Genomic DNA, 129,255 nt, shown 5'->3' with positions numbered 1-129,255 from the left:
GGCCCCCGACGGCTCCCGGCGGCGGAGCGGGCCCAGGCGCCCCCCGGGGACGGGCTTCGGGTCCTGGCGCTGTAAATACGAGGCCCCCCGGCCCCCAGCCTCTCCCCGGGGCCACTCTCATGGAAATACAGCAGGGGACAGCGAGAGGAAGGCAGGAGGGCAGCTGGGGGTCCCCGGTGACGGGCAGTGCTGCTGGGGCTCCTGGCGAGCTTTCTGTGCGCTCTGCCAAGCGTACCCCGAGTTACTGCACGAGGGGTGGTGTCTTCAGGCTGCCAGGCTTCCAAAGGTTCAGAGGAATTGGGGAGATTTGTTGGGAAAAGGAAGGGATTCCTTGACTTCAATTTAACATAACGCTACCTGTGTCATTTAGCATTGCTAAACGGTCCTCTAAGACTTAGGTTGTTGCTGAGATGGGGTGATACGAAGCTCCAGATGTGAGAGGCACTGAGAGGCAAGCACACTGTTTGCTCTGTGAGAGCATTGGCTTGTCATTATCCCCTCCGAGAGACTCCATCAGCTGACAGTCTGGGCCAGCCGCGTTCCCGCAATACCCCTCTGAAAAAGGTAGAACCAGCAAAGAGCTGAAATAGGTGGGAAGAAAAGGGGAAATAGGAAATAATTTAAGCCCTTACTATGTGTAAGTAAATCAGGATGTCGTTGAAAAGAATGCCAGGGTAAGTGTTCCTCCTGTTGAAGATGTGAGATTTCCCTCTGGCAAGAACAAAGCTGTGATTTCATTCAGCTCCTTTGGTCCAGAGTGACTAGGAGCATGCCGACCGTCGGTGAGTAAAACAGTGCTTGTCTGGAAGGTAGCAGAAGATGAAGCCCCTCAGGTTGTTATTTACTACTGAAACCTGCTTGGGTAGGCTTTAATTCAATTTTCAGGAGTATCTGGCATGGAGATGTGGGATCACACCTTTGTTAAAGCCAAACCATCAGGCAGTGGCTTGTGTGTGCATCACAGGGCATGAGCACACAGACAGGAGGTGGCTCGGGTGCTTAACAGTGCTCGTGCATGAGTGCTTGGGTCAGAGGAGAGGGGCAGCTCCTGTGCATTGCCCTCTTATGCATGCAGGAGAGACCCCTACGTCAGGCATGGGGTATGCATGTTCCAGGGGAGAGAGAATGAGAAGAGGCAAAGCTCTGACCCAAAAGCAAGAGACATGTCTTGTTCCCCCCATGCTCAATAAAGCAAGACTTTGTGTGTTCTTATAATAAACAGAATCACATCAAAGATGCTGACTACATCACAAGTTTTAATGGAGTGACCCACATGATCCCAAATTTTGGCTGCCTGCTAGTCAGAGACTGCTTTTGATCTCTGCTAATGAAGTAGTCTCCTCTTTCCCAGCTATTGTATGCTGGCTTGAGGGACAGTGACATGGGACTGAAGGAGGCATCTGACTTCAGACCCCGACTTCAGGATTTCTCAGAGTCCTTTCTCCCCCAAGGAAGCTTCCGCTAGGTTTGTTACCCGCAGGCTCCCATCCTGCTCCTCCTTTTGATCTTTGGTGCAGTAACTCGGTGTTAGCCGTTCACCCCCAAACCAAGCCCTGCCTTGGAATAACCAGATGAAACCTCTAACAGCCAAATCACTGCAAAATGCTGCACTGTGGCTGCCCACCAGCCTCACCGTGCCCCAGTGGCTTCTGCCATCATCCACTTCCATACAAACACAAGCTACGTGTGCAACTGGGAGAACAGTTGCCTGGTATTTATTTTCGTTAGCTCTACTGCCTGGGAAGAACTAAGGGCTGCCTCCCAAAAGACTGAAACTTCGACCTTGTTACGGGTGCTGTTCTTTTCCTCTGCTTCTGTCACAAGGATACCTCTGTTGAATTTGAGAAGCAGATGAAATGCATGTAAATGGTAATCAAGAAATGCCAATGATGCAAGTATTTATTTCAAATGGTTGAGTAAAATTTGTCTTAGAAAGCAAGAAGTGGTTCAAAGCTGTATCTGTTATTCCCCCCCTTCCATTCTGATTAGTTTTCTGGAGAGAGCTGAACCCTGTGGCTTATAATGCTGTTGCTGTGTCCCTCCAAGGTAGGTGGGTGAGTTTTGTAGCACCCTCCAAGGAAGATGCCTCCTCCTGGTCACTGTCTCAGTAAGCACACCTTGACTGAGCTGGAAGCTACCAGGCAGTGTTGATTTTGAGTCCTGGGTTAATTCTAGCGCCTGGTAGTCCTGGGTTGTGCTGTTTTCCTGTAAAGAATTCTGGCCGCCCTTCCAAAATATACTGTGGCTGGTTTCCTTTCTCAGAGACCCAGTTAGAGGAAATACTTTACAGTGCAATAGTTAGGCAAACGCATATCCTACTTGCACATTTCTCTTAAATTCATGCCACTAAATATACATAGTTAGTCTATAGAATTTGATTTGCTTCCCTTCGCAGAGGCACAGCTTTGTCAGCTCTTCTGATTAGCTTTTGTTTGACATTCATAATATTTTACTTCACTGCTTATCTGATGGAGCTGTGCAAAACTATTTAGGGGGGGTTCTAAAATGTGACAACCCACATGATGCTTTTTTAGACTTCACAAACCGCCTTCAGGAGGCAGAAGAATATGACATGGGAACTGCTGGCTAGAACAACAAAGTATATTAATGCCGGAGTAGCTGGGGAGGAGGAATGCTATTCAGAAGTTTGTGGCTTTTATTGTATGCTGGCGAAGGAAAACTTACAGCCTGAAAGAAAAGGCATCGTGGATGCAATGGATGGAGACTCTTTGTCCCGTCTGTCTCTGGAAACAGCAAGAATGTTAAGAAAAAAATGTTTTGAAACCTGTTTAGTCCATCCAGAGACAGAAAAGCTCAAGGGAGAGAGAAGAGACGGCCCTTTCCCTAGTTTCCTACCTTACCAGATAGCAGGATCTCACTTTCAGACAAATTTCTGCCTCTGCATCCTAGCTGGCCTAGTAGTGTTCATTCAGAGTTTTGTTCCGAGCCCTGCCAACCTCTGGGTGAGAGAGCTCGTGTCTGGACAAGAAGCACACTGTTCTGACTTCTGGTTGCATGCTAACAGGTAAAACGTTTGGGAGGATTGTTACCCCATCTGCTTTAAATTCAGAAACTGATCACAATGCTTATTGCACTTTGCCATAAAAGAAGAGCACAAGGATTAGCTTTGGCACCTTTTCCTTGTAAAGCAAAGGAAGTTAAGTGGTGCATTCTTCTTACTTCTGTGAGGTAGCCAGGTTGATTTTAACTGTGCTGTATTTTCATCCTTCTGAGGCTGTGGTTCAAATCACTCATATTACCGACACAATTTCATGCCCCAGACAAGATGCATGGATAACGGAAGCAAGTAAGCAATAGAAGGTCTTTCTGCATGACTTGTACCTCGATAGGAAGGACAAATCCTGGCCCAGCTGAGTGGGAAGCGCTGGTTCCTGCAGGATGAGGCTTTTCCTTGCAGTCTTTACGGGTGTCTCATTCAAGTGGCCATCTACCCTGAAAGCAGTGCAGACATTACCGCTTATTTGGCAAATTGTCTGCCACCAGGAGGTGGCTTCACTTAAAATGCATGTCTGTAAGATGCAGGCAAACTTAAAATTTATTGCTCGTGCCATTCGTAATGAGAAGTTCTCCTGACTTGCCAAGCTGCTGAATCAGCGTGGGTACCTCACCCTTGAGTCAGCAAAGCCTGAAATAGAAACTTGCTCAGCTTCCGAGCACAGGAAGTACCACTGTTGTCTGCAAACACTGCCACATCTAATGTGCTGTTTTTTTTTTTTTATAACTACAACTTCTCGCTGGAGGAACTTGCATGGCTTTTTTTTTTTTTTTTTTTTTTTTTTTTTTAAAAAGGCATTTTTTTTTTTACTTAGAGAAGTTGAGATCAGTGTGAATGGAGCTCTCTGGTGTGCAAGCATCAAGGAATAAACAGCAGGAGATGGATGAGCAGCAGGCATTGATGTCCACTCACCCAGACAAGCATCAAGATCCCAGCACATCTACCTGCAGGATGGTCAGGGCAGAGCAGGGGGACAAGGGACAGCCTGCAGCTTGGCTAAAACAAAGCCGTAAGCCATGAAGCTGTAAAACAGCTGGTGAGAGATGAGCCATGAAAATGCTCACCCAGGATGCCTGAAGTGGAGCTGGGTCACTCACTGCCAGGCCACCTCTCAGCTTCGTAGCACAACACAAAGTACCAAAAAACAGTGAAAACGATCAACAGTTGCAGTCAAGTGGTGTTAAGTCATGGGCAGGACTTCTGTGAGTAGGTGGAAGGCAGTGAAAAGGCATGTAAAAATAGTCCATACAGGGTGTGCGTTAGGGAGGAGTTTCTGTGGCTCCACGTCAGGCTGATAAGTAGGAAAATAAGCATAGTGTTAATTCACCCGTTTTCCTCTTCTCAAGTTGCTCAGCTGGCTTTTTATCTTGCAGATAGATTGTCGCTATTTTTTAGCACACTACAGAAAGACAGCCTTTAGAAAATGTGTCGGGGCCATCAGGCTGCATGCCACCATCCTGGCACTGCTCCTCATTTCTCCCTTGGTGCCTGCTGCAGGCTGGTCTCGCTGTCTTCCAGGTCCAAGAAGGAAATTTGACTTCCATCTCGTCTAAAGAAGGGCTGGGGACCTATGTGCTGCAGTACCACGAAGACCTCGTACATGCTCCTTTACCTTGACGACATCATGACTTAGGTGATGCTGCAAAACAGGGGTTATGAAGCCAATGCTACAGAGAAACAGAAAATAAAATAGAATAAAATAAATAAAATAAAATAAAAATAAAATAAAAATTGGTGTACCGGCTCATTTATTTAGACAACCTGTCTTCACTGCACAGTTTCTGTGGGAAGATCCTTAGGGATAAGTGATTTCTCTTCCACGGAATCACCCTCAGAATAGCCTGAGCTATTTGTATAACCTCACAGGCAGGTTTCCTTTTAGGGTGACACTCAGTACAGGATTTTCCTGCATTATTATGAGGAAATTATAGAGATTTGGAAAAAATCATTTGTCATTTGTGCAATGTGTGTGCACACTGCAATGCATAACTTTTTTTTTTTCCTTTTTTTTTTTTTTTTCAAAAGTACAGTTGCAACTTGCAACACATTTTATATTTAGTGTTTAGGATTATTCAACTGAAAAGAGGTGGGGATGAGAATTTATAGGCATAATTACAGCCTTATGCAACCACCTTGTGCACACTCCACAGGTTTTGAAGAAAGACCTACTGCAAATCCACAGAAAATCCCAGCTCCAGGACTCCAAGTGCCACAGGGAATTACACAACTTAAAAGTTAGCAGAACGTTTGTGGTGTGTGTACCAAGCCCCTTTTCAAGTGTAGGTTTCCGAGGTCAAAATGCTCTTGCATTTTTCGGGCCCAACCCCTTGTTCCCAGGCCTGTGGGTGCCAGAACCATTAGGGTGGCACTGGGGGACGTGGTGGCAGCTGCTGCTGCCCCGAGCCAGGCGCTGTGTTTGAGTAACACGGCGTTCCCATCTAACACGTTCACTTTCTCTTTCCCCTTCTCAGAATGTCACAGAGTATTTTAGCTGCAAATCTGTTATTCTGTGGCGTGGGTGCCAGAATCATTAAAAAATAAATAATAAAAAAAAATCTGTAATACCAGCTTTTTGGTGTTTTTTTTTTTTTTTTCTCCCCAAGAAGACCAAAAGCAGCCACCTTCTCAGCTCTACCCAGGCGTTCTCCTAGGTGGCCGCGGCTGCCGTGCTCTCGAGGATCGTGGATAACTCACTGCTCCCCCCGAGCAAATGCCCCTGAGCAGCAGGCGTTTGATTTAAGAGGCTGATGTGGGAGGCACTGAGGAATGATTGTTTCCATTTCCAGCCTGCGTTAGTGATGATTTACACGCGCTGGTGTTCTGTGAGCTTGGAAGGAGCCCACTGCTACTGTCATGAAGCACAGGCAGCAGGAGCTTCTGCCGTGGTGGTAGGTTTAAAGCTTTGATGAAGCAAGAAGAAATCATATGGAGCAATGTGAACCCTGCTCTGTCAGTGACTGAAACTGGAAGCAAGGTGAGGTGTATTCTTCTGCAGCTGGGGAGAAATATCAGTTCTGGGGTGCTGAAAACAGCAAGAATCTGGTAAAAAGGTGAGTTGGGAAAAAACAAAGTAGCATATAGAAAAATGAAAGATTGTGGAATGAGAAATTACGTGGTCCAGACTAGATGCAATCATGATTCAGGAGTGGGGCCCTTGTCCTTTTATAAAGAGGGAATCTCCTTCGCTTGGGTAATGAGAGCACCGACAGCCACACGTGATAAGCAAAAATCCGATAGCCCTCATGCTTCACAGCACGAGCTGAGCTCTGAATGACACCGTCAGAAAAAAGCATAACCATGGCAAGCTTTTTGGCCGTTTCCCAACGAGGTTTGTCTCCAGGCTGCAGCTTTCGGAGCCCCCCTGAAAGCGTTGCGGGAGCTGCTCAGGTGTTGTGTCAGGCAGACCAGGACAGGTGAGTGAAGTACTGCAGGGTGTCTAAAAGGGGACTTGGTGCAGGCCAGGCGGCCTGACGTGTTACTGTGTGTGACCCCATCTCCTCACTGCATGTTGTCTGCTAATTGGTAAATTATTTCCTAGAAGGCTGAAAAGGAAATGAGGAGCTGAGATGGCCTCTCGGTATTTCTCCGGCACAAACAAACAACCGGATTGCATCTTATCTGCCTAGCCAAAACATCTCCGTTATTAGGAGTAAGCTCCTGGGATCCCACAGAACCTGCTCCTGGATAAGCTATGAAGATGTGCCGCTGGCTGAAGTGCTCACACAGCGATCCCGTGCCCTCGGACGATGCTTCAGGAGAGCAGCACCCGGAGCACCCTGGGGCTCCACGCTCCCCGACCTCAGGATGCAGCAACGTGAGTCCCTGGGGAAAGACGGGAGCGCGGGGGCTGAGCCAACCCCACGGAGGAGCAGGCTTGGTGAACTAAGTGGCTTTTTCCTGTCTTCTAATTTCTCCGCTTTTACCCTCCTTTTTTCAGTTCCTTCCTTAGCTTTGGCTCAGTGGAAAAGCAGTGACAATTCCCCATGGCCCCTCTCATGGCTGTTCAAGTAACACATACCTATTAAATCCTGTTTTATTACACCCCCAACACGCGAAGCCTAATGACTGTCATGTTTTATTTTTGAGGCAGCACTGTCTGTTCTGTCACCTCGCTTGGAAAGGAGGACGAGGCTTCCATGCTCTTCCCAGCTGCTGAAACAAGTCCAAGAAAAAGCAGGACGCCTGGACTGTACGAGTGAGAAATTTCACCACGAGATGGCCGTGGCTGCTCGCTGCCACATGTGATGGGGCGTGTGATGAGCTGCGATGGGAGCCCACCACTGCTGTGCCCAGGGGCTGGAGGCAGCGCCGCGATGCTCTGAGAGGATGAACCCATGGAGATTTGGGAGTGCGGTCCTGCGCCGAGTCCCAGTGGTCAAAGAAAAGAAAATCACAGAATCGTAGATTCATTTATTTTGGAAAAGACTTTCAAGATCACCAGGCCGAACCAACCAGCTCGTTTCTGCATCTCCTTCCATGCAGCCAGGGATTTCTTCCACTGTGGTGCTGCGTGAACGCACTTGCCAAAAGGTTCACACTTATATTTGTGCAAACCATACCACAGCAGTGCTTCGGACGGCTCTGCCACCAGCCCAGGCTTCACTGCTGCGACAGAGGGTGCGAGGGATGGGCAGCTGTGCCTGACAGACTGGCCTCTAAAGGTTAGTGCCTTGGCTTCTTGGGGGCCTGGGAATCAGAGGTTTCCCTGGGCTGCCCCAAGGTGCTCGCCCATGGCGGGCAGGGAGCTGGACGTGGGTCACCAAATGCTGCGTTCCGAAATACCTCCACTTTTTGGAAGTCTTAAGTCTTACAGAAAAGAAGGAGGCTTGGGAAACTTCTTGGTAGGCTGTAAACTTTGTATTTAGTGTTTCTGCAGCGTGGTGAAAGCTCAAGGAGCTTCCTGAATGATTCGGAGAGTTCCTTGATTTATTAGCAAAAGCAGCCAAATCTACCGGGCTGTGGTGTTCAAGGGCTTTCATGTATAGCAAGTAATAACTGGCTTTAATTAGCTGTATTTACACAATAGATTTTGAGCTATCTAAGTTGAAAGGGCAGAATGTCCTTGGTAGGAAATGCAATTTTGAAGCCTAACAACTTGAAAACAGCTGGAAGGGTTTTGCTTGGACTTCCTGGGGAGAAAAATCGCCTTTGGCTCAACAAGACATGGAGAATTTCAAGCCCACGGTAGAAGTTTTTCAAGAAAGTTAGAACTAATGAAAATGGAGGATTATAGTTTAAACTGTTTTGCAATCATTGGCCTCAATCCTGCAGACACTTTCACACATGCTTAACTTTATATATGTGGTTAGTTTTGCTGACCTGAATGGGATTATTTACACGTGTAAATTTAAGTACATGCGTAAATGTTTGCGGAGCAACGTTTTGACCATAGCATTTGTTACAAAAATGACGTTATATCAAAGTCTCTGCAACTGGCTCATTGAGATTCTTTATGTTGAAAAAAAAAGAGGGGGGGGGGAATTCGGGAATTAAGATTCCTGAGTGCGTCTTAAATCTGCTCCCTCATGTGAATAGGATCTTTTGTTCTGCTGGATCAGGGCATTGTGCCACTAAATTTATTTAGCAGCTATTAAAAATACACTGTTATGTATTCTTATCCTATTGCCCATAGGAAGACACCATCTGCATTTGCACTTTCTGAAGTATATCAAGGCCAAAGGCGAAAAAAGTAAGCTTGGCCACTAGCCGGGCCTGAGAGGTTTCTCCTCACTGATGGGAAGCAACTCATCAAAAAATTTATTAGATTGTGGAAGCATGTTCTACCTGCCATGAAGCGACTTGTTGAAAACCTCCGAAACGCCCATAAATCACCTCTGCAAACTGTGCCTCTAACATTTATCGTCTTCTTTCTGTGTGCAAGCCAAACTGCCATTAAGCTGACTCACATTTTGGCATTTTGTGTTTATATACAACATGATGATGTTTGCAAGCAATGGAAAAAAACTCCTCCTTCTGCGGCACTGCGATCCCGCGAGCCCTTCCCTCTTCTGCGGTGCCTCTCCCTGGATTTCCTCTGCCCACCGATGCTGCCAAGCCCCAGGCCTGTTGCAGGAGGAGCTGCTGCCCTCGATCCTCCTCACCTCCAACTTCTTCCTCTTGGGTCCCTTCTTGTCTTGATGTGTTTTACCGTGGTGAGGCGCCAAGCATCCATCATCTCCCAGCTCGTGGTGGTGGGACCAGCACAGGGCTGTGCTCCCCGGTGTCGAGCACACCAAAATCATCCTGGTGTCTTCTGTAGGAAGGGCTGGGGCATCCGACCATGCCAACCCTGAGTTGCTTGGATTTGTCACATCTGACTATGTTTCTGCCTCTCCAGCCCATCTCCCCTTCCTTGCCCTAGGGTTTAATCATGCTTCTGCCCTCCTACCACCCAAGGTGGTGGAGGGAGCGCACCCAAAGCAAAGCTGGATAACCTCTAGGAGGGAAAATGCTGTCTGGCTGCACTTGCCACCAATGCAGGCTGCAAAAAGCCCACCCTGCTTTCCTGCTGGGATCACAGCTCCGCCACGGGCACCAGGGCTGCACCAGCCCCAGTTTTGTGGGCTCAGCCATCCTGGCACCTGCTGAGTGTCCCAACTCCATGCTGCTTCCCTGTGCAGCCCTGCACTCACTTACTTGTTTTTTTGGCTTGCCAGCTTCCCCTCCCTAGTGTTAAAATGGGGCAGACCAAAGGAGGGAAGAGGGCGTCGTGCATCAGGGAAGGAGAAAGCACCTGGAGTAGCCCTGAGTTTGGATGGGGCTTGGGCTGCAGCTGCAGCTTACCCAAAATTTCCATCAGTTGCAGTTGGCCAGAGGCAGCTGTGGCTCCTTTCCTCCCCGCTATCCATAGCTGCAGCACTGCCCCGAGCCCCACGTCAGGAGCCGCAGACAGGATTAAGGAGAAAAGCAGTGTACGGGTCATGGGAAGAGGGAAAACAGAAGCAGACCGGCCACCGAAGCGGAAATGGTAGGATGCAGATGTGCGTAGAAAGCTGAAGCCACTTACAGAGGATGCATTTACTCTTATTTCCTTCCACAACTATACAACCACAATGTTTTTTACTGACAGGTGGGGCAGGAGCTGGGCTTCTGGCTGGCCATTCTCCATCCTGCATAAAAGCGCTGGATTTGAGAGCAACAATTAATCACGGGTGCTGGGAAGTGCTGGGCAGCACTTGCGATCCCTGGGAGCGCTCGGTTCCTGCTCGGCCTTTCCCATCCCTCGGCAGACGGCGCAAGAAAGCAGCCAGGAAGCAAGGGCTTCCCCGTGCCGACAGCTTTAGAAGCACGCGTGGGGATGAGGAGCACGAGTGTCACAGTGCTGCTGCACCTGTGTAGCCAGGGTTTGATGGAAACAGGACCCGGACACTTACACACCGGTGTCTGCAGGTCCCAGCGGTGCTGTCCCCACTGCCATCCCTTCCGACAGCCGGTGCTGGGGGTGCAGGGTGCCCGCTGATGCCCCCAGCTCACCCTGCTCATCCCCTGCTGAGGCTGCTGCAGGCATCGATCCGGTCCCCGCTGCCACCAGGACCGCTGAAGGTCACAGGCTGCTCGCTGCTGCAGCAGATCTCCCGATGGCTGTGGTCTTGCAGTATTTTTCCTGTTGCAGAGACATCCCATCTCTCTATCTTCAGGACCCCATTCCCTGACCCTCCGTCCCCCCTCCCTCCTCCTTCGCACTCCCAGGACCCAGGGGAGCTTGGTGGCTGAGCCCCCCGCACCAGCAGCCCCCGCTTCTCCTGCGTTGCCCTTGCTGGGCACGCAGCGAGGCTGAGGCGACCTCCCCAGGGCTCCGTGCTGCCCGGCCTCCTCTGAGCCTCCGCCTCTTGCCCTGAGCCTCCCTCAGGTCTTGGCTGTGCCACTGGGCTGTGAAGGCTTTGTGCACTTTTGTGGTTCAGCGTGTACATGCCCCAGGCATAACCCACTGATTTCCAGCTTATCCCACGTAGGCGCAACCTGGTTTTTGGTTCTCCTCCATGAAAGATGCAGCACGCAGCCGAGTTCCCCGCGTGCAGCTGCCACTAACGAAAGGCAGGTGCTCCTCCGTGGGGAAGGTACAGCTGGGGAGGTGCGGGGCTTAATTAATTAATTACAGTGAGAAGCACTGGCCCTGTGCTTGCAGCGAGAAAGATTGATCAAGTTACAGGCATCGCTCCTCACCCCTGCAAAGTGTAACATAATGTCTACAAAACAAACCAAAACCAAACAGCAACAAATAAAGCACAACAAACAAACAGAAATTGAATCAACTTCATTGCGAAAGAGCCACTGGGATATTTTCATCCCTGAAATGCAGAGATGCTACCGAGGGCGGTGAGGTTACGAGTGGTGTGTTTTAGCAGGCAGAACACAGCCCTTTTTCATTTACTATTGGACTCATTCAGGTCTCTGAGCCCTGCACAGGGAAAAGTGGGAACATCCTGCAGCGGGTACATCCCATCACCTCCACGCACCGCTGGGGCAGGCGATGGAGACCTTGGGGTAAGTCCTGGGGCAAAGGAGGCAGGAGGGACAGTAACACCCTCAGCTTGTGCCTGGACATCGGCAGTGCCACGGCCACACTTTGGGAATGCTGCCGAGCCGGCCCCGGGTGCAGGCAGGAGCTGGGCTCTGTGCCGGGGGCCGCCAGCAGCATGGGCAGCTCCTGCCCGGTGAGGTCCTGGGATAAATGTTTGCCTTTTCCATCCAAGAGATACGCCAGGGCTGCTGCCAGCACTGCATCTCAGTGGAATCGGTTTTTATTCTGCCAGGAGTGTTAATTTCTCATGATTCACGTCTCTAAAGTAGCTCTGGAAAGAAATTGTGCTTTTCGCTAGTCAGACCTTCACGCACGTTGAGACGCCGTGGATTTTCCAGGCTTTCCAAAGGAGCCGTGGCTGAGTGAGATGTTCCTCTGACTATTCCAGCTTTCTTGGGACAACCCCTTCTGACCAGCAAGCTAGCCAGATAGCTGGGGGGGCACCAGGACCCCAGGGTAGAGCGGCTGCCAATGTGATGCTCAAGGAGGAGAAGCCACAGCCATGCAGGGTGTCAGCTGCTTGTGCGTGCCCTTGGGCGTCGTGTTGCTTGGGGGCAGCGGGGGGACCCCGGTGCTGGGGAGAGCCCACATGGGATGGGATGCGCTCCTTGTAGCCTGAGGGACGGGGACCTGGCCGCTGCCCCCCACCCTTACCCCGCTGGCCTCTGGCCAGAGAAAAAAAAACAGGCACCAGCAGGGAGTGTGTTTGGAAAATGCCAGGATTTATTAGACAGGCCGATGTTCAAGCTGACAGTTTCATCCAAATGCACTCGATCACGGGCACCTACACGGGCCTGTGTCCCCGCTGTGTGTCCTCCTGCGAGTGTCTGTCCAGCACGCGCTCAGGCGAGATGCTCGCAGCCCGCGACGTGGGGACGGGGGCAGCAGGAGGTGGCCCTGGCCCGGCCCCAGCTTTGGACACCCCCCCACAGTGTGCCCAGGAAAAGGAGCTGGCCATGTCAGAGGAGCCCCGTCCGGGACACTCGTGCCAGTGCTTTGCACGGGGCTGCAGGCGGTGGAGGAGAGAGCGAGGGGTCGTAAATGGGAGAGAAGGCAATGAGTGCTGAAGAAAAGCTGGAGCAAAAGGAAAGGAAAGGAAAGGAAAGGAAAGGAAAGGAAAGGAAAGGAAAGGAAAGGAAAGGAAAGGAAAGGAAAGGAAAGGAAAGGGGCTGGGAGAAGGATGGGAGCAGCCTGAGAGCACAGTGATGCTGCCTTCAGGTCTGAGGCCATCAGGGAGAGGTCAGGCTCCTCCTGGGCTCCTGGGGCTTTCCATGGGGCACCCCGGGCAGAGCCCACAGGCCCTGGAGGGACAAGGCAGCAAAGAAAGAGATGGCACAACACGGCACTTGCAAATAGAAGGTTTGATGGACTTACTGTGACAATGACACACAGCGCAATGGCAGGAACAGCAACTCTATTAGCACATTTCTTTTGGCATTTCAGTGCCATTAGCTCTTAAGAAAACCATGCAAACTCACCCAGCGGAGGACAGTGAGAGGCGAGAAAGAGTGGGTGAGATAGAGAGGGACGGCGATGAGCAATGAGATAACGTGAAAGAGGGAAAAAGGAACAGGAGCGAAGGGAGGCAGCAGGTCTGAGACCTCACAGCACTGACTCATGAGTGCATCACTTCTCTCCAGGCTATCCTGGCTTCTGCTTTCTCTGACATCTCTCCTTGCCTTCACTCGTTACTTCCAGTCCCCTCTGCACAAGACGTGCCCCTTCCCGTGCTTGGAGGTGGATTTGTGTCTCGTCGGCTCTAGTTCAGCTGCACAGTCCTCACCCCAAGCAGAGGCAAGGAGCTTGGGAAGTCCCTGGGCGGCATCACCCCAAACCCACCTGGGTTCAGGGGACCTCTTCTCTGCAGTACCCAGCCTCAGCGCCCGGGGACATGGGGCCCCAGGGACCTTCTGCCTTGGCCCACGTCCCGTGGGGCACGTGGTGACAAGGGGCACTGCCCTTCACACCCTTCCCATCACAACAGAGCCTTCTGTTTCCAGCTTTCTCTTTCCCTCGCTCATTCCCTTTGCCTTCTTCTTGCCTCACCCGGCACCTCCACCTCTTCTTGTTCCTACCAAAGGTAAGTCCTTCTGCTCCAGAGGTTTCCTGGAGAGCAGCGGTGGCTGTGGTCCTTTGGCAGGAGGAAGGAGAAAAGCCACTCAGCAGGCTGTGGCTGGGCTCGAAGGCACCAGGCTCCATCCGGGAGATCTTTGTCACTTGTGCTGGGCAGCGCAGCCCGGCGGCGGGGGCCACCGGTCATCCTCCAGCGCTCGCTGCCAGGTTCCAAGGTCGGCTTCCCCGGGGAAGGTCGCCTGCCTGGGATTTGCCTTTGAAGCAAAAGTCATTCTCCTGTGACTCCCAGGACTGAGCGCCGATGCACAGAGATAAGCCAACAAAATTCTGGCTAAAATGAGTGAGGTTTGGACAATAAGCCACAGAAACCTGCCTGGATTGTCCTGGGGACAACAGGTCAGCAGAGGGGAAAAAAGGATGTGGCTCGTCATCTCCCATTCCTGTCTGCCTCCACAGAGCACAAAAACCCGGGGCTGCTTGGAGAAAGCATGCAATGAGGACTTAAATGAGGTCAAACTGCCAAACTATTAACCCTCTGAGCCCTGCTGACTCTCGGGCTTCACTTGCCAGCATGGATTTTTGAGGTTAATGGCAGGAGCAGGCACGAAGTGCCCTGTCTCTGTGCTGGCCTGGAGAGAGAACTTGCTGACAGCTCCTTGCAGGACTCTGTGATGCGGGGTGCTGCCCCTGTTCCTCCAGCACAACTCAGCCAGGTCCTGCAGCTCCTCTCCAGACCACTTCTTGCTCTGTCACGGACTTGCAGATCCCATCACGGTGATCCATCTGGAGCAACAAATGCCCCTGCAAACGCCCGGCGGGGGGACCAAATCCCTTCTTAGGGCTCACGCCCAGGTGAAGGCTGCAGAACAAAGTTAAGCTCGGCTGTTACATGAAAGGAGGACTCTACCAGGTGACCTAAAAGCCTTGGGAGGAAAAACAGGATCAATATTTGCAGAGATTTGCAGGATTTCTGTGCCTGAAAACAACAGCTGGAACCTGGCCTCTGCTTCCCTGCGCAGCGCTGTGCCCCGGGGCTCCCGGTGATGCCCCAGGTTACTGTGTCACTGCTCGCCCCTGTGCTCTCGCCGTGCCCTCGTCCTCGCTCCCTGCTGGCTTCGTGTATGCAGAGGCTGAAATTCCAGTTCGCCCATCTCGGCACCAGTGAAGAAGCAGCTACAGTTCTAGCTCACCACACATTGCTCATACTTACAGCTTAAACATTGCCTTCTACTCAAAAGAACAAAGATAAAATGTCAGGAATTCACAGTTTTTATTCTCTTTCTTATGCCCACCCATCTTCCCCTGCCATTGGTGTCAATGACTCAAAGTCCTCATCGTACAGTAGCCTTTGCCAGTGTGGCACTCAAAGGGTTAACAGACCACGGCTTCTTGGACAGATAAGACATAAGCTCATTCACCGGTAGGAACACGTGGACGGCTGTGTTACAGAAACCTTACGGCTTCTTGTAGCGATTCTTTGGGTTTTCGCCACAGCCGGTGATGTCGCAGGAGAGGACATTGGGCTTCTTCCCCAGGCCGATGCTCCCCAGCAGATCGGGAAGCTCGCGGGTGATGGCCTTCTCGATCTTCTCGAGGAAGCACCCGCCCATGTAGGAACACTGCTGAGACAGCAGCTTGAAACTGGTGATGGGGTTGATGCCAAAGAAGTCCTTGTAAGCCTCGCGGTTGGGGAGGTCAAATTTGCTGACATTGGTCTTTGCCAGAATGGACTTAAAGATAAAGAACTTGTCAGGATCTTCCACAATGTCTCTGAACACCAGTTCTCCATCACTAAAGAAGGTCATTTTGTCCTTGTAGGTCTGGAGATAGCGATCGACCAACAGGGCGTGGATGCGCACCCGGATGGCGTGTTGGCGAATGAAGGCGATCTTATTTTCCATCCTGTTCTCAATCACCTGGTTGAGATCTTCCAGGAGTGATATCTCTTCTTTGAGGAACAGGTCCTTGTGGGTGTCCGGATGATACTCGTGGGGCCAGAAGGAGCTAACGTACACCCTGGGTGGCTCTGTGACGTTGATCAGAGGAGCCAGGCTCCAGAACAAGGCACCGTAGACTCTCATAAGCTCCTGGGTAGCCAGGCTGTCGGCTTTGTTCAGGATGATTCGGATCTGGGACTCTCGGCCCTTCAGCTGGCGGAACAGCATCTCCAGCTCCAAGCCCACGTCCAGCTTCGTAGGGTCAAAGACGACAAAGATGAGATCGGCTCTGTCGATGAACCACTGGCACACGTCGTTGAACGGGTAACCTTGAGGAGAGGAAAGAGAAATCCAGCAGCGATGGCCAGCACAGCGGGAGTCCCTTCAGGTCAAGGGACAGAGAAACCTCGAGCCTGCTGCGGCTCACCCCCTGTCTGGGTTGGACAGGCTGTGAGACACAGCTGACTTCCCAAGTGGCACAGAACCCATTTCTCGTGTGCTAAAGCACTTCAGAGTTAATTTCTGGGCATGAAAACTCATCCCTGTGAGCCTGGGCCTGTGACTGCACGTCACCCTCAGCCTCACCTCCAAACCTCCAAAGCTCTGCTCTCCCTGCTGCCAGCCACAGCTTCTTGCTGCCCCTGTCAGCAGGCATCGGCCACGGCACCGCTTTCCCCAGTGGGCACCGAGAGGGTCAGCAAGCCCTGCGGGGCCTGTCCTGGCATCCAGTGCCAGGTGCCCCTCTGGGCGCTGCTGCAGCGCCAGCCATTGGCAAAACCTGGCTCCAAGTGACAAACAGGACAGCAAATGCTGAGCCATGATGGCCGGGTACGTTCCCCAGGCCACGGGCAAACTTCCCTAACCCCCTCAAAGTGAGAACAGCCCCGTCCTGTAGCCTAGGGCTCTTCCCCGTAAAGTTTCAGTCGTCATTGCTATCCTTCATTGTAACAGCATCTTTTCTGGAGTCCCTCAGATGAACGCAGTAAAGCCCTACCTCGTTCTTGCTGCTTGCGGTTTTCAATGATGCCTGGCGTGTCCACGAAGGTGACTCGCTCCAGGAGCTTGTGGGGCACCTCTATCCCTATCAGCTTCTCCAAGAAGTTCTGCCCAAACTTCTCCAGGGGCGAGAAGGAGCGCGCGCTGTCTGCAGCCATCACGATGCCCTCGATGGTCTTCAGCTTGGGGCCGTGCATGATGACGGTGAATTCGGAGGTGGTGGGTTCTGCCCCTGCCCAGCACAAGAGGTAAAACAGAGCCGTGAAATCTGTGCTGGGCACCGGCCATTGCAGGGGCTGGCCCAGGCCTAGATGGGGAGCACCTCCCAGGCTCCAAGACGATGTCGGTGGGAGCAGAGAGGAGGATTGGGAAAGGCTTTTCTCCTGGGAGGATGAATAAATTGGGGCAGGATGGGGAGAAGACATCAAGATGCCCTCGCTATGTGGCTGCTGCTCTCGCAGCCATGCAGGCTCCCTGCTGTGCTGCACCCAGGGGGCTGGGGGTGGTGAGCACTGCGCTGAGGGATGGGGATGTGGCAGGGGAAGAAGCCCACGGGGCCGCGGTGAGCGAGGTACCTGTGTAGAGCTGGTAGGGAGTGTCGTCCAGCCCTAGGAGGTAGTTTATCATGGAGGATTTACCGACGCTCCACGGTCCCAGGAATAGCACCATCGGCTTGGAAGTGATCTCCCCATCTGCGGAGAGGGGAAATAACAAGAGGAAGTGAAGAAACAATAGCCGTGGCCGCTGCGCATTTAACTCCCTGCCGTAATGAACATCCCAGCTGAGCAGCACGGCCGCAGAGCCTCGGGGAGACGGCCGCCCTCGGGGCTGCTCTCCCGGCACCGCTGAGCCACGGCATCACCCGGCAGGGCCCCGTGCTGGCACCGCGGCGAGATCGAACCCTGTCTGCCCTGCTCTGAGCTTTGGCCCTTCTTAGACTACAGGACAAGTTGAAGGTCTTTTAGGTCAGGTCTCGGCTCGGTTCGAGTTCAGCCAGGGTGAGCTCGGGGCTGTTTGCAGGGGGCTGTTGGAGGGCAGGCGCCACAAAGCACTGGGCATGCAGGGGACGTGGCCATGCTGCAGGAGGGTAAACGCCTCGTGCAAAAGGAGCTGGGGTGTTCGAAGGCTGCAGGGCTCCAGACCGGCACAGGGAAGGCAAGCTCAGCCAACAGCCCTGCTTTGGGCTCGGGGAAAGGCAGGAGGAGAACTAACCACAGTCCCCAGCTCATGCTCTGGAAGCCCCACACTTTGCTGAGAGGCTCATGGAGCGCACACAAGGGCTGGTGTGGGGCCCGTAACGACCTGTCCCCTGCCCAGGAGCAGCTCCAGGAGGTGCTGGGGCCGACCAGCACCATCAACCCAAATGCACTGCCCAAATGGCACTGGGCATGGGGCTGGCTGCACCAGGGGAGCCCCTGGGCTATACTGGTCCCCAGACAGTGCCCTGGGCAGGTGGGAGCATGCTAGTTGGCTCGAGGCCAAATAAGACCAGAAATGGAAGTAAAAACTGGATGAGTGAGCTCCCATTTTTGTGGAGTTCATCCCCATCCCCTGTCCCACAGCCTTCCCCCACTGACAGGACAGGGCACCCACAGCGGGGTCAGCCCCGAGCCCTGCTCCTGCCCCCGAGGTGTGAGGCAGCACCAGGCAGGCAGGGTCTGGCAGCGGGGTGGCCGTCACCCGGGGGCAGTCGGACCAAACCCCCTCCGTCTCCTCCGCCAGGGAAGACGCAGCCTTCCCACTCCCGTCTCCCCAAAATATTTGGGATCTGACTTTCTGTTCCCATGCGGGACAAAAACAAGTGTCGAAACCTCGGGCTTTCATTACTAATCATCCCTCCGTACCACTGTATCGCTGCCGCTCTGTTCGCTCGCCGGCTTTAATTGGGTTTCGGATGATTATTGTTATTATCCCCTGTGATGTTGTGCCAGAGGTTTGAAGGCGGGTCCCCGCGTGCTCTTTCATAACAGGTTCCCGGCCAGGTGTGGCTGGGTGAGGGCAGGAGCCAGCGAGCCCCGGCTCCGCTGCACGTGCCGGGGGGGCTCCTCGGGGTGTGAGGTGCGTGGCTCAGCACCCTCCCTGCGCACCGGGGCCGCACGTGGCCGTGCTGAGACGGGCAGCCCCTCTGCAGGTCACCAGCAGCTCTCCAAAACCATCCCCTCCCTTGCTTTGGAAAGCTCCTGGGCCCTGGAGGACCTGAGCCCTCCTCGCCGCTGCCCATGGTGTGGGGCTGGGGAAGCAGAGCGTGCCTCTCACCCCGCTGGGTGCCTGGCCAGGCCTCCTGCCCTGCTGGGTGCCCCCCGCTGCGTCCCTCCAGCACGGGTTTGCGTCACCTTGGTGCTGCTGCCAGGGGAAAAGAGGCTCCGTCCCTGCCAGCACGGGATGACGGCGGCTCCGCCACCACGGCTCTCTCCAGCCACCCTGTGGCTGCTCGCTCCCAGCCCAGCCTGGCTCACGCCACGCTTGGTGCTCATCCCAGCTCGTCCCAGTGCATCCCAGCTCGTCCTGCTGGTGTCTGCAGGGCGGCCTCACGCTGATTGGTGCATGATCTCACCCTGCATGTGAGCGGGGGGACCCTCAGACCCTGCAGCTCTTTGCATTTCATTTGTGGGTCTGCTCGAATCACAGCAGCTGCTTCTCTAGGGGTTCCTGGAGCACAGAGCACGCTGAGACGCTGCAAAGCACCTGGCAGTCAGGGCCGGCAGGCCACATCTCCCCCGCAGAGGCTGTGCTCATCTCGTCCTGTCCCACTCTGCCTTAATCCATGCCCCGGAGCATTGTTGCTCCTAGAAGGGTTGCTGCCTGCAGGGGAAGACACAGAACTGCTTCTCTCGCTCATGGAGGGATTTTTTCCTCCAGTAGTGGCTTTGTGGGTGGTTTTTCCATGTTGCTCCCAGGGCCAGGCTGCCCTCAGGTGGGAGCCCTGCTGCTCTGGGGCTGGGATGAGCCCTGGGTTGGGTCTTCTCCTTCCTCAAACCCTCAAAGTGCCGGGTGCTGGCTCAGCCCCGTGGGGTGAGGGCGACCCCGCGGTGCAGATCCATCCCGAGGACACGCAGCAAGGCAGAGGACGTGGACAGAGCCTCCCTCCTCTCCCGGCTCGGACTGGCCCAAACATCCCACTCTGCCCTCAAACCAGGAGGGTTCAAACACCAGGCCAGCCCCCTGCGAAGCCTCCTGTCTGTCTGCAGGACGCGTGTGCCCGCGGCCGGGGGGAAAAGCTGCGCGTGGCTGCTCGCCCTGTGTGGTGCTCCGTGCGCTCGCCCCGTGTGCGCACACCCACGCAAGCAGCAAGCACGCACACCCGTGTGCCTGTGCAGCCAGAGACGCAGATAACACAGCTATCTGACACGCTAAATATATCTGCCACACTCTCCACTGCCTGCACGCTGGCATGACAGGGAGCCAGAGGCCCTCGGGCACCACTGGGGCTCTGCCGCTTTGGGGCCGGGTATGGAGGAGCCCATTTTGGCAGGATCCTAGAGCAGGGGCCGTGGGGTAGGACACAAAAAGATGGGATTCCCCGTCCTTTGTGTGCCTTGTGCCACAGCAGGGACCCAGGGGAAGGGCTGTGTGATCACCAGTGCTTCTTGGCCTCTCTCCCAGCCCCTGCTTCTCCGGGCTGGTGCTCCCGGGGGCCCTGGCAGCTCCCCCAGGGCATGACACGGGACAGGAGCCAGCTCCAGCTCCCAAGAGGGCTGAGGCCGCCGCGCAGGGGCCAGGCTGTGTTAGTAGGACAGCTGCTGCTGGGTCATCGGCTTAAACTGCAGCCGGGGGGGATCAAGGGGAGGCATTTGGGGAAGTTTCTGCACGTAGAAGGGTGAAAAGAGATCACCCCCGCAGTGTGGGCTCTGCTCCGCTCCCATGGGTGGGAGACGGACCTGCGGGCCCACCACGAAAAGCCCTTGAGCCATCACTAGAGGACCTCGCACCCTCCTGAGACTGAATCCACGAGGGAAAAAGGTTTGGAAGCCTGGCAGAGGCGAGGACGGCTGCGGGGCGGGCAGTGCCGGGGCAGCGCTGTGCTGCTGGGTGCCATGGGGCGCGGGAGCAGCCGAGCCGTGGCTCTGCTGGGGCGGGTGAAGAGGAAAGCCAGAGGCCAGTGAGGAGCTCAGGCAGCGCCGGCAGCATGCAGGGGGCAGGCAGCAATACCAACCTGTGGCGGAGGAGCCCAGGGTGCGTCCGGGGTAAGCTGTTAGCAGGGGACACGGGGAGAGAGAAAAGGTACCGTGAGTCGAAGAAGGGATGCGGCTGCCTGGGTCTGGCCCGGGCCGAAGAGGGAGCTGAACAGCGGCCCTGGCCTTCTCGGAGGCAGGACAAAGCCAGAGGACGGCCACGTTTCCAGCAGGAAAGAAGGAGTTACAGTCTGTCAGCAACGAGACCCGCAGCTACCAGGATGAGAATACAAACCCAGGCAGAGCTGCCTCGCCGGGGATGCCCTGCGCCCCAATCCTCCTGCCCCTGCCTTCCCTGGCAGCATCACCAAGCAAACGGAGCCACACGAGGCACGCTTAGGACAGCAAGCAACCCAGACACGTGCCCTGACCGCCCCACGGTTATCTGCGTGCCTCCCTAGACTGCCTGGTGGAGGCGATCATCAGGCCATCCCCTTAGCAGGCAGGCTAATTGGCACATACACAGTAATTAAGCATCAGCAGCATGCACCACGGCCTGGCAGCAAGCTTCCCATCGCCAGGCTGCGAGGCTCCCCGAGCGAGGGACATCCCCGACGGGTGGCCTGCGGTGACCAAGCGCACGGGGGACCCAGCCCATGCCGAGCATGGGATGGAGACATCCCCTGTCGGGCTTGGCCATGCTGTGAGCAGGGAGCTGGGTGAGCTCGGGGCTGCAATTCCGAGCCTCAGCCAGGCTCACGGCGCCGGTCGCAGCTCCCCAGGGCACTGCTGTGCGTGGTGGGGAGGCCCCGCTCGGCTCAAACCCACGCTGGGGCTGATGCGGCTCCAAAGCGGAGGCCAAAAGGGAGCCCGGGGAAGGTGGACAAAATGGAGGGAGGGCTGCCGCGTAATGGAGGGGCGAGGGTGCCTGCCGTGGCACCCCTCTATATTGGCTTACACCTTCAAAGGTCATGCATATTCCATGACACTGCTGCCCCGCCGCTCGCCCAGCTGTCCCGCTCCCCCCCAGCCAGCTCCGCGCCCTCCAGCCTCCCGGGCCGTGGGGGCTCACCACGGGGGGAGGTTTGGGGCATCTCCTGCTCACAGGGGCACCACGGTGCCAGGAACCCCTTGTGGGCACAGGCAGGACAGGGGCTCACCCCACCACACGGTGGAAGCAGCTGAGAAGGCTCCCTCAGCCCCACTGTGCCCTCGCCCACCCTACAAAGCCAAAGGGGCTCCCTCAGCCAACCCTCTAATTAATCTGCAGGCTGCTCTAATTGCACCACTAATGAAGGGCTGGGGGAAACCATGTCAGTGGGTATAAAAGGCAAAGTGCTGTGCTTTAGGCTTTTAGGATGTGACTGTGTATGGTGGGGTTGGGGTTTCCAGAGGTACTTGAGGAGTTTGGTGGAAGGCGAGACAGCTCCGTGGGAGGATGGCCAAGGCTTCTCGCAGCCCAGTGGAGCTGTGCCTGGCTGTGCCCTGTGCCAGGCAGCTGAGACTCCCCAGCAGGGAGCAGGGAGGTGCTGCTTGGGCATGGGATGGCTGAGGAGCAGACCCAGGTGTCCTGAGCTAGGCCCCGGGCTGTGCACTGGGGCTGCATCCTATAAGTAAAGAAGCTGAGAGTCCACCATTTGCCCCTGCGACCCCAAGTGGTCTCCAAAACACAGTGCCCCGTGGTGAGCTGAGAGCGGATGCTTGTTGCTGTGACCCCCCCCCGACCACCCCCCGGCACGGCAAGCAGCTCGTGGCCCCCAGGCACATTGAGGCAGGCCAAGGCAGCGCGAAGGCAGCGGCACGGAGCGGGCTGCGTGTGCCTCTGGTCGTGTGAGACCTCCAACCGCCCGTCCCAGGACCCTGGTGGGTGGTGGACGATGCCCAGGGTGTGCTGTGAGGTGTGGGGACGGGACCTGGGCTGGTGATGAGGGCTCCACAGCCCTGTTCCTACCCCGTCATGCTGTCCCGTGGGTCCCCCCCTGTGCTCCCCACTGGCTCCAAGCTGGAGAGGAGCTGGCTGGGCTGGGGGTGAGGAAGCCTGCCTGCCAAATGTCAGAAGTCTGGCACTGACCTAGGAGAGGAATTTGGGCTGCAGTGGGGGCCCCTGGAAAGCAGGAGTTCTGCTCTAGGTGGATGTGTCCTGCGGGTTTGCCCATACGAGCAGGGGACCCATGAATATCTGCAGAGGAAGGTCAGGGCGGTGTGCGGGGTCCTTCTGGCTCCGGTGGGGCAGGCATGGCTCCAAGGGTGTGAGGCCAAAGCCCTGAAGATGTCTGGGGGAGGAAGCAAAACCCCGGGGCTAGGAGGGACCCTGGCAGGAGGCTGACGTGAGCATGCAGCCAAAGAACTGGGGGACCTGGTCCCAGCTTGGGACAGGGCTTAACCCAGGTCTGGAGCCATCTGTGCTTGGAAAATGGGGTGGTTCATGTCATAAGGGTCACAGGAGCCTCCAGGTGTGTGAGCATCTTGGGGCCAGAGCTGCGCTTTCCTCTTCTGGAGGGACTCGTACACTGCTGGGGCTCAGCCCAAGCCAATGCCCATGGCCACGGGAACCTGCTCACCTGATCCAACGTGTCTGCAGTTGCCAAGGGGTGGAAACTCTAACTCCCGGGATGAGTGAAGGCTGCCGAGCTTGAGGAATACCCTGCCCACATGGCCGTGTCCCATATGGAGCAGGAAGGATGCCAGCTCCAGCCACCCCCAGGAAGCTCAACCCCAGCCTTGAGAGGTCCTAAGCTTCCTTGCCAAGCCTGTCTTGCTGGGCCATGATCTCTGCTTGGCACGGGTACAGAGCATTGATGTTGAGCAGGTGGAGGACCCAAAGCAGGCAGGGTTCAATGCTCAGCCTACACAGATGGTCCTGACAGCAGATGGGCTAAGGCAGATGCAGGAATGCCTGCCGCTGGGTGCTGGGTTCACTAGGGCACGTCCTCCAAGCCCAGCATGTTCATGGCCTTCTTGGGAAGCTGTAGAGGAAGATGAACTATCCGAGCCTTTCCATGATCTGCTCTCTGCACTTCTGTCTGAATGCATCCCAATGACCTGACGGTGCTGGAGACCCCGGTGCCCGCAGCGTTACCTGTGATCTCGTGCTGCCTCAGCTCATTGTATCTGTAGGACTGCTCCAGGGGCTTGATGGAGGAGTGGTAGATCTTCCTCAGCCGCTGCAGTACTCCTGTGGGAGCAGAAGAATGCAGATGGGAGACAGCCAAACCCCAGCCACCCTGGCTGCATCCCTCCTAGGTAAGCTGCTGGGCATTCTCTGCAGGCCTGGAGGGTGACAGCTGATCAAGAGACGCAGCTCGTGCTTGAAACCTTGGCCAAACTGATCCAAGTCACGCATCTTGGTGCCCCTGCCCTGCTAATATTTCCTACTGGGCACTGTCCCCATCTCCTGCTGGTCTTGTGCTTGCCAGCAGCTGATGCAAGGAACCTCTCTCATTAATGCCTCTCTCATTTAGCACTCAACACCCGAGATCCCCAAAGTCCTCCACGGAGCCCAGGGACCCCTGCTGCAGCCAGTGCTGCCCCTCTGCTGCTGGCATTTCCCAGCCACTTTTATTGCTTCCTTTCTAGTCCTGACTGCCGATGGGACCAGCAGAAGCAAGCCTTATAAGAATAATACCCAATCCGTAACTGGAAAAAAAATCAAAACCCCTTATTATAAGTTGCCCCAGGCTTCTCTGAGCAGCAGGCAGCAGTGTGGCTGGCCCAGGCCAATTCATGATTTGCCATTCTCTCTGGCCTCCTCATTCTTGTACGTTCTTAGAGATGTCTTTAAAATACCTCAAGTATGCTAGTCCAGCGTAAGGGCTGGTATTGAAGACATGGAGCTACTGCACCCACAAGACATAAGGCTAATGACAAAGCAGCCAAGGAAAGGGGAGCCCTGTCCATGCTCCTCACGAAGCAGAGCAGGTTTGCCAGACTCAGCTCTCAGTGGCAGGGAGCTTATCCTGGAAACATTGCTGGGATGAAAGGCGCGGGGTTTGCACACACCGGTGCCACCCGGGCTCCCTCACCTGAGAAGTCGTCGGCCGGTTTGTCTTCATTCAGCTTGAGGGTGCTCTCCAAGTGGGACCGGTCGCGCTTGGTGGGCTCGCTGGCATCCTCAACCTCTTCTGGAGGGAAAGACAAGGAGACCCGTTACTGCTGGAGCTGGCGGCGGGGGACCCGCACGGGAGCTCACACAAGCTGCTGCTGGGGAGAGGGCTTTGGGGAGCGCGCACACCCCGAGCCCGCAGCCCCGCTGCGCACCCGGCACCCGCCAGCTTTGGCACGCCGCTCGCTTTCTGTTTTGCAAATGCTCCTGGAAGCTTGGCCGGGGCTGCTGGGGCCATGGCTGCCGGGGGAAGCGTCGCGGGCAACTGCTTGGCTCCGAGGAGGGGCCGGTGGGGGAGGCCCCTGGTGTCTCCCGAGGGGAAGGCGAGGGCCGGTGCTCGCGGGGAATGCGAAGGATGTGCCTGGAAGGGGCTCTCAGGCGCTGGGGAGCGCAGGGCTGGGGCACGCAGCAGCTGCTGCCCACGGGGCTTCTGCCCACCCTGCCACTCCCCCCGGCAGCTGCAGCTCCCTTCAGCTTTGGGTGCTCTCTGCTCTGCCTCTCTCCCTGTCCACCACCCAAAAATCACACGTTGAGCTGCAGACATGAGGGTTTGCAAGGCCGGGATTCCCTCCTGTCTCTCCACCTCTGCCTCCTGCCAGGCTGGTAGCTGCCTCTCCGGAGCCTCCTTGGTTCGGTGCTGAGCGGCAGGAGGTGGCCCTGGGCACCTTCCCCAGCCTCCCCGCAGAGGGGGACAGAAGTGTCCCAGCTCCAGACGTGCTAGCAGAGGGCCCCATGGCTTGGGGCTTTGGAGCAGGGCCTCAAGGACACGTGCCCCACTGGCTGGGCTGGGGTACAGGTGCCCGGGCAAACAGGGGCACTGACGGGCCTGGGGCTGCCCCGAGGGACTGTGCTGAGCCTCTCCCTGAGCGTGGGGCTGAGGAAGACCTTTTGACTTGCCAAGTAAAGCCACAGATTCCAAACTGGGTTTTCCTCTCGGCACAAACGTGAGCTTTTTGAGCTGGGATGTTACGGAAGGAAGCAAAAAAGAATCAGCTGTGTTCAAAGGTTGCTGCCTAGCCCATGGGCCAAAGTCCGTAAGCGTTTCTAGTAAAACATGGAAAGGGGGGGTCACTTTTCCTGAGCTAGCTCACATTTCGGTGACCAAACACACCCTGTCCGTGGCTTCAGCAATTCAGCGGGCTGAATTGGCTCTTTACACGTTCCTTACATGGCAAGGGCTGCGGGCCAGTGGCTGATGGACACGAGACCTGCCGGCCTGGGCAGCATCCTGCCTGCATGCCAAGAGAGCCGGGAGTTTGGTCTGGTGGACTCTGAGGGCTGGCAAATGTCCTTTAGCAGGTCTGTGGCTGCTGAAAGGGGCCGAGGGGAAGGGCAGAAGTTCATGTGTCCACAGATGGGAGAAGTCATGGGCTTAAAGTGCAGCGAGGGAAATGCTGGCCAGCCTCGGTATCGCTGCAACAAGCACCTGCATTGCTGGCATCTGCGGGCTCCCACCTGCGCCACCGCTGGCCCGGCCGTGCAGCAGTTAGGGGCAGGCACGGGAAGCACAAGCGTTAGGAGAGGGCCATGCATTAGGCGCAGTTTAATGAGCCAAGCGCAGCTCCGCCGGGGTTGATAGTAGGTCACTCTCGCCGCCCTCTGCTCACTACACTACGGCACACCAACAGCAAAAGACTCCAACCTATCTGGCTGTGCTGGCGCTCAGCAGCAGCAGGGTGGGCGCTGGGGCTGGGTGGGCTCTCCGTTTCTGCCAGCGATGGGTTGTCTGCAGGGGGGGCTGCTGCTGGAGGGTCTTCTGCTGCTGGAGGGTCTTCTGTTGCTGGTGGGTTTTCCACTGCTGCTGGAGGGTCTTCTGCTGTTGGAGGGTCTTCTGTTGCTGGTGGGTTTTCCACTGCTGCTGGAGGGTCTTCTGCTGTTGGAGGGTCTTCTGCTACTGGAGGGTCTTCCACTGCTGGAGGGTTTTCTGCTGTTGGTGGGTCTTCCACTACTGCTGGTGGGGTTTCAACAGCTGCTGGTGGGTCTTCAGCTGCTGCTGGTTCTTCCACCACTGTAGGTGGGTTTTCTTCTGTTGCTGGGCTGCTGCTGCCAGAGCCAGGCTCCACGTCCCCACACGGTGGGTGATGGCAGCTGGTAGGGCCATCCTTGGCTTCTCCCTTGCTGGCAGCTGCTGCTTTGCTGTGGCCACTTTCCCCTAAAATGCCGGTGTCTTCCTTGTCACTTCCTTCAGCTCCATCCTCTGGCCCTGCTGGGCCAGCAGCGTCCTCCTCAGACTCTCCCTCCTCCTCAGACTTTCCCTCCTCCTCCGACTCTCCTTTGCTTCCATCTTCTTCAGACTCCCCACCCTCTTCCTCAGATTCCCCCTGCTCGTCATCTTCCTCTGAGCTCTGCTCTTCCCCTTCCTCTCTCTCAGGAGCAGACACCACTCTTGGCTCCTCCGTTTTCTCTCCCTCAGGCTTCCCCTGCTCCTCAGTGGCCGCTTCCTTTGTGCCACCATCAGCCTCCTCACCCTCCTGGTCGTGGGAGCCATCTTGTGGACCATGCTGGTGGGCAGCCTCTCCCGCTGCCTCAGGGACACCCAACATGGCCTCATCCTCCCCGGGGCCCTGTTCACTGTGGGGCCCCTCCTGGCTGAGCCCTGTGGCCCCGCTCAGGCCTCCCTTCAACTCTTCCTCCCCCGTGCTGCCTCCATTCTCTGCAGCACTGGGCACGGAGGCATTGGCGATGCCGCCATCTTCCTCCTTCTCGGGGCTGCCGGCGGCGGCCATCTCCTCCAGCCGGGGCTCCATGGCTGATGAGGGGCGTTGTGCAGCACGGCCAACATCTGGGGCTGGGGCATGCGGCTCTAAACGATGAGAACAGCTCGGTCAGTCTTACCCGCGCCCGCCCGCGGCTGTGGGGCGCGCAGCCACCGGGGGACAGCGGGGGCAAGAGAGGGGGTTGGAGGCTGCCACCAAGACTTTAAATTCTCCTAACGCATCTCTGATTCCAGCTCGCTTCCCTGGCCGTAGCAAGAAGCTGGACGCAAAGAGGTGCTTGCGGGCAGAAGCGCTGCTGCTGCGCGGGGCTGGGACGTGGCCCCGGGGCCGTGCAGGCTGTGGGGCGCTGCAGAAGCGCTGTGGGGCCAGGGCGAGGCGGTGAAGCAGCCCTAAGAGAGAACCCAGTGGTGGTGGGGATACAAAAGTGGGGCGCTGGGTGCGAGAGGCCTCGGGCACTTGGCAGGTGAAAGGGTCCTTCCCCAGCCCCTCGCCGGCGGCTCCCCTCAGCGGGGCCGTGCCTTTCCGCAGCCGGCAGTGCGCAGGAAGGGCTGGGCCGGGCGGCACCACAGGGCCTGACCCCGTGGCGGGGCGCGGAGCTATTTATTGTGAGCGTCCCTTCATTAGGAAAACATTTGCCACTCCGTGCAACTGGCTGGAACACAATGAATTTGTTCTGCAGTCCGGGAGAAGTCATCTGTATTTTCCATAGGCCTCCGACTGCAATTTAACATTAGTCAACTGATGCCAAAAATAAAATATCACCAGCTATACTGTCTCCGTTACAAACAGTTGCTGCTAGCCTAAATAATCCCCTGAAAACTCTAATGCCTGCATACCAGGGAAGCGTTTCAGAGGAAAATAATGCCTTTGTACTCCAGCTGGCAAGCAGATGCCAACCGGGAGTAACGCCACCTCCGCCCAGGCCGCGGGAAGGCAGTGGGCACGGCGAGCGGCGCGGGCACGGCACACGGCATGGAGCTGGCATCCTCCTCCGGCCTCGTGCCCCATGGCCCTGCAGCGCTGTGCTGGGGACACGGGGACCTGGCTTGCTGCTTCAGCAAGTGTGACTTAAAACACCCTTGAAATTTTGGGTACCACCCATCCCCGGTGTGAGCATGGCAGGAGCAGAGCCCAGGACAGTATGGGGTAACCCCAGGCCTCTTTGCCCACTGCAGACACTTTGCAGCCCTGGAGCAGAGCGCCGGGCAGGCGGCCGTGTGTCTGTCCGTGCCATGCCGGGGCCAGCCACGCTGATAGCCCGCAGTCACACGACAGCTGAGGGCTCGCGCTGGGGGACTAATGGTGCCAGCGGAAGGCAGCTGGGAGGCACCAGTCCACCTCAGCCTGCCAGGGTTCGTAGTCCTCATGTGCAGCCTGGCACCATGGCTCAGAGCTGCCAGCATCCCCACGCCTGTCACAGATGCACGGTCACCCTTCTCTGCCCACGCTGACCTCCCAAATCCTGTCCTAGCAGGCGGCTCGCAGGTACAGGAGGCTCCACATCCAGCCTGGAGCACGGCAAGCCCCACGCAGCTCCCACCCAAGAGGGTCTGAAGAGGCCAGCCAGTGTGAGACGTGCTCTGCCCACCCACACCCTGAGGCTCCCCGCAGCGGATGGGGACAGGGAGACTCCCAGTGTGGCCCCAGAATAGCTGGTGACCTGGAGGGCTTGGAGGGAAGCTGATCCCTGAGTGGGCATCTGGAGAGGGTCAGGGCAGGTGAGGAGGGGACCAAAGGAGACCCCAGTGGAGATCTCTAGGGCTGGTGTGACCCCTCTGACTGAATGTAGGGGATGGACGTGTCCCCTGGACAGTGACCCACTGGGACCCCTCAGCTGTGAGCCATCCCCTGTGGGAGAAGGGAAATGTTCCCCACGCGCTCCAACTGGGATATTCCTGCTGGTGTGCCGGCCACGGGCTTTATTTCCTGTGACCTTCACGGCATTATATAAAGTCCCTCTCCCCTCTCCACCTCCTTCTCCCTCCTGTTTCCCCTACATGGTCTCCAAATCCATCACAAGACGAATTGTGCTGATCTGCAGATGGCCGGCTGATGAGCGCCGCGCAGCAAAATGGGCCGAAGGTTATGGGCTTAACACCCTCCGCCCGGCCTCTGTGGGCTAAAAATACGTCCAGCAACTGTACGGTGGGGTCAAGAGGAGCAGCTCAGCAGGGGCACGGATGGCACCAGCCCCCTTGCAGGCACACACTCACTTGTCCCCAGCCCGTGGGCCCCGGTGCCAGCCTGCCAGCCAAGGGTGACGTCCTCGGCCAGGAACTGTCCCCACACACTGCGGGAGAGAGCGGGACAACCACACGGTGCAGACCCATTGTAAGATGACTCCAGGGCTCCCCAGCTTCACACCCTACATTTTACTGAGCAACATCGAAGAGGAGACCTTGCCCCCCTTGGTGGTGGGACCCCAGGTCCCCAAGCTTGCACCAGCCCTGCCCACATGGCTGGGGACAGCAGTGTGGGGCACAGCCGTGACGGGAATCCCACAGTGAGCTCAGTGTGCCACAGGACACCAGTACTGATGCCAGGAAGAGGGATGGCTCCGCCATCTTATGGCTACAACACCCATGACCCTTCCCTGCCGTGCTGCCTCCTGCCATCCTCGCACGGGGCCGCATGAAACGGCAGCACCACGGGTGAACGGAGCCCGCCGGGAGGGATTGCCTCTGAGGATGGCGCCGGGGCTGGGGACAGCCGGGAGGGACAGATGGGCACAGGTGGCCCCGGGAAGGACACTCTCCCCCTCCAGCAGAAATAGGAGCCCCGAGCGTGGGGCCGGCGATGTGCAGCGCCGCGGGGATGGCTTTTCACACGCCCTCTTCCCCTGCCCGAATCCCAGCCCCTGCAGCACGCGGGGAGTTATTTCTGACGGCGTGGCTGATTCAGAGCTCAGCGGCTCCCCGGGAGGCACCACGAGATGCCCTGAGGGGCGCAGAGCCCCACGCGAACCCCAACTTTGCCTTTCCCTGCTCTCCTGTGGTCCCACCGGCAGTCCATAAACCAGCACCGCAGGGAAGGTCACAGAGGGGATGGCCACCACCAGCCCTGCCCTCTCCTTGCCTTCCCTGAGGGGCTCTGGGGGACCCCACACCCCAGACACATGTCCCCATCTGCTCCAGCGGCCGTGCCCGTCCCGGTGGGAGCTGGAGTGGCAGCAGTGACGGTGGCACTGCCCAAAGGGACATGGGCAGGACTGAAGGGAAATCAAGGCTGGGCCTTGGCTGCCAAAGCACTATTTCTTGCCATTGTTCCTTTTATTTAGGCCTGGTCAAAGAAAGGTTCTGGTCAAATGGGCTCTTTGACTTAGGGGGACATCTTGCTGCTCTGAAAGAAGGAAGCATGCGTTCCCTGCTGGAGAATTTTGTACCAGACCCGAGGAAGCCCCCAGCCCCTTTTTTCCCTCTTTCTGAGGACTGGCAAGGCTGCACGAATCCCAAATCATGTGCCTGCTTCTGACAAAGTCCTCCAGAGGTGCCGGGAGGTGGCTGGGCTCCAAGGCACTGCCTGGCACCTCCTGGGATTCCCGTGGCACCGGCCGTGCCATCCACCCCGCTGCAGTCCCCCTGTATCACGGCGATGTCCCTGCCTCTGCTCGGGGACGGAGCGCTGGCCCTGCTCGCCTCCAGCTACAGCACAAACAGCCCAGGGGAAACGAGGTGGGGAATGCAGAGAAGGTCTGAAAGGGAGGATGCCCCACACTGCTGCCAGGGCAAGCACCTCGAGGAGGATTTGCCTCGCCAGCCAGATCTAGCAGCTCCTGCCTGCCCCCACCCTGTGCCTCAGTTTCCCACCCTGGGCAGTTCCAGCCACCCCAGTGCGTTTTCCAGCCTTTTTGCAGGAGAAATCCCAGCGTGATCTCAGAAATCCCAGCTGCCCACCTACAGGGGGAGATGTCTGATCGATGCAGATCGCACTGCTGACACAGGAAACAGATTAGTCAGACTAAAAAAAAAAAAAAAAGAAAAGACTTCATTTCTGTGAATAGTGGGGTAGAGCTGCATATTTTAATTAAGGAGTCAGGGTAAGGGAACCTCACCAGGATGCACCAAATGGATTAGACCAGGCTCAGGGCTCGCTAAATATAGAGATGAAAATTGGGAATCGTTTCTGCGGGGTGTTTTTCAACTGTCTTCCCACAGGGTGCCCACGCTGGTGTTCCTGTCAGAGACAGGGGCAGCGGAGTGACGCCGTGAGCAACTCCCCGGCCAGGAGGCTGTGTGCCGAGAGATGCTGAAGGACCTGGGGCTGGAGGAGGAGATGCCAGGGTGGGAAAAGCCCAGGGGAGCCCCTTGCTTTGGGGAGCCACTCCTGAGAGGGCACGCTGGCCTCATCCTCGGGCTACTGCTGAGGGGAAGTGTCATCGATTGGCCCCAGGGCTCCCAGTGGCCTGGGTCATGACCCTTCAGTTCCTCTTCTCGTTTTTGCCAGGGACTCCTGGCCGCCTGCATGGGACAACCCCCTTGGTGCTCCCCAGCCTGAATTTTGGTGCTGCTACTGACGCTTTGTCCCACAGGATCCTTAAATCCTTGGGATCATCCAGGCAGGGACCCAGCCCCCTCCAGGAGCCCCAGCAGCAGGACAAAGGACACGGACCCCAACTCAGCTGGGGTCCCACCACCCCTGCTGGCACTGGGGCTTTTCTTCTGGTGCCAGCACCCCGGCATGGCTCGGGGTGCCCGGCTGGAGACTCCCTGGCCCCTCTGCCAGCCCCCGCCAGCCCACGAGCTCGATGGCTTCCTCGGGCTATCACTTACAAGGGAAATGTCCCCATGGGCTTAAAATAGCCCAGAGGAACACTGCCAAGCCAGCAGCACCGCTGCTATTCCTGCGGCGCCTGAAGAATGAGGTGATTTTAGGAGTGATTTGGTCACTCTAGGATCTACCTCATGGGCTGGGATTTCGGCACCCCCAGCAGCAGGCAGGTCGGTGAGTGAGGATGTGGTGGGGACATGGTGGGGACATGGTGGGGACATTTCCCTGGCTGCAGCTCAGCTCCCAACCCCTTCCCCATGGGGACCCTGTGCCCAGGGGGCTGCACACAAGCGAGGTTTCCCATCCACACGTCCTGTGTGGCTGGATGTCACCTGCACAGCGTGCCAAGAGCGCTCCCAGAAATGTCGGGGCTAGTGGGACAGGGCGTCACATCACACCAGCGTGCCCGACATCTGCCTTGCTTTCCTTGGCCAACAATTTGGGAGGAATCCTGGTCACCCCCAGGGCTGGGATATCCACCAGCTGAGGGGGATGTGACAGGGATGTAGGTGGCACGAATCGCCAAGATCTGTGGGTGGCTGTGGCACCCCAAGCCCTGTGCCTCTGCACCCAACAGCGATGATGCCCATGGAGGCAGCTGGGGTGGGCAGCCTGGGACTGGCAGAGCTGGGGCTCTCCCATGGGTGCTGTCCCACCCACCCGAGGTGACGCTTGCCAAGTGGTGGAGCTCACATCAAGGTGTTTGATCCATCCTGGCAGCTGGAGCCCACCCCAAAGTAATATACTGAGGGGACAGAGCCCACGTCAAGGTGACTTGGCCTAGACGATGTTGCCCACCCCAAGATGCCATATTCCTGGTGAGGGAGCCCAACACGAGGTGACGTGTCACAGATGATAGAGCCACCTGTGGTGACATCTCGTGGGTGATGGGGATCACCCCAAACTGACACGAGGACGTGGTGATGGCGCTCCCCATGAGGTGACATGTCCCACTGGTGGAGCCCATGTTATGGCCGTATTATGTCCTGGGACACGTTCCCAGAAGATGGGGCACTCCTCAAGGTGATGTACCCAGGCAACACGAGATGACACTTTCCAGGTGGAAATGTCCACCCCGTTTCCAGATGACATTTTGAGGTGGGTTCCACCCCAAGCTGACACGTCCTGGGTGCTTGGAACCCGGGAGGAGGCAGGGTGAGGAGTCCCGGGGCGTGGTGGCGGTGGCTGAGGCCGCTGCCACGGAGAGAGCCGGGTGCCAGCCCCGTAACGCCCTCTGCGCCGTGCCAGGGCTTCCCTCAGCTCCTTGCCCAGCTGGAGGTGGGCAAGCACCCGTCCACGCCGGGGAGCTCTGCCAGCCCCGGCCACGTGGGCCGAGGGCCGTTCTGGCAGGGGCTGAACGAGCGCGTTCAGCCCCCGGCGTCACCACAGCAGGGCCGGGCACACAGAAGCTAAAAAACACCATAAAACCTGGGGGGCTTCACCCCCACGTGCCAAGGATGAGGCCGGGGTTGGTCACCGGGCTGCAGGAGCCACCCCAAGCCCACCCCAAGCCACCAGGTGCCTGTGATAGCCCTTCCCATGGGGTCCTCCTGTGATCTACTCGCTTCGGGGCCTTGCACGGCCCTTGGGAAGCCGAGGCCTTCAAGATGGCAGCAGAACCCATGGGAAAAGCCGGGCACAGGGTGACAGGGGCCTCCAGAGGGGAGCGTGTCCCAGAGCCTGGCTCTGCACCAAAGAAAAAGCCTCAAGCACCGGGGCGAGCCCAGCCGGCCTGGTGGCCACCTCCTGCTGTGACAGGTCCCCCACAGGGCCACCAGCCCAGCCCTGGGTGGCACCAGCCACCAGCCGTGCCCAGAGAGGATCCCCCTGGCACTCCTGTCCCCATCCCCGGCACACGACTCCACAGAGGTCCCCCAACCACCGACGGGACACATCCCACACCCCGAACCCCTTTTATTCCCCAGAAGGGTAAAAGATGCCCTTAAAAGGATAAAAAACTCCGCTGGGCCAGGGGGTGCCGGGCTGCGAGAAGGCAGCAGCTGCGGGTGCCCGCGCGCGGGGCCGCGGTGGCGCGGGGGCCAGGGCGGCCGCAGGAGCGCAGTGTCCCGTTACAGGGCTGTTTCCATACTTAGCCGCCCCCCCGGCAGCGCGGCCGCCCGAGCCCGGCCAGGCAGCGAACCGGCCCAAATTAACTCAAGGGCAAGCAAGGGTAACGGCGATGTCGCCGGCTCCCCCGTGGGACGGCCGGCCGAGCGCCGCCACGAAACCGGGGTGCTCAGCGGGGATGTTGCAGCCCGGGGACGGGGGTCTGGGGGTCACCCCAATGCTGTCTTGCTTGGTAGATATTTGGGGGGGGAGAGGGGGCTGTGCTGGGTGCCCCGGAGCCCATCGGACCCCACGCGGGGGCTTCACCCTCGCAGCCCATGGGTGCTGCCCTCAGCACAGCTCCTGCACCCACCCCGGCTGTGGAGTGGGGACCTCCACAGCCTCCCCCCGCCCTTGTGGCCCCGCATAGTTTTGGGGTGACTGCAGCCCTGGCATGGGTGAGCTCAGCCGGCTGCAGCCCTGCAGCATGTCCTGCATGGGGCACGCGCCCTGGGGGCAGGCTGGGCTCATGGAGCACCCACTGCCCCGGGGGTGCTCACAGCCCCACAGGCACCCACAGCCCCCACGGGCACCCACAGCCCCACGGGCACCCAAAGGTGCGTGTGGGCACCCACCACCCCGTGGGCACTTGCAGCCCCGATGGGCTCCTGTAGAACCATGAACACCCACAGCCCTGCAGGCAGCTGCAGCCCCAAAGACACCTGCAGCCCCACAGGCACCCACAGCCCCACAGGCACCCAGCCCTACATGTGCACCCACAGCCCCACTGGGCACCCACGGCCCCACTGGGCACCCACGGCCCCACGGACACCCACAGCCCTATAGGCACCCACAGCCCTATAGGCACCCACAGCCCTATAGGCACCTACAACCCTATAGACACCTACAGCCCCAGTGGGCACCCACAGCCCCACAGAGCCCCAAACCCCTATATGCAACCACAGCCCTAGAGGCACCTACAGCCCTAGAAGCACCCCCAGCCCCCTGGACACCACCAGCCCTATAAGCACCCCAATCCCCGCGGACACCCCCAGCCCCGCGGGCACGGTGCGGGAGCCGTACCTGCCGTGCCGAGGAGCAGGAGCGAGGCCATGCAGCAGCACAGCAGGTTGAGGCGCTTCATGGTGGCTGCCAGGAGCTCTCTGCCGCTCGCTGCCTCTATTTATACGGCGCGGGGGCCGCGGGGCCGGGCTGGCGGCCGTCAGCACAGCCCTGCACAGATGCTGCCGCCGCCGATCCCGGGGGGCCCGCAGCCGGGGGACGGGGGTGGCAGCACAGGGAGGGCTGGTGGCAGGGAGGTGGCACTGCCCACGGGGTCACCGTCCCGTGCCAACAGAGGTCCTCAGGGATAGGGACAAGCCCTCAGCGTCCTGGGGATATTTGAGAAAGTTCTCCCCCATCCCAAAGCCCAGCAAGAGCAGGGGGTGGTGGGGATGGGGACGGCGGTGCAGGAGGCCATGGGCTGTGCTGGGAGAGGGGGGCGCAGAGGGGATGCGGGATCCGGCCCCTGCCAGGCACAGGGGGTACAGAGGGGGAGACAGCCTGGCCCGTGGGGGTGCCCCCAAAAAACCCTGGGACGAGGTGGTGCCCCCCCTCCCCACACCACAGTGTCCCATGGGGCACCCCCATCCTGACACCCTCATCCTGGGGCACATCAGGCCCCCGGTGGGCACAGAAATCCCCTCCCCAGCCTCCCCCCAGCTGAGACACGGCATCAAAACCAGCCCTGGAGCCCCCCCGGGACCGGCATCCTCCTGCCACATCCCGGCTGCTTCCAGGGGGCAGCGTCCCCAGGGCCGGATCCACCCCGTCCCCGAGCCCCCACAGACATAAGGCTGGGACAGAGCTTCTAAAAAACAAAGTACAAACTTTATTTTGTTTCTTTACAAAGGCACAAGCCTCTTTTTTTTTTTTTCACTTTCTTAACAAAATATAATAGCTTCTCAATGAACACAAAGACCTGAAAATCGTAAAAAAAAAAAAAATACAAAAAAAAAATATGAAAGAAACCGAGAGAGAAACAGCTGTGGCTGGGGAGGAACCTACCAAATACCAACAAGGCTCTACACACGACTGGCCTAAAACCCTACAGCCAAACGGGGGGGTGAGGGGGGGGCAGAGGCGGGGGGCAGAGGCGGGACAAAAGTGGGGCCCCCCCCTGCCCACAACAAAAAACAGAAGCGACACAACCACGAAACAGAAAAGCTCTTCTCACCTGACGAACCCCGCAAACCGGATTAAGTGCTTAAAGGAGGGAGGGGAGAGGGAAGGGGAGCCCCACGGGGCCCGGCACCAAAAATCAAACCCCAAAACCCCATCCCCGTGGGGGGGGCTGGGTGTGCCGGGCAGCCCGTGCTCCGACGAGCCAGATCCCGCTGGTGTTTGCTCTCGGGGTGGGTGGGATTCCTCGCCCCGGCACGGTGCAGGATGCTCGTGGGGAGCAGGAGATGCCTGGGGGGGGGCAGGCGCACCCCGAGCCGGGGTCCCCGTCCCTCTGGGAGAGCCGGTGCTGTGTCTGCGACCGCGTCGCTTGCAGTCTGCCCCCCCCCTGCTTAAAAAAAAAAAAAAAAAACAACACGAAAAAGTTTAAAACAAAACAAAAAAGAGGTGGAAAGAAATCAAAATCCCAACCGACACCCCCCCCCCTGCCCCGGCGTCCCGAGGGAAACCCGGCTCTGGCCGGCACCGTGCCCGCTCGCCAGCGGGAACGCCGGGACCGGCTTTGGTTCTGCAGGATTTCCCGGGGGCGGGGGGCGAGTTTGATGAAACCGGGGGGGGGGCTGGGGGAGGGCTCTGACCCCCCGCCCGGCCCAAACCCCGGCTGCACCCCGAGCCCCGGTTCCAGTTCTGTCCCCCCTCGAGTGCCCGCCGCCGCCCCCCCCCGTCCCGGCCCCCCCCCGGCTCCCCGCTCGCTGGGAACTGAGCAGCGAACGTCGCCCGGTTCTAGCGCTCTGATTTACAGTATTGGAAAAAGGTCATAAAAGAGACCCAAATCGCATCGTATTTTTTAAAAATTTCAGCATATTCTCTGACGTTTCCCTCCCTCGCCCCGCTCCCCGCCCCGGCTGCCGGCCGGGGGGTGTCAGGGCAGTTCCCCTTCCCCCGAGGGGTCTTCTTTGCTCTGGTCCATGGAGTCACTGTCGTTGCCCTCCGTGTCGGAGGCGGTGTCGGAGGCGGAGGGCTCGGGGCAGGCGCGGGCGGGCGTCACGATGACGGCACGCCGCTGCTCCTCTTCCTGCAGCTGCTTCTCCTGCGTCCCCTCGATGTGCTGGATCGCCTGCCGGGGGCAACCGACGGCCGTCAGGACGGTGACACCCCCCTCAGACCCTCACGTCGGGTTTGGGGACCCCCCACGTCCCCGGGGCACCCTGCGGTGCTCCCCCCCCGGGCACTGCCGCAAACCCTCCCTACCTGAACGATGGTGTCCAGGTTTTGCCGGGACGTGGAGACTGTGTTGATGACCGAGGACGGGCCCATGGTGACCACGGTGACGTGATGGGAGGGAGGCGGTGCTGGTACGATCACAGTGGGGTGGTGGGTGGGCGCTGGGGGACCGTGTGCTGGCAGGAGCTGGGCGCAGAAGCAAATCCCAGTCAGCAAGGCAAAGCTTCCCTCTGGGGAATTCCCCCCACCCCAGGGCGACAGCTCCTGCCCCAAACCCCTTGTCCCCTTTGCCTCTGCCCTACCCAGAGCTGTGAGCTGTATGGGAACATCCCCAAGAGCACCCCAACACTGGGCTGCACCCCGGAGCGGCGCTGGGGGCCTTGTGGCCACCCTGATGCAGGTAATCAGGGATGGAAGCAGTGCCCTAACCCATCCCTCCTGCTCGCAGCGGTGTTTCACTATGCTCCATGCCCAGTTTCCACTTGAAATAACCGTGGCTCGAAGTGGGAACCAGAAGAGGGGCAGCCCCATAACTGCACACGGCGGGCAGGAGCCCCTGGACCCGGGCAAGGCGATGGGGAGCGCCGCTTGCCGAGAGGCCATAAAAGCTCCATCAGCTACTGCTCGCCCCTCCTGGATGGACACAAGAGGACGCCAGCTGAAAGCTGCAGGCAGCTTGGCTTTGGCAGGGCAGGAGGCATCCGGATGAACTTGAAGAATTCCTCCTCCTCCCCCCCCGTATCCTGACGCTTTTGGTTTTCAGGCAGGCAGAGGCTTAAAGCCAGACCCGAGCAGCTGCTGTGCGCTCGCCCTGCTATCGCCCCGACCGGCTCGGCCGGGAACACGCTGCACCCCTCAAAAATCCCTGCTAAAATAGCGGGTGCAAAGAGCTGCCCTCTTTGCAGGAGGTTAAGGAGCCTTCACCTAAAATTATGCTGAGCTTCCCCAGGAGGCGGCCGGGAGGGCTCCTGCAGGGAAGCATCTCTGCAGAAGCCAAACGACAGAGGAAGCCGGTGTTCCTCGCTCCCTTTTACACTCCTCACCCCTAGGGATGAAGGCTCCTGGCCCTGCAGTCCTGCTGCTTCTGCCAGGCAGCGATGCTTGCCAGCGTGCCTGCTGCCCGTCCCAGCCTTGCAGGCGGCAGCGAGCGGTTCTGGCATCCCCAAAAATCAGCTGGAGTCCCCCAGTGAGAGGTGAACCTCAGCACCAACCCCTTCCAGGCTCCCTAACACTGGCGCTTTGCCCACCCCAGCCTCCCACCAGTGCCAAGCCCTTCATCGAACCGCCCTGCCCCCTTGTGCTTCTCCACCCTGCACATCCCAGGGGAAAACCTGCAGGGACGGGGGCTGCCGGGGCGTCCCCGCAGCCGGGCGGGTGGTGGGACACGTCTGCACTCACCTGGGTTCGGATCTGCTGCTCGCGCTCTAGCTTCTCCTGGTGCAGCAACCTCACCTGCTCCTGCTGCTGCTGGAGCTGCACTTGCTGAGCAATCACCTTCAGCTTCTCGGGGTACATGTGGGCCTCCAGGGAGCGAACCTGCCAGCAGAGAGGGTCCTGTTGTGTTGGGGGAGCACAGCCCGTGCCGTGCACGCTGCCCCGACCCGAGCTGGGACGTCCCCGAGCACGGAGCCACGGGGTGGACAATGTGGGGACAAGGAGGAGAGCGCACAGCCGAGCTTGAGGACAGGGAGCTGGACGGTGGAACCCTCTCCTCACAAGAGGGGCTCGCTGCAAGAGGGGCTCATCCCAGCCACGCAGCCGGCCCCAAAACACCTCCAGCATCCCCATGGTGCAGCCCGCTAGAGGGCGAGCCCGCCCCGCGCACCGCCAGCCCCATCCCGCGGCCTCACCTGCTCCTCCAGCATCATGCGGACCGAGCGCTCCTTGTCCAGCTGCTGCCGGAGCTCGATCATCTCCCGCCGCAGGTCCTCGGCCTTCTCGTCCTCCCAAATGTCCGGCGAGCCGATGCCCTCGTCTTTGTCCTCCGCCCGTCGCCGCTTCGGGGAGGAGCCGCTGAACTCCTGCCGCCACGGGGACGCGGTGTCAGGGGATGGGGGCTCAGCCCTGGCGCTGCCCTCCCCTCCCAGCCCTCCAACCGGACCAGGGCTGGGCAGTGCCACCCCTGTGGCCATCCCCAGCACATCCCAGGGCTCCCCAACAAAGGAAGGGGCTCTGGGGACACGGGCAGCATGCGGGGTCGGTGCCTCCATCTGCTCCCCCCCGCTCCATGTCCTAGGACGGACCCCAGGCAGCGGGAACCGTCCCTTCCCCAGCCCCCAGGACCGTCCCCTCGCAGCGCCTGGGGCAGCACCTGGATGAACCGCTTGAGCTGGGTGTTCTGCTGCAGTAGCCGGGTCTTCTCCTGCTCCAGGGAGAAGATGTACTCCGCCGTCTGCTGGAGGATGGCCGCCTGCAGGAGAGCCGGGGGGGCGGTGAGGCAGAAATCATGGTCCCTCCCCGAGCCCCCTGCCCTACACCTCCCTTGGGATTTCCCTGCAGCCAGCACGAGCCCTCCTTTGCCCTTCCCAGGCAAGAAGCAGTGTAGGGAAGCACAAGGTGTGGGACTGACACCTGCATCACCCACGTCAGCCCCGGCTCACCTTGCTGAGCTTCTCCCCGTCCGTGTGCGGGATGAGGGTTTTCAGCGACTGGAAGCCGGCGTTGATGCTCTGCATCCGCCTTCGCTCATTGCTGTTGGCGATCTCCCTGCGTATCCGCCGCTCCTGGTCCCGCTGGGTCTCCGGAGTCAACGGGATGTTGGCCAAGCTGCGAGAGAGGCTGGGTGTGAGAGGTGGGGGGGCTGCACCCCCAGGGACCGGCATCCCCAGCACCGCACCGCCTCGATTTGCAGCCCCAAGCGGCCGAAGGGATGGGGAACACCGTGGGGAGAACCCTCTGGAAGGGCAGAGCCGAATCCCGACAGCACGGCCATGCTGAGCCCGCGGGGTGAATGCTCCAGCCGCAGGTAGGAGGGACGCAGCACAACCTCTGCCCTGTGCAGGACGGGGAGAGGCTGCCTGACGCTGCCGTCGGGGCGAGCTGGGAACGCTCCCGTCCCCACAGAGCTCCAGAAAGCTCCAGAAAGCCGTGAGGAAGAGGGACTGACGGACACCCCCTGAGCAAAAACGCCCTGTCCGGAGCCACGTGCGGGCGCCTGCTCCACCGGCATCGCCTCGGGGCCGTGCCACGCCGTGCCCACGCGCTGGCAGCGGCCGCGGGACCCGGCGCGGGCGGGAGGGCGAGGCCGCCGGCTGCGTCCCCGCGGGGCCGGCCGGCGTGTGTGGCCCCGGGAAGGCGGCTCCCTCCGCCCCGCTGATGGCTTCCAGATGACAGCTCCCGGCGGAGAAGCCCCCGTCCCGCCCGAAGCCGCAGCTCCCGCCTGCTTCCTGCGCGCCCTCGCCCCACAGCTGGGCCGGGAAACACCGCCGGCCACCGCCAGCGTGCCCCGGCCGGGCGCTGCGCCCTGGTGAAGCTCAGAGCTGGGGGGGGGTCACGGTTCTCCAACCCCCCCAGCTCGGCTTCTTCAGCAGCCCCAAGGTGGTGCGGGGAGCAGGGAGACCGAATCCTGGAAGCAAGGGGGCAATAAAGGAGCAGAACAAAAGGGGATCCGCGGCGGGGGGAAGGGGCAGCACGCGCACCCTGCGCCTCCTGACCCCATGGGGTGCTGGCACGCAGAGGGCAGTGATTTTGGCACGGGGCAGCGAGCAAGGAGGCAACACAGAGCCTCAGTGCTGGGGTGACAGAGACCAAAGTGCCGCAGCCTGGCCCCGCCACCAGGCTCCCAGCCCCGTGCAGAGCCGGGGCTGGGGAAGCTGCGAAACACCGAAGACAAAACAGAGGGGACAGGCGGCCGGCACGAGGCCAGATAAGAGGGGCTTTGGCCTTCACCTGCAGGCAGCAGCGCCGTGCACGGCCCCAGCCTGCGTTTTAACACACGTCCAAGTGCCAAGCAGCGCCAGGGGCTGACGCCACGGCGCAGGCACAGCGAGCCGAGCCTCCCCACCTCCTCTCGCCCCTCGTCTGCATCGCGCCGGCTGCGGGGCCACGGCGTTATCTTCAGCTCCAGCACAGGGAGCTGGGACTGTGCTGCCCTGCGCCGTGTGTCTGGGGAAGGTCCTGGCTCAGCCCACGGGGACGGGGAAGACGTCGGTGCCCGGCTGCCCAGACAGCGCTGCGCTGCAGGCTGGCGCTGGGTGAGGAGCACTGGAGGCAGCAGATCCCCTGGCACAGCTCCATGGGGTGCCCTGGGGCTCTGGGGCTGTGCCCTGTGTGCGCCCATCACGGCTGTTAGGACACAGCACGATGTCGGGGCAGCCACAGCAGCGGGCACGGGCTCACGTCCACTTGTCGTGGGGTGAGCGTGGTGGCTGCCAGGGTCACTGTCCCTCCTCCAGGGCAGGATCTGCCCCTCGTCATCCCGCACCGATGCCTCTCCGGCCCGAGGGCCACCAGCTGCAGGCCCACAGGGGGAATTAGATGGGGATGTTTCGGGCCGGGCAGCGCGGAACCGGTTTCTTAAATACAAGAAAAGGAGGAAGGGCCCGTTTCCTCACCAGCAGACCTCTCGTAACCTTCCCCAGCTGCTCTTCCTGGGAAGAGACCTAAAAAGTGACAGCTAAATACAGAAAGGGGAAAAAGAAAGGCCTCGATTCAGAAGCTGTCCTGGCGCCCAGTGCCACCCCGGGAGCGGGCTCCACACCGGGATCTCCACGCGGTGCCCGGCTGCTGCCTGCCTGCGCCTGCCCACGGTGGCTGTGCCCAAGCGGGGCAGATCCAGCCCCAGCCCCAGCCCCACGGTGCTGGGACGCGCCAGCAGCACACCCGGGCTCTCCCTTCCTGCCCCGGACACTCCTGTGCACGGAAGCTCTCGTGCCATAAAAGCCACGTCGGGGAGAAGCCCCGGGGTGCCCACAGCCCCCACTCCGTGCCGCGGGTGCACCCGGACGCAAGGCGTGGGCTGGGCAGGTAGAATTTGATCCTTCCCTCGCCAGCTGCATGGCGGCACCCACGTGGGACCCGGCGGGGACACCAACACTCGCCTGGACCTCGAGGAAAGCAAAACCACGGGGGATGAAAGCTGGCAGCCACCACACAACTCACGAGGACGCCCCGCTGTGCCAGCCCATGTTTGTCGGTGCCTGCAGCTCATGGCCTGGGCTGCACCAGTGGGCTGGATGTCCCCGAGCTCCGGGTGTCCCCAAGCTCAGGGTGTCCCCGAGCTCCCAGGCAGGGTGTTGCTGAACTCTTCAAGCTCTCAGACAGGGTGTCCCCGAGCTCAGGGTGTATCCAAGCACCCTGAACTCACCAGCTGGGTGTCCCCAAGCTTCCTGAGCTCATAGGTATGGCATCCCTGAGGCTACCCAAGCATGCAAGCAGGGCAGGGCATCCCCAGGCTCGAAGGCAGGGTGTCCCTGAGCTCCCCAAGCTTGCAGGCAGGACGCACCCAGGTTCCCCGAGCTCCCAGGCAGGGCGTACACACGTTCCCCAAGCCTGCAGGAAGGGGATAGTGTCCCCGAGCTCCCAGGCAGGGTGCACCTGGGTCCCCCAAGCCTGCAGGATAAGGCAGGGTGTCTCCAGGCACGCGGGCAGGGCATCCCTGAGCTCCCCGAGCCCACGTGCAGGGTGTCCCTGAGCTCCCCGAGTTTGCAAGAGGGGTGCACCCCAGCTCCCCGAGCTCACGGGCAGGGTGTCCCCGATCTCCCTGATCTCCTGGGTGCACCCCAAGTGGAAGCTCGCAGGCAGGGTGTCCCCAAGCCCCCAGGGGCTCCCCCCAGCCCCCTGAGAGCAGCACCCCCTCCCCAACCCGTGCGCCCCCGAGCCCCCCGCGGGGGGCCACGGCCACGCCGCAGCCGGGCTGGGGGCCGCGTGGGTGTCGGTGCGCGCGTGTAAAGGCGTGTGTAAGGGTGCGTGTGAGTGTGTAAGGGTCCGTGTGAGCGTGTAAAGCCGTGTGTGAGCGCGGGGGCCCGGCAGAGGCCCGAGCAGGCCCCGCCGCCATGGAGCCGCGTGGGGACCCGCCGGGGCCGCACCCGGGCCGAGGGCGGGGCGGAGGGGCCGGGGCCGGGACCGGGGCTGGGATCGAGGCCGCCATCCCCATCCCCATCCCCATCCCCATCCCCGTCCTCCTCCTCCTCCTTCCTCCTCCTCCTCCTCCTCGTCCCCCAGCAGCTCCCCGGGGGCCTCCCGGCTTTGTGCTCCGGGGCCCCGAGCCCGGTGCCCGGGGGGGGGGCTCCGCACTACAAATCCCGGCAGCCCCGGCCCCGGTCCCGGCCCGCCTCCTCCGGGAGGGCTGCAGAGTCACGGCCGGGCCCGCAGTAAACACACGCCCCCCCCCCGGCCCCACCGCACGCCCCCCGCCGCCTCCACCGCCACCACCACCGCCCCCCCCCCCCCCCAACCACCACCCCCCCAATCTCGGGCCCCGCCGCCGTCGGGGCGCCCCCGGGTCCCCCTCCTCCGGGCTCCGCTCCCCCCTCGTGTCCCGGTGCCGGTGCCCGGGGGGGGGGGACGGGGGACACGGGGCTGCTCGGTGCCTCCTCCCCCCCCCTCCCGTCCACCCCCAGCGGTAGCAGCAGCCCCGGCCCCCCCCCAGCCCTCCCCCCCCCCCCCCCTTGGAGGCCGCATGGCCGCTGGCGGGGCCCGGCCCCATGTGCGCGGCGCCCCCGGGCGCGCACCCACGTGCTGGGGAAGGAGCGGGATAGGAAAGGAATAAAAATACAGATTTAAAAAAAAAAAATAAATAATAAAAAAAAAAAAAACACACATGAAAAACGAAGAATGAGATAATGATAGCAATAAAAAAGGAGAAAATGGTGGAAAGGGGCAGAAGCGCGGGGAGAGCCGTGCCCCACCTGCAGAGCCCGCCGATGACCTCCTTCTCGGATTTCCTGAAGTGCTGCAGGGAGGGCATCTTCGGGGCGGGCACCATGAAGTACTCCATGGCCGGCCGGGGCTGCGGGGCCGGGGCTGCGGGGCCGCTGCGGGGCCGGTGCGGGTGCGGGTGTGCGTGTGCGTGTGTCTCACAAGGCGGGAAACAGCTGGGGAGAGCCGAGCCCAGCACAGCAGCGCTCCCTCCCCCGGCGGCGCCGCCTCCGCCAGCCACCGGCCCATGTAAACAAAGGACGGCGCGGGCTCCGCCGGGGAGAGGGGGGAGAGGGGCTCCGGGGGGGTTCCTGAGGGGGGTTGCAAGGGGTTTAGGGGGGGTTGGAGGGGTTTAAGGGGGGTTTGGGGGGGGTTTGGGGGGGTTTACTGGGGGATGCCGGGGGCGCCGATGGGGTGCGCAGAGGGGTGGCTGGGGGGTTGTGGGGGTCGCACTGGGTCGGCGGAAGGGGGGTGGGGGGAGATGTGTTGGTAGGGCACCGGGTGTAGGCCCCCCCCTCCTGCTTGTGGTGCCCCCAGTGGGTGCTGGACTGAGCGGGGGGGCGGTGGGGGCGGTGGTAATCTCGGGGTTGTGGTCTGCTGGGTTCTGGCAGCGTCCTGTGTGACCCCGTCCTGGCCTGTCCGACTCGGTCCTGCTCTTTCTTGGCCCTGTCCTAGCCCTGTCCTGTCCTGTGCCACCCCCAGCTGACCTTATCCTGCTCTGTCCTGTCCCATCCCATCCCATCTGGCCCTATCCCTATCCCTATCCCATCCCTATCCCATCCAGCACCACCCCCTCCTGACCCTATCCTGCTGTCCTATCCCCATCCCATCCTATCCGACCCTATCCCATCTGAACGTATCCCATCCAACCCTATGCCATCCTGTCCTGTCCCCGTTCCATCCTGTCCTACCCCATCCCATCCTTTCCTATCCCCATCCCATCCCTATCCCATTCTGTGCCACCCCTCCCAACCCTATCCTGCTCTGTCCTGTCCCCATAACACTCTACCCCATCTGACCCTATCCCATCCTTTCCTATCTCCGTCCCATCCCAGCCCATCCCATCCTTTCCTATCCCATTTGACTCTATCTGCTCTATCCTGTCCTCATCCCATCCGACCCTATCCCATCTGACCATATCCCATCCAACTCTACCCCATCCTTCCCTGTCCCCATCCCATCCCACCCTATCCCATCCTGTCCTACCCCATCCCATCCCTATCCCATCCTGTGCCACCCCCACCTGCCCCTATCCTGCTCTGTCCTGTCCCCATCCCATCCGACCCTATCTCATCTGACCCTCTCCCATCCTTTCCTATCCCCAGCCCATCCCTATTCTATCCTATGCCACCCCATCTGATCCTATCCCTGCCCCATCCTGTCCCCATCCCATTTTGCCCTGTCCCAGCTGACCCTACCCCATCCTACCGCATCCTTCCCTATCTGCATTCCATCCCTATCCCATGTTGTGCCACCCCCACCTGACCCTATCCTTCTCTGTCCTGTCCCCATCCCATTGTATCCCATCTGACCCTATCCCATCCCATTGTATCCCATTTGACTATATCCCATCCTTTCATACTCCTGTCTCATCCTATCCTACCACATCCCATCCCATCCTTTCCTATCCCCATCCCATCCCCGTCCCATCCTGTGCCGTCCCCTCCTGACCCCATCCCATCCCATCCCATCTCATCTGTCCCCATCCCAACCCACCATATCCCATCCGACCCTATCCCACCCTATCCCATCCTTTCCTATCCCCATCCCATCCCTATCCTATCCTGTGCCACCCCTACCTGATCCTATCCTGTTCCCATCCCATCTGACCCTATCCCATCCTATCCTATCCCATCCTTCCCTATCCCATTATCCCATCCTATCCTATCCCCATCCCATTATCCCATCCCATCGCGTCCTGCCCTATCCCATCCTTTCCTATCCCCATCCCATCCACCCCGTCCTTGTCCACCCTGTGTCGCCCCATCTGACCCCATCCCCACCCCACCCCACCCCATTCCGTCCCCGTGGGGCTGCCAAATGGGGCAAGTGGGGGGGAGGCAGGGACTTTGGGGTGCTGCTGGTGGCCTTGGGGGGGGTGGGCTCAGACCACGTGTGGGGCTCAGAGGTGGCTTTGGGGACCACGGCACATTTGGATTTTGGGGGGGGGGGGGGGCTGATTTTGCACTGGGGGGGGTGCCACACGGGTGACAACTCCCCTGGGGGGGGGGGGGGGGGCACAACCGGGTGGCGGATGTGGCGGATGTCCCCCCCCCAGCCACGGGGCTGTGCCCTGCTTTCCGCCCTGCCCCTCCCCGCGTGGATTTGCCCCCCCCCTAAAAAAAAAAACAAAAAAAAAGGAAAAACAAAAAAAAAACACGCGTGGGGCGTGACAGCGGGGACACCCCCCCGCCGGGCCCAGCCGCCACATCCTGCCTGCGGAAGGAGCCCCGGGGACAACCCCCCCCCGGTGCGCCCCCCCCCGCCCCATCCCGCCCCCTTCCCCTCCCTCCCCTCCCTCCTCCAGGCGCGCCGCGGGGGGGTGACGTCATAGGGAGGCCCTGCCAGGCCGTGACGTCACGGAGCGGCGCTGGCGTCACGCGGGAAATTCGCCCCCCCCCCCCGCCCCCCCCGCGGCAGCACACGAATCCCCCCCAAAACCCCCCCCAGACACCCGAGTCCCCCCTAAATCCCTATGGGGGGGGGGGGGGGGGGATTCGCTTCCTGCATCCGGCCCGGCTGGGGTGGGGGGGGGACCCCACGCCACGTCCCCCCCCCCCCTCATTTTATTTTACCCCCCCCCACGCGTGACGCCCCCCCCAGGAGGAGCAGCAGCGCCCACGCGTGTGCGCGTCCCCTCCACGGGGGCTCCCCGTGCGTCTCCATCTGCCCATCCGTGCGCCCCCCCCCGCTTCTCCCCAACCCCCGCAGCCCCCCTAAAACCCCCCAAAACCCCCCCAAAACCCCCCCACGCCCCCCCCCGGGGCGGTCCCAAGCATGCGCTCAGCTCCCACCCGCGAATGGCTGCCGGGGCGGCGGCGCGGCGGGGCCGGTCCTAGCGGGGCTCTCCGGGGGGGGGGGGGGGGCGGCCATAAATCACGGCGGGCAGAGCCCCCGCCCCGCCCCGGGGCTGCCTGCCGGCCGGCCGGGGGGGGCGGTGGTTGTGGGGTGGGGTGGGGTGGTTTGTGGGGTGGGTGGGGGTGGGGGGGTGGGGGGGCAGAGCCCCCGCCGTTCCCACCGCCCCCGGCCCCGGCGCCTCGCAGATGTGGCGGAGCCGCCCGCTGGCCCCACGGCGGGGGGGGGCCGTGCGCCGAGCCCCGCGCTGAGCCGCCCGCAGGTAGGCAGCGGGCTGGGGGGGGGGGGGAGCGGGGATGGTACTGGTGGTACTGGTCATACTGGTGGTACTGCTGGTGCTGGTGCTGGTGGTGGTGGTGGGAGCCCCCCCGGACGCGTGACAGCCCCCCCAGGAGGCTCCCGGCGTGCCCCCCCCCCCTCCAAGCTCGCCTTTTGTGTCACCCACCCGTGACCGCGTCCTCCCTCCGGCTCCGTCCTTGTCGGCGTTTTTTTTTTTTTGGGGGGGGGATGCTCGGGGCTTTATTTATCCTTTATTTATATTTATTTATCTATCTATCTATTTATTCATTATTTTTTTTTGGGGGGGGGGCGGTGATGTCACCCCGCCGCTGGGTCCCCCCCCCCCCTCCCCACTACCCCCGTGGGTAGCCCCGGGGACCCCCCCCGGCTGTCCCCGCAGCGAGGCCGCGGGACGTTTTGGCTGCCCCCCCCCCCCCTCCCGGAGCCATCTCCGCTGCCCGACAGAAGCCGCTTCCCTCCGTGTGTCCCCCCCCCGTGCCCCCCCCCTCCCCACGGCACCCCACGAACCCCGTCCCGAGTGGGGTGGGGGCACAGATGGGGACAGCGCCGTGGCCACCCCGCTTTTGGGGCACCTGGCACAGGGCCGCGTCCCGGCAGCTTTTGGGTTCATCCCCCCCCCCACCCCAAAAAAAAAAACCACCCCACCCGTGTCCCGTCCCCCCCCCCCCACCCCCCCGCGAGGCTCCATCGCCGCATCCCTGCGTGGGGCGGGGGCCGCGGGTGGCAGGAAGAGGAAGCGGCCCCAGCCGTGGGTTTGGGATTTTTAAAGGGCCTGGGGCTGCGCCCCTCCCCTGGGCCCCCCCCTCTCCATGTCCCGACCCCCCCCCACCGTGGGGTCAGCCCCCCCCCCCCCCACCCCAATGCGTGCCGTGGGGCCGCGCACCCTTGGGTGCCTCCTGTGCGTCCTGGGGGTGCGGGGAGAGGCTGGGGAGGGGGGGGGGACGACTTAGGGCAGCGCCCCCACTTTTGGACATGGGGGGGCTGTATTTTGGGGGGGGGGGGCATCACCTTCTCTTATAGCACCCCCCCCTCTCCAGCTGCTTGCTATAGGGCGGGAGGGGGCTCCCCCCTATGGGGCCAGCCCCACACCGGCTGGAGGATGGGGCGGGGGGGGATATCTATGTGTGTGTGTGTGCGGTGGGGGGGGGGGTCTCCCCACCCCCTCGGCCGGGCCCCCCCCCCCGTGTGTGTGTGTGTGTCCCCCCCCCCCCCGCGGCTCCTCCGCATTCCTCAGCGTCTGCGCCGCGCTGGAGCCCGGCCAGAGCGGGGGGCCCCGGCGGCGGGGCAGGGCGGGGGCCGGGCCCCCCGGGGCGGTGGCAGCGGCAGCGGCAGCGAGGGGGGGGCCCTGGGTGTGTGTGTGTGTATGGGGGGGGGGGGGGTTGGACACGCGGGGGGGGGGGGTGCCACGTGTGCTGGGTGCGCTGCGCCCCCCCCCCCCCGCCCGGCCCCACGGTCTCCCCCCCGCTCTGTGCGCGCACGCACCGGGATGGGGGGAAAAAGGGAAAAAAAAAAAAAAAAAAAAAAAAAAAAAGGGGGATGGGGAAAAGGGGAAGGGGGGGGCACCGGGGTGGAAGGGGGGGGGGCTGAGGAGGAGCCGGGGGGGGCCCCGAGCTGAGCCGAGCCGCGGGCAGCCCCTGCCCGGCCCCAGCGGCGGAGGGGCCCCGGCGGGGGAGGAAGCCGGGGCTGGGGCCAACGCGCTCGGGTCACGGCGGGGCTGGAGCCGCCGCCGCCCCTGGGAAAGGGCGGGGGGGGCCGGGGGGGGGCACCCAGGGAGGAGAGGGGGGGGCCCGGCGGCCACCCCCGTGGATGCAGGCGGGGGGCGCGGGGGAATCCCCTGGGGGGGAGTGGGGTGGGGATGGGGATGGGGATGGGGTCGGGGATGGGGTCGGGCACAGCCCCCCCCCCCCCACCTCGGTGCCCCCCCCCCACGTCGCCCCCGCGCTGCGCCCTGCCCTTTGCCCGCCGCGGGAGGGGACATGGGGACACGGGGACACCGGCACGGCCCCGGCTCCGTGCCAGCGCCCCGCGGCCTTGAGCCCGTGCCAGACCCCCCCGGTTCCGCAGCTGGGGGTGGGGGGAGCCGGGCGATGCGGTGCTGACCCCCCCCCTTCCCAAATAATCCCCAAATTTCCGCAGCCCCCCGCCCGCCGCCGCCATGCATTCGCTGGACGAGCCGCTGGACCTGAAGCTGAGCATCTCCAAGCTGCGGGCTGCCCGGGACAAACGGGAACGGGGGGGCCCCCCCGGCCCCCGACCCCGCGGCCCCATCGTGTCCCCCCCCCCTCCACGCCAGGACGCCCCGCCGGCCGGGGAGAGCCGGGGTTCGGCACGGGGGGGGCGTCGGGCAGGAGGGACCCCCGGCCTCCTGGCACACTCCAAGCTGCTGGAGAAAAGGGACGGGCGCTTCCCCCCCGTGCCCGTCATGGACCTGAGCCTCTCGCCCCCCCCCGGCGGGGAGTCCCCGGGGGGCAGCGCCCCGCTGTCCCCCGAGCGGCCAGGGGCGAGCGACCTGCCCCTGCCCGCCGCCCCCCACGTGAGTACACTCAGGACCCCCCTCCCCACCTATACGACCCCCTCCTGGCATCCCCAATCCGCCCCATTTCTTTTTTTTGGGGTCGGAGGGGGGGCCCTGCACCCCCGGGCCCCCTCCCTGACCGCCGTCCCCATTGGGTTTTGCTGTAGGATTTCCAGTCCCTGCGCTACATCGACGGCATCCCCAGCTCCTTCCAGTTCTTCCTGCCGCTCGGGGCCGGGGGGGCCCTGCACCTGCCCTCCTCCGCCTTCCTGCCCCCCCCCAAGGACAAGCGCCTCTCCCCGGAGCTGCCCCTGCCCAAACAGCTCGTCTGCCGCTGGTCCAAGGTCAGCTGGGGGGGGCACTGATGTGGGGCTGGGGGGCAGAAGTATACGGGGCTGATGCAAGGGGTTGTTTGCACCTCCCCAACCCCTCAGGGAGTCCGGGGGGGGGTCCTCGGGGATGGGGATTTGGGGGAGGATGGAGGGTCTGCAGCCCCCCCCACCTCACCCCAGCCTCGTGCCCGCAGTGCAACCAGTTCTTTGACCTCCTGCAAGACCTCGTGGACCACGTCAACGACTTCCACGTCAAGCCCGAGAAGGACGCGGGGTACTGCTGCCACTGGGAGGGCTGCGCCCGCCACGGACGGGGCTTCAACGCCAGGTGGGTGCGGGCTGGGGGGGCACCTCGGGCTCCTTGGGGGATATTGGGGCTGGGGGGGGGGCAGCGCTGCACCCCTGGGGAGGGCTGGGCTGCGAGGGTGCATGGCACCGGGTGATGGCACCGGGTGACGGCACCGGGTGTCCCTGCGAGCTGTGGTGGGTGGATGGGGGGGCATAGATTTGGGGTCGGGCCCTGGCCCCCCCCAGCTGACGGCTGCGGGTGCAGGTACAAGATGCTGATCCACATCCGGACGCACACCAACGAGAAGCCGCATCGCTGCCCCACCTGCAACAAGAGCTTCTCCCGCCTGGAGAACCTGAAGATCCACAACCGCTCGCACACAGGTCAGCGTGCGGGGCTGGACGGGGCGGGGGGGTGACCCTTTGGGGGGGGGGGTGGTAGAGGTGTCCGGCCCCGCCAGACCCGGCACCGTGCCGTCCCGCAGGCGAGAAGCCCTACATCTGCCCCTACGAAGGCTGCAACAAGCGCTACTCCAACTCCAGCGACCGCTTCAAGCACACCCGCACCCACTACGTGGAGAAGCCCTACTACTGCAAGATGCCGGGCTGCCACAAGCGCTACACGGACCCCAGCTCGCTCCGCAAGCACATCAAAGCCCACGGCCACTTCGTGTCCCACGAGCACCAGGAGATGCTCAAGGGCCACCCGCCCCCCAAGACGCCCCTGGGCTCGGCCGACGTGCCCTACGTCAACGGGGCGCAGCTCGTCATCCCCAACCCCGCCGCCCTCTTCGCCCCCCACGGGTTGCCGGGGCTGCCCATCCCGCTGGCGCCGGCCCCCCTCGACCTGAGCGCGTTGGGCTGCGGGGCGGGGGGCTCTGGGGGGCTGCCCGCCCTGCCCGGCCCCGCTCTGCCCCTCAACGGCGGCCCCTTGAACTTGGCCAAGAGCCCGCTGCTGTCCTCGCCCTTCGCGGCCGGCGGCCTGGGGCTGCCCGTCATGTCGCTGCTGGCCGGCGGGGCCAAGACCGAGGCTGAGAAGGCGGCGGGGGGCAAGGGGGGCAAGGGGCCGGAGAGCCGCAAGCCGGGCGGCGAAAGGACGGAGCTGGGGCGCCTGCGGGCCCCCCCCGAGAGCCTGGCGCTGCTGCCGGGGGCCGTGCTCGACCTCTCGGCCGGGATCGGGGCGGCGGGCAGCCCCCCCGAGGCGCTGCCCCCCGGCTGGGTCGTCATCCCACCCGGCTCCTTGCTGCTCAAGCCGGCCGTGGTGAATTGAGGGGATGGCCCCGCTGCCGGAATCGGGGCGGGGGGACACGCGCCGAGACCCCCGGCGCTGCCTCCGCCGGCAGCGGGCCTGCGCGCGATTTTAACCTTCACGAAAGAAGATGGGACTCTTCTGAGAATAGCAATAATCCCTCGGCGCACGCAGCCGGCCGCGACCCCCTGCTGCTGCCCGACCTGAGCCCCACGGCCCCGCGGGGTGGGCCTGGGGGGGCCCTGCTCCGTGTGCCCAGCCCCGGCCTCGGCAGCCGGAGACGCCGCTATTTATTTATCGACCAGACCCCTGCTCCGACGGGGCCCCTCTTGGGCTCTTCTGCTGTCGCTGACTTGGCGTCTCCCTGCCCGAGGCCTCGGCCCCGCCGGTGCCAGCCCGGGGCTGCGGTGGGGACAGCAGGGTGGCAGCTCGGGGGGCTGCTCCTGGGTGTCCGTCCCCAAAACGCCCGCTCCGCGGCTGGGCCACCCCGCGCCGCCTCCCCGGCACCCCCCGTGACAAGGCACACGGCCGCGTGTGCCGCTCGCCGCGCCGGCTCCGCACCGGGGCAGAGCCACCGCGTTCAGCTATGTTCATACCTAACCGTGTAACGAAGCGCATGCAGGCAGCGCGGGCAGGGCTGCGGGCAGCTGCCAGCGGCACGTTGGCACCGTGCGGCTCGGTGCCGCGTGGCTCGGTGCCGTGCCGGCTCCCTGGGGCCCCAACGGGGTGGTGCCAGCCCCATGCTGTGGGGCAGAGCCGGTGCACCAGGCGTCTTGGCTAAAATAGAGATTTTGGGCAGCCCCGGCACGGCTGGGCAGACAGGGCGCCCGCTCCGCTCTGCCAGCAGCACCACGAGGCAGGAGCCTCGGGGATGGCGACCCCACGGAGGTGCCCCGAGGCCCCTCGAGCTCCATCCCTGCTCCCCCAGCCCCGACCCTCCCTCTCTGAGGGACCGCTCGCACTCACCCGGGGCCACGACCACCCCCAGCACGGGGGCCAGCTCTCCCTGACCGCTCCCACGGCACCGGGTGCCTCTCTTGCCCCGGTGCGCACAGGGGGGTCCTGCGTACCTCGCCCCGCCCCGGGCAGGACCCCTGCCCACGGCTTTCTCCGAACCGGGGGTCTCCCCGACCCCGACCCAGCTGCAAGAAGCCCCAGGAGGGGCCCAGGCTCGGGGAGGGTCGGGTCCCCCGGCCGCACGCCCCGCGGGGAGCCGGTCTCCCCGTGCTCACCGTCCTCGGGCCGGGGCGCGGCGGCCGCCCGGCACTGCCACAGCATGGCATTCGGCCATCGACCAGGCCTCCCCGGCCGGTGTACGTTTTTCTTGCTCGTTTGTTGGTTTGTTGTTGCACATTCCAGGACATCAGTATTTTAACGGTCTCTAAGTGCCTTTCTATTGTAGTTTCTGGGTTGTTTTTATTTTCCTCCTGTTGGGCTCCATCGCTGTTAGCATAGAGTTTAAGGACTACAGAAGTAAGAGATAAGCTAACGACTATAACACTATATTCCTCCATGGGAGAGGAAGTTTATTAAGAAAACAATAAAGCAAAGTTGAAGTAAGTTCCTGTTTCAGTCTGTGCCCGGGGCTCGAGGGCAGCGAGGAGCCCAAGATGGGGACAAAGTGCTGAGCTCGTGCCAGGGGACAGGGGGGTGACACCAGCGCCATCTCCTTGGGGTTGTGGTCCCGGGGCACGGCTGGCTCTGCCTGGCCTCCCTGGGGGGCTGAGCCCCCGCCAGGGGCTGCAGCAGGGACAGCCCCCGTGTGTCCCCGCACGGCTCCTCGCTGCTGTGCCCCGACCCAGCTCCTGTCCTTGCTGCCTGTCTGCACGCAGCTCCCGGCTCTCACGTGGTCCAGAGCCAGAGGCATGTGTGCAGCCGGGCCAAGAGCATCCAACCCCCCACTAAAATAGCTCCTGCGGCCTTCCCGGGCGTGATTTGTGCGCTGGCAGCCCTGGCTGCCCTGAGGCCCAGCTGGGGACACCCCTCCTTCCTCCTCCACCTTCCGTCATCCGCAGGACAGGACGCAGCCCGTGCCAGTCCCTTGCGTCTGGGTCGTGTTTTTGCGCTCTGAGCCGAGGGCCAGGGCACAGCAGCAGGGCAGGGGCAGCGCCAGGGCTGCCCCTTCTCCCTCCCCAGGGCGCAGAGCAGCCAGGCCAGGCGGTGGAGGACACGGCGTTTATTGGCTACCTTTAACTTAAGGGAGAGGGAAGCGGGGGCGAGGGTGGCAGGAGTCACGTCTCGGCTTTCCAGCCCTTCTCCTTCTCGTCCTTGGCGCGGATGCGGAGCTCCTCGTCCAGCCGCTCCTTGGCTCTCACCACCTGCGGGGACAAGGGGACAGGGTGACACAGAGGGACAGAGCACCCACACCCTGCCTGCTGCCACCAGGCTCCGAGTCCTTCCTGCCTCACCAGGGCTCTGAAAGGGGCTCGTTGGCAGTGACTGTCGGTGCTGCAGGTCCCTCACCCCCCCCCTAAGGCACCCAGATGGCCTCCAGCATGACAAAGGGTGGGGACAGAGCCTATTCCCGACCCCTTGTCAGCACAACTCTGCTCAGCTGGCACCAACAGCCCCCATCCCCTCCCAAAGCAGCCAGGCAGAGGCAGCAAAACCCTCCCTGCACGGCCTTCAGGTGGGTTCAGCCTGTGCAGGAGACACTGTTGCCCTAAAACATGTTTCTGGAAGGTTCCTCTCAAAGCCAGACAGGCTAAGGGCACAGCTGGGGGGACCCCACACCCCTCCTTTCGCTCACCTTGGACTGCAGGTAGAAGGAGCCTCCCACAGACTTGTCGTTCACCTTGAATAAGTGGTCATAGTTCTGCCAAAACAAAGCTCCCGGTCAGTCGCTGCCTCCTGCACCCTCTGCTCCCCAAATCCTGGTGTCCTCTGGCACTGGGGGTGGAGGCTGCTTCACCCCCAGTACCTCTGGGGAGCAGCGTCCCCACCCCCGGGCAGCTCTGCCAAGCAAATTCCTCCGTGCTCCAGCTCAAGCTGGGGCAGCAAATCTCTCCTGGGACGAGCCATGCCCAGGACAGCACCCACAAACCCTCCAGGGACCAGACATCACCCCCACCACCCCCCACCAGCCACAGGCACCCCGAGGGAGCCCCTACCTTCTGGATCTCCTCCTGGTTGAGGTTGGAAACGTTGAGGATCTGCTGAGCTTCCTGCAGGCTGATGCCGATGATCCTGGAGGCGGCAGCAGACTGGGGCCTCTCCGAGCGCCCTCGCGCGTCTGCTGCAGCTCGGCTCGCTGCCGGGGACACCGTCAGCCCTCTGAAGGTGCCTCAGGGCCTGGCCCCGCACCCCAAAACCCCAGGGGCTTCCAGGCGGGTCAGGGCCACGAAGCCCCATCTCAGCTGCCCGTGTCCCTCATGGGGCCACCCGGGTGAGGTCCCCTCCCGGCACCTAGCGCTGGGGAGGGGGCAGGAGCCTGGGGGCCATGCGAAGGGACTTGGGGGTGTCCCCTTCTTGCACAAAGGGACCTGGGGGTGTCCTCTCTGTGTATAAAGGGTCTTGGGGGTGTCCTCTCTGTATATAAAGGGACTTGGGGGTGTCCCCTCCTTGCACAAAGGGACCTGGGGGTGTCTTCTCTGTGCATAAAGGGTCTTGGGGGTGTCCTCTCTGTGCACACAAGGACCTGGGGGTGTCCCCTCCCTGCACAAAGGGACCTGGGGGTGTCCTCTCTGTGCATAAAGGGATCTGGGGATGTCCCCTCCCTGCACAAAGGGACTCGGGGGTGTCACCTCTGTGCACAAAGGGACCTGGGGGTGTCTTCTCTGTGCATAAAGGGTCTTGGGGGTGTCCCCTGCCTGCACAAAAGGACGTAGGGGTGTCCCCTCTGTGCATGAAGGGACCCGGGGGTGTCTCCTGCCCGCACAAAGGGACCCGGGGGTATCCCCTCAGCCCGGGTTTGGGGGAGCCGGGGGGGGGGGCTGGGCTCCTACCTGCAAACTCCTGGCGCAGCGCCCGCATGAAGGCCCGTCCGACCACCTGGGCCCCCACCAGGATGATCTGCGCCAGGTACTTGGCCTGTGGGGACAGCGGGGGGGCTGTCACCGCCGGCCCCGCCGTGTCCCTGCACCCCCCTCCCCACCACGCCACCCCCGGATCCAGCCTCCCTATCCCCTGTGTCCCCTGTGTCCCCTGTGTCCCCTGCCTTGTCCCCTGCCCCCTCGGCTCTCTCCTCCCTCACCCAGACCCTCAACAGCCCCTCCACCCCCTCCCTGTCCCTGTCCCTTGTCCCCTGTCCCCCTCCCCGGGTCCTGTCCCCCCACCTCGTCCCCTGTCCCCCGCCCCACACCCAGCGCCTTGTCCCCTATCTCCCTGCCCCGATACCCATCCCTTGTCCCCCCCCGTGTCCCCTCCCACCCCCCTGGTGTCCCCTATCCCCCCTGGTGTCCCCTGTCCCCCCCCCAGCCCCTCACCATGTCCCCGCCGCCCCTTCCGCTCCTGACGGGGCCGGGTCAGGGAGCGGAGGGCGCGGGGCGGAGCCGCCTCCTTCCCTTCCTCCCCCCCCCCACAGCGCCCCCTGCTGGCGGCTGCCGGTAGCGGCCGGGCGCCATTTTGCCCTCCCCGGCCCCTCGGCCCCACACAAGCAGCAGGCGGAGCGGGACGAGGCTGCACGGCTTTAATGGCGGGGCCGGCCCCAGCGCCGACACCGCGTCCCGAAGGGTCGGCTCCGGGCAGCCCGGGGGCCATGGGGAGTCCGGGGGCTCTGGGGAGTCCGTGGGATCCGGCGTGGATCAGTCCTGTGGGGATAGGGGGCGGTGAGAGCGGCAGGGCTCGCTCCCCGCGCCCCCTGTCACGGTGTCCCCATGTTGTGGTGTCCCCATGTTTAAGCAGCCCCAGTGTCCTCATGGTGTGGTGTCACAGTGTCCCCATGTCGAGGTGTCCCCATGTTGCAGTGTCCCAGTGTCCCCAAGTTGCGGTGTCACAGTGTCCCCATGTCAAGGTGTCCCAGTATCCCCATGTCCCGGTGTTCCAGTGTCCCCATATCACGATGTCCCAGTGTCACAGCATCCCGGTGTCCCCATGTCACGGTGTCCCCATATTGCAGCATCCCAGTGTCCCCATGTTGTGGTGTCCCCTTCTCCCCTTATCACAGCATCCCAGTGTCCCCATGTTGTGGTGTCCCACTGTCCCCATGTCAAGGTGTCCCGGTGTCCCCATGTGACAGTGTCCCACTGTCCCCATGTCATGGTGTCACAGTGTCCCCATGTCAAGGCGTCCCGGTGTCCCCATGTGACAGTGTCCCGGTGTCCCCATGTCGTGGTGTCCCAGTGTCCCCATGTCATGGTGACTCGGTGTCCCCATGTCGTGGTGTCCTCATGTCGTAGTGTCCCAGTGTCCCCATGTCACGGTGTCCCCATATTGCAGCATCCCAGTGTCCCCACATCACGGTGTCCCCTTGTCCCCATATCACAGCATCCCGTTGTCCCCATGTCAAGGTGTCCCGGTGTCCCCATGTCGTGGTGTCCTCATGTCGCGGTGTCCTGGTGTCCCCATGTTGTAGTGTCCCCGTGTCCCAGTGTCCCCATCTCGCAGCATCCTGGTGTCCCCATGTCGCGGTGTCCCCTTGTCCCCATATCCCAGTGTCCCCACGTCCCCACCATACCTACCCACTCAGCCTCATCCACGCCCTCGAAGGAGTCCTGTGGCAGCGGGTCGTCGCGGTTGCCCAGCCGGGCCACCATGGCGCTGAGGAGCTACGGGGCAAGCCGCACAGTGGGGACGGGGCTTCGCGAGGGGGTTCAGGATCCCCCCACGACCATCCCCATCCCCACGCTCACCTCCTCCTTCTTCTGCTCGTCCGTCTTCTCCCCCAGGTACACAGCCGCGGGGACAAACTTGCGCGCCGGCTGCTCCTTGGGGGCCTGGCTCACTGTGAGGACGGTGCGATGTGGGGCAGCTCCAGGAGGGGCAGCCCCACACGCGGTGCCCACCTCGCCCTTCTGCACCTACCTGGCGTCATGTCGGGGGGACGGAGGTCGGCGCGGCGCTGCTGCCCGTCCTGCCCCTCCAGCCAGGCGCCGGCGCCGAGGGACGGCTCCCACCATACGCGGGTCGGAGGGAAGATGTCGTCCTGGAAATACTCCTTCTGCAGGACGCGGGGTGGTGAGGGACAGGGGAGCCTCCACCCGGCCCCCCCACGCCGCCAGCCCCGATGGCTACCTTGACACGGGGCACGCGGAAAGCCACCGGCTCGAGGGTGCCCTGGCCCAGCCGCAGCGCTCGGGCGAACTCCACCTCGCGCACGTCGCACGCCGTCTTGCGCAGGAAGACGAAGCCCTTGGGGGAGCAGGCAGGTGAGCGGGGCTGGGAGCAGGGACGGCGGCACGGCCCCGGCGGGCTCCCCCCCCTCACCTTGTGGGGGTCGCTGGAGGTGAAGCTGTTGCACTCGAGGAAATAGGGTGGCTCGGGGGTCACCTCGTAGAGGAACACTCTGGTGTCACCCTGGGACAGAGCGGGACGGGGGCTGGTGTGAGGGCACGGCGGGTCCCACGCCGCGGTGCCCTGTGCCGGCAGCCCTCCTGGATGCAGGTCCTCCCACCTTGCCAGTGAGGAAGACGACGCTGGTGTCCTCGTCGTAGAAGGGCAGGAGGGTGGATGGGGCCACGTCGAGGCCGAGGACGGAGAGGGGCCCATCGGGCAGGGCCTGTGCCCGGTACAGGAGGATCCTCCGCTCGCTGCGGCTGTGGGGATGTGGGGGTGGGTGGGTGGCACAGCAGGGCCCGATGTGCCCGGTGTCACCATGGTGGGCACTGAGGTGAACCTCATCCCCTGGGGACTGTGCCCAGTGGTGGCCATGCCTGAGGAGGTGCAAGGGACATCCACGTGCCCGCCCTCACCTGTCGAAGCCGGAGACGAGGAGGAAATCGCCTCCACACACCCAGACCACGCGCGCCCCACGGCCCCCCTCAGGGCCTGGGCCCTCCTGTGTGGGGAGAAGGAGGGTCACCGGCTGCACCCCCTGCTCAGCAGCTCCCCGCGTGGGGACCTGTCCCCTCCCAGCTCTCCTGTCCCGTTCCCGCTGCTGTGGTCCCACCTGCTGGGGCTGGGGGCTGCGCCGGGGCTCGTAGAGCCGCAGCCGGCCGTCCTTGCTCGCCGTCGCCAGCTGCCTCCCATCGGGGCTCCAGGCCAAGCTGAAGATCTGGGAGATGGAGAGTGCCGCCATCAGGGATCCGTGCCACAGTCCCCGGCTGGCCCAGGGGACTTGGTGGCCGGCCGGGTGCACCCCTTGGGTGTCCCATGGGCACCTCTCCTCCCCGATGGCATCTCAGCACCGTAGTTCAGGAACCAGCTCCAAGCTGGCACCCAGCTGCGCCGCAGCGTGGAGGCCTGGCACGTCTGGGTGCTGTGGTCCCCCGGCGCTGCCTGACCCTACCTGGTCCGTGTGTCCCTGCAGGCACAGCACCTCCTGCCCGGCGCCCAGCTCCCATATCCGCACCGTCATGTCGTAGGAGGAGGAGACGAGGAGGTCAGCCGCCACGGGGTGGAAGCGGATGGAGTAAATCTTCTCCGTGTGCCCTGGTAAGGAGAGCGGAGTGCTGGCACTGGGACGGGGACGCCTCCAGACCCGTCTGCCCGTGCGGCTCTGCCTGGACACCCTGGGACAACCGGTGCTTAAGCTGTGTCCCTGCACCGCGCTCACCTTGCAGCACAGCCTCGGGCTCCCGCAGCGTGTCCTGCAGCCCGCCTTCGGGGACCCGCCACAGCCGGATCTTGGCATCTTCCCCCGCTGCAGCACCAAAACCACCACGGAGAGAGACAGGCAGGGGGGTGAGCGGTGACACGGGGCGCAGCGTGCCACGGCAGGGTGTCAGTGCCCCACAGAGTGCACCCTGGGCACAGCACACGTACCAACAGCGAGGCGCCGTGGGTCAAAGGGGTCCCAGCAGAGGTCGGCCACCGCCGTGCCGTTCTGGATGGTGGGCACGGCTGTGTCGGGGAGACGGCCCGGCTTGGAGAGCTGGCGGAGAGCAACGTGTCACCCAGGGTGTATGACAGGCACGGGCACCCATGTGCCGGGCACAACGGTGGCACTGAGAGCCTCTTCCCACCACCGTACCTCGAGGACGGCGATCTGGCCGCCAGCGGAGAGCAGCGGGAGGGCGACGCGCTGGTGGTTGGCGCAGAAGCCGTCGCTCTCGCCCGGCGTGGTGAGGCTCAGCCCCCGCAGGTTGGTGATGTGGGTGTCGCGGTGCAGCACCGCGCCCTGCGCGTGCCGGAATCGGGAGCTGGGCCCTGCGGAGCCAGGGGGGGGCCGCTGAGTGCCACGGCTCCTCCGGCCACGCGGGTGGGGTGACACCGAGCCCACCCCGGCACCCACTCACCCAAAATGCTCTGCAGAGACTTCTGGCTGGGGCTGCTGACGAAGCCGCTGGAGGGGCCGGTGCTGGCGGAGAGCGAGGTGGCGGCGCTGCTCGGCGAGGCCAGCGAGCCGGAGGGCGAGGAGTAGCCGCTGCCTTCCTGCAGGAGACGGCGTGTGGGCAGGGGGTGCTGCCCTCGCCCAGCCCAGCCCCTCCCCGGCCCCTCGCGCCCCCGTGCTCACGCTGCGGTCGCTGTCGGCGGGGCCATCGGCGGGCAGCTGGGTGCTGGGCGCCACGGGGGCGATGACGGGGGAGCGGAAGGTCTGCGTGGGTCTGCGTGCGGGGTGCAGGCTCACCTTCCCCACCTGCAGAGCAGCAGCACTGCTGCGAGTGGGCACGGGCAGAGGAGCCCCCGAGTCCCACCCGCTTGCCTTCAGAGGAGCAGGTTTGCCCCCACAAAACTCCCTTTTCCCCCTCCTTCTGCAATCGCCCCCACCGAAACCTGCCGCTCGTGGTGTGTGGCTTGCAGGAGAGGCCCTTCTCCGGCCCGTGGCTCTGGATGCAGTAAGGATACGGCCTCAACCTCTACGTTTTTAAGGGAGATGGTGGGAAATGTGTTTTCACTATTAGATTTGTACTCTTAGCTGCACCTAGATGGAAAATAGAGCTCACTTGGCTGAGCTCAGGAGAGCGTTTTTGAGCAGTTCCTTGCTGGAAAAACATTTTAAACTCAGTGGGTGCACGTCAGCGGCAGGACAGACGAGACCTCCTGAAGCCGTATTCAGAAGCAGCCGAGCACGGGGCTGGGCAGCTGGGGGTGAAGCTCTGCTCGTCCCCAGGGGCCTCCTTCCCACTCTGCAGTCAAGATGTGCTTGGCACCCTCTTGGGGGTGCACCTCGGTGCCCTGCCACCATCATGGCCACCCCAAAAACCCACTGGCTTTTGGGAAACAGACTTGATTTGTATGAATCTCCACTTCCCATTAAAAGGATGTGATTAAAAAATCCCACACATGCCCTTCCACGTCCCCGTCCCCATCCCAAGGCTGTGGTGTTGTCCCTGTGCCGGCACCAGTGCTGCCCCCAGCCCTGGGCCATGCCAGCCACGGGGACACCCCCTGGGTGACACTCACCTGCTGGCTGTCCCCTGCCCACCAGGCTTGGGCATCCGTGGCTGGCAGCACCCCGGCGCAGTCGGGGAACAGATCCTCGTGGAACTCCTGCACAGACTGCGGGAGAGGGGGTGGGCGGAGGTGGTGCTCTGCCTGCGGCCCCTCGCTGTCCCCTGGGCACACGGTGGCCCCGGGCAGGAGACCCCCGGGCACCTTGCGGCCACAGAGCCCCGGCCCCGGCCGAGCTGCACGCCGGAGCCTGTAGGTGTCAGACGCTGCCCAGCTCTGGGCTGCGCCGTGCACCCCTGAAAGTACCCGGCCTCCAAAACGCAGCCCCTGCTCTGCCAACAGCAGCACCCAGCTCTCAGCACCCACCCTGCGGCCCCTGCCCCAGCACCCAGCCTCCGCTACGCAGCGGGGTCCGGTAGCACCCCGCATCTTCCACCCAGCACCCAGAAATCAGCCCCCAGCACCCCGGTTTCAGCTCCCCGCGGGTTTCCCTCCTCTCCTGCTCCCCCCAGGCCAGGGACACGGGTCCCCCGCCACCCCTCACCACGCCTGGGTGCCCTCCATCCCCCGGAGGTGGCACCCGTGAGATGGCACCAGGCCCCCCAACATGGTGCTGCCCATAGATTTGGGCATGGGGCTGAGCTAGGGGCACGCCTCCGTGCCTCAGTTTCCCTGGGGAGCTGAGCCCTGCCTGGGAAATGTCCCCACGGGGACAGAGCCCCCACCCCCCGAGCCCGTGGCCGCCCTGCGGCAGCGCTTACGCTCTGGTTCTTTTTTTAAACGTGAGTTTTTTCCACAACAGTGTCTGTTTACAGAAAAGGGCATTTCTGTAGCCACCACCCTTTTTTTTTTTTTTTTTCCTCAGAAAAATGCTTTAGGGAGTGGAGAAGAGCCTGAGCACATCGTGGGCAGCGAGAGAACCTGGCTGGGACACCGCGGCCCCGCACGCCGCTGTCAGTCCCCAAATCTGTGGCAGGAGGGAGCGGGCACCAGGGTTATGGGGACACGGGGTCCAAGCTTGGTGCTGATCCCCCCGAGGGAACCCCGCGCCCCCTTACCTTGCGGGGCACGATGTAGCTGACGGGGACGAGGAAGGTGTCGGTGAGCTGCAGGACGCGGAGCACCTCGCAGGCCATGACGTCCAGGGCCAGGCGGGGGACGGCGGCCAGACCCCGCGTGCGCCCCTCGGTCAGGCACTGGGTGACTGGGGACGGACAGGACACCCGTGGGGTGGGGGCGAGGCTGGGGGCCGTGACAGCCCGGCGTGGGGCTCGTCCTGCTTACCTTGGGTGAGCGTGGGCTGTGCTGGCACCACCTCGAAGCAGTACAGGAGGTTTTCACCCTGGAAGAGATGCGGAGGGGCTGGGGTGTAAGCGGGGGCGCAGGGAGCACCCAGCCACCCCCCCGTGCCGCGGCTCCTCACCTTCCCCCCCAGCACCAGCAGCCCCGTGTCGGCGTCGAACAGCGGGATCATGGCCCTGCAAAGGGAAGGAGGGCGCTGAGCACCGCAGGACGGGGCTCAGCACCTTGCCCTGGCACGTGGCAGCGCCCCAATAGGCACGGGGCCGGATCCTGCCCTCTCAGCCCTTTCCCCCGCTGCAGCCCCAAACCCCAGGATCACTGCAGGTGGGCGCACGCCGGTGGCTTCCCGGCCGTGCCCCCGGCACCAGGGCACTGCCGGGTGCCCTCGGTGAGGCGCATGGGAACGGCCTTGAGCATCTCCCTGATTTACAGCCTCCCATGGCACGGCCCTGCCCCGCTCAGCCCCGCCGTGACAGCTTTATGGCCGCGAGACCTTGGTGGCCGCCTCCGGCCGCCCGGTGCGTGGCACGGCAGCGCGGGGACGGGGCACACGGATGCCAAATGTGGGCGAGGGAGCCCGGGGCTCGCCTGGCCCCGCTGCGGCACTGCCCCGGGGCTGCCCGGGCCGGCTCAGCCTGTTCGGGACGGGCACGGGGCCGCGGGGCGCAGCCGGCACGCCGCACGCCTCGCCGGCACACGCCGCCCTGCCAGTCCCGCGGTCGGGGCCACCGGCTGGGCTGGCCAAAGCGTCCCTGTCCCCGTCCCCATCCCCGTCCCACCCAGTGACTGGAGGGGACGGGGAGCACCAAAGCCCTTCTCCTCCTTCCCCACGATGCGGGTGGAGGAGAAAGCTCCAGAGGCAGCTTCCAGGAGAACAAAGGGACAATATATTACTTTCGGGTTGACATTTTTGTGGTCGTGCCGGCTGGGGGAAGGGAGCACGTGCAGTGCCGGGGTTTTACACGGAACAACTTTGAGGAAACGCAGCCCTACAAAGGCACCCGGCCCCGTGCGCCCACCCCGGCTGGTGCCCAGCCCTGGCAGCCCTGTGCCCACAGCGGGTCCCCACAATGGGGACGCTGCAGAGGACGTCGTGGGGTGGCCGGGTGACACCGGGGACAGCCCTGGCTGGCACGGCACAATCCCAGCCCGTGGCTGTTGGCACAACTTGGGCAAACACCGCTGGGGTGGCTCCGGCAGGCACGGGGGTCCCCTGCCCGGCTGCGGTCACCGCTGCCAGCACTGCCACCAGGGCCTAGTGCTGGGACAAGGGCACCTCTGGGTGCCGGGACACCTCGAGGCGATGAAGGGCGAGCCCTTGGAGCGCGTGGCACAGCTCTGCTGTCACCGGGGCACCACGACGCCAGCCCCACGGGGACACCCGGAGCCCGTTGTCCCCAGCGGGTGGTGGCGGGGGGCTCCACATCGGGGCAGCGCCCCCCCGGGACCGGGTTTGGGGTTTGGGGCAGGGGGCACCAGGGCTCTGCTGGGGCATTGGGGTCACCCATGGCCATGGGGGCACGGGGGCACCGGGGGGCTGCTGGGGGCCACAGGGGCACCAGGGCCTGGCGGTGCTGGGGGCGCTGCGCCTGCCCCCCCCCGAGCAGCCCCCGGGGTCCGGGGGTCCCTGGGGGTCCCCGGGGGTCCCCGGGGGTCCCTGGGGCGCCCCCGCGCCGGGCCCCAGGTGAGCAGGGGGCGGAGCCTTTGCGGAAGCCCCGCCCCCCAGCCACCTCCCCCGACTCCCTCAGCCAATGGGGAGGCGTCGGGAGAGATGTCCCCGCCCCCCCAAGGCTTCGCCCCGCCCCCGGGCTTTAAAAGCCGCCCCCCCGCGCCCGGCGCGCTCAGAGCGGGGAGCGCCCGCCCGCAGCCATGCGCTGAGCGCCCGGCACGGCCCGGCCCGGCACGGCCCGGCCACGGTGAGTGCCGCGACCCGGGGACCGCGGGCAGGAGGGGGGGGACCGGGCTGATCGGCACCGCCGGGTGCACGGCGTCGCCTGGGGAAGGGGCTCCGGAGGCAGCCCCGGAGTGCGCGGGGACCAGGGGACCGGTGGCGGGGTCCCCATCCGGCACGGTGCCTCCGCGGGTCCTGACCCCCACCGCCTGCCCCTGCCACGGCTTTGTCCCCGGGTCTGGGGCTGCCCCGGCACGGGCAGGGGGTGAGATGGGGCTGCAGGGACCCCCCTGCTGCTGCTGGGTGGCCGTGGTGGTGGTGGGACACAGCGCAGTCCCGAGGGATGTGGCAGCAGGGGACAGCGGGCACCGGTGTCCCCATGGGGCTGTGTGCCAGCAGGGCCACCAGCCAGCCTGGCCAAGGGGATGCCCCACAAGCTCTGCTGCCGCTGCGTGCCCGCTGTCACACAGCGCGGTGTCATTGGGGTGTCACCAGGGTGCCACCGGTCTCCTCGCCTCCCCAGGTGTGCCATGGGCTGAGCGCCCCTCGCCGTGTCACCTCCCTCCCTTGTAGCCACCACGCTGCCCCGAGTGCCCAGGCATCCTGGTGCCACTTTGAGGAGATGCTCGGGTGACAGCACCAGCCAGACGTGTGTCACCCCTCCGTGCCATAGGCACGTCCCTTTGTACGGTGACCTGGTGGTGGCAACCAGCTTGGCCTGACCCAGCTGGGGCCGGGCTGCTGCCCACACGGCGCTGGGCCGTGCCGGCGTGACGAACGACACTAATTACTATTTTTTCGCCGCCACACCAAGCCCGGGTGGCCTGGCCGGGTCGCCCTGACGCAAGCGCTGCCTGCCCGGCTGGCTCCGCCGCCCCGGCGGGATGCGGCAGGAGGAAACGCTCGGGGACACGGCGGCCACAGTCAGGCCACAGGAATCCGCGCGTGGCAGCAGGGCGGCACCGCCGGGCTCCCGGGCGCGTTGGCTCCCGGCGAAGCCACCCTGCTGGTTTTTTCCCCCCCCCCCCCCCTTCCCGGCACCTGAGAGCCGGGAGCGCGGCCGGGTCACGGGGGCAGGAGCGGGGCCGAGGGGCTGGCGCCAAGGGGGAGGCAATAACCAGGCCCGCATTCCTCTGGGGCTGCTGCGGAAACTTTAATTAAATAGGGAGGGGAGGCTGGGGAGGAGGTGGGAGCTGCGGCGGAGGGCGGGTTGAAGGGAAAAGGGGGATTAGGGGCTAATCCTGCGCCCCCGCCGGGGGTCGGGAGGGGGCACGTGCTGACACGGGCTTGTTTGGGGGGCGTTAGGGAGGGCCCCGCGTGCAGGGGCTGGGGAGCGGCGCCTGCAACTCGAGCTGGCCGCCGGTGCAGGCCCCGCATTCCTGCGCGCGGGGCCCCGAGCGGCGGCGGGGACGTGGCCGTGCCTGCGCCGGTGCCCGTGAGCGGCCGGGGTGGCCACCGGGCTTGGCTGCGTGCCGGCAACAACGGTGGCTTTGTTCGGCGCCAGGAGCCGGGCGGATGCGGGGCCTCGCTCGCCGGTGCGGGCGGTGATGGGAGGAGGTGTCCCGGCCGTGCTGGGTACCCCCGGCTCAGGGACCCGCCGCGACACGGGGTGTGACGTGAGAGTTTGTGGGGTCCCTCCTGGCCGCAGTTTGGCACCCCTGGGTTCACCAGCCCCTGATGTCAGGAGGGTGAGCAGCTCTGTGGGAGCTTGCACCAGGCACAAGGGATGCTCACCGAGTGCCAGGGTCACCTCCCTGTGGCTGTGGCAGGATCCATCTGCTCGGGTGTCACCCACGGCATGGGGATGGGGACCCCCTTGAGGAGCCAGCCCTGCCCCTCATCCCCAGCAGCTGCACGGGGCTGGAATCAGGCTCCCCTTCACATGGGGGAAAAGGGGTGACCCCACCATGTCCCCAGGACTGCCAAGCTCTGTGCGCACCGGCGGGGACACCACGGTGCCCACCCCGAGAGCAGGGAGCGGGGCTCACCGGTGCTCCCAGCCCACCAGGCTGGCAGGCAGAGGCTGCGCGAGCTGGGGAGGCTGAGCCCGGATCCTCCCGCAGCCGGAAAATATGAATAATTCGGCAAGTATCTGCGGTGCAGGCAGGGGGGAGCCCAGCCAAGGCAGCAGCAGGCCGCTGGCAGGGCGGCCGCGGGATGGCCGAGCACCTCCAGGAGAACATCTCCAACGCCTGGATGCGCCGAGGCCGTTCTGCTCCCCTCCCCTATGGAGCTGCCAAGCTCCCGGGCTGGATCAACCCCTCAGCACCCTGCGAAAGCCCATCCAGGGTGCCGAGGCGATGCTGGCGCGTGCCGGCGGTGCCGAGGGAGAGGTGGCGGAGGCGGGAGCCGCGCGGGTGGAGTGCACGGGCACCCGGCCCGGCCGGCGAGGCGGGATGCTCGGCCGCGGTCACGGCCCGGCCCAACCTGCCCGGGGCCGGGTGAGCGGAGCCTGGCAGCCGGAGAGGAAATGCCAGCGTAATTAAAGGGACGAGAGACTTGGAGTCAGCAGCTGGTTGCAGCATGGGACACGTCAGCGAAACCCGACCCTGGCATTGCAAAACCCGGTCCCAGCCCCGAGCTCCTGCACCACCGGCACCCGGCGCTGCCCACCCGGGTGGCCTGGCATGGCCACACGCTGCGCCGGCCCCCAGGCTGTCCTGGCACTGCTGGGGCTGTCTCGGGGTGCCCCTGTTCCCCACTCAGTCCTGAGGTTGGTGCAGGGCTCTTGGCTGGCTCCTCGCTCCTAGGGGCAGCCAGGTCCCTAAGGTGTCACCGGCAGCCTTGTGCTCCTGCAGCCACTCTGCCTGGCACCAAGCCCCCCAAGAGCTCACACAGCGGTGCCAGCACTGTCCCCAACCCCCTTAACACCCCCAGTGTCCCCAAAACCCCTTGTTGAGGCTGCACAACACATTCTTTAGCTCAGCCATCGTGCCTGACCGCGGTGCACGGGGCGCAGCAGCCCCTGGCAGAGCCACCCACCCGATGGGACCGGGCGGGGGCATGGTGACGGTGACCCCATGGCCACGGAGCGGCTCCTCCCCGTGCTGCTGTCCCCAGGCCAAGTGACTCAGGCGCTGCGGTGACCCTGCCCAGCGGCGCGGGTGCACCCCACCCTCGGGCGCACCCCGAGACCGGGCCACGAGCCGGCCGCCGCCTTAACCCTGTGCTGGTGGTGGGGGGGCACTAACACGGAGATGCCCCTGGGTGTCGGTGTCACCCCCCCAGCGCTTTTGGGGCCGTGCTGTGCCGCCGGTGAGGCTCGGCCGGGGCCCCCCATGGCGGAGGGGCGGCCGGGGCAGCCGGCGCGTGCTGCTGCGCGACCCGGTAGCCCCCCGCACACGGCGGGGGCCCCTCGCACGCCGCGGGGGTTTTATTTGCCTGAAGCTATTAACAGCTCGGAGCGGCTCGGCGGGAGGGGAGGAGGTGCTGGGGAAGGGGCTGCGGGGGCCGCGGGCACCCCTAGGGCCTGCAGAGCGCCCGCAGTGGGGTGGCGGAGAAAGCACGGCCCTGCTGCAACCCCTTGCCAGCGCTAATTAGGGCCGTCATTAAAAGGGCTGAAAGACGGGGCTGAGAGAGGAGCCAGCCACGTCCTAGGCAAGGACATGAGGCGGGACGTCTGTCCCCGGGGCCCCTGGCACGGAGGGGCTGGAGCAGGGGCTGCTACGGCCTCGCACACCCAGAGCTTCCTCCCCTTGGTCCTCCGCCTGCCCACGCCAGCGGGACGGGGGCTCTGTGTCCCGACGAGGCCGGTGCTGTGCCAGAAGCCCGGGATGCCAACAGAGGAAGCTTTCTGGGACGCCAAGTCGCAGCGTGCAGCCAGGGATTTGGGAGATGAGAGGGCTGGAGGCCCGCCAGAGGCTGAGCCCGCCGAGGGGTCACCGCCTGGCCCCGTGCCCCCCTCTGCAGCCCGGGGATGTGGCCCCGCTGCCCTCCGAGCAGCAGAATGGCACCGGGCAGGGGCTCCTGTCCTCCTGAGGGCTCTGCTCTGCCGAGGGGACCGCAGCCAAGGTCACAGCGCTGTCCTCTCCCTGCTTCCCCATGCAGATACGATGCGGCACGCAGGGGCTGGAGGGGGCTGGCAGCACCCATCAGCGGGCGTTTTGTGGCTCCGCACCCCTCTCAGCACCTCGCCAGCTTCGTGATGCCCTCCCGCCACCCGTGGCCACATCCCCAGCACCCTGAACCTCCCCAATGGGGCTGGGGCAGCCGGTTCCTTCGGCCCCACAGCCTTGCCCTGGCAGCATTTTGTTAGCCCAGGCCACCTTGGGGTGCCACCACCAGCTCCAGTTCCAAGCGCTGGAGACGGCGCAGCCATCTGAATCCCTCAAAGCACTCACCCCCCCTCCCCAAAACCCCAAACCCTGCCCTACACTTCGCCCTGGCGCTGGGGGCCACGTGCCCACCCCAAAAAGCAGAACCTTGCAGTGATTTTGGGGGCAAACCAACAGCGTGGGCAGGGGTCCCGGGGGGTGGGTTTTGCCCGTGGGCGCAGCTCCGTGCGGCACAAGCAAAGGGTTAAGTCCTGCTCGGCGTGCGGGAAGCGGGCGCGCTCCCACCCCCTTCGCTGGCGGAGGCCGAGCCGGGTGCGTCCTGGGATGGAGGCGGCGCATCCCACATGTTTGGTTTGCACCCTGCCGAGAGGAGCCGGGGGGAAGGAGGGGCCCTTTCCCCGCCGCCTCGCCCCGCGGGATGCAGCCCCTCGAGCCGCAGCCGGGACACCATGCATGGAGGAGCTGGGGGTGCGTGGACGCCGACGGCCCTAAATCCGGGGGGCCGGGGGAAAGGGAGAGGATTTGGCTGGGGTGGGCAGCTCGTGTGCTGCTTCACGCCCCGGGCAGGAGCAGCGGCGGGGAGACGTGACCGCAGAGGGGGTTTTGGGGCTCTTCCATGGTCCCTTTGGGGCTGGAGTGTCCTGGGCAGGGCAGGAGGGGATGGTGAGATGCCGAGGGGCTGGTGGCACGGCCACTTGGTCCCTCCTGCGTGGGCAGCCGGGGGCTGGGAGGCTGTGGTGCCATGCTGGGACGGTGGGGACAGTGGGGACAGCAGCGTGCCCAAGCCTGGCTGTCCCTGTCCCACCAGGAGCCAGGTCGGGGGCCCAGAAACTGCAGGGATCCAGCCCCTCCCTCAGCACCGCCAAACCAGCCGGGTGTTTCGCGTGTGAAGCCGCGCTCGCGGCGCTGCTTGCTCCACGTATCCTCATGCAAACCTCTCTCTCCCGCAGAGCTGACACCATGAACCAGCTGGTCCTTTGCACGCTGCTGCTCTTGGTCCCCGGGGAGCTGGCGCGGGCATGTCCCGCTGGCTGCCAGTGCCAGGACCCCAAGACCATCCTGTGCGCGGCCAGACGGGGCCACACCGTGCCCCGGGGGCTGCCCCCCAACACCCTCTCCCTGTACGTCTTTGAGAACGGCATCACGATGCTCAGCGAGGACAGCTTCGCGGGGCTGCCCGCCCTTCAGCTCCTGGACCTCTCGCAAAACAAGATCGCCAGCATCCAGAAGAACATCTTCCAGCCCCTAACGGAGCTTGTCAACTTGGACCTGTCCTCCAACCAGCTGCAGGAGATCACCAACGAGACCTTCCACGGGCTGCGGCTGCTGGAGCGGCTCTACCTGCAGAGGAACAGGATCCAGCACATCCACGCCGCCGCCTTCGACACGCTGGAGAACCTGCTGGAGCTGAAGCTGCAGAACAACCAGCTCTGGGCAGTGCCCCCCCTCGACCTGCCCAACCTCCTGCTGCTGGACATCAGCTGGAACAAGATCCCCGCTATTGCACCCGGGGCCTTCCACGCCGTCAACATCGAGTCGCTGAAGATCGCGGGGCTGGGCCTGACGAGCTTGGACGAGGAGCTCTTCCAGACCCAGAACAACCTCCACGAGCTGGACGTCTCCAACAACCTGCTGGAGCGCGTCCCGGCCGTGCTGCGGCGCCTGGGGAGCCTCACCAAGCTCAGCCTGGCCGGCAATGCCCAGATCTCCCAGCTGCCGGCAGAGGACTTCCAGAGCCTTCACAACCTCCAGGAGCTGGACATCAGCAACCTCAACATCAACACCATCCCTCGGGACTTCTCCGGCTTTTTCCCCAGGCTGCGGGCCGTGACGGCCGCCGGCAACCCCTTCAACTGCATCTGCCAGATGAGCTGGCTCGTGCAGTGGGTGAACGCCAGCAGCGTGGTCCTCCGGCGGCCCGAGGAGACGCGCTGCCACTTCCCCCCCAAAAACTCCGGCAAGCTCCTCCACCACCTGCAGTACGCTGACTTCGGCTGCCCCACCACCACCACCACGACCACCACCACCACCACCACGCCGCGCACCACCACGCTGCGGCCCCCCGCGCCTCTCCCCACCAGCAGCCGCCCCCCGCCGGTGCCCAGCACCGCTGCTCCCACCCCGCAGGCCAGAGCCTCCCCCGGCAGCTCCGCGCCCGTGTCCTTCAGCGTCCCCCCGGCCCCCAGCAGCCCCCCGCCGCAGATCTGCCCCCCGCGCACGTGCCTGAACGGCGGCACCTGCCAGCTGGATGCGCGCAGCCACCTGCAGTGCCTGTGCCCGCAGGGCTTCGCCGGGGCGTACTGCGAGGAGGAGGAGGAGGCGAGGGGGACGACGCCGTCCCCGGCCACCCAGGCGCCGACGCCGAGCCGGCGGATCAGCATCACGCAGGTGAGCAGCACGTCCCTGAAGGTGGACTTGCAGAACTACGTCCAGTCCAAAGCGCAGCTGAAGGGCATCCGGCTGAGCTACCGAAACCTCTCCGGGCCGGACAAGCGGCCCGTGATGCTCCGCTTACCGGCCTCGCTCGCCGAGTACACGGTGCGGGCGCTGAGGCCCAACTGCACCTACCGCGTCTGCGTCGGGCCGCTGGGGGAGAAGGTCTCCAAGGAGGAGTTCTGCGTCGAGGCGCACACCTTGCAGATGACCCACCAGCAGCACTCGCCCGTCACCCAGGGCAAGGACAACAACCTCACCCTGATGATCGTCCCCGCGCTGGCCGCCGTGCTGCTGCTGGTGGTGGTGGTGACGGCGGTCACGTACTACCGCCGGCACCGCCGGGCGAAGGCGCACGCGGGCGGCGGGGTGGACGCCGGGCCGCTGGAGCTGGAAGGCGTGAAAGCCTGCCTGGACAACGGGGACCTGAGCACCCACAGCCGCAAGGGGCCGGAGCCCACGATGCTCTCGGGCGGCTCCGAGTGCGAGGTCCCGCTCATGCAGGCGCACTACCCCAGCAACAACAACACCACCGCGCTCAAGCCCTCCTACTTCTGAGCCAGGCGGCACGGGCAGCAGGGCCGGGGGAGCCCCGCGCGGCCGGCGGCGGCACCCGGCCCCGTTCCTCCGGGCCGAGGAACAGCGAGGAGTTAACTGAAGGAAGGCACAGAGCCCAAACCCGTAACGTGCAATTTCTGAGAGGCTTACACACTTAGGGAGTAGACACTAATTTTACCGCTCGGCGCATGACTAAGTGCCTTGACTTCTGTGACTCTACGTAGAACGTGGGTAGCGAAAGAGAGGGGTTTTCGTTTTTAATTTGGGGTTTGGGTTGGCCTTTTTAATGTTTTTTTTTTTTTAGCTAGCGCTAAAAAGAAAGTCAGCGGTGACTTAGCTAAGGGGCATCAACGTGCTGGCAACAAGGGCCCTTTAGTGGAGCACGGCCCGTGGCTCTCAACTCCCTGGAAGCTGATGTGAGCGGCGCGGCCCGGCCGAGGTGCTGGGACCCTCGGGACCCCCGGGCCGCGCGCCAAAGGAAGCGCCGAGCAGGCGAACCGGGAATCGAAGCTTTAAGAACTCGGAGAGAATATTTATACACGGTTATTTCCCATTTCTTCTGGGAAAACTCTTTTTTTTTTTTTTTTTTTTCTAGTACAGGTTTGTGTACATCTGTTTTGTAAGGCAGACCAGAAGGGTGTCTTTTTTTGTAAAAAAAAAAAAAAAATTAAAATAAAATAATAACAACAAGGAATCGTGCAGAGTGTTTGCAATCTTGGGAGCTGTGGGACCCCTCCCGAGGGCGGCACAGCCCGGCTCCCCTGGGACCCTCGGGCAGACCCCACTGGTGGCAGTGCCCATGTCCCCTGCAGAGGGGGGGACAGGTCGGCCGCGTGCTCCCTGTTGCTGTTGGCACTGGATGAGTCAGGGCAGTTTTTTGGAGGTTTCAGCCCCGTGAAGCTGCCCCCCCAGCGCGAGCTGCCAGCAAAACAGAGGCCACGAGTTTCAAATGAGACCCTGCCCTGCGCATCATCCAGCCTGACTTCATCCTGCCCCGGCTGCCAGATGGCCGCGGGGCGTCGGACAAACAGCGTGGCTCAACCTCGATAACCTCCTGACGTCACCCTCCTCCTCCTCCTCCTCCTCCTCCTCCTCCTCCTCCTCCTCCTCTCCACGCCAGCCCCACGCCAAGGGGCTGCCCGGGGCTCTGCCCTGCATCTGGCACCGCGCCGTGCCCGAGCCTTCATCTGCAGCCATGCAGCTGCTCAGCCCGCAGCAGGGCCACTGTCCCCTCTCACCGGGGACTGCCACCACGCCGAGGCTCAGGCAGCCCGTGCTGGGCCCCCCCTCCTGGGTGCGAGCCCCCCGGCCCCTTGAGCAGCCGTGTTCGTGCGCTGGCTGCGGCGGGGGGGGGCTCGGGGCCGGCGCGAGGCAGGTTGCCGCTGCCAAGTGCTTTCTGCTCCAACCTCTGGTTTTAATCGTTTTCCAATCCTTTATCTTTCGGGCTGGAATTTTCCAGGTTGGGTCCCTGCCCGCGGAGGTATGTTTTATTTGGAGAAAATGAGCAAAGCGGGCTGAAGCGCCGCCACCACCGCAGCGAGCGGAGCTGCGGCGGGCCGGCTGCCCAAAGGGTTACAGAGGGGACACGACCCAAGGGGGCTGCTGCCTCCCCGGGCTGGCGGCTCAGGTGAGCGCCCTGCAGCCCCCTCCCAGCCTACCGGGACCCCCGGGCGCACCGCGCTGCTGCAGGATGTGGCCCTGACCCGGTCCCGTGCGTGCTCTGGATGCAATTAGGGGCACGGGGCGGCAGCGGGGGCTGTCTGGCGCGGCCCCCCCGGCTCCCAGGTGGGTTTCCGGCAGGGCTGGCTCCCATTAGGGCCGGCGCAGTGGCAGCGGGGGCCCCTCTCCGGCGCGGGCGGGCAGGCGCGAGGGCCACGCTCGCCCGCTCAAAGGGCCCATTGTGGTTCTCTCCCCACAGATTTTTCAAATTAACATCCCAAATTCCTCTGAAAATTGCTGCTGTGTAAATATTTTCACTGCGAGCTTTGTATATTTTCCAGCCCTGCGAGGAGGAGGAGAGCAGAAAACTCCCCGGCGGAGCGCAAGCCCCGTGCCGGGTGCCTCCGGACGGTCGCTGCCGCAGCCCCCGAGCCGGGACGGGCGCAGGGACGGGCTCAGCCCCGGCACCATCACGCAAGGAGCCATCACGCCTCTTCCCTCCTGGCCCCTTCCTTTTCCCTCCCTGTATTCCTACGGCTCCAGGACCTCGCTGAGAAATCCCCTCCCCGCTTTCAGGCAGCCCCATCCTTCACCGCCCAGGCTGGAGAGGGCGGGGAGGGAGCACAAATCCCTCTCCCACATCCAAGCATTGGCACAGCCACATCCCCTTCCAAGGGTCACGCTCCCACCGGAGCTGCTGTTTTGCTCCTCCCTGGCTTCACGATGTGCCCCTCTCCCAAGGAAGGGACTTTTCCCACTTGCTCAAGGTTTGCCAGGCTCGGGGCTCGGCGCAGCTTGGCACAGCGCAGTGCTTGGACCCGCTGTGATACCCAGCGCCCACATCTGCACCCGTGTGGCTCTGCGGGAGCTCTGTGGCACCCAAAAAGTGTCCTCGCAGCTCCCCCCCAAGCCCTCACGGCTTCCCTAGCCCCAGCACAAAAGTCCCCCCGGCCACTGCCAGCTCCACCGCAGCCCCAGGAGCAGATGAGCGCGGCGCATTGTGCGGCGCTGCTAATTCCTCCGAGCTGAATCAGCGCAGGGGAAGGATTGCAAAACCCCCTGAAATGAAACCAAAAAAATCCCTCTCGCTGTTCTCGGCTAACCGAGAGCCCTGGGCAGAAGCCACCAGCAGGACGGGGGCCCAGTGAAGAGCACCGCGAGCTGCACAGGGGCAAGTCCCGGTGTCCCCAGCACCCGAGCAGCCCAGGGAGCCCGCGCCGGGTCCCCGACGTCCCCATGGCTGGAGCAGAGCCGCAGCAGGACACGCAGCCTTTGCAGGGCCACGAAGGGGGTGCCGGGTCCCCGTCCCCTTACCCCAGGGTGAAGGATGCCCACGGGGAGCCGGGGCGTGCGTGCAAGTGTCCCGCAGCCCCCCCCCGCGCTGCTGCAGAGCATTTGCTGCCAGGAAGAGCTTGTGGAAAGGCAGAAATCTTGCTGGCTTCCTGGAAAGCTGACGGGGCCAGGGCTGGGGAGCGCTGGTCGCCCGCGGAGGCGGCTGCGGGCCAGCGCGAGGCCCGGGACGAGGCTGTGGCCCATCTGGGAGTGATTTCGGCAATTAGGCTGCTCGCCGCCTTCCCGCTGGAGCGGCCGCGCAGGCACTGGGCTATTTTTACACGGTGCAATTAGCGGGGCAGGCTGCGGGGCTGGGCAGGCACCCTGGCTTTGCTTAACCCCTTCGTGCGGCCACGGGGAAGCGTCTGTCCCCACTGCCGCGCGGGGACGGTCCCCGCCGGGGCTGGCACCTGGTCGGGTGGCTTCTGTCCTTCCTTGCGTCTTGTGGCAGCAGCCAGGGGCTGGCTGGAGCAGAGCGAAAAGCCCTTTTCTTGCAGAGCAGCACGGGCCTGGGGGCAGAAGGGGCGAGGGCAGGGCTCTCCAGGGATGCCTGTGGCATGGGGATGGGGACGGGGACCTGTCCTGCTCAGGGCTCTGCCACCAAGGCCTTGCCCCTGGGGTGGAAGCTGTTGGAGACCCCCCGAAATGTCCGTGCTACCCAAAATCATAGAAAATGGCTGCTGAGTCCCAGAAATAGCCAGCATTCGTGGCTTCATGGCCAGACTGGGATGGGAGATGGTGGTGCTGGCTCTGCCAGCACGGGGATTTGGGGTAAAAGTAACCCCAAGTGGCATGGGCGCACCCCTGGGACGAGCCGCATCTCACAGGGGAGCCCCGCTGGGCTCAGGGCATGGGGAACACAGCAGAACCTGCTGCAGAAGTCCCATAAAAGCCAATAAACGGGGACAGGGGACAGCGGGCTGGTGGAGGCGCGTGGCTCAGCGTGCACGAGAGCTGGAGCCTCGTGGCCGGGTGAGCAACGCCGTCGGGAAGGGCTCGGGAAGGGCTCGTGCTCCAGCCCTGGCCACTTGCAGGCTGTGCAGAGCCGTGTCCCACCCCGCGGGGAGCGCCAGGGGCTCGCAGCAGCCAGGGCCCAGCCCCAGGAGCTGGAGAAGGGAAGGACGATGAGCACAGAGCGCTGCCTGGGTCAGCGTCCCCGCGGGGAACCACCCGGGGCCCTCCGAATCCCAACCCAAGCAGTGCTAAACCCAAGCAAACACGCCACGGGCACCTCCCTGCTGGACTTTGCACTGCGAAAGGCAGCACAAACCCGGCCGGCCCCACCGGGCCCCAGCGCTCAGCCCTCCAAAAAGCTCTTCCCCAGCTCTCCCGGCATTTCGGGACTTTTTGGGACACTTTGTAAGACCCGGTCACCTCGGCCCAGCCCCGAGAGGGTTGTGGCAGGGGCTGGAGGCTGCCGGCTCTGCAGGGGAAGGTTTGGGTGGCACAACAAGGGAGCCACTGTTCTCGGCAGCCCCGGCACCGAGGCGGCACCGGCCCGGGGCTGCGGGCGTGCGGCAGCGGGGTCTGGCCGCTGACCCCGAGTCTGAGCCCGTAACCCAACCCCAGCGGTGCTGGTTACAATTTAGGGCAACAATAACCTATTGAGGCCCCTTCCTGCTGCTCCTTGATCCAATTAAAGGGGGCCGGAGGGGAGACAAAACCTGATTCAAAGGCAGCGACGGGCAAGCAAAAAGGCAAAAGGCGGCACGTGAGGACGGCAGCACGGAGAGGGGCCGGGGCCACCCGTGGCTCCTGCCACCGCCTCCCCTGGGCACCGCTGGGGACTCAGCCCCCGGGCAGGGACTGGGGAGGAGGGCCAGGAGTGCCCCCAGCCCAGAATGAGCAGGACACCCGGGGACATATCCAGCACAAGTGGCTAAGCTGGGCCATGCCACGTGCTGCTGTCTGCCCGGCTGCTGCCCTGTGCTTTCAGAACAAGGTTTATGTGGTCACAGAGTCCTCACCTGCTCAGGGTTTGGGATGAGAAAGTCCCCAAATTGACTCTATGACATGGAGGAGAAAGCGGGGTGAATGAGGGCAGTGATTCCCTTCCTACCCTCGCCCCTGGGGATGCTGTGCAGGGGCGCAGCCGTCTGTGGGGCCGTGGTGACTATAGGCACTGCAGGACGTCGGGGCTGGGCACGTGGGGGCTGTCCCCCCCTGCCCCACCTCGGGCCATGCTCCTGCCCCATTTTGGGGTGCCCAGGGATGTGTGGGGCTGGCTCAGCAGGCAAGGGGCCCCCGCGGCGGGGCACGGCGGGGCACGCGCTCCCCTTCCTGCCGGCCCGGCGTCAGTAATGAATGGTATGAGCTTCCTGCCCGCCCACTGATTGCTTCCTCAAAAACCCTAAACGAGCTGCTGCTGCGCCGGGCTGCCCGTGCACAGCTCGTGGCCGCGGCCGCCGTGCCAGCCTGGCACCCCTCCTGCCACAGCCGGCGCTCGGTGGCCCGTGCCCCGCAACCAGCACCCGCGGCCAGCACCGGCGCAGTGCCCGGCCCCTTGAGCACGGCCCCCACCCATGGGTGCCGGTGCTGGTGGGGCCGGGTGCCGTGCCATTTGGGGTCTGTTGGTCCTGAACCAAGCGTGCAGCTCCCCTGCGCAGGCTCTGCCTCCTGGGGGGACCCCTGTGACCCCCAAACCCTCACCTCCCCGTCCTGCACCCTGCCGTGCTGTGCCGGGCGGTTGCGCCGCAGGGAGAGTGCGGCTCGCGCTCGGCACGTCTGCTGGGAGCGAGCCCAAATCCCCCTCCGCGGTTTGTCATCTCCACGAGATTTACAGGCGGGGAGAGGTGGGGAGAGGGCTGGAAAGGCGGCTGCCAGCGCTCAGCCCCAGCGCGGCTCGCTAAAAAGAGCACCTCCCTCTCCTCCCCAGCTCCCTGGAGCAGGGGCCCCGCTCGCCCCCGGGGCGCCCCGCGGCCCCTCTCCTCCTCCGCCTTATCAGCTCCCCTCGCGGCGCAGCCACAACCTCGCGAAGCCCCGGCCTGACACGCCGCACGGCAGAGCCTGCCAGCCGCATTCCTGGCGGCCGATAAAGCCGGCAGCCAAAATAACCCCGGCCTGAGCAAACGGGGCTGCGCGCGGCCTCGCGTCTGGATCCAATTTAGCCGGGCGGGCTCGCCCCGGCTGAGCGCCGGCACGGAGGCCCACGCGCGCGGGGGATGAGGAGCGGCAGGGATTGGGGTGGTTCCTGGAAAGGCGCAGCGGGGTGGGTTCTGGAGGAAGGATCCCAAAGCAGCCCCTTTGGTGGCGTGTTGTGCGCCCTGGCTCCCCTCGAGGGCGTTCGCTCTGGACACTCCTGGTGCCCGGGGAGGCTGCCGCAGCCCAGCAGCACCCTGCCAGCACCGGGGTGCTTCTCCCAGCAGCGACCTCGCTCTCCCTGGGGCACGGCAAGGAGAGGTTGGGCACAGCACCCCTGCTACTGCTTTGCCTGTTGCCCTGGCACAGCTGGGGAGCGGGCGAGCTGCAAGCCCCAGGAGCTCGCAGGGGGGCGAGGGATGCTCCGCAAGCCTCCTGCTGTGCCTCCCTCCTCCTGCTGCTCCCCCGCTCACCGTGCTGAGCTGCCCGTCCTCATGGGGACGTGCCAGCACCTCCCCGCAGCGCCGGCGGCCGTTCCTCTCCCCTCCTGCCGGTCCCAGCTGCCGTCAGCGCCGGCTCGGGGCTGACACCTCGCGCGGGGATGCTGCGGGGCGGCCAGGGGCCAGCCCTGCTGTCACAGCTCACTCAGCTCCTTGCCAGAGGCCACGTATCGGCACCCGGAGGCTCCCGACCACCCAGCCAGCTCCGTCAGCCCGGCACGTGCCGCAGCCAGCTTGGTGTGTGGCGAGGGTCCCGGTGTCCCTGCCACATGTGACGGAGCCAGCCCAGCGTGCGGTGAGGGTCCCGGTGTCCTGCTGCCCTGCCAGCAGCTCTGGGACAGGCAGAGGCTTCCAGCACAGCCCCGAAAGCCCCTGTCCCAAACCCTCATTACCCTGGCGGGATGAAGGCAGTGCCTCCTCCTCCTCCTGCCTCTCTGTGTGGCCCCCATTTCCCTGCCCGCACCGTGACCCTGGGCCAGCTCACGGGGGCGGCGTAGGAGAGGTGAGGCCGGCCCTAACCGGAGCGTTTGTCACCTCCGCAGCCTCAGTGGTGCCAGGCAGACAGGAGACATCCTCACCGAGCCTTGAAAAGAGGCGCTGACCCCTCACGGCCACAAAAAACCTGCTGTTCCGTTGCCCAAAAGGACGCCCCATGAGCAAAGCTCCGCCGCCAGCCAGCCCCCGTCTGCCCGGGGCAGCCTCAGCGCCGCACAAAGCGCCGAGCCCTGCTGCGAGCCGGGGTTGGGGCCGAGCTGTGCCAAAGGGACTCACTCGCCCGCAGCAGCGCGCCGGGGGCCCAGCCCCGTTCCCAAGCAACGTGTGCTGCCCGGAGCACGCGCCCGCCCGGCCGCGGCCACCCCAAACACTGCCTTGTGCTGTGGCCAGCGCTGCCATCACCCCTCACAGCGGCACGGAGCTCCCCCCCCGAGCCTGGCGCTGCTGGGGACACGGACACGCTGTCCCCAGCACTGCCACCTCCCGCCCTCCCCACCCGCGTGGTGCCAAGGACGCAGCCACATCGTCCCCGGGCTTGTCCTTGGCTTTGTGTCCAAGTGCTGCCGATGCCAGGAGCTCCCTGCCAGGTCCTGCCCTCCCGCCAGGTTCACTGCGTGTCCCTGAGCACAGGGGGGTGGCGGTGGCCACGGCAGGGCATGTCCCCACCCCGGCACTGCCACGCTGCCCCACGTCCCTCCTCGACCACCCCGTGGCGAGTCCCCGTCCCTACCCGGGCGAGGTGTCCAGTGTCAAGGTGAAGGTCGCGCCGCTGAACTTGCGCGTGTCCCACAGCTTCACCTCCCGCTCGCGCATCTGCAGGGACAAAGACGCGGCATCGGTGGCTGCGTGGCCGTCCCCACGTCCTCTCCCGGCAGCCCGCAAAGCAGCTGGGGGTGCCCTTGCTTTGCGATCACCGTGCCAGGCAGGAGCCCGGGCTGGCGCCCAGGAGACGCGTGGGGACGCCGCGCCGCGGCCCTGGCACGGGGTGGGAAATCCCAGGCAGCGAGGACCGTACCTGGCTGAACCCCACGGAGATGAGGCAATCGCTGGCGCCCATCCAGAGCAGCCGGGAGTCCTTGTTGTTCTCGTGTCCCGGGACGCTCTGCAAGGCACAGGAGACACGGCCGTCAGCATTCCCACCGCCCGCGCCGTGCGGCTTCACGTGCGGCTACAGCACGGCCGTGACCAGCCCCGGGGCCGAGCGCTGGCTCCAGGTCCCCACCGAGAGGTGCCCACGGTGCCAGCGGGGTGGGGGCAGCCCCCAAGCGGTGACCGTCCCGAGTCCCCAGCCGGCGAGGTGGCCTCCGAGGTGCTGGTGTGGTGGCTGAGATGAGCGGGGGGTGGCAGTGGGTAACGTGAGCGTGATGGCAAAGATCCCGGGTCCCCCAGCACCGCCCGGGCTCCCCCTATGGCAAGCGTGGGGGTTTGGGGGGGCCAGAGCACCCAGAAGCTGCTCCATGCTGGCAGGCACCAGAAGATGTTTGACACCAGCCGTGGCCAGGGAGGGAGAGGCACTTACTTCCCCGGATGCTTCCCCGGGCTCTCGATCTGTGCCAAATCCCGGCTGCAGGAGGCAGGTGCCCCACGGGTGTCCAGAGGCTACCGAGACACCGATGGCAAACTGAGCCCGGCAGCGCTCCCCACACCTCCTCCTCCTCTCCCTGCAGGGCCAGGACCCCCCCGGCAGGCCTGTGCCTCATCCTGCCCTCCCCGGCACCATCCCCAGCCCCGTCCCACCCCCAGGCCCCAGCGCTGCTGTGCCGAGGACGGGAAGGGAAGAGTTACTGCGGGCCGGCTCCCATGTGGCCCCCAGATGGGCCCTGCGGTTCCCGGCATCCCAGCAGGGCCCGGCAGCCAGCTCTCGCCCCGCAACGCAGGAGGCGCTGGAGCCTCCTCGTTCTCGTTTTACCGAGCGCCAAGAAGCCAGCCCAACCGCTAACCATTCCAGAGCTGTCATGGAAAAGAGGAGCCGAGCCCAGCGCAGCGCATCCGGCCCCTCCGAGCGCTCCCCGTGCGGCGCAGAGGGGCCCGCGGGACCCGGTGGCATCGGGGTTCTCCTGCCCCCTGGAGAAGCCTCGTCGGGAGCTGCTGCCCCCGGTCCCAGTGGGATGCCCGCTCTCTGCACAAGCCGCCCGGGGCCTGCGGCCAGGGCTGGAGAAGGTGCTGGTGGTGCCAAGCGCGTCCGCTGCCTGGCGCCGGCACGCGGCCGCCTTGCCAGCACAAACAGGGCGCAAAGCCAGCCTGCACGACGCGCGGGGAAGGCACTGCGCTGGCCAAGCCGAGCCCAGCAGCGGCGGCAGGATGTGGGGCAGGATGTGGGGCAGGATGTGGGGCAGGGGGGGCCCATTCCCCACATCTAACACACTGGCACTCTCCAGCGGGGACGGGAGGCCCCCGACGAACCCCTGACCCAGTGCCCCTTTCCTGCTGGCTCCATCCCGCTGCACCACGCACAGCCCCAGCACCGGCACCCCTCCGGCCCCATCCCGCTCCTGGGGCCCGTGGCACGTCCCCCTTGCAGAGCAGGGCTGTGTCACCGCCGTGGGGACAAGGAGAGGCCCAAAGTGGGGCTGCAGGGAGGCAGCCTGGGGGCTGCCAGCCCTCCCGGGGCCCCACCACCCGCCTGGCGTACAGGAGCCAGGATCGGAGCCGAGCAGGGAAGGAAACCCCGGGAGCTGGGGCCAGGAGAGCTGGAAGCCCAACCCCGGCCAGCCCAGATCATCAGCGGGGAGATGGCTTCTGCACCTGAGCCCTGCAGCCGCGGCAGCCAAAACTCCACAGCTGGAGATTCGATAGCCGCGCGCGCCGGCTCCGCGGGCTCCCGTGCGCGGCCGGTGCCGGGGATGCGCGGCCGGTCCCCGGCTGGGTGGGACGGGGCCGAGCACCCGGGGGCACGGCTCGGGATTGCTGCGGGGCGCAGACGGTGCCGGGACCCTCGCACGGGCCCAGCTCGGCGCCCTGGCGGGGCCTCGCCGCTCCCAGCCCACGTTGCGCACGCTGCAGCGGGGAAACATGTTTTCTGCATTAGTTCCATCCCGGGCTGAGCAGTACGTATGTCAGCAAATATGCAGGGAGGCTGGGGCCGGGGCGCTCCGGTTTCGGAGGTGGCTCAGACACCAGGCTGTGCAGATGTTGCCCGAGGTGAGCGGGAGCCGCTCCACCTAGCGGCTCCGGGTCCCGGGGGGGCATCCCCAGGACCCCCAGGACCCCCATCAGGATGCTTCGGTCAGCTGGAGCCGGGGGAGCTGCGGGTCCCTGGGGCTGCCTGAACCGGGCGAGAACCCAGTGCTTTGAGCCCAGGTGATGCTGGCAGCCCCTCCATGTCCCCGCTGAGCTGCTCGTCCTCCTGGCAGACTCGGCGGAGGCTGGAGGACACCTCCAGCTCCAGGCTGGCACGCAGGGAGCCCAGGAGGGCCTTCCAGCTCCCCCGCCACCACCTGCTCACGCCAGCGCCGAGGCAGCCCGGCCTCTCCCAGCCCTTTGTGCAGGTTCAGCCCAGCTGGTTTGAGGCAGCCCGGGCCAAGGGAGGGGAGAAATTTTGTGCTCCCTCCTCTGAGGCCGCTCGGCAGCGCAGGGAGGGTGCCGGGGATCTCTCCCCACCTCTCCTGGCGCGGGCTGGGTGCCCTGGGGGTCCCCGGCCCTGCTCCCCGCGGGGCCCCAGGGCCGCTGCGGGACGCGGGGGCTGCGGGGTGGCCGAGCACCGCGGGGGAGCAGGGCCGGGGAGGCTCGGCTGGTGTGTCGGATGCAGCTGTTGGCAGCAGAGCCCCGGCGGGGCAGAGCGAGCTGGTAACAGCTGCCGGTGGATTTCGGCTCCTCGGCTGCCTAGGAGAGCCCGAGACAAAGCGAAAACTGCTCCCGCGCCGGGGCGATCCCTGCCTCCGCGGGGAATATTTACCTTGGGAAGGGAGGAGAGGGCAGGGAGGGCCGGGGCTGGGGAGCTCAGGGCAGAGCCGTGGGGCTGGGCAGGGGGGGAGCCCCTCGGTTCTGCCCTCTGGCAGCCCGCAGGCATCCGAACCCCCTGCGGGAGGGAGCGAAAGGGTGGGGAGAGCAACCACGGCCCAGGGGGCAGGGGGAAAGGCTTCCCGAGGAGGAGCCGAGGGGGTTAACCACCACGCATCCTCCCCGCAGAAGAATGTGAACTCCTGCTGCCAAATCCCACTTACTCCAGAGGTGGCCAGGAGTGCAGAGGAGCCTCTCGCAGGCCAGCCCCACGCCTGCAGCTCGGCTCCTCCGACCGAGGATGCTCGGAGAGAGGGGACAGCGCACGGATCAGGGGCCACGAGCCCCCAGCGAGGGTGGCTTTGGCATTTAGAAGCTGCCTTCCTCAGATCTGTCCTGAAGCGGGCAGCCAGGGGCTGGCAGGGGACGAGGGGCACGGGGCTTCTCCCCGTGGGGAGCTTCAGTCACCGCATGTGGTGGCAACGATGCTCCGGCAGCCACCACGCTGCTGGCGCCGGCCCAGGGCAGGATGAGGGGGTGTGGGGTGGCAGCGGGAAGGGAACGGCGCTGCCTCAGTGTCCCCATGCTGTGGGACATCCAGGAGAGGCCCCAGCCTCCGTCCCGTCCTTTGTGCTACTTGGCGAGGCCGACGCAAGGCTCCCGAGGATGCCGCCGGCCCAGCAAGGGCAGGAAGGCGAGCGGGCTCCCAGCGGGACAGCCGCCAGGCTCCGCAGCCTCCCACCTCCACAAAGAGCCAGGATTGGGGGTGGGGGGGCGCCCCAAACCGCCCCAGCCCCACAGAATTAAGCAGTGGCAGACCCCGAGCCTGCCCCCTCGGCACGGCCATCCCCAGCGCGCCCGCGGGAGGGAGCGGCGTGCCCGTGCGCCCACGTCCCTCGTGATGCTCATCCCGAATCCTCCTCGACTTCCCCATGTCTGCAATACCAGCGGCATTCCTGCGAAGGACGGCCGAGGGGGGAAGCGGAGCAGAGGAAATATAAACAGTCCCGTGCAGCTACGCTGGGGAACAGAAGCATGAGAGCGCCGAGCGCGCGGTGCTATAAATAGGCAGCCCAGAGCTAGGCCAACTTTTTCAAAGCTTCCCACGGTCTCCTTGGGAATGTGGGATGCTGCGGACCTTCCCCCCGCCCGGAGGAAGCTGCTGCTGAGGCTGGGAGTCAGGTACCCCCGGGGTGACCCCGGCGTGGGATGCCGTGCTGCTGGGGGGGGGTGGGGGTGAAGGCAGAAAGGCTCAGCCATCGCTCCGGCAGGATTTGGGGCAGAGGTGCCACACTGGGCTCTGGTGAGCCCAGCCTGGGTGTCCAGCTGGCCACGGCATCACCCTGCTGGCACGGCCACGGAGCCCCAAACCCCGCTGTGCTCATGGCAGGGGGCTGGGGGACAGCCGCGGTGAGAGGTGGGCACCCCCTGTCCCCACCTGGGCACCGCCAGGCACCCAGCTGTGCCCCCTCGCCGTGGCAGGCACAGCAGGAGGGATAAACCCACGGGGACAAACCCCCGGGGAACCCCTGCAAATTGTCCCCAGCTGCCCCCAGCCCCGGCCCCACAAGCAGCGGGCTCCGAGGGAGCTCTTTAAAACGTGAGCGCGGGCGTGCGCTCGCCCGGCGCGTGCGGCTGTTCCCTCGCCCCCGGCCCTGCCGAAAGGCTGTCGGGGGAAGTTTCTCGTGAGAACGAGCTCGGTCCCTCCCCGTCCCACCCTGGCCACGCTCGGCCACGGCCCCGCAGCCTGGAGTCTCCTGCAGCACACGATGAACCCCCAGGGCCCTGTCCGGGGGATGTGGGAGCGCACGGAGGCAGGAGGGACGTGCCCAGGTGTTGTAGGGTCGGTGAAGGCAGGAGGGGAGAAGCACTGAGCCCCAAAAGGGCCGCAGCCAGGAGGAAGAGGATGCGACACGTCTCCAAGGAGAGGGTAAAGGCAAGGAGACAACTGCGCACAGCAGCAGCGAGCCCTGAGCCCGTGGGAGGCTGCGGCACGGGGAGCGTGGCCTTGGGAGGGGGACGGGGCCAAGGCAGCGGATGGGGCTCAGGGGAGCTCTTCACAAGGACAGCAGTGCTCACACCCAGCCCAAGCCGGGCCGGGGAGCACGGGGAGGCACAGTGGGAACAAAAGGGTGGCCCCAGCGCCTGGTGGGGCTGAGCAGCCCCTGCTTGAGGCTCAAGGTGTCTCCAGGGGCACTTTTGGGACCCCAGGGAGCCAGGCCCAGCAGGGAGTGGGTGCAAGCACAGCCCTAACGCTCAGAGGGGCCGGCGGGGTTGTGCCTCCCTCTTCCAGCCCAGATGCTGCGACGAGGGGCTGTGGGTCCAGCAGGATGAAGCCGCCGTCCTCCCAAGGGACGTGGTGGCCGTGGGTATTGTTTGGGCACCCTCTGGGGTGAGCAAAACCCCTGGCCGCACCGCTCTCGCGCCGCCCTGCCCGCTGTCACCGCTCTCGCTGCGTCACACGCTGCTGCCCGCGGCCGGGACATGCCCGAAATAGCTGTGAGGGGGCTGGGGGGGGGCCGGGCCCTCCCCACACACGGCTGCAGGAGCCTCGAGCCTGGCTCTGGAGGCTGAGCCCTCACCACGACCCCCCGGCCACCCCAAGGTCCCCAACGCAGCACCCACGAGACCCGCGAGCACCGTGGGGCGTTGCAGCCCCGCCGCAGCGACCTCTCCGTCCTGCTCCAGGGGCTCCCGTTTTAGCTCCTCTCGCCCTTTTTCCCCCACTCTAAAAAAGGACTGGTTTAATGAGGCGGGCTTGGCAAATTAAGAAAACCAGCCGGAGGAGCAGCCCTCTCTGCTCCGAGCGGGGCTGGCTGGAGCCCATCGCTCACCTCCTGCACCGCCGCGCCGCCCGGGCCACTTCAAAGAGGGGAGCTGGCGAGGTGCTGGCACCACGCAGCGGCCCCGGCATCACCCGGTTTCATAACCACGCTGGCTCCGGGGAGCAGGAGCCCTTCCAAGCAACCCGGCCCTCCAGCAACAGGGGAGAGAAAAGAAAAAAAAAAAAAAAAAAAAAAGCACACACAAAAAAACAAAACACAGGAGTGTTATTCCTCTTGGCTAAGCCAGCCCTGCGCAAGCTTCCAGAGGATTTATGGCATTTTAAAGTTTTCCCCTTCGGCGCAGCACTTCTCCAAGACTAAACATCTTCATCAATCCTCAGCCGGCCGGGGTTAGGGCTGCGGCGCTGCGCCTCCCGGCAGCGAAGGTGCAGATTTCTCTTGGCAAACCCAGCGCCGGCCGGGGCTCCGCAGCCGGCCCCGGTCTGGCTCAGCCAGGCAGCGGAGGGAAGCGAGCTGCCTGCTTTGAACAGACACCATCATTCACACGTTATTTTTAAGAGCTCAGCTAGACGGAGTCCACCCTCCCGAGGAGACTTGGCGCGAGCCCGCGGAGCTGGCGGCTCGGCAGGAACGCCGGTCCCCAAGCCGGCAGGTCTGGGGGGGGGAGGAACAGGGGGTGGGCAACCCACGGGTGGGCACGGGGTGAAGCTGGGGGCACCTCGCCACGACACTGAGAGGCTCCCGAAGCGATTCGGAGGGCGGGGAGCACCTCACCCCAGCTCAGCTGCATATGCAATCGCCGGGTGTATGTAAATACCTTCTATTGCTGTATTTATACGGCTGCCTCGAGAGCCAGAGCACCTCTTGTGCCTGCAGAGAGCACCCTCGGGCCTTTTGGGAGCCAAGAACCCGAGCACCGGGGGCAGGAGAGGTGAGAGGACCAGCGGAGCCTGCTGCAGCCCTCCTGCCCTGGTCTCCACTGCTTCCCTCCCCTCCCAAATGCCTCCCGCCGCTTCTGCACGGAGGGACGGCAGCAGCCAGAGCCCCAAAGCCACAGGAAGCCTCTAATAAGAGGCTGCTTAAACTTGACGCTGACGGCGAGCCCCGAGCCCTCTCCTTATTTCCTAATCACTGTTATTTGCTGAGCTGTGCGGATCCAGCTGCCCGGCCTCACCCTTGGCAAGTCCTCGTTCCCAAAAGCCTTTTTGCTCCAAAGGAACCAAAGGAGCTCCTGCACGGCAACACAAAGCCCAGGAGCCCGCAGCCACCCTGGAGCCCTCGTGCCCACAGGGCTCCTCGGGGGGAAGGTGACGGTGCCAAAGCCCCCGGGAGCGCTCTCCAGCCCCATGTGGTGAACATCACCAGGGCCAAGGAGGAGGCAGCCCTGTCCCCTCTGTGCCACCACGTTGTCACCAGGGCCCCTTGGAGCGTCTGCGAGCCCTGCCAGGGCTGGGGCTGGGGCAGGGGGGGGCACCGAGCACCCCACACCGCACAGCCGGGAAGGACGGTACCTGGGATGCAGCCGGGCCGGCTCGGGGGTCAAAAATCCGCAGCTTCTTGTCCTGGTGAGATAAAAAGAAAACAGAGAGGGGTTAAGGACCCCATGGCCAGCAGGATGTGTGGCTACGTTAGGCAGAGGGCTGCAGCGAGCCTCCTCCTCCCCACAGTGCCGGCTCCTGCGCCATGCTGTGGGCACGGACACATCCCCACGGCCTCACCAGGGCCCCGACACCCCCAAAACTGCTCCAAGACGCCCCCACAACCACTCTCCCTCCAAAGCAGAGCCAGGGCTCGTGCTGACCCCTCAGCCCCCACCCTCCCACCGCTCTCCAGCATCCTGAGGGCGGTGTGGCGAGCCCGGCACCCCGCAGCCAGACGGGTGGGATGCTGCAGGGAGGTGCCCTGGAGCCAGCTCTGCTCTTTGCAGTGCCACACTTTGCAGTGCTCCAGCTGCTCGCTCAGCCAGGCTCTCCTGCTCGGTCCTGCTCGCTCAGCCTCCTTCCACAGCCTCCACGCACCCTGCGCACCGCCTGCCCGGCGCCGAGCAGCAGGCGCCATCTAGCGCTGCTCAGCGCCCCTCACCGGGCTCAGATTGGGCCTTTTCTCCCCAAAACGGGGTCACCGTGCGCACCCCAGGAGCAGGGTAGCCAGCCACGAAGAGGTCGCCCCCTTTCCAAAGCCTCCGTGCTCAGCCAAGCAGCCGGCGCTCCTCGAGGGGCGGCCCTCACCCTGATGGATTTGTGGCCACCAGGACCGTGGTGCGTGGGGGACAGTGAGCACTCTGCAAGCAGCCAGCCAGAGCCCAGAAAAGACCCCACGGAGGAGGAGGAGGACGGGAGATGCCCGCTGAGGTGCTCGCAGTGCTCAGCAGCCTCCTTGCGCCCTGCGTTGCTCACCTTGCAGGAGGTGCCCAGGAGGCGGCCGTCTCGCTTCCACGCCAGGCTCTGCAGCTGGTCCCCGTGAGGTTCCAGTGCTGGGGGAGGAAAGCACGGTCAGGGCCTCCTGAAGGGCTGGGCACCCTCTCCGTGCTCCAGAGGACAAAGCAGGACGCCCCCACCCCAGCCCTGGGCACCCAGGGCAGGAGGGCAGGGCTGGCACAGTTTCCCAGCAGGAGCTCCCCTCGGCACCACTGGTTTTCCACCCGAGCAGCTTGGTGTTGCCAAATGACCCCCTTCTGCCCCAGAAAGCAGGTTTCCCTTCCCCATGTGGACCATGTGTTTGCCACGAGGCAGTTGCCGGTTCTTCTGGACTGAAAGCCACTGAATTCAAAACCCAAAGCAAGGTGGTGCCAGCGTGCTGCCACCAACACCAGGCCAGCTCAGCTCTGGCTGCCCAGCAGCCGACGGCACCCACGTCTCCAAATTTCCTACCTGCCAGCGGCTGCTGCTTGCCCACGTCCCAGACGGTGACTCGCTTCCCCGCGCCGCTAGCCAGGACCCCGTCCGCCGTGGGGTGGAACTGCAGCACGTCCACGGGGCCCCCACCAGGCCCCAACCTCAGCCCCGCGCTGCTGGGCAGCTCCTGGCCGCTCTCGGGCAGGCGCCAAACCTTCACCTGCGGACCCCAGAAGATGTGGGTCAGACCCCGGGTGGGTGAGCCGGCCCTGACCCTGCACCCCACAGCCAGCACGGAGCCAGCAGAGGGTGCTTGCTGCTCTTCCAGGCTGTGGTGCCTTCTACTCAGAGCCAGGAAAATGGGCCACCAGGTGAGCCTCATCGCGTGACCCCTGCTGGGATCGGGGCTGCAGGTGTCCCAGGTGACAGGAGAGGCTGATCCTTGGTGGATGCACCTCAGTCCTCGTCCCTCACGTCAGCCTGCCCCGTCCCCTACACCCCAGGGAGTGCCCACACAGCTCTCCGAGGCTGGCACCCTCCTCCCCAGGCTCCTGGCACTCCCGTCTCTCTGCATCCACCTCCCCAAGCCCTGCAGTGAAGCCCAGGGACACAGCAGGGTGGGGACAGCGCGGCCCCGTGGGTCCCCACGGCACCGAGCACTCACCGTCTCGTCAGCAGAGCCCGTAGCCAGCAGGAGCTGATCGAACGGTGAGAAGTCAAAGTCTGTCACCACGTCTGGAAGGAGAGGAGCAGAGGCCCAGCCCCGTGTCACCACTGTTCTTCTGACCCCCCCGCACACAGCACATTCACCCCCCGTTGCTGCCCCCCAGTCTCAGCCCCTTGCCGCGCACAGGCAGGGAGCGAGGTCCCCTCGGGGGACCCAGCCCCACCGAGGTATTTTAGAGCAGCTCAGCTTCCCCGCAAGCCTCCATGCTGCCCCTCGGGGAGCCCTGAGCACACCACAGCTGCGTTCCCCTCCTCGAGGTGCCACCGCCCAGCTTGGGCTCTGGTTTCACAACAGCCATCCCCGGAGCCGAGCTGCAGGAGGAGCACGCGTGGCACCAGGGCGCCTGCGTCGGCCCCGCGCTGGCCACAACGCTCCCTTTGTAACGGCCCTGAGCAGCGTGATGGTGGCAGAGCCCCGCGGGAGCAAGGCTGGGCTGGCACCAGCACGAACAGCCCCTCCGGTGCTTCGGCACGCTGGGGAAACTGGGTCACCGTGTACTTTTCCGCTTCCACGAGGCGGCGGAGATACGGGCCCAGGAGGCACGGAAAGGCAAGCAACTCACTCCAGCTCCCGACTTATCTGCCGTGCTCGCCCCGGGGAGGATCCAAAAATCCCTCCCCCTGCTCCGAATGCCCGAGGGAGGCATTTCCCGGGCACAGCCGGCTTCAAAGGGCTCGTGCTGAAATCTCATTAACGGCTCTGCAGCTGCTGGCTGCGCGCGCCGCCGGCCCCGCCGAGCGTTCCTCTGGGAGCTCGGGGAGCTGGGTGGCACGGGGATGTCTGCCAGGGCAGGACGGAGGCTGGAAAAAAGCTCTGGAAGGGCAACAAGGCCAGAAAGGGGGCTGAAACGAGCCCAGCAGATGATGGGCCGAGCCCCAGGAAAGGGCAGAGCCAAGGCGGGCAGAGCACAGCACGCAGCAGGGTGGCGCTGGGACGGGCTCAGCAGCCTGCTCCCACCTTGATGCTCATGTTTGGGACATTCCTGTTCCCATTCCTGTTCCCATTCCCGTTCCCCTCATCACTGGAGCTGGCTGCACATCGCCAGGATCCCAGCTCCTCCACCAGCCCGGTGCTGGGCTGCTCCCGTGCTCCTCCTGCTCGGCTGCCTGCCCCGGGGCTGCTCGGCTGCTGCTCCTCAGGTGGCTCCCAGGAGCCTTTTGCAGGACGCTCGAGGTGAGTCCAGTCTAAATTTATGCTCCAGGGGCACTTTTCCCACTGGAAAATGCTCACATTTTGCACTGGGAAGTCCAGGGCACACAACACGGGAAGGGCGTGCTGGAGGAAGGTCCCCAAAAGCCTGAGATTGGCAGCTCTAGAGGTGAAACCCCCTGCTAGGCACAGCTGCCCAGGGGCACAGGGCACTGAGAGAGGGTCCTGAGTGCTCACAGCTTCCACGGCTCTCAACTCAGCAGGTCCCTGCCTCACACGGGAGCGGGACGTGTCTGGGTCACCCTGCCTGCAGGTGGCGGTCCCTGGGGACTCCGGCAGCCCCTCTCCCAGGACACAGATGGCCCTGGGCGACCCCAAGGCTGAGAAGCAGCTCCTGAGCCCCAAATGCGGGGCCAAATGCCTGCTGTGGAGGCAGGAGGAGGCACCCGACCCCTCGGTGCTCCAGAGTAGAGCTCTGCAGAGTGGAGCACGAAATGGTTTGGGCTCAGCAGACGCCCGGCTCACCTGAGTGGCAGCAGAGCTGAGACACGGTCCTCTTGCCTCCATCCTTGCCCTCCAGCGGCACGATGCCCAGCACACCTGCAGGAGAAGACACGGCAGCAGGTCACCGGCCACCCACAGCCCGGCCGCTGCCCACGGGGGCCCCCAAAAATCCCGGGGATGCGGCGGGGAGCACCCAGATTTGCAATCCAGAGATGGGCCTGCGGGACTGCCAGCACCCATGGGGGAATTCCTGGTGCCCGCGTGCCTCCTGTGCCCCGTGCTGCTGCCACCCAGCCCCGAGGGACCGCAGCTCCGGGGGTAAACCCATCCCAGCTCCCCTTCCTCACCTGTCGGCTCGGCGCTGAACGCTACCCACTGGCAGCTGGCCTTCACCTGGTTCCCACAGGACGCGACGGAGCCGGCTCGGAGACCCCCAATCCAGGCCTGGGATGGAGAAAAAAACCCGTGTTAGGAGATGGTGGGTGCATGGCTGGGGAAGAGAGCACGAAGCATTGACGCAGCGTTGCTGGAGACCTTCAGTCCCAGCAGAGCTCCCTCACCGAGGGACCTGGCACCACCTGGAGCCACGTTTGTAGGGTCCCGTCCTCAGGGAGGGATGGGGCAACGCGGCTGCTCGTGCTCCAGCCCTAAAATCAGAGGGGCTGGGGCTGCAGGGACGGGAGCACCCCAGCTCCCAGCGCTGCCTCTCCGTGAAACCACAGCTCCTGAGCCCAAATCCCACTTGGCTGCTCGCTCCCCACCACCTCTGTGTTGGAGCACGGCACCCACGGGGCACCGAGAGGCTCCTCCTTGGCCGGACCCGCTCCCGGTGACACCGGTGCGCAACCACGTGCCCATGGGAGCTCCTGGCACACCCTGGGCCAAGTCCAACCCTTGTGCAGAGGTGACAGCGGGGCTACGGAGCGGTGCCACGCTGCAGCGGGTGCCCGTGCCCCGCACGGAGCCCTTTGCAGGACGGGAGCTGCACGAGCCCCCGAGGAGCGAGCTGCGCTTCCTCTCTTTGCACGGCTTCCTTTTGGGGCCTGCCAGAGAGCAGCGGTTCCTGCAGCACTTCCTCCGGTCCCTGTCACTGCAGCCTGCTCGGGGGCAGGCCCCTTAACCCTTCCTGCACCCACGGGGGGTGAACACCCCGATATGTCCCTATAACAAGCCGCAGCCCCTCGGGGTGTCTCTGCCGGGGGAGGGAGAAGAGACCCAGGTGGGATCCTCGTGGCTGCGCCCTGCTTCCTGATCCGGCCAGGGCAAGTGTGAGCAGTAGGCCACGCTCAGGGACACCCGAGGGACACGGGGACGGGTCCTGGCTCCCTTAGGTACACTTCACACCCGGATGGGGAATGCCCTAAGGAAGACCCCATCCCATGCAGGCTGTTGAGACCGAGCAGATGTCTCCCTGCACACCAGGCCCTCGACATCCCACATCCCACATCGATATCCTGGGGCTGTGACAGTCCCAAAAACCAGCGTGTGCTCCCCGTGCCGGCTGGGCACACGTGTGGGGACAGCCACGTCCCCCCCTTACCCCGAGCTAACCCCAAAGGGACACCCCGGGTGCTGGCAGGGGTGCGGGTGCGGGATTTGTGCGCGGGCAGCTGGGGTGGGAAGCTAAAAGCAAGGAGGCTGCCGAACCCCAGGGGCTGGGAGCCGAACACACCCGTGCCCATGGGGGCCCCAAATCTTTCCCAAAAGCAGCGAGACCCCAAAACCCCCAGCAGCATCACCCAGCCCGCTGCTGGCACCGCACCCACGCCTGGGAGCCACCCGGGAACCGGAGCGGCTTTGGGGAGCCCCGGCAAGGGCTGAGCACCCCGGGGCCGCTCCGGGACCCTCTTGGCCGGTACCCCCCGGCCCTAAAGCGGCACCCCCGGGTTATTTTGGGGGGGGACCGGGGCGGTGCCGCCCGCCCCAGCCCGGCCCCGCCGCCCCGCGCCGCGCCCGGGGGAGCCCCGGGGAGCCCCCCCCAGCGCTCACCTCCCTGCGGGGCAGCCGGGCCTCGGTGTGCCGCAGCTTGGACGCCTTGAAGCGGTTCATGGCGAGCCGAGCCGAGCCGGGCCGAACCGGGAAAGCCGAACCGAGCCGGGCTGGGCCGGGCCGGGCTGAATTGAGCCGAACCGGGCTGGGCTGGGACCCCCCGAGCCGGGCCGGGACCCCCGAGCCGAGGCGATCCGAGCCGGGCCGGGCCGGGCGGGGCTGCACCGGGGCGCCCGAACCGAGCCGAGCCGAGCCGGGCCGCTGGCCACGCCCCCTCCGCTCTAACCACGCCCCCTCCGCGCTGGCCACGCCCCCGAGCCGGGCCGGGCGCGGCGCCCCCCCACACACACACCCCGATGCAGCTCCAGGGGCCGCGGGTTCGAGACCCGCCGAGGCTCCTCCGCCTGCGGACCGGGTGTTGTGTGCCTGTACACGGCCTGCGGGGTGCAGCGAGGCTGAGGATGGGTGCTGCCGCCCCCTCTTGTCCCGCTGGGGTTATTCGCAGCCGGCTGTGCGCGCTGCGCTCCCCGCTGACGGGACTCGGCGGCAGCCCCGGTGATGGAGGAGGGAGATGGGTGCTGGGAACACCTCCTGCCCTCACTGCAGGACCGCGGCCACCTCCGGGAGAGGAGCCAGCGCCTCAACCCGCTGCCCGCACCCCTCCCGGGCAGCAGCAGAGCGGCCCCAACCCCGCGGTGCCCTCCTGTGGGGTCCGGAGCCACGCAGCAAGCCCCCTCCACCCCTCACCGCCCTCCCTCCACTGCGCACGCGCAGCACCACACCGCCCCCCGCCGCCGCCGCCACGCATGCGCAGCGCCGCGCGCGGGCCAAGATGGCGGCGGGGAGCGCCGCGCGCTGGCTGGGGGCTGCCGCCGGTGCCGCGCGGGGCTGCGCACGGGGACCGGGGCCGGGCCGGGGCAGGGAGCGGGGGGCGCTGAGGCTGCCGCTCCTGTGGCTGCTCCGAGGGCTCGGCCCCGCGCAGGGACCCGCCGCACGCCGCCCTTCGCTGCTGGGCGCCGGGCTGTGGGCCGCGGGTGAGGCGGGGAGCGGGGCCTGAGGGGGGCTGAGGGGAGCCTGGGGCCGCCTCACCGCCCCCTCACCGCCCCTCTCCTTCTTCTCCTTCTTCTCCCTCAGGCCCGAGCCGTGTCCCGGCCTCCTCCTTCCACAGCAGCTCGGCGGCCCTCGCCAAGGAGGATTACTACCAGGTGCTGGGGGTGCCGCGCTCCGCCAGCCAGAAGGAGATCAAGAAGGCCTACTACCAGGCACGGCCCCCGCCATACACAGCCCCCAGCCCGCCCAGGGGCTGCTTTCTGCCCCCAGGGCGCTGGCACCGAGCTTTGCCTGCTGCCTGAGAGGTCTTGGCTGCAGCAGATTGGTGCTCTCTGTCGCTAATGTTTGGGTTTTTTCTCATTTAGCTGGCGAAGAAATACCATCCCGACACAAATAAGGATGACCCCAAGGCTAAGGAGAAGTTTGCGCAGCTGGCAGAAGCCTACGAGGTAATGTTGGGGGGTTTTATTGGCCTGAGAGGGAAGAGAATGGGAACAGCTCCTGGTGGAGGTGGAGTGGGGATACCACGTCTTCACGTGCGTGTTTGCTGTAAGAGGACGGCTGATTTTTGACATCTTGTGCTTCAGGTGTGAGGGCATCTGCCCTAGAGGTGTCTGCAGCGAGTTATTTAGCCCAGATTTCTGATTTGCCTGATCATGTTTTGGGCTCTTTGCGTTTTGGCTCTTAGCAATGAGGGACTGGCAGAGTTGGGAAAGGTGGTTTCTGTGGTGGAGTTAGTGCCTAGGTCAAACAAACAAACAAACAAACCTGCCAGCAGTTACCAGCTTTCTGAGACAAAGGTACGTTCCACCGTGCTCCATTTCTGCTCTCCACCTTGCTTTGTGCTGGTTTGCCCTCTGGCGGGTTTCAGGTTTCCTCCAGCACTCTTACCACCAGCTTTCATTCAATATACGAGCAACGAAATATACAACACAAGTTATTTGTGCTTGTTACGAACCACTAAGACCTTGTCATGTTGCTGATGCCAAGCTTTTCGGTGATCTATATGATCACGAAGGCTGGGGCACTCTTCTGAGGACACAAAGGTCTGAGTGAGCACCATCTGGTAACAGACAGCCCTGAGTTCCTTTAGGGGGGCTGCCCAGGACAGCCAGGCTGCTCGGGACCTGGTCGCTGTCCTGATGGCATCGTTCTTTGTCCCCAAGGTGTTAAGTGATGAGGTGAAGCGGAAGCAGTACGATGCTTACGGCACAGCCAGCTTTGATCCTGGCGCAACAGGCGCCGGTGCTGGTGCTGGGCGCCAGTACTGGAGCAGCGGCCCATCCATTGATCCGGAGGAGCTTTTCAGGAAAATCTTCGGCGAGTTCTCGGGGTCCCCTTTCGGCGATTTCCAGAACGTCTTCGACCAGCCGCAGGAGGTAAGGAGATGCGCGCGTTTCCTGGGGGTGTGAAGCTGCAGAGCTGGAGGGGGGCAGCAGGCTGCCAGGTCGCTCCTGGTGTGAGTTTAAGCAAAGCGTTCGCTCTGGGAATATCACCACATGAGCGTCCTGCTGTGTGTGAGGGGGTGTTCATGGTAAGCCACATGGATATACTTGCCACGCCTCCAGACCGAGCATTTTTTTGTGGACTTCAGCTATTTCTGGTGTTTACTGACCCGGTTAGTGCTGCCAAGCAATTTCCAGCTCTGTATAGGCAACTTTTCTGCTCTAAGTTGCTTTGCATGTGTCTGCTTTGTGCTGTAATGATGAAAACCACAAAATACCTTTATAACTATAAAACAAGCCTTCCAGCATTGAATTTGACTGCTTAATTGGCTTAATTTTGCAAGTTAATTGGCTTCACTTTGCAGTGGAGCCCATAATAAAGCAAAAAACATTTATTCTTCTTTGTGCTGCAGCTGAACGCTCTTTAAGTCTTGACAGCCTGGATTCACATGATGCCTTCAGATGTGTGGTGTTCAGTGCTTCCAGCTGGCAGTGGCCTTCCTCTTACAAACAAACAGTTTTGTGGAGTCCCCTTTTCTGCTGAATCCCCTTGCTAAGAAAGAAAAGAGTTTATTCAGGAAGAGCAGATGCTTTCTTTGGGAGCAAAAGCCTCCGTCCTTACCTGTTGATGTATTTCTGTTCAGTAAAACCTTTGGAAATACTAAAGGTCTTTCCTGAGAGCAGAAAAACACATGACTTGTATTTATACTTGTCTCTTTTCTCTTTTAAAATCTCCTTTCTGTTACACGATGGTATAATCATCATTCCTGAAACGTTTGCCATCCTTTTTATTTATATGAGACAGGCTGTTGCTTCCCAGATTGAGGCAGAACATTTCCGAACGAGTTGTGCATCCATCTGTTTCTTTCCCCCTCTGTTACCCAGACACATTTAAGCACAATTTGGTATTTGGCAAAATTCCAGTTTGCTTAAGACCCCACCACACATGGGTTGTGGACTGACGGCTGTTTCCCATGCAGTACATCATGGAACTGACCTTCACCCAAGCTGCAAAAGGTGTTAACAAGGAGATTGTGGTGAACATCAATGACTCCTGCGAGCGCTGTGGAGGGAAAGGGAACGAGCCTGGTACCAAAGCGCAGCACTGCCACTACTGCAACGGCACTGGCATGGTGAGTGCTCAAAGCGCAGCAGAACCTGCCTCTCTCCCTTACCGGGCCGAGTCAGTCCCCTCCACGCCGAAAAATTCCCACTGCACTCATCGGCTTATCTTGGGTGAAATCAGGTTAATGTGGACTTGATGTTAATCTGCGTTAGGAATGTTTTTTCTAAGTTAAAGGCGTGTTCTGTCCAGCTAAAGCAGTGCCTTCAGGACGAGGTCAGTTTGGTATCGTGCCCAGTAAACAATATTTACCTGATGTAACAATTCGGACATTACGTGGGCATACTTTGAGTGGAGGGCTGGAGGGTGGAGCAAGGATAGCTGAAGGACAGTCATGAAATGAGAAGATGTGTGCTGCTGACAGGAAGGAAAGAAGTTAGTAAAGAAATAATCAAGCCTTGGGCTTTTGATTTTCCATGCATCAAAATGGAAACTGGCGATCAGTCTGTGGCCAGAATAGCTTGCTGTGCAGAACGGGTGCAGTTGGCCAGAGGACAAGGCAAGCCTTTCCCACTGTCTCCCTGTGTGACGGGTTGGTCCATAATTTATTCTCCATAACTTTTCCTGGATACAGCAGTAATTCCTGCAAGTGGCTTGTCCTTGGGCTCCTCAAGATACAGTTTGTAACGCCATGTGAACTAGCGCTGTGAGGAGTCTTGTTCTTCTGCGTTACATCCTGGAGATGAAAGTGTTGCGTCTCCCTTTCCCAGGCCAGCAGGCGCTTGGTCATAGGCGTGATGATTTTCAGTGGAAATCAGCATGTGGTGATGGAAGCTGAACCTGATCCAGCTTCTCACAGGCAGCATCCTCTTTGGATTTCTCAGCCTGTTTTCTGCTCCAGCCCTTGTTAAAAGATCACACTGCCCTCCCCTGCCCTGTCAGGCTGTATGTGTGATTAGAAGGACTCACGTCTGCCGGGCCAGTCACTGCCAGCGGTGCTGTGGAGGTGAAAAATACGACCTCAGTACTAAATATTTGGATGATCTGTGTTTTCTTCACCAGGAAACGATAAATACGGGCCCCTTTGTAATGCGATCTACGTGCCGACGGTGCGGCGGTCGTGGTTCCATCATCACAACCCCGTGTGTGGTGTGTCGAGGAACGGGGCAAACCAAACAGAGGAAGACAGTGATGGTTCCTGTGCCAGCAGGTCAGTGCTGTGTTTGTGCACTGCTGTCTGTTAAAGGGGCTGTCGTTAGTTATTTCTGCTGGGCTAACAGCAAGGCACTTGCCAGGTACAAACGTCAGGGCAATGTAAAGAAGCTTTGCTGCAGATAATTTAATCTTCAGAACAAAGCAGATCAATAGCTTGGTAATTGAAGGCATTAGCAATGAGAGAAACTTTCTGGCTGTGCGTTTGTACCTGGCAGGTAAAAATATTTGCTTTGCCCTTTTTGAGCTGAAATTTTGTTTCTTGCATGGATCCTTCTCGGCAGTTTTTGAAGAGTGATGCTTTCAAAAGATCTTAACTTGAATTTTCCATCTGTCCTTGGTGAAGCTGGTGGAGAGGGTGGGAATCTTTAAAACCTGAGCTTAGCTCAGAAAAGTTTGCTGATTGCTTCCCTCACCAGAGAGGACAAACCAAGCAGTGGGACTGAAGACTTGCTGCTTTGAGACCGCCTTGGGTGACCAGCATGTAATTTTCCTGTAGCTTGTAGAGGCTGCCCAAGGCTGCCCAGTGTTTCTTAGGCTGATGTGTTTCTCAGGAGAACTCTGTAGGCATCACCTCTGGGGTACTGGTGTGTGCTGGACCTCTGCCCTTTGGCCGTGGTGCTGGGCTCATGGCGAGGGGCTCGCTGTGCCTCTGGTCGGTGTTGTGCCTCCGCTTGTGGTGTGCGGACGCTGCTGCAGTGGCAGGGACCTCACAGGGAAGCTGTGGCATTCCGGTAGCATGCAGATTATAAAACAAGATGAACACAATAACATTCCCTCTTTTTTTCTCTCTCCTGACTGCAGGTGTTGAGGACGGGCAGACAGTTCGGATGCCTGTGGGGAAGAAGGAAATTTTCATCACGTTCAGGGTACGTATCCTTACAGCTCTTTTCCATTCTTAAGTTGGTTGCTTGTTCCCTTCACAACGGCCTGGGAAGCCCGACAAAATGGGGAACGAGAGGAGGAAGAGCAAGTGATCCTTCCAAACAGCTGAGGTAACGTGATCCGTGTGAACTTTCTGAGATAGCAGAAGTTCTGCATTGTAACAAGTTGAGTCTGCTCGTGAAGAATTGTGCTGCTGGTTCTGGGGTGAGGCCTTTGTGGGAGTGTCTATCGAAACACAGAGCAGGTTCTTGGTGCCTTAAGAATTTCACTTGGAGGCTTGAAGGAGGCGTCTGTCTGCAGTGGTGGGAGTGCTGAGGAGGGCTGGAGGAATGCACGTGAGGCTGGCTGGTCAAGTGTCCTGTTGCAGATTTGCATTAAGTGCTGCTTTGCACATTCTTTGTAGCTGGGGCCCTCTTCTTGTGTAGGTATTCTGTTATATGCGGGAGAAAACTCTTTTTTTTCAGTACCTTGGTGGTGCAGGAGGATTTAATTCTCTTCCAGCTTGTGAGGCCACTGCAAAGGTTCCTGCTTTCCTTTTTTTGGGGTACTGGACAAGACGATGTTGTCTTTGTCTCTGCAGAATCGTTCTGACACTGAATTAACAAACGGGATTAGAGGAGGGAGCTGCTGAGATAAGCAGCAAACATCCCCCTGAGCCTCTGGCTAGTTAAGGTTATGTCAAGAGCTGTGATTTTCTAGAAGACTGAACGTTAACCTAGACTTGTTAGCCACATGGTTTGTAGGCGGTGAAGGGTCTGGCTGTAGCTTTCTGGTGTTCTCTGCTGAGACCTTTCCAAGCAGTTTACCGTGATAACTTTGTATTGTTCTGCTCACTACTTTTTGCAACTGCCTGCCTTTCAGGTTCAAAAAAGTTCCGTGTTCAGAAGAAATGGCGCAGATATCCATTCAGACCTCCTTATTTCAGTAGCACAGGCTGTTCTGGGAGGTACAGCCAGATGTCAAGGCTTGTACGAGACAATCAATATCACGGTAGGTACCGTTACGTGGAAGAGCTCGGGCATAGATCACTGTGGGACATCAGAGCCCCACTTTGCTGCAGAGATGCTGCAGATCTCCCAGGTCCCCCAGTATCAAGTGCCAGACTTCTTCAGCACTGAGTGTCAGGTAGCTTGCGACCTGCTTGGGCCCACCTCCTTTCCAGCTCACTGTGTGGGGACAGGGACAGCAGCGGCTGGGTGGATTGCTGCACAAATCCCTTCCGAAGTTGGCTGAACCCTGCTAGGTTCTTTACAAGCTTTCCCGTCCATGTTAACTCAGCCTCTGTACATGTTCAGATGCATGAACCTACCAGATTTCTCCCATCTTATTTTGAAGCCTGCTGGAGAAATAATAGATTACAAACACGCAACACAATTACTATGTAAATGCATACAGTGGAATAACAAACGTGCCCCGTGTGTGTTCACAGATACCCCCTGGTATTCAGCCAGACCAGAGAATTCGAATGAGTGGGAAAGGCATTCCCAAGGTTAATAGTTACGGCTACGGAGACCACTACATTCACATAAAGATAAAAGTTCCTCAGTAAGTAACGCAAGTTTCTGGGAAATGTTGGGCTTTTTGCAAAAAAAAAAAAGAAAATTGTTCAGAAAGATTTTGTGAAAAATTCTTACTGCTTTGTCAAGATCTGTTTTGAATTTTCCTTGGACAATTAGAGTCATTCCTCTGCCTTTTTTTTTTTCCCTAGTGTGAGGTAGATAGGCAGACTTTTGGACTTCTGTTGTGTTTTTTGTTTGTTTGCTTACTGTTTTTGAGAATACAATTTGGCAACACAGCTGTAAAAATCCTAAACCCTAGAAATATATAAATAGTCACGCACATGGATTTCTGCCACTTTTTGTCAGGAACCCAGTTATGTAAATTCAGTGTTCTGGCTCACAACACGTCCATCTGTGCTCTTATACCTGCAGCTTCAAGTAACTGAGCTCCTTGGCAGTTGTTTTTCACCACCCTCTGCTTCTGTGGTGAAGCAAACTTTTGAGTTTGCATTGCTGCACGCAGCAAGGGAGTTCATTTCCTGAGGCCTCCCCCCACAGATGTTCGTGCTGCTGCAGCTCCAGATGTTTCTCGCAGCACTTGAAAAGGTTTTGCCGTTTCCCTACAGTTTGGTGAACTGCAGTGGGTCATCTCTCTCTTCTTCCACTGGGGCTTGCTCTTTGTAGATTGGTCACAGGGATTTGTGGTGAATGCCAGATTGATCTAGTGCTTCCAGTAGCTGCCTCTTGCGTGTGCTGCCCGAGGAGGTGAAGGCAGCCTGGTGATGTCTCTGAAGGCAGCCGTAACCACCAGCTCTGTCTTTGACCTGCAGGAGGCTGACGGATCGCCAGAGAGCCTTAATGATGAGCTATGCTGAGGACGAGAGAGATGTGGACGGCACAGTGAACGGAGTCACAAATACAGCGTCAGGTGGGCTGGGGGAATTAGTGCTCCTTCCCTGGGGAGGTGGTGTGGGAGGGCACAACGCATCCCGGGGGCTTTGAGGGACAGCAGAAGGTGAGCCGAGGTGACTGTTGGACGGCGTGTCAGCACAACCTGCCAAGCGTGTTACTTCAAAATTAGTTTCAGTGAGATGTTAATGGGCTGTGGCACAAAGCCTCTTCCCAGGGAGTATTGCTCTGATAGTCACTGGGCAAAATCGGTGTGAACAAAGAGCAGGTACTGCGATGCTCCAGGTCCTGACAAGTTCTGGTGAGTCTCGCTGTGGTGAGGAATGCCTTCTGCTGCTGGCTTCTCCCCCTGGGCCAGAAGTAACTTGTCATGGTAGCAGAGGTGGAAAAAGCGAATGTGCTTCAGGCCAGCTCTCTGCGTGAGCTAATCCGTCCTCAGCGTTTGCTTCTGGCTGCAGTGGGGATGTTTCTCCTTGAAAGCTGAAGGGGAGTACTGCTGTCAAGGTTACTCTGAGCCACACTTGGTGTGCGTGGGGAAACCTTGGCTAGGAAGGTTTGTTGGTGCTGGGTGTTGGCTCCAGTCAGCAGAGAGCATCCAGCATGAGGGAAGGCATGAAGTCAGCTGGGAGCTTTGCAAAGCTGTTTTTTCAGTCCCAGATTAAAACCTTGGATCCAGCAATTGTTTTTTAAGTGTCAGTGGTGAGGTATCTGGCAGCAATAGCAGCTGCAGGCAAAATATATGCAGAACAGTAAGGCAAGACAAACATTTTGTCTTTTCTGCTAGCAAAACAGTGTTTTCTTTCCCCTTGCTGGAACAATGAGCTTCTTAGTGCCTGTTAGATTGGGGTTTATTTTTGGTTGAAACCAAAAAGGGCATTGTTGACTGCGTACAGCTAGGCAAAGGTAAGCTTTTCAGAGCTGTGATTGTGGGAATTTAGGTCTTCTCTACCTCACGTGCCAAAGCCTGTGATATTGGAAGTTCAGGATACTGGAAGGTGGACTCTGCCATATCCTTACCAATGTTATGTTTTGTAGTGCTTTGATACAGAAGTGAATGGGATTGTCTATTCCACTGCAGGTAACATTAAAGATGCATCTTGGAGGGAAGGGGAGAGATCTCTTAAATGCAATTAAACAACAAGGTGGATTAAAACCAAGGCCAGTAGCTTGCAGTATTGAGACAGGCTGCTGCTGAAAGCCTGTCCTTGCTCTGGGAGGCAGAAAGTACCCTGAGTGGATGCAGGCACGTTCTGTTACAGGCCTCAGTGTTTCAAGCCATTGCATCAGTCTGAGCTCGGGTGTTGGCTGTGGGAGGATGGGGAGGACTGGACTTTGTGCCCTCTGTGTCCCAAAACAGGCTGGGGAGGATTTTGGGTTTTGTTATGGATGGTTAGGCTGCAGAAAAAAACAGAGTAGCAAAGAGGTTTCCTTTGTTTTTGCTGTAGCCACTTCTCAGAAGGACAAAAAAACTTCTCAGGACTCTTTTATATAGGAAGACTTTGCCAGCTGCTGCCAGTAAGATTCCTATCCAGGCACTTGTTCTGAGATATCTGTAGCCTTTTTCATTCTAGCCTGAGTTCAGTTTCTCCTTGATACTGTTTGTGAGAATCACTTACAATGGGTTCCTGCTGTGGTTTCGCACTCCTTTGCCCTGAACGTGACACAGACGATGGATGAAACATGGGCAGATTTTTCCAGGGACAACTAGTGTAGCTTTTTCTTCTGTAGGGTGAAGTCTAGAACCTGCTTTCAGTGGCAGACTCGGTTCTGGGTGCTTGTGTTCTGTCAGGCCTCTGCCTTGCTTGTGCAGAGCACAGGAATCCCCTGGGCAGCTGGAGGGCTGAGGAGAAGGGAAAGGACTGACACTACCTGGGCTGACGTCCTTCTCTTCCCCTTCTGGGTCCAGGCTCTCCGGTGCTTTCAGAGTGGCCCCGGTACCGCCACTTGCTGCCTGCTGCAGCCCCTCACGGGCAGAAATACTTGAGGGTGCTGGCAGAACCAGCTGACCCGACCCTTCCCAGTCTGAAATAACTCTCTCCCTTTGTCAGGGGTGCTGGCTGCTGGTGGGAGACGTAGCTGGGGCAGCCTGAGGAACGTATCTGACTGCAGCCCTTTGCTGTTTGTGTCCAGGTGGCAGGGCCACGGCTAGAGCTGGCGCAGGCGAGGATAGGCCTGAGGCTGAGGAGAACAAGGAGGGATTCCTTTCCAAACTTAAGAAAATGTTTAGCTCCTGATACCCATCCGAGGTAGGAAGCCTCTTGTGTTTTGTTGTTGATTTTCCCCCACACCAAGCGGAACTTGCCCTTCTTGGGAGGTGGAAGAAGCGAAAGCAGCGCGTTGCTTCTCACTTAGCCTCAGGCCTTCCAGCCACTGATGTGACCAGCCCTAGCTGTCCCCTGCGACCTGGAGCAAAAAAACAGGGCCCCAACTGCATTGTTGCTGCACCAGAAACGCTGGAGACAGCTTCAGGGAGGTTGGTGGCCTCCCCTGCAGCTCCTGGGAGTACTTGTTCCCTCAGGGACCGTCCCTTCTCCAAGCACTGAGGGTGTTCCTGTGAGCTGGCAAAGCTGGGGCTGGGCAGTTCTGCTGCTGCTGGGAGGAGCAGCGCCTTGCTGGGAGGTGCAGGAGGGGCCCGTAGAGCCTCTGGTGCTGGTCGTGGGCTGACAGCAGCCCACTTGGAAATACCCCCTTGGATTCCAGGGGCTCAGCTTCAAACTCTTCTGCTCCCTGTGGGTGACAAGGGGTGACTGCAGGTCAGGTGGGATGTGCTCGTGCTCCAAGGCAGGCTGGAGGGGTTGTGCACCTCAATCTGATGCATTCGGGAGAAATTAAACATTTTGCTTACTTCAATTGCAGGGAAACGTTCTACTGGAAACTAAGAGCCAGCAGCAGCAGATCACCTTAGCAGTCGGGGATGGATCCTTCTGGCAGCGGGCTCTGGAGAGCGAAGGATGTCGGTCAGCAGCACAGTGAGAATCCCAGCTGGAGGCCACAAAGCACCGCGGCACCAACCCTCATCACGATACAAAAGCAACCCAGCGTCCTAGGAAATGGTAACAATGGAAGATGCCAGCTTTGTGGTAATGTGGGTGTCTCCTGAGGTTGTTCCACTGTCCATACTGCTGCTAGAAGCTTATTTGGTTTAAAAAAAAAAGTATTATTTAGAATCTAAACCAGTGGAAATGTGAAAATAAAGAATTGTCCTTCCAGCACAGAGCGAAGCAGTCTGCTGTATGGAGCCCGAGATGGCTGCTGTTCACTCAGGTGCCCCTCTGAATGCTAGACGTGCGTGGTGAACTTGGCACTGCTTATCTTCTCCTAGGAGACTCGGTGTGCCCGTGGCTTTTAAGCCTGTCTTCACAACAGTCTCCCGTGCCCTTCTAGCCGCCCTGCATCGCGCTCGCAGCAGGATGTCTCCCTTCTGCTGGGACTTGTCAGAGCCCAGCTGCCCCGGCCTCCTCCGCAGCCAGGGGGTTTCTTAGTCCTGCTGATTTCCTGCACGAAGCGCAGAGGTGGGATCTGCGCTTTGCCTCAGGTTTCCTCCCCCTCCTCAACCACCTGAAGTTACTACGGAGATGCTGTTGCTTCTGAGCTGGGACAAGCTTGTCACCAAGCCCTTTGCCAGTTTGGACAAACTATTTTATTGTTAGTGCAACACCCATAGCATAAACGATCGGTCAGAGTCATTGTTCTACATGTGTGAGAATGCAAGTGAAGTGGATCGCTCCTTCCAGGAGGAGCTGAGCTCTTGCAGTGAGTATTTTCATGGTTACAGTTGCCCGCTGTTGTTAGCTATGCCGTGCAGGTACCATCAGCCCACACACTAATCGACCAGCTAAACAAGAACATGTCGTAGTCCTGCCCTTCTTAATTTGCTGAAATAAAGCACGCGTTGCCTCCTGATTAAATTGCCTGTAAAGTGATTCTGTATCCATGTAAATAAGATTGATAAAGATATTTAACACTGTGCCTCGCTGCGTTGTTTGCTCTTCCCCCATCCTGCCCCTGGGGGTTTGTCTTCGCTCCCTTCCCTGCCCCGGTGATGGGCAAGGGATGAGGGGTGGCTCTGGGATGGGGGCGCAGGGCTAGGTGATGGGGTCATGCCCACACCTGACTTCAAGCAGGAAGACAGCCATGGCCCAGAGCTCACCCAAACAGTACCTTTGGGGGAGGGAAAAAGCTTTTTAAACAAGTCTTAAATCCTAAGGCTGGATAATTGTGAAAGTTATACTCAGCTGCTGAGGGCAGTGTTTGAAATCAGCCCTGGGAGCCCAAAGGCCGGGCTGCAGCTGCTGGGAGCTGTCTGGGTTGAGGAATCGAGCTCTCACCCCTTGGGGCTGCCAGCAGCAGGCCCTGTCTCTGCAGAGATGTGGCACGGCCTACCTGTGATGCCTGAATGTGGTCCAAAGAGAAGCTCCAGCCTGCCCTGGCACTGCTGTGGGTACCTGGTGGGGGCACAGCGCTACTGGGAGCTGAGTGCACGACGTACGGTATGCTCAGAGCTGCCTAGGGAAGTGTGCGATCCCAAGAAACCAATCCCACAGATGTGAAAACACCCAGAATCACTAAACACCTCCCTAAATTCAGTGTGCGAGGCAGTTACAGCCACAGCCCCGCCGACATGCCACTCCTGCATGTGCCCCTGGATGGCAGCAGCCCCCAGGCATGAGCAGAAAGCTGCCTGGCTCACGGCCTCGGCCAGGTCCTGCTACCTGCTGCAAAAGCTTGGGTGGAAGATGAGAGGAGGAATGGTCAGAAAGCAGCTTTGTTGTCTGCCAGCCACTGATGGAAGGTGCGGGCCTTGGGGTTGAGTTTCATCGTCAGCTCCACGTCGCGCTCTGGCCTCAGGGTGTAGAAACGGAACATCGCAGCCAGCTCCTTCGCTCCCGGGAAGCCAAGTTTCTCGTACTCCTCTGGTGAGATCTGTGGAGAGAATCAAGGAAAAGCACCGTCTGCACAGGGCAGAGGCTGTAGGGCATTTCTCTTACACCATGCAGGGAGGCCGAAGAGGGCTGCGTTACAGCAGTCTGCTGCATTAATTTCCACAGGTGAGGAAAGATCTGCTGCTCAGCGAGTCTATTGGGTAGGGTCCATGAGGCCCGCCCAGCCCATCCTTCCTCCAGTGTAAGGAGAGTGTGTGTAGGGGGACATCACACAGCAGATGCTGAGGAGCTTGCTCTGCATCCATCCTGAGGCAGCTGCCTCCCAAATCCTCAGCCACGTGGCAGGGCAGTGTCACTGAGCACCCTGCGGTCCCATCTGGCAGGGAACACCAGCTTCCCACCCCCCTCAGCAGCATCAAACACACCGAGGGCGGCTTCCTACCTTGGAGGCTTCCACGGTCTTGCCCGTCTGCTGGGAGAAGGCAGCGGCGTACTCTGCCACGGTGAGCTTGCCGGTGCTGAGCCCGATCACTCGGCCTACGTACTCCTCTGGGGACTTCAGCAGGCTGAGCACGACGGGGCCCAGGTCCTCCACTGCCATCCCATCCATGGGGGTGTCCCCCATGGGCAGCGCTGTAGGGGAGAGAGCGATCCCAGTCAGAGCGCAGCCCTGTGCAAGAGCCCAGCTCCCGCAATGCCCAGTTTTTGGCACCCTGGCCCTGAACACGAGATGTGGAAAAAACGGGATATTTTGAGCCTCTATGTTCTGAGCTGTGGAGGAGCCCGCAGAGGGGATGGTTCCTCCAGGCCAGGGAGCTTGTGCTGAGCAGAGAAGTTGGGGCAGCGAGCTGCAGAGCGAGAGGCCCTGTCTTACCCAGGACAAACGCATCTCCTTGTGGGGCCTTCTCAGGTCTGAAGCAAGAAAGGAAATTCTCAAAGTAGCACGGCATTCGGATAATCGTGGTGGGAACACCGATGGCCTGGAAGTACTCCTCCACCACGCCTTTGCCATCGAAGTGGGGCACCTGGAGGTGGCCTCCCGTCAGCTGCTGGACGTTCTCCAGGCCGCTGTACACCACGTGGCGCAAACCCAGGCGCTTCGACAGATCAGCCAGCCGCTTCCCCTGCGTGGAGAGTGACACTGGCCACGAGGAGAAGCAGGGCTCCCATGGGACACACGCAAGCTTTCATCCCCACACACCCCTTCCCCTTCGTTCCCCTGGGAGGGCAGGCAGCATCCAGGGGACATGCTCCACACACCTCGTGCTCTGGCCAGGGCTGAGCAGACCCAGCCAGGTGGAGCAGTCCTCCGCTTACACATCCTACTTTAAAGGGTCACAAACCCTCCAGCTCCTCCGCCAAGTGCACAAACCCCAACCCTAATCACCTACCAGGGACCTGCCCGAGCAGATCTTACCTTCTGAAACCACCAGCCTCCCCTAGGGTGAACTCCTCCCGTTAGGGAAAGCCCCGGGATTTCTGATGCTGCCACATGTTTTGGCCCCAAAGCTGTAAGTACAGCAGAGCGCAGGCAGCCACAGTCCTGGCTCCCTTTTGGGAAGGCTCTGTGGGGCTGTCAGCCCACCCTCCACCACCCTGAGTCTCAGGGCATCTAACTGTGTGACAACGTGGGTGCAGGGAATGAGTTCTGGCTTTGCAAGGACCAGGACCCGATCCATTTGCAAAGCCTGACCATGCGTCTGAGCCAGTGGGGCTGGCGAGGCTGCAGGAAGGGCTCTGAGAGCACCCACACCCTGCTGCCACACGGCTGTACCCCCACCAGGTGAGGGGTCTGGGACAGCAAGGCGCTACCTGCTCCACTTCCCTCTCCTGGCTGCAGTGCTCCCAGAAGTCGGTGACCACGAAGGCTCCGTAGGCGCCCGCCAAGGCCGGCTCCAGCGTCCGCCCATCGTCCAGGTCCGCCGCCACCACGCGGGCCCCCAAACGCCTCAGCTGCGTGGCCGCCCTGCTGCCGGGTCTCCGCGTCACGGCGCGGACCTCCCCGGTGCCCTCGGCCAGCAGGGCCCGGACCACCGAGCCGCCCTGAGCCCCTGCGGCCGGGGATGAAGCGGGGCCGTGAGCCGGGGGCTACCAGGCCAAGCCCCCAGCCCCCAGCCTGCCCCAGGCCCTTGCTCACCGGTGGCCCCGAACACGACAAGCGGCCCCTGGCCCGCCATGGCCTCACCGCAAGCACCTCGGCTCCACTCGGCTCCACTCGGCTCCACTCGGCTGCCTTCGGCTCTGCTCGGCTCCGCTCGGCTCCTTTTGGCTCTGCTCAGCTGCATTCAGCCCCATTTGGCTGTGCTCTCGTGGGAGCGTTACTTCCTATTATTATAGGACGGACAGACTCGGATCACTTTAATTACAGAAAAGGAGCCTCACATCCCTGCAGCCAGCCTGGAAGCTGGGGCCGGGGCAGGCTGCGGCAGCGAGCATGCTGCGAGAATAATCGCAGCCCTTTGTATGGAAACCACAGAAACACAGCATTGTGTGACCCGAATTATATCCGTTTGTGTAATATTGATATTCATATTAATATATCTTATATATAATATATAATATATAATATATTATATATTATATATTATATATTATATATTATATATATTATATAATTTATTATATATATTATATATAATAATATATATATATAATATATTATATATTATATATATTATATATAATATAATATTATTATATTATATTATATTATATATTATCAATATTCATACTGATATATTAATGATACATCATATTAATATATTAATACATAAATATATCAATGCATTAATATATTTAATATATTTAATATAATTAATATTAATATTAATATTAATATTAATATTAATATATTAATGCATTAATACATTAACCATATTAAACATATTGTATAAATATGTTTATATAATTTTATATATAAATTAGTATATATTTACTATATTAATATATACTTTTATATATATACGGGTTCGTATTAATATATATAAGCAAACATATGGGCACATGATACTAGCTGAAAAAATAAATAAACGTCCCTTTCCCCAAGACCTAAGGGCTGTACAACGGGCATCGGGGATCTCAGTGGGGCTTCATTCACGCTGTCAGAAAGGGAGCGACCCCTTCCCCACGCAGGACACGCTGTTCCCACCCCACACGCAGGGCAGGCGGCAGCAGGCAGGCCTGGCATGGTGATGGACACCCAGTGGGGGACACCCGCTGGGGGCCTGGAGATGGACCCACGGAGTGACCAAACAGCCCGAGGCGGATGGGACCCACCAGGATCCTCGCGTCCATCTCCCGGCTCCACACAGGGCAACCCGAGTTACACCTTGAGAGCGTTGCCCAAACACTGCTCTGGTGCTGGTAGAAGAATGGCTCTGGGAGAACGGGACTTTATTCCTCCCCTCCTGCTCGTTTTCAAGATACAACTTGAATTTACCAGTGGAACAATGAAGGTTTCCTGGTGCAGCCCAGCGAGGGGAAGAGCTGCTGTGCGTGGCAGCAGCCTCCTCCATGGGTCTTCCCAAAGCTTCAGCCCTGGCTTAGCGACATTCAGCACCCAGCTCCCCTGAGCTCTGCCCACGCAGGGCTCCCCGGTGCTGTTGTTTGGGGGGAATTTTTGTTTGAAATCGCTCAGTGGAGATGCAGCAGCCAGGAGAGCAGCCGTGGCCGGGGCCTCACGTGGGCTGGGGTGGTTACCAGCGCTGTGGGTTTCTCGGTAGAGCCGCACTTCGATTTGCCTACACGGCAGCCCGACAGCTCTGCCGCGACAGGAAGGAAGATCGAGCAAGACCCACAGCACAGGAAGGGGCAAGGAGCGAGACAGAGCAAAAGCAGCTCGGCTGGCACGGCACGGCGGGCGGGGGGCACCACCACCACCCCTGGGGTGCTGCCCCAGCTCCTCTGTGGGGGCCCACAGCCCCCAGCTCCTCCTCGGGTCCCGGAGGGGCAGGGGCTCAGCTTCCATTTTCTGACTCAAGCTCGAGCATCCGGGTGGCAAGAGAGTGAAGTTTTGGGGAAACGTCTGAGCAGGGCCATGCAGGGGCACAGAGGATGCTCCCACCAGGACTAGGGGCATCCTCCCTCCCGCCCTGCTCGCAGGGGGATGTGGAGAAGGCGGCACGAGGCAGAGGTAAGGTGCTGGTGGGGCTGGTTGGAGCTTGGCTGCTGTCACCTAGGTGGCGTGTGGGATGTCAGGGTGCTGCTTGGGTGCTGCTTGGTCGCCCAGCGTGGGGATGAGCTGCTGCACACCTCGCTGCGGCAGCCACACGCGGCGGCACCGGCTTCGCTGCTGTGAGATGTCTTGGCTCTCCTGGTCCGGGCTCCTCACAGCTCAGCCAGAGGGGGAGAGGCTCAGGAGCAATCCTGTGCAACGGGGACATGCGTGGCTCCTCGCAGGGATGTGGCCCTCATCACGAATTCTGTCCCCTTGCCTGCTGCTGGCTGCACACACGGGCCCGGTGCAGCCTGCCCACCTCACACACCGCCAGGTTTTGCCCCCAGGTTCGTGCCATTTTGGTGACTTCAGTCCTCTTCAAAAACAGCCAGAGAAATGTAGCATAAATAGAACATGCTATTTATGTGGTGTAAACAGGAAAGGATGAGATTAGCATCCATCAGTGCATCATGCTGCCCACTAGCCCAGTGCATCAAAGAGCGAGCGGTGGTCCTGGGGCTGGGATGAAACCAGATGGGATGAAACCAGATGGGCCTTGAAAGCTTCTCTGCTGGGCTACACCCACACGTCCTTCTCCAGGACATGGGACCATTGAGCCCTCCCTGGGCCCAGCCACAGAAACAGTGAGGCCGAAGGCTCAGTGGCTGCTCCTGGTACCTCCTTGGGCTCTTTCTGCTTGTGGGGATCCCAAACACGATGCCTGAACTGCAGGTGCCAGGGCAGGCCAAGGAGGCAGGGGCTGTGTGCCCATGCCCAGCATCCTGTAGCGTGACACTGCGTGCTGGGCACTGCGAGCGGTGCGTGAGGCTTAATCCTGCTCTTATTTAAGTACCAAAGAGCATCAGGGATGCTATGAACCCTGGGGACAGGGGATTGGTGGGAGAGGGCAGCCAGATCAGGGGCTGGGTGCTGTCACGCCTGCGGTTTGAGCGCTGTGTGGAGGGCAATCCAAGGCCAGGCACGTAATTTGGGGCAGTCTGAGAGCGCAGCACGGAGGACGTTGGGTGTTGGGTAAAAGTTTCTTGAGAACTTGCAGCTGGTTTTGGGGGTTCACAACCGCAGCTCTGGGCAGGCGCCGTGTGACCGAAGCCCTGGGGGACCTGGCAGGTCTCCAAGGCTCGGCGGCGGGGCAGCACCGCGGCAGCTCAGCGCCCTCAGCTCTGCCTCCCGCTGGGGCCGAGGCTGGCCTCGCTACGGGGCAGGCTCCTGCTCAGTGTTTGTGCTGAAATCCTGAGAACGGAGATCCCCGGGGCGAGAGAGGCTGAAACTGCTCACGGGGAGAGGATCTGCGTTTCCGTGAGCTGCAGACACATACGTGCTGAAGTTTGTCCCGGGGGCATGGTCGGCTCAGTAAGTGCTTCATTTGTCATTTTGAGGCTTCCAAGGTGTAGCAGCACCCTGCAGGAAAACTTCTCTCTGAAATGACCTTCATTTTTGTCAGGTTGGAGGTACCTGTAGATCAATCCTTGCTTTTTGCTGATGAGATCTGGTGTTCGGGCTCCTAGCACGCAGCCCGCGGGCACTCCCCGGCTCCTCACCTCCACTGCTTGCTGTTTAACTCCAAGCTGGGTCTGGGCCCTGCTTTTCTGGTTGAGGTTTTGGAGGAAAAAACAAACCTGGTAGGGGTTAGGTGTGGTGCATCTAGAAGATATTTACTGGGGAGTGAGAGCACTGCCTGCTGCGATGCTGGGACGTGCGAGGCCCGGCCAGCCTTGGCTCCTGGTGACACTTTACACTGGCCAGGCTCTACAGAGTGGTGGCTGGGGTAAAACAGCCTCTGGGGCCTGTGGTTTTGAGGTAAAAAAAACTTTTCTGGTAAAGAAGGGCTGGAGGGAGAGTGCACGCAGGAAACTCTCTGTGTGGGCACAATCATTTTTGCTAACATTACGTGCAATCGGTAAAAATAAAATTAGGTGGCATCTTAAAATGGTGTGCAAGCTTAGGTGGGTGAATTACCTGCAAATCCGTCGGTTCCGAAATTGGGTCTAACGCAGAAGATGCTTCAGGGAAATTCTTTTCTGTTCTGCCAAAAGGTGGCAGCCCGTGCTGCGCCAGGAGGATTTGCTCAAACCATCGCTGGAGGGAGAGAGGCTGGAGAGGACAGCCCAGTGCAATGGCATGCGATGTGCTGCCCCTCGGAGAGCTGCCCTCCCTCCCCGCCCCGCAGATAAGCAGCAGGGAAAAACCAAAGCACCCACTGCTGCTGGGGTGGCGCGTCAATAAGGGAGCCTTGCAGCAAGAGCACCGCCACCTCCCACATCACTTGAGCAGGGGCAATTTTCTATTTTCGGCTTCCAAACTTGTCACCAGCCTTACCTACAGCCCCGAGTCCCCGCTGCTGTGGGGACAAATCCTCCTCCAGTCCTGGGGATCCAGAGCTATCACGCTGCCTGCCCCAGCTGGAGCAAGGTGCCACCCGGGCTCATGCGTGCCAGGAAATGGTGGGAAGACAGGCTGGTTTCTCTCTGAGCAACACTGCTGCCATGGCTGGGGGACAGCGAGCACAGGAGCACCATGCTCGGTGTGGGGCTTCCCGAATTAACCAGTGAGCCCCAGCGGGATGCTTGTGAAAGGAGGAGAAAGCAGAAGCAGCACCGAGGGTTTCTGCTGGTTTGGGGGCACGGAGCTGCACTGGAATGGGCAGTTCGTTGCTCCTAGAGGCACCTGGTTAATAATACAACTATTAATTAACGTAAGAGGCTTTATAACATACCTAAATACTGCAGATCAGCCAATTTCCACAGTTTTCCAGGCAGTCTGGCGTCTGCAAGACTCCATGCCATGCCAGCCTGTCCTGTATGCAATTCCTGGGCACGGACGTGTTGTGGACATGCGCCCTCTGCTCGCAGGCGTGGTGGGATGAAGGAGGTAGGGCCAGAGCTCTGCTAAGGGACAAGGCGAGTGCTGACCGGACATCCTCAGGTGGGCGACTCTTCTGCTAGAAGACAAAAGCAAAGCTAAAACCAAAGCACTCTGCAGGACTCCGCCGTGCCCATGGGTCATCAGCAGAAGCCTCCCCATGCACTGGCACTCCGCTCACCCCAGCCAGGGGTCCCCATGTCCCCAGAGCCCCACATCTGGTGGCATCCCACTGCATGGGACCCTTCTGATGATTACCACCACCTTCTTGCAAACGAAATCCCCCATCTCCCTGCCTGGGGCTCACAGATGCCAGTTCAGCTGTGCAGCTTCCCCTTCTCTCTCTTATCACCTCGGTGCCCCCAGGGGCACCAGCAGCAAGGCAGGACAGACACAAACCACCGCTGGATCCTCCTCAGGTGGCCACACAGCGCTTGCAGCCTCCTGGCCCCTGCAGATAACATCTTCTGCCCTCCTAGAGGAAACCAGCACCCACCGGGCAGTCCTGGAGCTGCGTCCATGGGAAACTTTCGTGCCGGAAGAAGAAAAAAAAAATTGCTGCCACTGCAACATTTCTTCTGCTGCTTTCTTCTCCGTGTCAGATGTTTTTGGATGAGCTGAGCCACGGCTGCTGGCTTCCAGCAGCAGGATTACGTTTTGATGTAGCACCAAGGGATGCGATCAAATAATCTCTAGCGTTAGAGCAGGTTCTCCCCCATCAAAGGGCTTTTCCTGACCAGCCACGTTTCAGAGGAAGGGCTGACAGGGAAACATCACTGCAAGCAGCAAAATCCCCTTTCATTTCAACCACGCTACTGGTTGCGGAGCAAAGATGAGAAACCTAGAGGCTGCTGCATGCAAAGACTTAATTGAATCTTCCAGGCCAGTTAGAGACAAGATGACATCAAAGGGTGAAAATTTTGCTGTGAACTGCTCCCCGCGCTCCTTTAATTTGTGCTGATATTTTAATTGGACCTAGAGGCTGCCTGAGGGGTGAAATGCGAGGCAGCTGAGCTGCCTCCGGGCCTCTGAAACCAGAGGGTCAGAGCTGGGCAGCCGAGGAGGAGCAGAAGGACTTGGCTTTCTGTCTTGGAGGGAGAGTGGGTTCAGACCCAGCTACCTTTAAAACAGCACCAGCACCCAATCCGTGCCTCAAACCTTGGCTTGCCAGCGGGTGGACAGGGATGGGCTGTGTAGGAGAGCTGTGTCTGTCGCTGCGCACCTCTGCACACTCACCGACACACTCACTCTTCATCATGAAGGGTCTCGAGGAGAAAGCGGCCCCATGGTGTGTGCAGGGACCCCAGGACTCGGCTCCGCTCCTCCCTCCTGCACCCTGGGCACTCACCCCTCGCATCTGCTGTCGGGAAACACAAATCTCACACGGGTCTCCTGGCAGGATGAGCAGGGGAGACTGCAAAGGGGCTGTCCCGCATCCTAGCCTTGTGCCATGGACCTGACTACGGACCAGAATCTCTTCCAGGTTCCCTTGGTTGACCTGTATTGACATATTTTCTCTGGAAGACGTCAGGTTTGTTTGACCAAAGCAAGCGAGAGTTAGCTGGGGCTGCTGGGCAGGCAGCACAAAGCCCCTGTGGTGCCCACGTTGGGCTCAGGAGAGGGTTTGGGCAAGGGCAGCCCTGCCTGCAAGCCGGGTCACTTCTTGCACAGCACCTGGCTGGCACACCTCGGGGTGAGGTGGCACGGACCTACACAGCCCTGGTGCTGTGCCAGGGCACTAGGATGTGGCGTCTGCATTGCTGCTGCCCAAAGCAGCTGCCCCAGGAGGTTCTGGGGCTCCTGGCGCCATGGGCTGAGCAATTCCCACCTGGACACAGCCACAGCGATGGTTTTAGGGCTGGCGAAGAGGCATGGTGCAAAGTGCTAATATAGATGAAGCCTGGAGCATGCTCAGCGGTATTTCCCTCCTCACCTCTACTCTCTGCTTTAAAAACAATGGGGCTTAGTGACTGGATGTGCTTCTAAACAACAAACCAAAAGTAAGAGCAGTCTGGCAGCGGTCCTGCAGCAGACGAGGGGGTGGGTAGGAGCTCTGTCTGCACTACGATTCATCAGCGCTGCCACTGAAGTGGAGCACCTACAGCTCTGCAACAGGATGTGGTGTTTGCCACTGCTCAGCAAGCTGTGACGGAGGTTCTGGACGGCAGCGAGGTGGCTTGGAAACCGAAACGGGTCCTCTGTCTTTCTGCTGCTGCCCCACAACTTCCTTTACAACAAACTTGACGAGCAGCGCACAGTGCTGCTGACCCACGGGTGACAGGGCTGGCACCCCAACGCTTGCCGGGTGCCCTGCGGGTGGCACGGGGCTGTCACCACACCTCTGGGCACTTCACACAGCCACAGTGCCTGAGAAAGGCACCTGCAGAAGCGGTGCTGGTGAAGGCACCAAGCCTGCAGCACACGAGGTCCGGGCAAGCAGGCAGAGATGCTGCAGCACAATGGGCTCAGCCCCTGCCCAGCCCGCAGCAGTCTGAGCTTTTGGCTGACCCGAGCCCCAAGCTAAGACAGATGCTGCTGGATTTTAGTGTCAGAGAATCAGGCAGGGCAGGGCTGGCATCCGAGCTCTGCACGCAGCAGCCACAGCTCTGGAGTGGGCCCACGAGGGCTCGTGGCAGTGGCTGTGGATGGCCACCAGCTCAGTGCACGTCCCCCTGTGCCAGTGGTGGGGAGGGCAGTGTTACCTCCCCACCACGCCGCTCCCTCCCACGCCGCTCCTCTCGTTCCAGCAGGAAGATGGATAAGGGCTGAGCAGGGCAGCCAGAGCTCACACTGACGTGCTGTCTGCTGTGTGCCCACCCGAGGGAACACCGGGCAGTCCATGGGAAGGTGGTGGGCGCAGGCTGAGAGCCGTGCTGCTGCCAACACCGCGCTCCTCACCCCGGGATCGCCGATGCCACGGGAGGCCTCTGATGGAAGGTGAGTGGTGGCCGGAGGGAGCTGCAGGGACACTGACACTGACACGGGCAGGTCCTCGGGTCTGGCTGTGGCTGGGCTCTGCGGCAGGACAGGCAGTGGGACAAGGAAGTCCAGCACCTTGGTGGGGTTTGTGTCCAAAACTGGGGTGAGGTGGGGCACCCAGGTGTGAGCTCCAATGGTGGTTGCCAGTCTGAGGGCTTGGGGTCTGCTGTGGTGGCATGGGGGGAGCAGCTGCCTCTGAAGGCAGATGATCTTCATCAGACCCTGCTCTGTGCAGGCTTTGTTTCCATCATCTCTTGTGTTCTTGGGTTTCTTTAACTCCATTTTCTATAGCCACCACCTTCACCAAGCACCTCCTAACACACACCACAGTTTTAGGATGGCATCGCCTCCAGGAGGACTTTCCCTGGAGGTGATGCCATCCTCCAGGACTTTGTCAGGTTCCCCTGGAGGGCTCTGGTTTATGCCCTGCTCCCAGCAGGGCTGCCCTCACAGCCAGACCAAGCGCTCCACCGCCACCCTCCCCAGCACCCCTGAACCTCAAACCAGAGCCAACCCTGCCGCTCTCCTCTCCCGCAGAGGCTTGGATCAGTCGCTACCAGAAGCAGCTGGTGAGGTCCATCTCACCACAGTTCCTGGAGGAGATCATCTGCCACCTGCGGAGGCTGGACCTCCTCACGGCGGAGGAGGCCAGCCGGGCGCAGGAGGCGAGCTCCCTGCCCGAGCAGGTGAGGGCCGTGGTGGATGTCCTGGCTGGCAAGGGCAGCTATGCCTCCCAGTGCCTGCAGACCTTCATCGAGACCACCAATTCCCAGCTCTACCTCCACATCACTGTTTACGGTAGGCAGCGCACAGGGGGAGCAGGACAAGGGGCTCTGCGGCCCCGTGGCAGCGCCGCTGCTGGCTCAGGGCCTCCTCCAGCCTCAGCCAAGGAAGGACAACAACAAGGGGGTGACAGGGCTCGCGAGAGTCGCAGCAGAGAGCAGGAGCCCTGTGGGGTGCAGCAGCGATGCCGTACCTGTGCTCGGAGGGTGGTGGATCCCAGGGAGCTCACACGGTCTGACAGGACCACCTGGGGACGGATCCTCCATCGCCGCCCACCTGCAGCAATGCGGGGATGGGGCAGGGCCTCGGGGGGGGCCACGCAGCCTCTGAGATGCTTCCACAGCCTGGGAAGAGGCAGAAAGTGAGAGGACCACGTCAGCAGTGCTGGACTGCAGCCCCCAGGCTCGCACCCCAGCTGAGGCATCTCCTCTGCTCCCCAGGCAGAGGCAGCAGCCCCAAAAACACCATCTCCTTCCTCCCCTCCAGCCCCTGTTTTATCCTGCACTTCAATATAAATATTGCTGGGGTTTGGGTGCAAGCAAGGGTTCAGATCTGTGGCAGTGAGGCTGAGGCCAAGCCAGGGAGCCACGCCACAGGATCGGGCCCAGGGAAGAAAACTGGGGCCAGGCACATGCCAGAGACCCCCAGGCAAGTGCAGAGAGCTGAGGAGGGCCCGGGGACAGGCTGCAAAGGCAGTGCACAGATCAGGGTCTGGATCAACAAGGCCCACGGCAGGCACAGGCACCCTGGAGCTGTTGACAAGCGCTCCTACAGCACAGCTCAGGCAGGGATGGGAGGCTTAAATGGGCTTAAATGGGCTCCTGGCCCTGCAGATGTGGGGGGAGGCTGCAGGTGAGGCCAGTCAGGGCCCTGGCACACGCCTCATGCATAGGCTTTTGCTTTTTTTTTTTTTTTTTTTTTTTGCTTTTTTTTTTTTTTTTTTTTGCATTTGTGGTTCTCCTCCTCCCCCTCACCTCCTGTTTCATTTCTCTCTGGGCAGAGCCGATGGTGCAGAAACATCTGGAGAGCCTCCTGAGCTACTATGGGAACGGCTTGGAGACGGGTCCCCTCCAGCGCCTCATGAACCTGCTGCTGGTGGAAGGCTTGACCGACATCCAGCAGAAGGAGCACGACATCCTGCAGATCGAAACCACCAAAGGCCTCCGGAACGTGTCCAAGAGCATCCCTTTAGAGAAGCTCTTCCTGCCCCTGTCCAAGGTCAGCATCCCCCCACGGATCTCCGTGACCGTAGGGGTGGCTGGCATCGGCAAAAGCAGGCTGGTGAAGCTGTTTGTCCACAGCTGGGCAAAGGGGGAGATCAACAGGGACATCATGTTGGTGCTGCCCCTCACCTTCCGGGAGCTCAACACCTACGAGAAGCTCTCTGCAGAGCGGCTGATCCGCCTGGCCCTCCCTCACGTCACCGAGCCCAACTGCATCCCCACCGGAGCCGCCAGGACGCTGCTCATCCTCGACGGCTTGGATGAGTTCAAGACTCCCTTGGATTTTTCCAACACGGTTGTGTGCACCGACCCCAAGAAGGAGATCCAGGTGGACAACCTGATCACCAACATCATACGTGGCAACCTGTTACAGGAGGCTTCTGTCTGGGTCACCTCCCGGCCGACAGCAGCCAGCCAAATCCCCGGCGGGCTGGTTGACCGGATGACAGAAATCCGAGGTTTCGGAGCAGCTGAGATGAAAGAATTTTTGGACCAGATGTTCCTGGACAACAGAGACTTGTCCAGCCAAGTGCTGCATCATATCAAGGCTAACAGATCCTTACACATCATGTGCACCGTTCCTGGCTTTTGCTGGATTTCTGGCTCTTCGATTGGTTATTACCTAAAAACCAGCACCGATCAGTCCCAAGAAATGACAGCTGTTCCTAAGACCCTCTCAGAAATCTATTCCTATTACTTTAAAATGGCTTTGAGCAGCGACTGGCCGGAAAAGCAGCGAGAAACACTCAGGATTGAGCAAGCTGTGAACAACAGCAAGAAAATCCTGGGCAGCCTGGGCAGGCTGGCCTTCTACGGGCTGCTCAAAAGGAAGTACGTGTTTTACGAGCAGGACATGAAGACGTATGGCATAGACCTCTCCTTGCTGCAGAGCAGCTTGTGCAGCAGACTCTTACTCAAGGAGGAGATGCAGTCCTCCACAGCCTATTATTTTTCCCACCTAACCATACAGGAGTTCTTAGCAGCTATTTATTATTACACCGCTGCGAAGCGGGCAATATTCGACCTCTTCACGGAGAACGGGATGTCCTGGCCCAAGCTGGGTTTCCTCAACCACTTCAAGAGCGCCGTCCAGAGGTCTCTGCAGGCCGAGGACGGGCAGCTCGATATCTTCGTGCGCTTCCTCTCGGGGCTGCTCTCCCCCCAGGTGAACAAGCTGCTCTCCGGGTGGCTCCTGGCGAAGGACGAGCACAACAGCTTCAGGAGCCAAGCGATCAGCTTCCTCCAGGGCTGCCTGAACACGGACTACGTTATCTCCTCGCGGACAGTGAACACGGTGCACTGCCTGCAGGAGATCCAGCACATGGAGATCGCCAAGTCTGTGGAGGAGGCGATGAAGAACGAGAGCTTGGCCGGGATGCTCACGCCAGTGAACTGCTCCGTCCTGGCCTATCTCCTGCAGGTCTCCGACGTGTGCGTGGAGGAGACCAACCTCTCCAACTGCCTGACTTACAACGTCTGTAAGAGCCTGCTCCCCCAGCTCCTCTTCTGCCACAACCTCAGGTAAGGCGCAGTGGGGCTGCACTGGGATTAGCAAGCAGGGACACCAGACTGCTCCCATGACTCAAAACCCCAGGGGTCTACAGGAGATGCAGGCCCACCAGTGCTGTCCCTCAGCACAAAGCTGTCCTTTCTCCTGGGAACGGCACGGGACCAGCTCTGCAGTCTCAGGGAAGCCACCTCTGCTTCTGGGCCTGAGTTTTTCTGCTCATGAAGCGCAGACGCCATGGGACAGCTGTGTTCCTATACAGCTGTGGGTAGTCTTTTCCTCACTTTTTGTCCTCCAGAGTACCTTGGCTTTTACTCTTTCCTTCTATTTCCTCCAGGCTGGACAATAACCAGTTTAAGGACAACGTGATGGAGCTGCTGGGCAGCGTGCTGAGCGTGAAGGACTGCCAGATCCAGAAGCTCAGGTAGGACCTGGCCCAGACGAGCTCTTCCTGGGGAGAACCAGAGCGAGGGGCCTCCAGGAGCGGCCGTCCCACTGCCTCCCCAGGGTGCCAGGTGACAAGGACAGCCCCACGTGGGGAGCTCCTGCACCTTACCCTTGCTCCGGGAGCCCAGGCTCCCTGGGACAAGCTGCCAGCAGCAGCCCTGTGCAGGCCATGATTCATCCAAAAGCCCGATCAGTGCCACCCCCCTCAGTTATTTTTAGCTGGGCTCCTACCTCCTTGCTGTTTTTAAACCTGGAATTTGGGCAGCAAGCTGCAGATGGCTTGTCTTGGTAACCCACCTCCCAAGGTCCTGGGTGTTTGCTGGGCACGAAGGGCTCAGCATGGGTTAGAGCAGCTGGTGCATGGAGATGTGTGGCCTCGAGAAGACAGGTCCCCTCTTTCCCATCTCCCTTCCCTTCCTTGTTTGTGGCTGCACACAGAGGCCCCTTCACTGTGAGCTCTGTGTTTCACTACATGAATTAAGTCTAGAAACTCCCCTTCCACCCCGTCCCTGCAGAGCCACACCAGAGGAGCACACCCCGAAGCATTTGCACAGCAAGGCAGGGCTGTGCCACCCACCAAACGCTCCCCATCGCTCTCCTCTGCTGCACCATCCCCAGCTGCATCCCAGCAGCGCTCGCAGCCGCACCGGGGCTGTGAGAGCCTCTTCCTTCCCCTGACAGACACCCGCTCTCTTTTTCTGGGCAGCTTGGCAGAAAATCAGATCAGCAACAAGGGTGCCAAAGCACTGGCCAGGTCACTGATGGTCAACAGGAGCCTGATGGTGCTGGAGTAAGTGCTGCCCCCTCCCAGCTCGCGCCGCGCTGTCCCTGTGCAGCCAAACCCCTCCTGGCTCCCCGATGGAGATGGGGACAGCCTTGTGCCCGACCCTGGCATCCCACAGCAGCACTCAGCTGAGCTGGGCACGTGTTGGTGAACTGCCACAGTCCCTTCTCGTGCCTTGCTAACCGTGTCCTTTCTGCTCACCTCTCCCCTGCCTCGCCCCAGCCTGCGGAGCAACTCCATCGGCCCCTCGGGAGCGAAAGCGCTGGCTGATGCACTGAAAAAAAACCAAGTCCTGCTCTCCCTGAAGTAAGTCTCAATTTCTGCAGCACCCCCAAGAGCAGACGCATGGGACGAGGCATGGGGAGTCCCTGGGCACACCCTGGTTCGGCTGTGCCGGGCAGCAAGCCTGACTGCAGGGGGCACGGAAATAATAGGGGCCCTAAATCCCCATCAGCCAGAGGGGCCCTAAATCTCCCTTGGGATGCAGGACTGCACAACAGCAAAGCAGACTGCTGCGGGCAGTGAAGCTGGGAACCCCTTAGTGCTGTATCAGGGGGTTCCTGCTCACCCTGCACTGGTGGCAGCCCTGGACGGGTGTTTGATGTCTGGGGGTGCTGAGATGAAGCAGGTGCCACCCGCCCTGGTACTCGCTCACAGCTTGCTCCTCTCCTTGCAGCCTGCAGCACAACGTGATCAATGAGGACGGTGCCACCTTCCTGGCCGAGGCCCTGCTCACTAACCACAAGCTGACGACCCTGCAGTGAGTGACTGGGACCCGGTGCCCCCCTGCTCCTCCCAGCCACCAGCAGACCCCATGTGGGCTCCGCCTCAGCTCCATCCCGGTGTCTGGCTGGCCACGGGGGCCAAGCAGCAGAGCCGGGGCTTTCCCATTGTGCTGCTTATCCTAGTTTACCATCCCCACACCACCCCTGTCAGCAAAGACCTTCCAGACCTCTAGAGGTTGTCACAACCCAAGTTCTTTCCCAGTCTGACACGTTCTCAGGGTGGAAGAGCACTGCCAGAGCTCAGAGTAACCTACAGGGGAGGAAGGGGGTGCAGGTGCTGCCAGCAGAGAGGTGCCTGGGCCTGGCTGATAATCAGGGTGACTTCCTCTCCTTTGCAGCCTGCAGAAAAACTCCATCGGAGCCCAGGGCGCGAGGAAAATTGCAGAAGCACTGAAGAGGAACTGCAGCCTCAAGGAACTCATGTGAGAGCCGACAGGGGCAGCACAGGGCCGAGGGATGGCAGTGCCAATGCCATGTGTCCCTGGGAGCTGAGGGCAGGGCTCTGGGCTGTGCTACGCAGTCAGGACAGGCTTTGTCCAAGGGGGACGTCGTGGGTGAGGGTGGGAAGCGTGCCAGAATGGCTTTTGGATAGACCTGGTGTTGAGGTGCTCTGCTTACCTCTGAGATGCTCTGCTTACCTCTGGGGAAGCAGGGAGCCACGGAGCGAACCAAGGGGCCAGGCTGCTCTCCAGAACGGTGGGGCTCCAGGCCCTGTAGGTACATTAAAAGAGGTTTCAGCTAAAAAGCAATTTTGGTACAGCAACACGGGTGTGTGTGGGCTGGAAATTAGACCGCAGCAAATTCATGCTTGTGGTCGGACCCCAAGGGTGTTCCCGTGACCCAAAGGTACACCAGGGGACATGGGGACCCTGTGGTGGCACTCCTGCTGGGTCAGGTGAATCCTTGGCAGCAGGTCTAAGCATGGCATGGCCACAGCAAGGGGAGGCCAGCAAAGCTGCTCAGGTCCCGCTGGAGGGCAGGGGGCTGTGGGCCCCACGTTGCCAGCAGGGGCTCTGGCTGTGACACGGCTGCTGGTAACGCTCCCTCTGCCTCCTGTCTTAGGCTCTCCAGCAACTCCGTTGGAGACAACGGCTCGGTCGCCTTGGCTGAAGCTCTGAAGGTCAACCACAGCCTGCAAAGCCTCGAGTAAGTCCCCGACATGCGGCAGCCCCTGGCTGCTTCCCCCCCTGCTGCCACAAAGCCCCTTGCTGGGCGCCCTCTGCTTCTTCCACCTTTGCTCCTTTGGCCTCGGCTCCCCTTGGTGACCTCTTCCTTGGCGTAACAGACACTTTTAACCCCCAACACAACCCCGCAGCCCACCCAGCAGTGCCAAGAGCTGCCCATCCTAACACCCCCCTCTTTGTGTCAGTCTCCAGAGCAATTCCATCAGCAGCGCCGGGGTCGCAGCTCTGACAGTGGCTCTCTGCTCCAACAAGGGACTCGTCAACCTCAAGTAAGTGGCACTCGTGACAGCAGCTCCGTTCCATCTAATGCCACCCCACAGAAATCACAGGAGCTCTGTCTGAACCCCAGGAAGCGCTGCTTTACAGGTGACGGAGCCCTGGCACAGGTTGCCCAGAGGGGCTGTGGAGTCTCCTCCTTGGAGATCTCCAAAAGCCACCCGGACATGGGCATGGGCAGCCTGCTGGAGCGGGGGGTGGAGGAGATAGGCCCAGGGATCCCCTCCAACCTCGGCCACGCTGTGATCCGTGATCCCTATTTTCACTGGGGTGGTCTGTGCACAGCCCCACACCACCAGGACACACTTCAGGCTTCTCTTCTCCGAGGACACCTCTTGCTGAGAACAGCAGCAGCTTGTTTCGCTGCAGACAGCGATGCAGGGAGCGGAGATGCAGATGCTGGTGGAGATGCTGGTGCCACGGATGGTTACAGCCCCAGAGCAGGGGGCAGAGGGGCCGGGGGGGCAGCCGATGCCCTGCCTTGGTGCTCCCCGCCCAGCCTCTGTCTTTCCCCAGCCTCCGGGAGAACTCCATCAGCAAGGAGGGGGGCCCTGCCATCGCCCGCGCCCTGCGGACCAACAGCACCCTCAGGAGGCTGGAGTAAGTCCCACGGGGCCAGGAGGGCACCCACGCTGCTGCGTGGTGTCGCTGGAGATGTCCCAAACCACGTGTGACTCGTGTCTTCTCTGTCCTCTGCCCCTAGCTTAGCAGCCAACCTGCTGTACGACGAAGGCGGCAAGGCCATCGCCCTGGCGATGAAGGAGAACAGGGCGCTCACCTCCCTCCAGTGAGTTTCCCTCGGAGCTGGTGGGCAAGTGGCTTCCTTGAGTTGCCCTTCCACGAGATGTGGAGCTTGCCATCCTGCATGGACCCGTGGGGGCCTTGCACTGGGTGAACGGGGTCACCCCCGAGCCTCCACCGCATTGGAGGTGGTGAGCAGATGGGTGCTGAGCCCGGAGGGACCGGGGCACCCCACAGCCTGGCCTTCACCTCCCCTTTTTTTGCAGCTTGCAGTGGAACTTCATTCAGGCAAACGCGGCCACAGCGCTGGCACAAGCACTCAAGTCCAACAGCAGCCTGGCCAGCCTCGAGTAAGTGTGGATACAGGCGGGCAGGTCCTAGGCACCCCTGGGCATGGACCCCCAGGGCACTTTGGCACACCGTGTCCTTTGCTTGATGCCCGTTTCCCTGCTCCTGGGTGCTGGGGCTGAGGCAGATGCAGGATTTCCCTGTCTTAGCTTGCAGGAGAACGCCATCGGAGACGAGGGGATGGCCGCCCTGTCCGCTGCGCTGAAGGTCAACACCACCCTGGCAGATCTCCAGTGAGTGCCCGGGCTGTGGCAGGGCCCCAGCGTTGCAGCTGGTCTGATTAGCTCGCCTAATTAGCGCACCACGGCCACCTCAGGACGTGCACTGAAGGGCTCTTGTTCTCTTGCAGCCTTCAGGTGGCTTCAATCGGTGCGGCTGGGGCCCAAGCCCTAGCGGAGGCCTTGATGGTCAACAAGAGCCTGCAGATCCTGGAGTAAGTGCTCGGTGGGGCCAGCGAGTCCCCGACACGGTGACACCGCTCCCTGGGGGTTCCTGAGGCTCCGGTCTTTGGCTCATCACCTCTTGCACCCTCTACATCACGCCCTAGCAAACTTACCTGTCCCTTGGCTCGCTGATGTGGGGCTCCCTCTCCCACCTCCTCCTCTCGCCCACGGAGAGCACGGGGCCCACGGGTCACCCCGGGCTGTCCTTCCCCATGGTCTGCCTTCCTTTGCAGCTTGAGAGGAAACTCCATCGGCGTAGCAGGAGCCAAAGCGATGGCCAACGCGCTGAAGGTGAACCGGAGCCTCCGCAGGCTCAAGTAAGTACACCCTGCTCCCCGGGGTGAGGCAGGAAAAACGCCCCCAGACCTTGCTGGAGGTCGGTGCTCTGACCCTGCCGCCTCCCGCAGCCTGCAGGAGAACTCCCTGGGCATGGACGGAGCCATCTGCATCGCCACCGCTCTGAAGGGGAACCACGGCCTCACCTACGTCAAGTAAGTGGCTGCTGAACCAGACGGTAAGGCAGGGGTGGGGGAGACCTTTCCCACTGCTGGCACTGCCCATCCCCAGCTGCCCTGCAGGGGCTGGGGGCCAGGGCATCCCGATCTCCTCCCGAGTAGCAGCCAACATCCCTACACCACTCCAGACCCCACAGCTCCTCTCCGGGGATGCCTTCAGGGCAAAGGACCATCCTAAAAGTCAAATGCTCCCCAAAATACCACAAGGTGCAGCTGGATCAGCCCTTCCAGCTCCCCAGGGGTGTTCTGCAGCTGCTCACCTGGCTGCCTTGGGGCTCTCAGAGCCAGAGTCCTCTGCGACCAGGTCCTCGCACGAGGTCTGGGCTGGTGTGGCGAGGTTGCAAGCGATGCTGGAGGCTGGTGCAAAGCTGGGGAGCTTCTCTCAAAAGCACCCCGTGTCCAAGCCTGAATTCCTCTTCCTCCCCTCTCTCAGCCTGCAAGGGAACCGCATCGGGCAGTCGGGAGCCAAGATGATCTCTGACGCCATCCGGACAAACTCACCCGACTGCGTCGTGGAGGTGTGAGGGCCCCTAGCTGCAAGGAGGTGGCCTGGTGGGGCAGAGGGCGTCCCTTCGGCCGCTTGTGCCTGCACAGGGGGACGCCGGGCCCAGCGGGGGAGAGCAGGGGCAAGGAGATCCCCGAAGCTCTCAGCAGGGCCCCCAGGGGCTGGCGGCTGCTGGGACGTGGGGCTCCAGATCAGCAGTGCATGAGGGTCAACGCTTGCCAGTGTTAAGAAGCTGGGGAACACAGGGCTGGGGGCCCCTTCAGCAGAGCCCTGGGGGAGCTTGGAGGCTATGTGAATGGGTGAAATGGAAACAGGAGGGAGGAGGGGACACCCCACACGCCAGGCCCTTTTCCCGTGCACAGGGATAACTCACCTCCCACCGCCTGGGCAGCAAACCCCTCCTGTGATCTCCGTGATGCTGGGGCCGTGGTGCTGTGCCCGGAGCCTGCCCCACACCAGGCACATCCTGACCGCCCAGCAGCTCGGCTCTCTTCTCACCCTGGGTTGCTGTAGGCCAACGTCACGGTGCCCCACCCCGGCCCCGGGACATTGCTCCCAGTGCCAGCTCTTCTCCATCGAGGTCTGCTAGGGAGAGGCTGGGAGAGGCGGGTGAAACAGCCGCCCCTTCTCACCACACCAAATCCAGCCCCATCCTGCAGCTCCTGCTGCAGTCCCAGAGATGAGAGCTTTGCTGTTCCCCCGCTCAGATCAGTCGGGGGTGCTTTGGAGCAGGGCATTTCAGAGCAGGGGCTGCTCCTCGTGCAGCGGTGCGCCTTGCCGTGCCCTCAGGAGCAAGATGGTTTTGGCTGGGCGTGCCCGAAGTGTTTGGTAGTGCTGTCCTGCACCAAAGCCTCTTGGAAGAGACAGAAATCCCAAGGTGTAGGAGTAGAACCATCTAGAAAGGCCTTGGGAAATAAAGAGCCCTTGGGAGAAAGGAAGGAGGAGCGGGAGGGCGCGTGGAAGAGGACCAGCACTGCATGAGGACAGGCCACCTCCAGCACGCACATCCAGGTGCTGCTGGGAGGCCTCCTGACAAAGTTCTGCCTCTCACGGGTTTAGGCTGGACTTCTTGGGTTTCCTGCTCTTGCCATCGGTGACAAGCTGGGTGACCTTGGGACGTGTCTTCCCCCTGTCCCAGCTCTGGAGAGGGTCCTCCCCTAGCAGGTCACCTTTTGGGCAGGCAGCTGCTGAAACAGAGGTGCCTGGTGATGCCTCAGGGTGTGCAGCAGAGACACGGTGATTCCAGAAGGTGCCAGGTTTGCAGGTGACCAGAAGCCAGCCTGTGCAGCCCCCAGAGCTCCTGCCAGCCACTGCCCCTCTCCCTGACCCACCCCAGCCAGACTCCACACTCGGACACGCTGCTGCTGCTGTCCTGCTCCAAACACCTCTGGGGGCTGCTCCTGGAGGACTGCTGGGGTGAGCTGTGCGATCTGTACATACTTGGAAATAAATCAGTTCCTAGCTGGAAAAATTCCTTTGCACGGCCTTTCTCTATTGCTTGTGGATCATCGCATAGGACATTCAGCGTGCACCACTAGGGCTGCGTGCCCCTGCCCAGGCTGGAGCCCCCACACCCTGCTCTAGCACACCAGGAGGGCTCATGGCTTTTCCATAAGGCATTACAGGCTGGCTCGTGATCTCCAGCAGGATATAGTGATGCTGAGTGACGGAAGTCCTACCTCTGTCATCATTATTTCAGGGCAGACAGGGCCCTGAGGCCAGCTCTGCCCCAAGTCTGTTTGGAACCCTAAGCTAAATGTTACCTGAAGTACCAAAAGGAGACAGCAATCAATGATCCCAAGCAGGCTGACAAACCCTGGAGCTGCAGGAAATATGAGGTTAACAACAACCTGAAAGCCATTTATAGATCTGTATGCACGTACACATACCTAGCTATACGAAAACACTTCCGTGCTGGAAGTGTCAAACACCCAGAGGGTGCATTTCCCCTGGCACTGGGGGTGGCTGCTACAAGCACTGCTGCTCACGCCTGATACAAGAAGCTGTAAAGCAAACCACAGCTCCCCTAAATCCTGGCGGGCTGTGTTGGAAGGCTAGGTGGCAGTGCTGCCTGAAGAGCCTCTGGCTCTGCGCACGTGATTTAGTGCATCAGCTTTCCCCTTCAGCCTACAGTATAGGAAATAACAGAAAACTGGTCCAAACTCAGAGACTGTGCCCAGTCACACGGGAAATCTCCCTCACAGGTCAAAGGCATCTCTTTCAGCATGCAGGGAGGACCAGTGTGGATTCCCTGAATACCACAAAATAATGCTTTCCGATCAGGTCCAAAAATCTGGACATTTCAGCCCTTGGGAGAAGGAATGGGGCAAGAGAATACATTTTTTCCCTGGCTGTCACAAGACCACCTTAATGGATTTGCAGTAGGTATCTAGCACTAAGAACACCATCTTCTGTGTCTTTCTTTGAAGTGAGGTGCAAAATGCTGATTAACTTTATAATTACGGGTGCAAAGAAAGGTGCTAACTGTCAGCCAGTTCAGCTCAAGCCTATATAATTCAGTGCATTTCAGCTCGTCACAGCACCCACATATGTCCTGTTAACTACATAAAAGTTGTGGAGTGTGTACCTGTGAAGTTTGGGCTCATTCCAACAGGACATTTTAAGTTCTAAGCTCTGCTGACAGGTGTCAGAGAATCGGAAATGAAAAATCTCTTGTTTTTTCAAGTAACTCACGTGCATTCCTTCCTTCAGTGCAATAATGGAGGGGTTGGACCTGACTGTAGACTTCAGATGTAGGGAAAGCAAAGTACTTCGGTGATGTGAAGAAAAGAGAAAGGCAAGAGAACAGCCTGGGCTCTTGCCTGCCCTGATGAACACACACCAGAATGAACTCTTCTAATCAAGCACTGATTTCTGCTCCTGTGAAGACAAACCATGACACTAAAGCAGAGCTAAAGGGAAGGAGGGAACACACTACAAAATCTCCAGCTTTTGCTTTCATCTGAGTACCTTCACTGGTGGCACCAGTTAAACCCACCGACCTTCCCAGCACACGAAGCACTTCTGTGAGCAGCAGACTACCAAAGCCTGGATGCCTACAGGCTCGTGTTCATGTCCCAACACCACCACGGCCCTATACTAACCTTCAGCTCCTACCACATACCTTGTGATCCTCTGGCTCCTGCACCCATCTCTTATTCCTCAACAGGTTAACTGAGTATCTCCATTAAGTATTCTCCTAACATCTCCTTGTTTTTTTCCCTAAAGCGTGCAGGAATTTAAAATCCAGACATCCTTATCACTCTTCACTGGAACTGGCCAGGTATCCTAGAAGTTCTTCAGGGAGGGGTAGACAAAGGGGGCGATCACTTGATCTTGTTCCTATAAAAAATCAGGCTCAAACTGGTAAATAATTAAGTATGGAAAATACACCTATTCCCGATACAAGTAGGAATGTTTTCTTAAATAAAAAAATGCAAAGGGGACCTCTTCTGCCAGGAGAACAGCTCTGCACACCAGTCAAATTCTACTGACTTTTGGGTTTGGACATCTGTTCTCTTGGTGACCCGTGATACATGAAGAAAGGCAAGCAGAGGAACAAAAG

General features: G+C 61.7%; 8 protein-coding genes across 16 annotated transcripts; 4 read left to right on the top strand and 4 right to left on the bottom strand.

The window, feature by feature from the left end:
- Positions 1-13,279: 13,279 nt before the first annotated feature.
- SRL (sarcalumenin) lies at positions 13,280-35,470 on the bottom strand (the record flags this gene model as incomplete). Of its 4 annotated transcripts, XM_082772228.1 has the most annotated exons (8): positions 13,280-15,876; positions 16,542-16,775; positions 17,119-17,235; positions 20,697-20,732; positions 23,735-23,830; positions 24,678-24,776; positions 26,400-27,560; positions 35,371-35,431. In XM_082772228.1, 8 exons carry the CDS (start codon positions 35,429-35,431, stop codon positions 15,065-15,067), a joined length of 2,616 nt encoding a protein of 871 aa, XP_082628354.1. In that variant the 3' UTR covers positions 13,280-15,064. The 4 variants fall into 4 exon arrangements, with proteins under 4 accessions (XP_082628354.1, XP_082628356.1, XP_082628355.1 ...); XM_082772230.1 differs by lacking the exon at positions 26,400-27,560 and having other exon boundaries at positions 35,371-35,470; XM_082772229.1 differs by lacking the exon at positions 20,697-20,732.
- A 1,740-nt stretch (positions 35,471-37,210) lies between these two features.
- On the bottom strand, positions 37,211-44,719 carry TFAP4 (transcription factor AP-4). The gene is made up of 7 exons (XM_082772075.1): positions 44,541-44,719; positions 40,293-40,458; positions 40,004-40,102; positions 39,543-39,713; positions 39,091-39,228; positions 37,720-37,878; positions 37,211-37,585 (listed from the first exon to the last, which is right to left on the bottom strand). The coding sequence occupies exons 1-7, from the start codon at positions 44,627-44,629 to the stop codon at positions 37,391-37,393; spliced, it is 1,017 nt and encodes a 338-aa protein (XP_082628201.1). The 5' UTR covers positions 44,630-44,719; the 3' UTR covers positions 37,211-37,390.
- Positions 44,720-47,763: 3,044 nt separating this feature from the next.
- On the top strand, positions 47,764-54,314 carry GLIS2 (GLIS family zinc finger 2). The gene is made up of 6 exons (XM_082772643.1): positions 47,764-47,887; positions 50,062-50,458; positions 50,608-50,784; positions 50,967-51,100; positions 51,326-51,444; positions 51,546-54,314. The coding sequence occupies exons 2-6, from the start codon at positions 50,081-50,083 to the stop codon at positions 52,328-52,330; spliced, it is 1,593 nt and encodes a 530-aa protein (XP_082628769.1). The 5' UTR covers positions 47,764-47,887; positions 50,062-50,080; the 3' UTR covers positions 52,331-54,314.
- A 156-nt stretch (positions 54,315-54,470) lies between these two features.
- On the bottom strand, positions 54,471-93,435 carry LOC309884029 (mitochondrial import inner membrane translocase subunit TIM16-like). 3 transcript variants are annotated; one of them, XM_082772641.1, is made up of 31 exons: positions 93,189-93,435; positions 91,547-91,643; positions 91,221-91,295; positions 89,484-89,554; positions 88,856-89,039; positions 88,382-88,458; positions 87,497-87,547; positions 80,276-80,362; positions 79,991-80,073; positions 63,162-63,216; positions 63,023-63,080; positions 62,797-62,942; positions 61,751-61,846; positions 60,861-60,983; positions 60,643-60,778; positions 60,378-60,553; positions 60,170-60,278; positions 59,961-60,047; positions 59,694-59,836; positions 59,355-59,459; positions 59,158-59,243; positions 58,860-59,001; positions 58,673-58,762; positions 58,481-58,597; positions 58,271-58,406; positions 58,099-58,190; positions 57,928-58,014; positions 56,254-56,338; positions 55,420-55,559; positions 55,059-55,124; positions 54,471-54,627 (listed from the first exon to the last, which is right to left on the bottom strand). In XM_082772641.1, exons 1-31 carry the CDS (start codon positions 93,246-93,248, stop codon positions 54,541-54,543), a joined length of 3,147 nt encoding a protein of 1,048 aa, XP_082628767.1. In that variant the 5' UTR covers positions 93,249-93,435; the 3' UTR covers positions 54,471-54,540. The 3 variants fall into 3 exon arrangements, with proteins under 3 accessions (XP_082628767.1, XP_082628766.1, XP_082628765.1); XM_082772639.1 differs by lacking the exons at positions 54,471-54,627; positions 55,059-55,124; positions 55,420-55,559; positions 56,254-56,338 and adding an exon at positions 56,834-57,057; XM_082772640.1 differs by lacking the exons at positions 57,928-58,014; positions 58,099-58,190; positions 58,271-58,406; ... (22 more) ...; positions 91,547-91,643; positions 93,189-93,435 and adding an exon at positions 56,734-56,797.
- Positions 64,903-72,837, top strand: VASN (vasorin). The gene is made up of 2 exons (XM_082772642.1): positions 64,903-64,956; positions 70,156-72,837. Exon 2 carries the CDS (start codon positions 70,166-70,168, stop codon positions 72,194-72,196), a length of 2,031 nt encoding a protein of 676 aa, XP_082628768.1. The 5' UTR covers positions 64,903-64,956; positions 70,156-70,165; the 3' UTR covers positions 72,197-72,837.
- A 309-nt stretch (positions 93,436-93,744) lies between the features above and the next one.
- Positions 93,745-105,218, top strand: DNAJA3 (DnaJ heat shock protein family (Hsp40) member A3). The gene is made up of 12 exons (XM_082772901.1): positions 93,745-94,222; positions 94,323-94,450; positions 94,604-94,687; positions 95,405-95,617; positions 96,664-96,816; positions 97,809-97,956; positions 98,763-98,827; positions 99,705-99,833; positions 100,273-100,388; positions 101,173-101,270; positions 103,382-103,497; positions 104,108-105,218. The coding sequence occupies exons 1-11, from the start codon at positions 93,760-93,762 to the stop codon at positions 103,483-103,485; spliced, it is 1,701 nt and encodes a 566-aa protein (XP_082629027.1). The 5' UTR covers positions 93,745-93,759; the 3' UTR covers positions 103,486-103,497; positions 104,108-105,218.
- A 115-nt stretch (positions 105,219-105,333) lies between these two features.
- On the bottom strand, positions 105,334-108,444 carry NMRAL1 (NmrA like redox sensor 1). The gene is made up of 5 exons (XM_082772902.1): positions 108,272-108,444; positions 107,947-108,185; positions 107,009-107,258; positions 106,577-106,767; positions 105,334-106,174 (listed from the first exon to the last, which is right to left on the bottom strand). Exons 1-5 carry the CDS (start codon positions 108,417-108,419, stop codon positions 106,004-106,006), a joined length of 999 nt encoding a protein of 332 aa, XP_082629028.1. The 5' UTR covers positions 108,420-108,444; the 3' UTR covers positions 105,334-106,003.
- A 1,472-nt stretch (positions 108,445-109,916) lies between these two features.
- On the top strand, positions 109,917-127,134 carry NLRC3 (NLR family CARD domain containing 3). 4 transcript variants are annotated; one of them, XM_082772796.1, is made up of 19 exons: positions 109,917-110,266; positions 115,921-116,107; positions 116,687-116,947; positions 117,933-119,676; positions 120,000-120,086; positions 120,816-120,899; positions 121,116-121,199; positions 121,570-121,653; positions 122,017-122,100; positions 122,741-122,824; positions 123,048-123,131; positions 123,655-123,738; positions 123,842-123,925; positions 124,146-124,229; positions 124,377-124,460; positions 124,577-124,660; positions 124,904-124,987; positions 125,078-125,161; positions 125,619-127,134. In XM_082772796.1, the coding sequence occupies exons 2-19, from the start codon at positions 116,101-116,103 to the stop codon at positions 125,707-125,709; spliced, it is 3,282 nt and encodes a 1,093-aa protein (XP_082628922.1). In that variant the 5' UTR covers positions 109,917-110,266; positions 115,921-116,100; the 3' UTR covers positions 125,710-127,134. The 4 variants fall into 4 exon arrangements, with proteins under 4 accessions (XP_082628922.1, XP_082628921.1, XP_082628923.1 ...); XM_082772795.1 differs by having other exon boundaries at positions 115,918-116,107; XM_082772797.1 differs by lacking the exons at positions 115,921-116,107; positions 116,687-116,947.
- Positions 127,135-129,255: the final 2,121 nt, after the last annotated feature.

Source organism: Aythya marila (assembly GCF_965140915.1).
Source record: "Aythya marila genome assembly, chromosome: 15".
In the NCBI taxonomy this organism is placed as follows: Eukaryota; Metazoa; Chordata; class Aves; order Anseriformes; family Anatidae; genus Aythya; species Aythya marila.
This window is presented reverse-complemented; position numbering and strand designations above follow the sequence as displayed.

Excerpts from the sequence above, each read along its gene's own strand:
- TFAP4 (XM_082772075.1), bottom strand. The coding sequence starts at position 44,629 with ATGGAGTACTTCATGGTGCCCGCCCCGAAGATGCCCTCCCTGCAGCAC. Across the intron at positions 40,103-40,292 it reads ACGGGGAGAAGCTCAGCAAG|GCGGCCATCCTCCAGCAGAC; the intron begins GTGAGCCGGGGC and ends GCTCTCCTGCAG. Across the intron at positions 39,714-40,003 it reads AGCTCAAGCGGTTCATCCAG|GAGTTCAGCGGCTCCTCCCC; the intron begins GTGCTGCCCCAG and ends CCGTGGCGGCAG.
- GLIS2 (XM_082772643.1), top strand. The coding sequence starts at position 50,081 with ATGCATTCGCTGGACGAGCCGCTGGACCTGAAGCTGAGCATCTCCAAG. Across the intron at positions 50,785-50,966 it reads TCGTCTGCCGCTGGTCCAAG|TGCAACCAGTTCTTTGACCT; the intron begins GTCAGCTGGGGG and ends TCGTGCCCGCAG. Across the intron at positions 51,101-51,325 it reads GGACGGGGCTTCAACGCCAG|GTACAAGATGCTGATCCACA; the intron begins GTGGGTGCGGGC and ends CTGCGGGTGCAG.
- VASN (XM_082772642.1), top strand. The coding sequence starts at position 70,166 with ATGAACCAGCTGGTCCTTTGCACGCTGCTGCTCTTGGTCCCCGGGGAG.
- LOC309884029 (XM_082772641.1), bottom strand. The coding sequence starts at position 93,248 with ATGAACCGCTTCAAGGCGTCCAAGCTGCGGCACACCGAGGCCCGGCTG. Across the intron at positions 91,296-91,546 it reads GTTCAGCGCCGAGCCGACAG|GTGTGCTGGGCATCGTGCCG; the intron begins GTGAGGAAGGGG and ends CTTCTCCTGCAG. Across the intron at positions 58,191-58,270 it reads TCCCCCCGACATGACGCCAG|TGAGCCAGGCCCCCAAGGAG; the intron begins GTAGGTGCAGAA and ends CCGTCCTCACAG.
- DNAJA3 (XM_082772901.1), top strand. The coding sequence starts at position 93,760 with ATGGGTGCTGGGAACACCTCCTGCCCTCACTGCAGGACCGCGGCCACC. Across the intron at positions 94,451-94,603 it reads TCAAGAAGGCCTACTACCAG|CTGGCGAAGAAATACCATCC; the intron begins GCACGGCCCCCG and ends TTTCTCATTTAG. Across the intron at positions 96,817-97,808 it reads ACTGCAACGGCACTGGCATG|GAAACGATAAATACGGGCCC; the intron begins GTGAGTGCTCAA and ends TTTCTTCACCAG.
- NMRAL1 (XM_082772902.1), bottom strand. The coding sequence starts at position 108,419 with ATGCAGCTGAGCAGAGCCAAAAGGAGCCGAGCGGAGCCGAGCAGAGCC. Across the intron at positions 107,259-107,946 it reads AGGAGAGGGAAGTGGAGCAG|GGGAAGCGGCTGGCTGATCT; the intron begins GTAGCGCCTTGC and ends CTCTCCACGCAG. Across the intron at positions 106,768-107,008 it reads AGGAGATGCGTTTGTCCTGG|CGCTGCCCATGGGGGACACC; the intron begins GTAAGACAGGGC and ends TCTCCCCTACAG.
- NLRC3 (XM_082772796.1), top strand. Across the intron at positions 124,230-124,376 it reads AGCAGCCTGGCCAGCCTCGA|CTTGCAGGAGAACGCCATCG; the intron begins GTAAGTGTGGAT and ends TCCCTGTCTTAG. Across the intron at positions 124,661-124,903 it reads AAGAGCCTGCAGATCCTGGA|CTTGAGAGGAAACTCCATCG; the intron begins GTAAGTGCTCGG and ends CTTCCTTTGCAG.